Source organism: Cupressus sempervirens, chromosome 1, assembly GCF_028749045.1.
Source record: "Cupressus sempervirens isolate cs-2001-9-10 chromosome 1, ASM2874904v1, whole genome shotgun sequence".
Classification (NCBI taxonomy): Eukaryota; Viridiplantae; Streptophyta; class Pinopsida; order Cupressales; family Cupressaceae; genus Cupressus; species Cupressus sempervirens.
Genome location: NC_143118.1, coordinates 579,962,467 through 580,106,645, shown reverse-complemented (window position 1 = coordinate 580,106,645; position 144,179 = coordinate 579,962,467). Strand labels below are relative to the sequence as shown.

Here is a 144,179-nt window from a genome sequence, read left to right as displayed (position 1 = left end):
ACCTAAATATTTTTTTCTTAAACCAAAAGGAGGATGAGCTCATATGGGGAAATGAGCCTAATGGTTTTTTTTCTATCGCCTATGCCTATGCTTATTCTTTTGATAACCATGATGAACCATGTTGGGAAAAGGCATGGATGAAGGGTATGACACCCAAGGTCAACATTTTCTTTTGGATCCTGTTGTAAAATAAAGTTCTTATTCTAGATAACCTTAAAAAGCGTGGGATTATTATTATCAATAGATGTGTACTTTGGAAGAATGATGGGTAATCAGTTGATCATATTACATTACACTACCCTTTTTCTGTGAAGATTTGGGATTATATATTTAACTTATTAAAGGTTGAATGGGTTTTCCCTTCCAATCTTTAGTTATTCATTATTAGTTGGAAGGCTCCTTCAAAGAATTCTTTGATTGGTAAATTGTGGGATTTTATTCTATCATATGTTGGATGGGGTATCTGGAAGGAGTGTAATGATAGAATCTTCAAAGATGTTGAATCTAGCCTGGTGCAGGTTTTTCGTAAAATAAAGACTCTTTTGATTGAGAACATCAAAAATATAGCACCAAAACAACAATCCTATAATGATTGGGAAACTAATGTTCTCCTCAATTAGAATTTAAAGAGTGAGACTATGGGTGATCAAAGACTCAATCCTAGGGAACACACTAGATGGGATTGCCCTCCTGACAACTGGTACAAGATTAACTTTGACAGAGCTTCAAAAGGTAACCCCAAAAAAGTAGGTTGTGGTATTGTGATTAGGAATTCTAATGGGGATAATGTGGGAAGCTTGGCTATTCCAATTGGTTTTCAAACTAATCACGCTGTAGAAGCCTCGGTTGCTCTCCATGGTCCTCTATATGCAAAAAGTTGAACTTGAATAAGATCTGGTTAGAAGAGGATTCACTCAATATTATAAATTGTCTTAATAAAAAAAATACACCTTCGTGGACAATTAGTAATATAATTTATGAGTATATTCAAATTATTAATTCTTTTGAAATATGTGTTATTTCCCATAACTTTAGAGAGGCCAATGGGATGGCTAACTGGGTAGCGAATGTGGCATGCAAAAATGATCAAATTATCATTTGGGATACTCATGACCCCTTACCACTACAGGCTCGACTTCTTTTCCATAATGATAAATGGAGCTCATCACAAAAGGCTTTTAATTATGATTATGTCAGTACAGGGGTATGATGTAGAGTTATGTGACCGCGAGTTTTGTGTTTTAATTCCCAATGATTTATGTAAAACCTTGCACGGATTTTGGGTCTATATTGCTATTGTGCTCACTGTCATTTGTGAGGCATTCTTTATTTGGGAGTTGCAAATGAAGAATTATATGATTTTAGGTGCTTTGCAAATGGGTGGAAAGAGGAAATGAGTTGAACTAGGGAGCTACATTGAGTGGATGAAGAAGGAAGAGGTGTGGGAAATTTTGAGAAGGGGTAATTTCACTAGGTTTATGGAGAGGCTGAATGGAAACAATCCCACCATTACGCAACAATTTCTCAAAACTTGGAAAGAGGGTTCGATCATGGCAGGCAACCAACCAATGGAGATAATAGAGGAGGTGATTGTTGAGGCTACGGGCTTGGAGCTTGAGGGTCTCAATTTCTACAGGGAGTGGAAATTGTTTGATAGAGCCGTTGAAGAGTTTGTCGACTTAGAGCTTGAGAAGAGTTGTTTGGTTAAAATTGGTAAGTCTTACATCAACCTAGCTTCTATCTCTCATCCATGGAATTTTGTCCTATTTTTTTTTATCATGGAGCATTTAACTTTGGACGAGAGATTTACCAAATGTTATGGCTACCACTTCATGATGGCCAACCACTTTAGGCACAATGTTAAAATTAATTTCCCTTACTATCTGAAGCAGTCACTTACTATCTCTATTCAATCTTTACAAAAAGACCCAAATGGTGACTGAACATGTCTGCCATGAGGGTCTCATGGTGCTCATTTTGAATGTTTTAAAGGCCAAAAGAACTGTGAGGAGCAGGGGTTGTATTAAAGATGTAGATTATGAAATGGAAGGGAGTGCCTAGGAGAAGGTTTATGACTTTGAAACCCAGGATGAGGCTAAAGGGAGTGAGGTTAATGTGGTTAAGGGATCTAGGAATAGGTCTAAGAAGAAAAGAAGAGTTACAGGTCACTCTGATTCTGAGAAGGAGAGTGATTTTGTGGAGGATTTGGTAAGGGATTATAAGAATAAATCTAAGATTAAAGGAATGAGGGTTAAGGAAAGTTTGGGGATGAGGGCTTCTTCCCCTTTAGATGATGATGAGACCCTAGCTTGATGATTGGAGAAGAAACGATACCCGTCTAGATGCCTTGAAAAGGATTTAGGAGATAAAGGGGAGTCGAGAGATGAGGACTCTTAGGAATAGGGGATACATGTAGATTGGAAGGACAGGTATGTAAGTACCCTTAGGCCTATGAAAGGGATGTATGGTAACTCGAGAGCAATACTGAAAGAAATTGGAGTCATAAAGAGCCAAATGTAGATACTTGGCAGAGACATGCAAGACCTCAGGAAGGAAGTTGTGCATGCTAGTAAAATTGCACGTGGTGAGTGCACCCTTGGCCAACATATTGACATGCTTATGGAGGTGGTTGGGAGCACTGAGGATGTTAAAAATATTATGTAGAAGATTCCACAATTGGAGGACAAGAATAGGGCTATTGACAGAGACTTCAATGCGAACCAAGGCAAGGTCACTATGATGGAAGCCAAGATGTGTAACCTTGAGAAGTTGATAAAACAAATGGCTGATAATGTGTCTACTCTGCTAAAGAAATTGGATACAAACAAAGGCTAGGATTCTCCTCAGGAAGTTGATAGCCAAGGTCCCAGCAAACACACTAGGGCCCATTCTAAGAAGATTGATGACATGGGCAAGAAGGACGAGGTGAAGGCTATGGCAAAAAACATGCAGATTCTAGCTGATCAGGCCTTGGACCTAATTAAGGTCACATAGCTAGTTCTTTACTATCTTTTGTGTTGTCTTCTTGCTATCTTAGTGTTGTCTCTTTGTTCTTTTTTCAACAGTTATGTCTATGACCTCTTTTGTATTCTTTTTGTAGATCTGTTTCATTTATGCTTCTAAATGCTCTATCTATTTCTAGATTGTCCTTTTGTAAAAACATTTTGGGTCCTTAAAACTTGATTTTACTTAATCAAAAATTTAAATAATATTATTAGTTAAGTTAATAAAAATTATATTAAAAATGTCACATGATTTAATAAGGGAGAGAAAGCTTTAATTTAATAAAGTTTATTTTAATTAAATTGCATAAAGTGTGTGTATGAAAATTAAAATATAGTAATTAAAGACAAAGGGTTTTCACATGATTGCATGATCAAAGCCTTGATTTGGGGGAAAAACTGTCTATTAAGGAAATTAGAGCTCATTTCTAGATACACATGTTTAGAGGAGCCAATTTTTGAAAAGAGGGTTTTTGAAGGAAAATGAAGATTCTTGCGTGTTTGTGCATTCATTGTTTTAGCATTAGATCTAGGTAGGATCTTGTGGGTTTGTGCAGTAGTTGCTCATTCTTTGAATTCCTGTCTTTGTTGTGTTTGTTGTGTTTCTGTTTTCATAAGTTCTTTGGGTTGAAACTCTTATTTGAGAAAATTATCTTCCATTATAGAATTGTTTGTGATTTAATCTAAAATTTTTAGTAAATATTGAACTTTAGGGTTTTCAAAATCAAATGAATTATGAAATTCACTTTTGTATGCACTTTATGTAATGTGTGATTTACTAGTGATTGGGTTTTCAGGTTTGACTTAGCTTTGGCTGGTTAGGATGTTTACTAGAGGCTCAGGAGTTCTATTTTATGATGTCATGACGATGTTTTGATCTCAATCTTTTATACTCAACCATGAAAATGTGTCTTGTATACTCTATGAGATGTTTTGATGCATTGATTTGTATTGCTTTCCAGTGTTCTTGTGTGAAACTAAGGTGAATGGTGTGACCTATTTGATATAACCTTTGAGTCTTTGAACAATTGTATTTGGATTGCTTTCCAGTTGCTTTTATAGCACTAAAGTGTTTGTATGATTTGTTCTTGGTGGTGTCATGTTATGGCATGAATTGGTTTATGTATACTTGATTTGGGATCAGTCCTGTTAGGATGATTGTATTGGTGGAATCCGTGATTATGATCAATTTTTTTCAATACTTGTCAGTTGCTTGTTTAAGAACTGATGTATGGTATGTGGTCTTTTGTGATCTTTTTATTTTACTGAGCTTAGGGTAGGTTATCTATATGTCATGTCAGGAAGTGGCTTGCAATGGAGGTTGGGGCCCAAAGTGGCTACCAGGGTAACCCATTGTAAGTTGTTTAATAAGTGAAAACACTACATTAAAGTGGATTAAAATGAACCTAGTAAGAGTCTTTGTATGTTCAGATCCATGCCTCAAGTGCTAGTACAGACTAGGATGGGAGAAAAGAGAACACTTGGTTGCGACCATGCATCATTAGGATGCCTTGTTAGTACGAAAGGATACTAGTACCACATAGAGTCACTAGGGGGCTAGGGTCAAGTTAGACTGCCAAGGTAACTCTAGCATTGATTTGTGTGCTAACACTTGCCCGCTTGCATAGCAAATTTCCTATATGTCTATGTTGCCTCTAGGATTAGTTGATACTCGTGTCTTGGTAACTTTGAGTTAGATTGCTTTCAAGTGATTCCTTGAACCTAGATGTTAGATTTTATTATTGAGTTTGTTATCCTATTTGGGACTGGAGACTATCTTCTCAGTATAGTGGGAATGGACCATTTTGGGTTCCACAAGGTCGGGTGGTAGTGCTTTTTCTTATACCATTGAGATCCAACCATCAGATGTCGTTGCTGGATGTGTTTGTGCAGATGTTCCTTTCTATCTGTTCTTGTATCTATGATGGATGGTTGTACTATTGTATTATATTTGATTTCATAAGATCTTAAGAGATGATGTAATTTATTTCATGATGTATACTATTTCAGCCTTTCATACCCTGTGACCTATACAGAGGATGACTGTGCATTTTGTTTATTGCCAAGTGACATCATATATAATTGTATATTATTTAAAAAGATTCATACTAGTATATTAATATTTGATGTGGATTTATTATATATTATATTTATTATTAATTAAACTTAAATGTGATTCAATGCCATGGGACCCTTAAGAATTGTAATCTTTTTTATGGTATGTGTTTATGTGAATGTTAATTGCTTCTGCTATGTTATAACTATTGTTGTAAAGTTATTATATATATATTTTAAATGTTTTTCAAACTTAGTGAAAGTTTAGGTTAACTTCTTTTGGGTCATGTAGTGGGGCATTACACTTTAGAATCTAGCAACTTATGTGCGTTACCTTCCAAGATTTAGTATATAAATACAAAATTATAATATAAGGGAGACACTACATATTCCCCTCTCCTTATCGTGGATGTCTACTAGACATGATAAGGAATAGGAAGAGGATACCTATTTCACAAGACAAGGAGATAGCCTATTTAACAACAATGTATAATATATTATTAATGAGGGATATTGATCCCCATATCCAAGAACATAGATAATCATGAAAAGGATATGTCACTTACAGAAAATGGATCCTAAAAGAAAAGATATCTTATCAACAAGACCCCCACTATACAAGAATGCTTTTAGATAAAATATCATCTTTCAAATCAAATAGGAAAAAAGATTCAATCATCAAGCCCCCTCCAAGGAAGAGAGAAAGGAATCTTTGGAATGAGGAAAACAACTCTAACACCAAAGCAAGGGTAAGATTTTATAAAGAATCATAATTTGCAACATAAAGAAGAGGTGATGACCTAGGACAACAACCTCTCATTAAAAAGAGTATCCATAGTCAAAACATCTGTCAGTATGAAGAAATAATATTACAATATAAATAAGTACCACTAAGCTAAGGAAAGTAGTTCCCTAGACAAAGAGAAAGAAAGAAGAACCTTTCCCCCCAAGGAGGAAGACAAGGGATATCTTTATTTGTAAAAAACTATCACAGAAAAGATATTATGAATAGATTATAATACAAAATCATACGAAAAATAATAGGAAGAAAGAATACCAATTAAGCCCAATAAAAGACCTAATGGATCCTAGGAGACTAGATGAAAATACACCTCTTGTCCCCCAGTTCAAAGACAAGAGGAGAAGAGATTTATATTATATTAGTGGGAGGAGAATCCCCTATATCAAAATTATAAAGGAATTGTAAAATTGCATGAGAATGAGATATAATTCCTAAAGTAGCTCGTTCATGAACATACAATTTAAAATGTCTACAATCAACAAGTAAGTGTGTATTACAATAATGAAAAGGACATTTGTACTTGTATAAGGCATCTTTCAACATAGGTTTAAAAGTTTTTTTTTTTGAATTCATTAATTCAACATATACTTGTTTAGCCACCTCTTGATGAATATCAAAGTTATCCAAGGTAGGTGTAGGGAGAAGTTTATGAAGAGGAGGACAATGATTATCATCACCTTCATTAACTTGAGATATCAAACAACCAACACCATGAAAATCCAATTTAGAGGGAATATGAACTAGATAATTAATATTGTGCTCATTAATTCCAAGCCCTAAAGCTTTAGAACCCTATTTAGTGACCATCATATATCCTGTAGTGTACATATCATGTAAATCTTCTACTGGAGATGATTGTTTATCATGTTCATGAGAAAAGGTTGTATAAGGTGGAATAATAGGTTTGGAAAAAGTATCTTTACTCTTTTCCTTAATATCATCATGAATCAAAGGAGAAGGTAAATCAAAGAAGTCTTGCACATCTGTATCCTGAACTATAGCTTGAATACCATCATAAGAAGACCAAGGATTAACAGATGGAGAATTAGGCATCGAATTAAGAATAATAGAATTTAGATTAGGAAAATTGGGAGATGACCTATCATCTACCAAATCCTTCACATAATCCAAAAGAACAATAAGTCTACCACATGAATCTTTAATGAAAGTTTTAAATGTAGAAAAACTAGTATCAATTAAATTCACAAAAGCACAAGAAAGAATAAAATGAAAGATCATGAACATAATAAAATGGATGATACTCTTATAAAAATTATAATTATTGTGAAGAGATCCTAAAAGAAGGATAATAAGAAACATAACCACACACCAAAGCATCTTCATAATATTCATAGTAAATGAAATGCAATAAATATTTTGTATTTTATGGAATACATAGATTTCTTTTGTATTTTTGAATTTAAAATGCAAGAGGATAAACTAAATCTAATCTCAATGCAAGAAAAGACCTAACAAATATGAAATGAAATATAACACCACAAAATACAATAGAGCATCTAATTCCACAAAAGATAGGGGGTAACCATGTCAGGTTCACCAAAATGAATAGAAAGAAAACATAAACCTCTTCTCAACCCTAATTTCTAAAAGGAATGATCCAAATTGATGAAGCACAAGAAAGTGCTCAATACAAAAATAGATCAAGTGATGACGAAAAGGGTGAAAAGAGGTTCAATTGATTTGCTTTCTATTTTAAGGGGAGTATGTGCTTAAATCCTGAAATAGATAAAATACAAATACTAACCTTGAATTTGGAAAATGTTGATTTCTTGATCCCTATGTACAGTTTCGGGGAATTTTGCAATCTATTTCAGAATGGAAATTTCAATAAGGAGAAAACCCAAAAATATTTTTTCTTTTTGAAGGGAGGTCGACCTTGAACCTATTGGCAAGGCACAATCTTACCTTGAGGCATCATTGTACCCTGAAAAGTTGACCTTGACCTACACTGCTTTGACAAAATTTCTATTCATGGATCTTGAAAGTTTGATGAAAAGGGTATCCAAATCTTCTTTCCAATTCATTGTTCTACACCTGTATCTATAAGAAAAATGGTTTTGTTGTTTGGATGAGGGGTTTGCCTCAATCAAATTGCAATTTTGAGTCAACCTTAATAATGGAATTGAAATAGAGAATGGTAGCAAGTAGTAGAAGTAAATCTAATAATGAAGCTATGATACTCAATAGATATACAATTGTATTTGAAATGTAAAAAAGTATATTGATATGAAAGCTTGAACATAACATTAACAAATGTAAATTAAAACCTCCATGATTGTATGGTTCAAATCCACCTTGAAAGAAATATGAATAGATCATGAAGATAAAAAAAAAGGATTTTGAAGGAAGATCACACCACCATGATGGCTAGATCTAGGGTTTTGAATGATGAATCTTGAATGCTTGAACCAAATCCCTTCAAAGGCTTGAATGCTTCAATCCTTGATCTTCAATGGAGAACTTAAATGCTTGAAAGATAGAATGCTTGCTCACTTGAAAAGTAGATAGTTTCTCATAGATAGTGGATGCACTCATTAAATATATATGGATGTCAAAATGAGGGAATAATGCTTCTTGATATAGAGACCTAGGGCACAAACTCCTAGTGAAGGCTGACATAGCAGCATTAAATCCCATTTAACCATAATCCCTAGGAATGGACCTAGATTAAATGTAATCTAAGAGTGTACCATTCCAAAACCTAAAACAACCAATCTAGAAGGGAGAAAATAAACTTTCTAAAGCCCGAGATCCCAAAAAATTTAGAAATTGAAAATGGGACCTAGCATCAAGGACGAGGTTGACCCTACCCTAGGTCAATGTCAAGGTTGACCTTGACCCAAAGGACAAAGTCCTCAATTTTACAGAGCAATTTATCAAAAATAGGCTAGAAATAGAGAGAGAGAGAGAGAGAGAGAGAGAGAGAGAGAGAGAGAGAGAGAGAGAGAGAGAGAGAGAGAGAGAGAGAAGTATAATAGGGGGGGAAAATTTAGATCCATGCAAAGACCCATTCAAGGTGCTTGACATGACTCCAAATCACTTACTCAAAGGGTTAAATGCTCTTAACATAGAAGTGATTCTATTTTAAGACAATACAATAAGTAATGATGGTAATGCTTTATTTATAGATGTTGTATCATACTTGACAAAGGCCAAAAGATTTTATAAACTTTTAATCTCTAAGGAAAAGCATCTTAAAAATGAATGGAGAGATACTACTAGCAAAGAGAAAGAAATCTGTAGTTATGACTGGCCTAATGATTCAGTGTATGGAAAGTGGGTGGCCAAATATGTATCAACAACAAAATCATCACAGATGGTAACAGATGATAACCTACAAGATAAATCAACAACTACTGAAAAACTAAAGTATTTTGATGAAGGTGTTTAAATAACTGATAAGAAAGTAGGAGAAGTGAGTTCACAACCATCTCAATAAATTGAAGGTAAGATACCAGAGGCAGTTGAGGAAAAATACAATCAGCTACCTCTTGCAGATACTAAAGAATTAGATATGAGTAGAGTAGAAGCAGAAAAGGTGGTCCCAGAACTTGAAAAAGAACAAGAAGATAAAGACCAATCATTAGGTGTTGTGGAGGAACAAGAAATAGAAAAAATAGAATAGGTCCCACCACAAAGAAATCAATGAAGGAGCTACTTTGTTATGGATCAAAATGCCACAAATATTTTTTTTTTCTTGTGCTATTAAGAAAGTGACATTTTGTCTTTTTGTGTAATCTTTAGTTTGTTTTAAAGACAATTTTTTTTATCCCTCTTGGCCTAAATTTTGTTGCAACTCATGTTATATAAGTGAGTTCCCAAGGCTAGAGGAGGGTTCAAAGACTTTTTAGTTTTGAAAAAAGTTTTGTTCATCTTTTGAGTTAGTCCATGTATATTGTCTAAGCTTGTTCTAAGAGACTATAGAAAGTTAATAGTTGCTGATCTATTTGAGCTTTCTTTTCATAGGAAATTGAAATTTGGTTGTATATGCTTCAAATAAGTTAATACAAAATGCAAAAAGTTGTCTTTTCATTCTAGACCTTGTCTCTTCTTTGGTTTCAATTTTATTCTCTGAGGTTTAATAGAAAAGTTTATTAAATTTCAATTGTAATTCATTTTGAATTTTGTTTTAGTTTACATTCTACTTATGATCTAATGGGTTATGTAAATTCTTGGTGTAAATTGAAAGAGTTCTTTGGTTTTTATTGAATATTTTGATAAGAATGAGATTTGGAAATGAATATTGATATTCCTCTCACAAAGTGTTAAGATAGAACCAGATATAGATGTTAAATCCCTTTAAGATAATAACCCAATAGATAAGGCACTGGTCATCCTTTGAAGTTGATCTAATTTGGAATGTCTCCATTGCATAAAATTTTACAAATCAATCATTTTACTATTTTATAGTTGAATATTTGAAGTGTGAGCCTATACTTGATTCATAGAGTTTAGGGTTTGATAGAGTAGCCATTTATCATCTCTTTTGCAAACCTAGAATGAGAAGAATTAAGGCTAAATCATAAGGGAATTAATTTTGAGTTATGATTTTTAAAGAAATAAAGATTGAATTCCTAGGTATACTCACCTAAATTATGCAAAGTTCAAAGTGAAGACATCAAAGTCTTGTCAATTTGTTCTTTTAACTCATGCCTCAGAATACCCATTATGGTTCTAGCTAACTCCTTGGTTTTTTGATCATTTAAGAGGTTGCTAAAATTATATCAAATTACGAGCCAACAAAAGGGTGACTCAACTAGGGAGTGCTTGTATTGGTTTATTTTAATAGACAAAGCTTGAGAATCTAAAAAATTCCAATATAGCACAAAGTACATGACGTGGATTTTGTCCAAATAAGTGCCTTGTTTGTGTGACAAATTTTTCATTTCCCAAAGTGCATCATGACATAAGTTTTGTGTAATGGGCCCTTGTATCAAATCTATGGTCAAATATTTTATTCTTGCGTTATTTTATGTCTTCAAGCCATATTAAAAAAATTTCCCCTTAGTAGGTGGTAACTCAGTCAAAGCTTTAGTAGCTAGTGCTATATATATTAAGTGTTGTTTGAAATGGAAGATAGGAGGAAAAATACAAGAGCATATAAAAAGGTAAACCCAAAGGTTCCTTTGTACAATGAACTATCCTAGGGTGGTAGGAAGAACCAACCCGAGAAGAAAGGAGATCCTAACTACACATGGAAGCCTAGAGATAGTACCTCAACCCATTCACCTATCATCATGTGATAAAAAGAGAATCCTCTATTGGATACAATAATTTAATTGTATATTGTCTTTGATATTACACAAATGTCAAGTCTTTATCAATAAATTAGTTTCAATCAAGCTCACTCAGGTGATGAAGGAAGTTTCTTGTGTATGATGATCATTCTAGAGAAGACAACACGAAACCAGTGTTAACTAAGTTCTTTCAGCTACCAAAGGAAGTTGGAATGGAACTAGTATTAACTGAGCTCACTTAGTTACCAAAGGAAGTCTAAAGGAAAGTCTTTCCTAAGTGTTGACCGAATTGGGTTGGATAACAAAGGATTTTCTTGTATTGGTATATTTGATATAATAGTTTTGTTGGTTAGTTCTAGCAGACTCATGGGATGAATTTTATTTTTTTGGAAGTGTATTTAAAATGACTTGACAAAGTAAATCACATAAATATAAGTTCAAGTTGAGGATTGAGTTATGAAGAAACATCGGATTGAAAAGATAAATCAAGGAAGCAAATTGGAAGGATATCAAAGTATCTGAGTTGACTGAGCTGCAAAGAACATTCTAATTAAGGAGGATCAAAGATTCAAGTCAAAATAGAGATTTGAAATTAGAAAATATAGTTTCATCAACAATCATGTCAAGTCACTTTTACTCTCTAATAATTGTAGCAGTGAATCAAATCTCCTAACAGAGTTAGCCTAACAACTATTTGCCAAATCCTTTAACAAGGTGGCATTTCTAGATTGAAGTATCTAGAGACCTCTAATAAGGCCACTCCTAATAGGGTGAACTAAATCCTTTAATAGGGTCACACCTAATAATATGTTTTCTAACCTTTAACAGGGTTGGCTCCTAACAGAGTTCACTTCAAAAGAGTGAAAAATAGTAACTAGTTGCAATTGGTGATTTTTCCAAATTGGGTTTCCACATTAAATTTTGGTGTCTCTTATGTTTATGTTATTTGTTTTATGATTCTACAACTAATTTAATTTAAGGTTAAGCACACTAAAAATCTTAAGAAGTGATTATCTCAATATTTACCATGTGACAATAATTCTTAGTGTAAACTGAGTGTTCTTGTGTTAATTGAGTCACATCACCATTTCAGTTTCAACAAAGTTTGGTTTTGTATTGTATTGACATCTTTAGGAATATTGGATTTGTTTTTGTGGTAACTAATTCACCCCTTCCCTCTTAGTTACTCCTCTTATATTTTCAACATCCTCATCCCTAAACTCTGAATCATAGAACACTAGGATTTTAGGTGAGACTTGTACTACCCTTTTACCAAAAAAAATGATATACCAAGATAAAAATGTCTCTTCTATAAAAGATACCACTTTTAGATCCAATATGTCTAAATAAGTGAACCAACGGTGGGGGTATAAGAAGACCTTGAATGCTAGTCCAAATCTAGGGCAGGTTCCATATATTAAAGAAATCTCATAGATCTAGATGATCCTATAGATTCATAAAATACCTCTATAGATCTTGATGAGCTATTATCTAAAAGTGAAGCATTGAGGAAGAAGGTCACTGCGGAAGATGCCAAATGCATTCATTTGGAAAAGGAAAAATAAGTAATCACCATAAATGCCCTCATAGAAAGGGAAAGCTTGCTTAGAGGAATGGAAGCTCTAAAAGAGCAGAATAGCAAGTTGGAAGAGAAATCCTCCACTCTACATTTTGACATATTTAGAGATGTGGGAGATATAAGCTCAAGAATCAAAGATCAAGATTTCCTTCTAAAAGAGAAGGAAGGACCTAACATTTCTCAAATCCAACCCTATAAACTCATTGAAGAAAACATAATAGATCTTACCATTAAGAATCATGATAAAGGAAAGGAAAAGGTAATGGGAATACAAATCAATGAGACTCAAGTTACCCCTATGAACTCTGTTATATCAAAGATTGAATTAGAGTTGGAAAGATAAAATAAGGAGAGGGAAGATCTTATAAAAGAGCTGGAGAAAGTTGAGAATGACTAAGGCTGTTGAGACAAGGACAAAATTTCATTTCCTTAAATCCGCCTCTAGCTTAGTATCTTGGCCAAACTAGACTTCATAGGCTATGTGTTCTGCTCCTACTTGTGGACTTTTGATAAATAGCCAAGGTTTATTCCTAGTCAATACCAACTTCTTCTTCCACTAGTAGTAGTCAATTAGATGCAACTGGACAAGTCAAAGTATCCATGTAGACCCAAGGAGTTGGAACTAGTATTTCAAAAGTCTTAGGTTTTCAGAAAAGGCTCATTTATATGGAAAGATACAAATAGATGTCCTTTGTAGGTATCCCTAGCTTTCCCCATCCTATATCCAATCATTTCAAGATAAGGTCACAAATTTTTTAGGAAAAAATTCCATAATTGGTGAAGAACATGCTAGGAAATTTACTGACATGTTGAATGATTATGAGGTGGAGCATGAGGATGTTGTCATGAAGTTGTTTGTGCATTTTCTCATTGAAGATGCAAGTGACTAATTTATAAGATTGCTTGATGATAGTATGGGTTCATGGGATGATCTAGAGAATATTTTGAAGGCAAAGTTTGGGGATAATACTAATGCAAGCTTCATGTCAAATGAGTTTAACAATACTAAGAAAAATAAGAATGAATCTACATTTAATTTTAATGTGAGATTCCAAAAAGTAATGTATAAATTATTCCAAGTTATGAGACTAAATGAGAATGTGTGTCTTTGATGCAAGGAAGGGATGAATAACTAGGGCCAATGGCTAACCCAACTATCCAAACCACCTTGCAAGAGTTAACACAATGGAAGAAATCCAAAATAACAACAGCCAAAGGAGGAGGAAGAGAAAAACCACATCTATTGATTCATTAAATAATCAGCATACATGCCTAGCTGTAAGGCCTTCTGGGTTACGACCAAATACAAAATACAACTTCCAGATTCACGATCCAATTTTGAATTTGTACTTCCAGACACATATGCATTCCCTTTTAGAATTCTCTCTGAGTCCTCTTCTCCCAAAATTTTCTAAAAATTCTCCTTGTCTCAAAAACTACTTAGCTAGATAAGCCTAAACACTCTATTTATACTAGCCAAAATGGTGAATAGATCATTCTAGAACATTACATAAGAGGAAGGCCAACCCAACAATGATTTGGAAATATCCCAAGAAAGATCTTAACATAGATATCATGATTGAAATAAATTTTGCAAGTCGGCTCATGGAAATCATGTTCAAATGCTGACACTTGGCATAAACAAGAAAACTTGGCACATGAAGGGTCACTCAGCATACACTGGGTAACTCGGCACATGATTGTTCACTTGGCATACACTGGGTAACTTGGCACATGAAACTTCACTCAGCATATGCTGGGACTCGGTAGCAACTAAAAAAATGAACAAAAAGTGCAGGATTATAAGGAAAGCTAGGATGCTCCTACATCAGACAACTAGGGTTGGAAGAAATGATTCTCCCGAATCATTGAGATGTCACAACCTGAGCTGAATCTAACTCAAATTGAGAAATCCATGAAGCATCTTCAATAGGTATGTTCTTGCACTTCACCAAATATTCATAGTAATCTTTTCCTCTTGTGCTCTTGCCAACTCTTTGATCCAATATCTCTTTAACTTCTTCAATCTACTTCTTAGGATAATTAGCTGATACAACAACTTCATCATTTGACTCATGATACTTATATAAATCAGCAACATTGAATATAGGAGATATATCCATGTCATCAGGTAACTCAACTTCAAAAGCATTACCACTGTCAAACTTCTTCAAGATCTTACATGGTCCAAATTTCTTCATCTTTAGCTTGTTGTATATTCTAATAGGAAATCTTCCTTTCTTTAAATGAACCATCACTTCATCACCAACTTAAAAATCATGATGTCTTCTAGATTTATTTGCATTCTCCTTATACTTCTGATTATTTTGTTCCAACCTCAATTTCACTTCCTTATGCAAAGACTCCATAAAATCAACAAAATCTTCTCCTACTACACTTCTCTTCTCTTTAGCAGCAAAATCTCTCAAATCTGATACTCCTCTAGGCTTCATTCTAGTAACAATCTCAAAAGGTGTCTTCCCTGTACTCCTATTCACAGAATTATTATATGCAAATTTAGCTTGTGCCAATACCATCTCCCAATTACTTGGTTTATTCCCAACTGCATATCTTAGCAAATTACCCAAGCTTCTATTCACAACCTATGTTTTTCCATCTGTCTGCAGATGGAATGTAGAACTAAACTTCAATTCAGTACCCATCTTCTTCCACAAAGTCTTCAAAAAATAACCAACAAACTTACTGTCTCTATCAAAAAAAACACTTCTTGGTAACCATGCAATCTTACAATCTCTTTAAAGAAAATTTTAGCAACATGCTCAGCATTTGATGTCTTCTTACATGGTATGAAATGAGCCATCTTATAAAATATGTCCACTACAAAAAATATGGAATCATACCTCTTCATTGTCTTAGGTAATCCAAGAACAAAATCCATACTAATGTCACTCCAAGGTTTCTTAGGAACAATAATATGTGTATACAAACCATTATTTGACTTACTCCTTTTGCAATTTGACAAACTCCACAACTCTTTACAAATTTCTGAACAACCTTATACATTTGTGGCCAATAATACTTCTATTTCAAAAAACTTAATGTCTTATCAATTCCAAAATGTCCAGCTAATCCACCACTATACTTTTCCTTAATCAGATTTAACCTCATAAAACTTCTAGGAATACACAACTGAATGCCTTTGAACAACATACCTTATTAAATGAAATACTCATCATACATACTTATGTGATCTATTAGATTTGATTCTCTACACTCTCTCCATGCCTCATAAAAATTAGGATCAGTATCATACAACTCTTTCATTTCATCAAAACCAAGAACTTAAAACTTCATTTCAGTCAACAAAGAACATCGTCTACTCAATGCATTAGCAACTCTGTTAGTAACTCTACTCTTATGCTTAATGACAAATGTAAAATTTTGCAAATACTCAACCCACTTCATATGTCTCTAATTTAATTTATGTTGACTTCCCAAGTATTGTAAAGCTTTATGATAAGTATATAGCACAAACTCCTAAAGAATCAAACAATGTCTCCACTTCTTCAATGCTTGAACAATAGCATAAAACTCTTGATCATACATAGAATGCTTCCTTTTGGCATCATTCAACTTTTCACTCAAGAAAGAAATAGGCTTACCTTCTTGACTTAATACAGCTCCTATTGCATTACCACTTGCATCACATTCAACTTGAAATACTTTGTTAAATAAGCCAATACAGGTAATTCAACAACCTTTTGTTTCAAAGTCTCAAAACTCTTATCAGCTCCATGTGTCCACTTGAATTCTTTTTAATCTCCCCTCATTGTCTCAATCATAGCATTACAAACAACATTGATATTCTTTATAAACTTTCTATAAAAACTAGCCAAACCATGAAATGATCTTACCTCACCCACATTCTCAGGTGTAGGCTTCTCCAAAATTGCATTAACCTTCTCATGATCTATCTTCAAACCATCAATTGAAATCACAAATCTTAAATACCAATCTCCTCTTGCATAAAATAACACTTTTTCATATTATTCATCAACTTTTCCTTTTTCAACTTCTACAATACTTTCCTAATATGCTCAAGATGTTCTTCCTTAGTCTTATTGAATATCAGAATGTCATCTAAATAAACAATCACAAACTTACCCAAGTATCTTTTCAAAAATTCATTCATCAACCTCATGAAAGTACTATGTGCATTAGTCAAATCAAAAGGCATAACCAACCATTCATACAAACCATCTTTTGTCTTGAAAGCAGTCTTCCATTCATAACCTTCTCTAATTCTAATCTAATGATAGCCACTCTTCAAATCAATCTTGGTAAAATAATTTTCTCCACTCAAATAATCCATTATGTCATCCATCCTCGACATAGGAAACTTATGTTTCACTGTATCTTGTTAATAGCTCGAGAATCAGTACATATTCTCCATTCTTCATTCTTTTTAGGTGCTAATACAATAGGTATAACACATGGACTCAAGCTTTCTCTGATCAAACCTTTATGTAACAACTCATGAACTTGTCTATTAAGCTCTTCATTCTCTGTAGGTGTCAATCTATATGGTGCTTTGTTTGGTAAACTAGCTTCAAGAATTAGATCCATACAATGACTTATACTTCTCATTGGTTGTAAACCATCAAGAATATCCTCAGCAACAATATCTTTATACTCATTTAGAATTTCTATAATTTCTACTAGTACTCGGCTAACATTATCTATTATCAGTTAGTCATTACCAACTTTTGCTACTCTATCATTGCTACCAACACTCGGTCTTCTAGGAACTATGGTAAAATAGACTTGATTCTTTTTCACTTCCTTTTCAAATTGCTTTCCATTAACCATGCAATCTTTTATTGCAGTACAATTGACCTCATTTGGACTTTCAATCAAAGGAAACAATATTTGTTTCTCCCCATTTACCCAAAGAGTATATTGATTCAATCATCCATCATGTACATCATATCTATCATATTGCCAAGGTCTACCCAAAAAAATATGACAACAAGCCATGGGCATAATATCACACAAAACTTAATCAAAGTAATGTCTAATTTTGAACTTCACAAAACATTATTCACTTACCAATATCTTATGCCCATCTTTGATCCATGAAACATGATAAGGTTTAGAATGTTTCAGCCTCTGCAATTGCAACTTTGTAACCAACTCTTCTGATGCCAAATTTGTAGAACTTCCACTATCAATGATCACTTTGTAGCATTTTCCAGCCATCTTACATCTTTTCTTGAAAAGACTTCTCATTAAAACAGGTTCCTCATCACTTCATTTATTACATAAGGTTCTTCTCCCCATCAAATTTTCACTAGCCTTAGGTCCACTTGGTGAACCCTCATCATCTCCTTGAATCACAACATTTCCATTACCTTGCCCACTTTTAGAGGACCTACATTCAAAATATCTATGTCCCTCTTTATCACATCTAAAAAAATTACCATGAAATCCACCTCTAGAGTAAGAATTACCTCTTCCTCGGTAAGAATTAGTACCTCCTTGGTAATAATTACCACCTTTCCACTCAGTCTTTCCTTTTCCATCATTCCTCCATTCATATTTTCCTTTATCTTACACAAAAATTTTAGATCTGCTACCTTCGCCATAAGATCTACCTCTGCCGCTCTAGATTCTGCCACCTCTTAGTCTTTGTTCATGCTTCTTTGCTAAGATCTCCTCATCTTTCAAGGCATATTGATATGCTTCTTCAAAACTTTCTAACTTCACAAAACTTATTTCATCTTGAATTCTAGATCTCAATCCATTTATGTACCTTACAATTTTCTCAACATCATCATCCACATGTCCAAATTTGATGTCCAATCTATAGAATTCCTCGGTATACTCTTTCATAGTCATGTCCTTTTGTTTCAAATTTTGCATCTTTCTCAACAAGCTAACTTGGTAATCAGTAGGAAGGAATTTGTTCTTTATCTTGTTCACCATCTTTGTCCAAATTCTAATCTTCTCCTTTCCTCTCCTTTGTCTATCAGCTTGTAAATGCTCTGACCATAGCGAAGCATGACCTTTCAACCTAGTGACTACAATCTTCACCTTTCTATTATCAGGAGTGTTTTCATACTCAAAAAACTTCTCCATATCAGAGATCCAATCTAACATAGCATTGGTATCCAACTTTCCATCACAAGGAACAACTTCTACAATAGGCTTTGAATTTTCCCTAGACAGCACTCGCAATAATCTTTCCTCATCTTGATCTTCTTTAGGTTCTAGATTATGGTTTGGTGTTGTTGCTTCAACATCACTTACATCATCAAGATGTGCTCCTCTCCTTGTCTCCATAGCATCTAATCTGGCTGCAATTTGTCTCAATTGATCCAATATGACATCATCCGCATTTCCTCTACCACGAACTATCTTTACAAACTAGGTTCCTGCAAGATCATAACCATCTGCAAGTTATAGGTCAAATCCACAAATCTACCACCCTACAATCAAATTTGAATTAGATTTCTACACAATCCAATCTCTAGAAGGATGAACCTCAAGCTCTAATACCACCTAACACAAGGAATGGATGACTAACTAGGGCAAATTCACTTCCTTATGCAAAGACTCCATAAAATTCGCAAATTCTTCTCCTGCCGCACTTCTCTTCTCTTCACCAACAACATCACTTAAATTTGATACTCCTCTAGGCTTCATTCCAATGAAAATCTCAAAAGGTGTCTTCCCTATACTCCTATTCACATAATTATTATATGCAAATTCAGCTTGTGCCAATACCATCTCCCAATTACTTGGCTTATTCCCAACTAAACATCTCAACAAATTACCCAAGCTTCTATTCACAACCTCTGTCTATTCATCTTTCTATGGATGGAATGTAAAACTAAACTTCAATTTAGTACCCATCTTCTTCCACAAAGTCTTCCAAAAATAACCAACAAACTTATTGTCTCTATCAGAAATAATACTTCTTGGTAATCCATGCAATCTGACAATATCTTTAAAGAAAAGTTCAGCAACATGCTCAACAGTTGATGTCTTCTTGTACATGGTATGAAATGAGCCATCTTAGAAAAAATTTCCACTACAACAAATATGGAATCGTACCCCTTCACTATCTTAGGTAATCCAAGAACAAAATCCATACTAATGTCACTCTCAGGTTTCTCAGGAACAATAATAGGTGTATAGAAACCAGTATTTTGACTTACTCTTGCAATTTGACAAACTCCATGACTCTTTACAAATTTTTGAACATCCTTATACATTTGTGGCCAATAATACTTCTCTTTTAGAAAACTCAATGTCTTATCAATTCCAAAATGTCTAGCTAATCCACCACTATGCTTTTTCTGAATAAGATTTAGCCTCATAGAACCTCTAGGAATACACAATTGAATGCCTTTAAACAACATACCTTCTTAAATGAAATACTCATCATACTTACTTATGTGATCTGTTAGATTTGGTTCTCTGCACTCTCTCCATGGCTCATAAAAATTCCTTTGATAGAAAAATGGCTTATATTCAAAGAGATAAAGATCCTAGGACATTAATGGATGCTTTCAAGATACTTGTCAACATTGAGAATAATAGAAGAGCATCTAGTAAGCTTGGAAGGAGAGATGATCCCAAATTGTTTAACCCTAGGGGAAACAAAAAGGAAGGTGACAAGCCTATCATAGCTAAGAAACCAAATGAAGGCAAAATGGATTGGGTCTTAAACTTGCTTAAGAATTTGAATCCTCCACCAAGCCATACCAATAAACCTATAATACTAGTGAAAAACCACAATTCAAAAATAACTATAACAGGCAAACCAGATTGTAGATATATCCATATAATACACAATGGAAGGATGGAAAACCCATCACTAACCCTGTACAAGGAAAAAATGACAAGAATACACTGAATCCATTACAAATAAATTTTGTAAAGAATGCCTTGGTGTATTATTTCCCAATCCCCTCATTCTCCTGACTACTATGATGTTGCTCAATCATTTTCTACACATCATAAAAAACAACCTAAAGAGGGGGAGGGCGGGGGGGTGGGGGGAGTGGAAAAAATAACCATGATGATGTGGCTTGTAACATGATTATTTTATGTGATAATTATGAAGAATCTAATCAAGAAGAATTTGAAATTGTCGTTAATAATCAACAAAATATGTATCAGCTATATCATCAACAAGGTTTTTTTGATGTTGAAGATCAAGATGATGATGATGTGCAATATGGTTTCAAAAGTTGAACATATAAATATGAGAAAGTCATCCAAAGAAGAAATTGATAGAATAATTGATGACATGGTGGCTCAAGTTCACAACACATACAATTTAAGGAATAGGATAGTAAAAAATTACAGTTGGAAAGGCATTAGATATCTTTGTCAAAGATATAACCCATAAGATGGATGATGGAAATAAACTAGAAGATCAAGTGGTTGTCAAAATCAAGGACAGTAAAAATAATAAGTGGGAACCTAAGAAGAAGGTACAAACTTAGATTGTAGAAATAGTTAAGATGAAAATAGAAGAAAAGAAGTCAAATCTTGATGCTACCAGACAAGTTGAGGAGCTTGTTGTTTAAGTACAAACAACTAGAGGTAATCTATGAAAAACTCTTGTTTATGATCTTGTTGACATGATTTCCATGTTATCATAGATTACTATTAAAGTCCCTTTATTTGAAATGTTTAGGATAGAGGAACATAAGAGTAAAGCCCTTTCTTGGTTGGGAGGGATTGGAAATAATAATATTATTGAAATAAAGTCACCAGTAGGGCAAGAGGTGTCACTTGTAGTAAAATAAAAGGAAGACAAATGAGTCATATCCCAAATACCTCAAATGTATTTGGATAACTCATCTACAACTTATATAGCAAATATTGACCCTTTCTTCCGTAGACTCATTTTAAATGGAAAGACCTTAAAGAATTGCATTATTGTTTCAGGAGCCTCTAATATTGTCATGCCTTTTAAGATCATGGAAGCTCTTGGTCTAAAGGTAGATACAAAGTAAGGTAGATGTAGAGTTATGGATGCAAGAGAAGTCCCTATTAGAGGTACCATCAATGCATTTCCATTCAAGTTAGTTGCTTACCTTGATGTTGACTTGACCGTGACTATCCTAGTAGTTGATATTCCTCCTCAATATGGAATGCTACTCTCAAGAAAATGGAGTGCTACAATGGGAGGTAGCCTATAATGTGATTTTTCTTTTGCCACATTTCACATAGTGGACAAAGAAATTAAGGTTGATAGAGAACCGAGGGTTATTCACATGATTGAGGATAACATTGATACAAATTCTACTTGTTTTCTATAAAGTGAAAGGATAGTCCCATTGATTTCACAAGAGGCATAAAAATGCTAGATTCACACAATCTTTGGACAATGTATTTTGATGGGGCTAGTTCCAAAGAAAGTTCAAGGTTTGAGGTAGTTTTCATCTCTCCAGAGAAGAACACCTTTAGATATTCATTTCAGTTGAATTTTACTTGTACAAATAACATAGCAAAGTATGAAACTATTTTAGTTGGGTTAAAGGTAGCTACAAATCATGGTATTAAAAAGTTGCATGTTATTGGTGATTCTAAGTTAGTTGTATCTCAAATAATACAAACATATGCATCTAACAACAAGAGGTTGAAACAATACAAAAATGTTGTATGGAATCAGACTGAAGCATTTGATGCTTTTGGAATCTCTTGGGTGGATAGAAGTAATAATAAAATGGTTGATCCGCTAGCTAATGTAGCCATTAAGCCTGAAGATATATCATTTTTTGGGGTCTCAATTATTGAAATGTAGAACATACCATCAATTCTTAAAAATATAGAAAATTGGCAGGTTTTTGAAGACAATAAATATATTTTGAATTTTCTTTGATATGAAGACAAATACGATGGCTAGAAATTGGACTGCAACACATTGGTTGAGAGCATAGATGGGAAGGACACCATATTTGGCCAAGAAATCTTAAAACTAAAAACAAACAAAGTACCTAAAGGGCTAGTGGTGCTGGAAAATATTTTTAACAATCAAGATAGAGTTCACTTAGAGGTCAAAGACAAGAAACCACGAGAGCTTGAAGAAGTGAACCTTGGAACAACTAAGTCTCCCAAAAAGGTGTATATAGGTAAAACTCTATCTACTACAATAAGAAAGTCCCTAGATGATATGTTAAGGAAATTTAGGCATTGTTGTCATAGGTTTTTGGACTTAATTGTGTGTTTTTTTTTGCATCAATGCTTTGGATCACACTCTGCAATCCATCTGAATAGCAAGAGATATATAGCAGGGAATGTGTTGTAGCTCTAGACTCGCTCTAAATATAAATAGGAGAAAATATAACAAGGCACAATAATCGAGAAATAAGGGCCACAAAATTAAAAATAATTGAATCAAGAAATTAAAAAGGAGTAATCTAGTCATGAAAAAAAGAGAGAACAAAACAACAAAGCTCAGTTAACTAATATAGAAGATCAAAAGCCCACACAAATTAATAAAAAGAACCAAACTGACGAACTGAAACTAAAAAAGAAAAACTCAAAATAATTAATGAAAAATAAAGAAAAACCAGACAAGTTTAGAACAAATGGTTAATTTGTCTAATTTTTTTTTTCATTCATTAATTGGGTTTTTCTTTTTTGGTTTTAGTTTGTGAGTTTGGTTCTTTTTGTTGACTTGTTTGGGAGTTTGATCCTCTATATTAGTTAACTGAGCTTTGTTCTTTCACTCTCTCTCTTTTCTTCATGACTAGATTACTCCTTTTTAATTTCTTGATTCAATTATTTTTTATTTGTGGCCCTTATTTCTCAGTTGTTGTGCCTTGTTATTTTCTCCTATTTATATTTAGAGTGATTCCAAAGTTGCAACACATTCTCTACTATACATCTCTTGCTATTCATCCCAATGATGTATCACAAAGTGTGATCCGAAATGTTGATGCCAGTCAACAATTATAATAGATTGTGGAAATTTGATATCTCAAATTTAGGCATGTTGTTGCATGGTTATATGATGATATTAAAGCTTATAGGGAAGATCCATTTCAACATGTTATTCCATTAAAAGAGAATGTCTAACCCTTCAGACAAAATCAAAGACCCATCAATCCCACATTAGCCCCCAAAATGCAAGAAGAGTTGATGAAGCTTAGGGATGGGGGAATTATTAATCCTATAAGACACTCCTCATGGATATCAAGCTTAGTGCCAACTAGGAAGAAGAATACTAACATCAGGTTGTGTGTAGACTTTAGAAATTTGAATATTTCTTCTTTGAAAGATAATTATGGTTTGCCAAACATAGAAGCTATACTACACCAAATCACTGTTTATGAATTGATCTCTATGATTGATGATTTTTCTGGGTAGAATCAAGAGTTGATTGATGAGAAGGAACAATTCAAGAAAAAATTTACAACTCCATAGAGAACACATGTATATGTCTCAATTCCCTTTGGCTTAATAAATGCAGGATCTACGTTCAAAGGAGCCATGGATGTTGGATTTAAAGAGTATATAGATAAATTCATGGTTGTCTACCAAGATGACTTGAAAAAGTATTCCAAAAAAGTTGAAGACCACTACAAACATTTATAGAACTTTCTTCTTAAAGGCCTTGGAATATGGATTTTCCTTTATCCCAAAGAAGTGTAGCTTTGGAGTTACATAAGGGAAGTTTTTGGTCCATATTGTGTCTACCTATGGAGTTAAGATTGATCCATAGAGAGTGGAAGCAATAGATAAGGTTCTTAAGCTGAAAATTGTACAAGGCATACAATCTTTCTTTGGCCAAGTAAATTTCTTGAGGAGATCTGCAACCAATTTTGCTAAGATCAACATACCTATCTCTAAGATGCTTAAGAAAGGGAAAATGATCAATTGAGAAGGTGAACCATCAATGTCCTTTCAAGAAATTAAGGATGCAATAAAGAATGCCCCAATGCTTAGGATGCCTAATTATGCAAAAACCAATGCATATATTTTCTTTTGTTTCCTTCCACACCATTGCAACAGTTTTACTCTAGAATAATGAGGAAGATTTTGAGCAACAAATCACATTTTTTAGTAAATTTCTCTAGCCTACAAAACTTAAGTATGATATCAATGAAAAACAAGAATATGCTCTTGTGAAAACTGTTAAAGATTTTAGATGATATTTAGTAGGTGTTATTGTCATAGTATTTGTTCCTAATGTTGTTGTAAAAGATATCTTTTCCCAACAAGATATGTTTGGTAGGAAGTGGAGATGGATAAACACAATCTAGGAGTTTAACATTGAAATCTAGATTACAAAATTGGTGAGAGGCAAGGGGTTGGCTAAGTTGATAGCTCAATCTAGCTTGGATGCCAATCAAATAAATGTTGTAGATGAGGACCACATGCCATATACTCACTAGTACATTTTGACTCTTTTTTTGACAAAAATTGGTCGAATTCTTGACAAACTATTTTGTCACTAATTTTGTTGTCAAAAATTTGATCAATTTTTTCTTTGGTTGAAATTTTGACCAAATTGTGGATGATCGCTATGTTATAGCGATAAGCCTCCTTTATCACTCACCAAAAACATTCATCACCATGACTTATAGCGATATCTCCTCCTTTTCGATAGAAGAGTTTGGTATATTCTATAGCGATATCTCCTTTTTTATCACCAAAAATACTTGTCACCATGACTTACAGTGATATCTCCTCCTTTTCAACCGAAGAGTTCACTATATTCTATAGTGATATCTCCTCCTGTTCGATATAAGAGTTTGCTATATTATATAGCAATATATCCCCCTTTTGGATCACCAAAAATACTCATTGTGACTTATAGCGATACAACATCTCTATCACTCATCACTACAATGATTATATTTGTTTTTCATTTGTTGATGATTTCTATATGTTATAGTGATAAGCCTCCTTTATCGCTCATCGCTATATTTTTTTGTAATTTCTTCACATAGTGATAAAGGGGATCACTATATGTCATAGCGATATAATTTCCTCATCACTATGTCAAGATTAGGCTTCTCTATATAGCAATAGAAGAGTTCACTGTATTCTATAATGATATCTCCTCCTTTTCGATCATCAAAAACACTCATCGCCATGATTTATAGCGATACAAAATCTTTATTGCTCATCACTGTAATGATTATATTTGTTTTCCATTTTCTGATGGTTTCTATATGTTATAGTGATAAGCCTCCTTTATCATTCATCACTTTATTATTTTTGCAATTTCTTTGCATAGCAATAAAAGGGATCACTATATGTCATAGTGATATACTTTAATCATCGCTCATCACTATGTCAAGATTAGGACTTCTTCGTATAACAATAGAAGAGTTCTCTATATTCTATAGTGATATGTCCTCCTTTTTTATCACTGAAAACACTCATTGCCATGACTTATAGAGATACAACATCTCTATCACTCATTGATGTAATGATTATATTTATTTTCCATTTTTCAATGATCACTATATGTTATAGAAATAAGCCTCATTTATCACTCATCACTATATTGTTTTTGTAGTTTCTTCACATAGCAATAAAAGGGATCTCTACATGTCATAGCGATATAGTTTCCTCATCGCTCATCGCTATGTCAAGATTAGGCCTTCTCTGTATAGTGATAAAAGAGTTCGCTATATTTTATAGCAACATAGTACCCAAAATCTTTGTTGACCATGTTGCGATCACTATAGTGTATCTCGACTCATGAAGCCTAATTGATGTAACTATAGTGGTATATGAAACATCAAAGAAAGAAATAACATTTCTATCGATTGAGGTTTTCGATGCGCCTGTGAAAAATAAATCTCATTAACACTTAAATGGAATGTCAAATGATAGATTCCAATGTGTATTTGATGGTTCGAGTGAGGTAGGGTGTCGAAGAAATGTACAAAGAAGTCAAGGCGGCATTTGGATGAAATTGTTATGCATACAAATGTATTGGATTACATAATGAAAATATGGATGAAACTATTATGCGTTTTCAATATTATGACTCGTTAACAATATCAAAATATAGATGAAATTTTAATGTGGTTTCCAACATGTTTTGTTTTAAATAAATTTATTGGAAGATAAATATCTAAAGAAATCACTAATGGCAGTCTAGTTGATGATTAGTTTGGATATTTATCTTCAAGTCTTTGGTGGGTCTACCACCACCTCGAGATGAGATTTTAGAGACCTATATTGATGACACTACAAGTGGCTATAGATGGACAAGGTTCCCATCTATCAGAGTGTCTTATTACCTACATCTAGACCATGAAGAGGGATAAAATATATGTTGGGGTCGTAGAATGTTGGCCCACCTATACCATGGGTAGGCATGTGAGTTAACCTTATCCTATTAATGCTTAGCTCCCTCATATATGTTCATAAAAATCAAGACAAAAGGAACAAGGAACTAGTTTTCCTTTAGCTCCTTATTCCAAGAACTTAGTAGTTTATGCCATGTGTATATTAACATTTCACATCACCTTGTGATTCATCATCAACAAGATTACATAGTTTGAACTGAAACATTAATGGAAAAAAACATATATAATTTTATCTACACTTTCTATGAATACCATTGATACATATTTAGAATTAAGATTGGACATTGAATGAGTAGAATATGTCAAAGGTAAACCTAGAACAAACATGATTGAATCCACACACAAAATAGAGGGTACCCACCACACTCGATATCATATTCATAAAATGATTGAAGCTCCTACAACACAAGACCTCTACTAAATGATTAAAGCACCAAGATCAAGTTGGGCCAATGAATTCATATAATCACAGATAGCTTCTAGGGAAAGTTGTTTTCAGTGTTAGCAAAAGTGCTAATTGATTTATTTTTTACATCTTATGTTTTAGATGACGAGTCACCATTTTGTTCTAGACAATTTTCCAATGAGCTCACACTAAATAAAACCCAATAAGGATTTCACAATGCACAGACCACAAATAGAATTTCATTAAAAAATATTCCTCACTACTCTAATAAACTAACACCTCTAATGACAAAAAAGATTGAATCCACACACAGAACAAAGGGTACCCACCAGGCTTAATATCATATTCATAAAATGATCGAAGCTCCTAGCAACACAAGGACTCCAATAAATGATTAATGATAAGACACCAAGATTAAGTTGGCCCATGCATTCATCTAATTACTAAATAAAACCCAATATGGATTTCACAGTGCAAAGACCCCAAACAGAATTTCATAAAAAATATTCCTCACTACTATAAGAATTTAATCTATTATTTATTTTCACATGTAAACAGAATGCAATCCATAAGCTAAAACTCTAAAGTTAATGCTCACACACAAACCCAGCTTGCTATAAAACTAGAATTTATAAAAATAGGAAAAGCATGTCTTTTCAAAAGAAAAACATAACCTGACTGACTACAAGCTTAGCATCAAGTAAATGCCCATCAAGATGAGGTGTTGCAAAAAAAGTAATAAAAAAATGAGATCCATTGGTATCTACACCAGTATTTTCTATCGAAAGAATTCTAGGTCCCTCATGTTTTAACCAAAATTCTCATATTCAAAGATTAAAAAATCAATTAAAATGCTAACAATATGATTTTACATTCAAAGTGAAGTAATAAATTATAATAGAGTGGACAATGACAAACCTACAAACCTTCTGCTATAAATACTTTCTCCACCAGTACTTGTACAAAAGGCAAGACTCATTCAACTAAAAATCATTGAATCTAGATATCCAAGCACCTTTTCTATGTATTTCAAACAAAAGCATACATAATATATTTCTACTCATCATCATCATCACTATAGGAGTGGCCTAAAATTAGGCACTTTCCAGACACTTTAACAAATAAAATTGAAAAGATGGTCGAATAGAGTTGTACACATTAAACAATCATCTGTTCAACCACAATTATGTTAAAAATAAGGCTCAATTAATTTCTTTAACAAAATGCTCCAAATTCCTAGTAACAACTTTCCCCCGACATCTTTAACTTTTTCTCTCTTTTTTTAAGTGAAGTGCTTAGCACATTCTCACATGAATTCAGGTTCCAAAGCTGCCAGTGGAGACCACATGAATAATCTCTTCTTGAAAATTAAAGCATGTCTTCTTGACAGGTTGTCACTATTCTTTAAAGAAATTTTGGCATCCATAAAAACCTTTGGAGTAGAGTTACAATGACGAATCCATAAGGAGTGGGTATTTGAAGTATGGATTAGATACTTATGGAACACATGTGATGTTTGGAAATGAACCAGAAAGCATTTGTATTTGGATGGAAAGGGTCAATTTCAAACTTGGAAGGATAGATTGCATGGGAGAAATGATGGGTTATTGTGGGTATGGCCGAGAATGCAAGTTATGATGCATATGGATGTGTGCAAATAACAACTTTTAACTTTTAAAAAATGACCTTTAGTCTAAACAGGTTCTCTAGATGTCATTACACGTAAAGTAGATTAGATGTAAAATGAACATGCATTAGGTTTGGAAGATGGAAATGCGTGTAAATGGAAACAAAGGATGAGATTGCATGTAAATGTGGATGGAGGGTGAGATTACATGTAATCACATGTGGAGAATGAGATGCAGTGTGTCATGACATGAAAATAGAATTACATCTAATTGCTCTTGAAGTGTAATTGCATATGAAAGGAATGGATGTAATGTGTCTTGGCATGTAATGGTGAATATGGAATGAAATGATGCACTTGCATGAAATGGTGGAAGCTAGAGTGAATTAAGACACACTCAAGTTCTTAGGAAAGAACTTGCAACTTCTTTCAAAAGAAGAGAAACAAGAAACCAAACAAAAATGCAAAGAAAACAAGCACAAAACAAATATGTATTGTCAGTTTGACACTCAAACATGTCAAGAGACAAGTGGTTTTATAATGCAATTTCTAATTTTGAGTTTGGGGACAATCCAAAAATGTGAAAATGAAAGTGTACATCATATTTATAGGAAAAAATACACTTTTCATGGCATCTCTATCAACAAGTGTAATGCATCAAGCTAAAATGTGCAAGAAAATAGCAAGTTAAGTATGAATTAATGAACAAAATTGAAAATGTCCACTTGTTATTAATGATCCAAAAATGAAAGAGGAAGAAGCTCTATCTTTGAAAATTTCAAAACAAACTTTGATTTCTTCAATCCTTGCAATGATGAATGTGATAAATGAGCAAGAGATGAGGCATTTTTCCTATATATGCCCAAAAAAGTGGTCAACAAACATCAAAACATAAATCATTTTTGGCAAAATACATGAAAAAACACCCCCAATATCCTCTCCTTGCATAGCATTAGAGCTTTTAGATGATAGTTGAGTTTCTCATTACCTCATCCCTTTGTCACATTGTTGGACTCGATGATAACGGTAATTGGCTCCTTCATCGATGGGTAGGACTCCTAACAAAATGATGAGGTAGAGTGATGATGGGAGACACAACTATCAATGAATCAATGCTCATGGGAGATAGTACAACCACTAATGAATTAGTGCTAGTATGAGGCACAACCTATATGGTAAGCGATAAAATGTTAGAATTGTAGAGTGGCATTAGGGATTCCAAATAGAGTAAAAAATCAAAAGAAATGTATTACAACTTGAGTTGGATCTCTTGTGCTAGCACGACTCACAGCCACTGATGAATTAGTGTTGGTATGAGATACAACATGTATGGTAAGAGATAAAATGTTAGAATTATAGAGTGGCATTAGGGATTCCAAATAGAGTAAAAAGAAATGTATTGCAGCCTAAGTTAGATCTCTCATGCTAGTAGGAGACACAACCATTGATGAATCAGTGTTGGCATGAGGCACAACCAATATGGTAAGCGATAAAATGTTAGAATTAAAGAGTGGCATTAAGGATTCCAAATGGAGTTAAAAAGACAAAAACGTATTGCAGCCTGAGCTGGATCTCTCGTGCTAGCAAGAGGCACAACCACTTAAGAATCAATGCTGGTATGAGGCACAACTTATATGGTAAATGATAAAATGTTAGAATTGTAGAGTAGGCATTAGGGATTTCTATCACACACAAGAAATCCAAATTGATATCACAAGAGAGCTTCAACTAATAATCTACATGCATACATCTAGCCTCTGTTGTGTTTGACCCCATCTTTGATGCTCAGGACTCCTAACCAAATAAAATGGGAAAGGATTTGCATGAATTCTCAAAGAGTGTTGTAATAGCTAAAAGATAAATAACACATGTTAATAAGCCAAATTGTTGATAATTACTATAAAATTTGAAGAAAAAAAATGTACTCATTTGTAAATGCAATCGTTTCATATGTATATAGAAAAAATGTATACTATAACCTAAAATTATTGAGAAGGAAAATATAAAAGTTCACCTCTTCAATTTCCTCAACATTGGTAATCTCAGGTGCATTCATCAACTCTACAAAACTCGATTGTTTCTACAAATATTAAACAAACAAGTCAATGCATATTTCACAATACTGAATACATTTATATACACTCATTCATAATAAATTTCAAAATATGAACTTGACTTGTATTTAATATGGTTTTTGTTTGGGTGTTCTTACTAATTTCATCCCTTTCCTCCAGACTTTAAGTTATGCGGAGTGCCCTAAAGCATAAATAAATATAACATATGAGGAATCAATAAGAAAAATCATGAGTTCAACTCAAATTGTAAATTCGATAGGTGTGCAAGCTATGATACCGCATGGTTGTCAAGGCCAAAGTTAATGGAAGAAAGTGTAGCATCATCAACTTGAGAAATTTTAGTCCCTAACAAGCCCTATAAAATATAAAAGAGTATTGTCATATATATGAGATAATGTCGTAAATGACAAGAAGGCATAATAACAAGAAGAAGATCATAGGAGGGCAAGAAGACACAAGAAGGACTTGAAGGAAGAGATTAGAAGGATTGTTGAAAGATAGGAAATTTTGGGGCCTAAAAAGGCTACAAGGCCTAAGGAAGGAAAAGAGAGACACAAATGAACTTTTGGCATCTTGTCAAGAAATAAAAGTGTAAATTCATGATCTCCACACTCCTGCAAGACACCCAATGTGATATGGAGGTTCTTCGATGGCAATGAGTATACCGAAGATGTAGTTGTGAGGTTCATTAGATGGGGTTTGGGTAATGCTAGGAGCAAGAGATGTGGACGTGGATTGGATGAATTTGGTGAGTGGGAGGGTTTCATTGATGGTAGGAGATGGAAGAGGATTTATAAGAGGGGCTTAAATAATGGTAGAAAATGGAGGAAGATCTATAAGTGGGTTGCATGAAAGAGGGATGATAGTTATGGGACATTGAAGAGGAATGATGGGTGCGAGAGATGGAAAGATTTTAGTGTACTAGAAACTTCACATTATGTAATTAGAGGACATGACTCTTCAACTTAACTTGGACATCAATATTCTATTGGCTTCCTTGTAAAACTTCTTCAAGACTAGGTGTTTGTTGTAAAACAACGAAGAAACAACATTTAGGGAACTTTGTGGTGTTAGTGTCATACCAATTATGAAACAATATTTCAAGGCCAATGTATTATTGTACTTTTAAGAATATTTTAAAAACTTTATGAAGAGTGTTCTTTCTCCTAGCCTCGCACCTCTAGAAAAACTAGTACTCTGTGTTGTTCTTGTACCATTTGATGCACCCTGCATTGCATATTGTTCACATGTCAATGTCGAGTGCTCTATAAAATTTAAAAATATATACTTTTACGATATTTAGGTGATTAAATAATATCATGTCAAAACTCAAACAAAAAAACAAACATGTGTCTCATCTCCACCGAAGACCATCATCATCAAATCATCTATGAGTGTGAAATCCCCACCTCCGTATGACTAACAAGTCTAGCCACAATGTACACATGGATAAGATAACACTCCATCTTGAGATGCCTCGTTGTCCATCCCATCACACATTCATTGACAACTAAAACTAAAACAAGATTGTAATGATATGTGTGATGATGATACATGTGGCACAAGCAAGGATGACACTAATGGTGCAAGTGACACAACTGAGGATGACATTGGTGGTGCAAGTGATGCCGATGGTGTTGTCATAGGCTATGATGACCCTAAAGGCACATCTGATGATGGTTGAGGTGGCATAGGTGATGATGTTGGAGCTATCGCAGGCTATGATGACCCTAGAGGTACATCTAATGATGGTTGTGGTGTCATAGGTGAAGGAAAACCACCTAACTGTGAGTCATGTTCAATGATGACATCTGTCAATGATGTAGCTACATGAAGACTTTGTAAATCAATAGAATCCTTTACAATTGTTGGGAGCACAACATGAGGCATGGTTTTTTGTGCTGTGTTTATCCTCTCATGTTGTGGTATAACCCTATGAGCCCCAAGTCTATCATGTGCATAGCCTCTCCCTCTACCCTGGAACTCACAGATGTCAAAGTAATTTGGCTTCTTGCCAAGGATGAACTCATGCTATAACTTTCTCAAAAAAAATAGAGGCACCTCATAATTATTACATGGTGGTAGGTCAAATACCATATACCACCTATCCCAAAAACATGATCTCATCCTAGTATTAGTGCACCAACAAATAGGAAAAGTTTTAATTATGTGTAATAGGGAGTTGTCAGATATAGGATCAGTGAAAAGAGCACATATAGTATCTTTCTTTATGTCCTTATCTTTTACTTGCTGATATGCTAATCCATCAGCACAAGATGCACGATGCCTATCCCTCCATAAACCCCATTCTGTAACCTCCCTAGACACCTCATTCGCATTTTGGGCCATTGTTCAAGTGTATTAGCTAGGGTTGAGTGGTCAGAAAGTGTAGATGACCACAACCTAATGACCATTTGGGTAATCTGAGCACTACATTGTGTAAGGTGGTTTATGAGGTCCTCTTGTATAGTATTTAAATGATGTAATGGTATGCACGGAGGGTTTATAGGCGGCGGTAGTTGTCAAACGAGAACATTGAGTGGAAGGTTATGTAGTTGTGTCACTACGGGTGGAGGATTTTGTGTCTATGTCACAATGGGTGGAGTATTTTGTGATTGTGTTGTAATGCCTTGCTAAGAATCCCAAAAGAAATTAACCTATTATGTTACTAAGTTTGCTAAACATTTTTTTACTAAGAGTTTCTTAAACAAGGTTTTCAAATTTGATTTCATTCATAGACGTTATTGATAATGAAGAACCACAAATTTATCAACAAGGTTTTCAACCAAAACTATTTCTGAAAAAATATCCATAAACAAACATGGAGAAGACAAAGGAAATTCGAAGGGAAATTATTGTGATAATCTCAACAAAGATCCTACATTGATCTAATGCTACCTAGATGAATACTCATAAGTTGTAAGAATTTTCGTCTTCTCGAAAGCCCTCGTTCTCAAAATTTGCTCCTCCAAACCTATGTAAAGAAATGAACTCTAATCTCCTAATAAAGAATTTCTCAATCTAAGATTTCAATTTTACGAACATGCAAAAGCCTCTCCTTTTTATTATTTTCGTTAATTTAATTCTTTGTGCATACTTTTTGCATTTTAATTAAAATAAAGTTTATTTAATTTTTTCTCACTTTCTTTTTATTAAATAATAAGACATATTTAGAAAGTATATTTATTAATTTAACCAATAATAATATTTAGAGTTCATTATCAAAATAAGACTTCTAAATTAATTATCATTAAATTAAACAAATATAATTACACCAAATTTGGACTTTTAATTAAATCTTTGAATTTATTTCTTATATTTAATTAATTTCTCTATATTATGTTGTATTGTACTTGATTATCTGGAGATCTTATGAGATGTTGTATTTAATCATAATGCATATTCTTTGAGCTTTTCATACCCTATGACTTGTATAGTGAATGATTATGCATTTTGGTTATGCCATGTAGCATCTTATGTAATTGTATATTTATTTTTTGGATTCGTACTTATGGTTATTCTATGATGTAGATTTTGTTATGTATTAGATTTAGTATTAATAAAAATTTATGTATATGATTCAACGTAATGGAACCCTTAAGAGATGTAATCTTTTTTATGGATTGCTGATGTATATATATGAGTTATTCCTTCCTCTATAATGTCTCTTGTTTTTATAATCCTTTTTTTAATGTTTGGCAAACTTAGTGAAACTTTAGGTTAATTTCTTTTGGGTTCCCTGGTAGGGTGGTACATTTGGTATCAAAGCCCGAGTTTCTACATTGGGAGCTCTAGGTATATTGGAACGCCACTAGATGACAACTAGTTAACTGAAATGAAACTTAAACAACTATATGTATCTATTACAACTTGAATGATTTGAACTTCAGACTTGATTAACTGAACATAGTAGACTTCCTATGTGTCTCTGTTGCCTTTAGGTTTACATGTTATTTGTGTCTTGGTATCTTTTGAGATAGATTGCTATAAGGTTTTCCTTGACCTAGATGTTGGTTATGACTTTTGGATTGGTATTTGTATGGGACTTGAGATAATCTCCTTAGCACGGTGGGAGTGGACCATTTAGGTTCCGTGAGGTCGAGTGGTAGTGTTTCTTATACCATTGAGATCTAACAGTTGAATGTCGTTGCTGAATGTACTTGTGTAGTTGTTCCTTTCATTATGATCTTCTTCTTTTTTGTTGGTTGGTTATATTTTGTTGTACTGTACTTGATTATTTAGAGATCTTATCAGATGTTATATTTCTTCAATATCTAGAACATGCCTGTAGGCTTATCCCAACTTCAAATGATCCCTTACAAAGTTAACTAGATCATATTGAGGCCTGAGTACCTCATAATCTAACAAATTAATTTTTCTCTCAAGATCTTTACCAAAATTTGGGCATATGATCTAGAGGCACATGAATACAACCAACCACTATGGGGAAGGGAATCCTAACAACCTTCTTCACATTAGAATACAACGTGTTCACTTCAAGGATCTATTGACACAACTTGACTAGAACCACCTTGTCTTTTGGATATCTAGGTAACCTCTTACGAAATTCAGCATAAGCTCCTATTCACAAATAGGAGAAACTCAAAAACTGGATGAATGAGCATCTGAATTGGCTTATAATCTCTTTCAGGGAATCATTGCAATTCTCGGCATAGCCTCATTGTGAAGGTGTCATTGATAGCTACATAATCCTCATAACTTCTTTGCAGCCCCATACATTCATAAACTTTGGTGCGCTCATAATAATTTGGGATGTTAGGGAGGTTGGGCCACAAGTGGTGAGTTGCTAGTGCATAGATCAGATAAGAGGACATGTAGAATTGCTTGAATCCGCTAACAGAATTCAACCATGAGGCAAGATCATCATAGATAATTTGTGCCCAGTCGATCTGCATATCCTCAACACATATTGCTTGTACTAGGAAGAAATGGTTGTCGATGAACTCCAAAATCTCCTCTTTTCCTTTCAGTCTGAGGAGGCGTACGAGGATATGCACTATTTCTCTTTTCAAGTTTGTACCAAAAATGGTCTTTGGCATTTTTCTCTTCTTTGAGTGAGCAATCTAGAACCATGTCCTATGTATGTCTTCCCGTCTAAGGGTCTTCTTCTTGTTGAACATGGACATAGAAGACCCGAAATTGACATCACATACTACTCCTTCATGGAGATGTTGAATGTAGACTACACCAGTACCTTGTTGATTGATAAGACAATATACTAGCTAGGAAAAATAATTTGCTTTGTTTCTAGGTTGTATCTTTCAATGCATTCCCTTACAAGCTTAGGTGCATGCATTGCCATAAGAAAACTAACTACTTCAACCAGTCCACTCTCTTTAAGTTTCTGAGTGATTGGGTGAATGGGTTAAGAATTAAATGTTCTATGAAGATCGCCTCAATCATAGAATTTGGAAGGTGTTTGTAAGCTTTTTTAACTCACTCTCTAGGCCAATTAACTTATCGTAACCAAGAGCTCTGACTGCCATTTGTTATGATTGCATAGGATGCAGCTCTCGATAAATAGTCATTTAAATATACTTGAGGAAACCAATTGCATGCAATTCCAATGAAATAGGTATAGGAATTAGAACATTGGTGCCACACGAACGAAATTAAGTTTGACCAATGATTATAATGGCAGGATTTGCAGTTAATTCCATGAACAACTGTTATTTAATCTTTCCATTCATTTGCATGTAAAATCTTAAATTCCTGAAAGCTCTATTACTTTACTTAAAGTAAAGTGATATGACTAAGAATCACTTAATAACACAAATGCTTTAGCTTTATGGAAAGTGCCTTATTTTGCTTCAGAATGTAGAATGCAAATATACTTGATAATGTTAACATATGCAGGAGAGAGAGAGAGAGAGAGAGAGAGAGAGAGAGAGAGAGAGAGAGAGAGAGAGAGAGAGAGAGAGAGAGAGAGAAATTTAGCTTTTCCGCAAAACTCATTTCCTTCTATCGGGAATCGCAGCGCGGGGAGTAATCCTTTTGCTAGCTTGCATGCTTCATTCTTTCACTTTCCACCTAAAGCTTTTAACACTGCATCAATTTTATGATGGGTTCGCATTTTCATCACTAACTTCTCTAGAAGTATCTTTTGAGCTTCTCTGAAGGATATTCATACTTTAGAGTAACTTGACTTTCTATTTTCAAGGCCTTCGGAGATGTGGTCTTTTTCATTGCCTTGGGATGGAAAACTCCTTTCTCAGCCACATTTTGCGGACTGGAGCACAACAACAACACTTCATTCTTAAACTTTAATCTGATGGCATCAATGCTAGATGGTGAGCATGCCTTATTGACTTTGAGCTCGTAAATGGTTCATTCAACATCGTGCTCTCACTATTTGGTCACTGGGACTGAGATTTGGCTCAAGTTTATACAACATCGGAAGTAGAACAAAACAACTTTGCTTCCATGAGTATGTAGCAGAAAACCCATAGGCGTGTGTTCCCTCGTAGCACTTGATTCTACCTCCATGAATTTGAATGAGATTCATTATGGCTTCTATCCATAGCTTCATAGGCCTTTGAGTATGACATAATCATATTCACAACCTATTAATCATTGTCACAGCTTCAGCCTTCGATTACACACTTGATAGAGTTCGCTCAAAGGGAAAAACAATTCAAAAGCTCAAAATCTATGGGACATGGAATATTAGGGCAAGATAGCATATTATGAAATGCGAATAACTTACTTCTCATCGGGAGGACACTAGAACACATCCCAACCATGCCTAAATCACCTAGACCCCATGCACATCGAGAAAACAAGAAAGCTGCTTAGAAAGATTAGGTAAAGGTAATGCAAAGGGAGACACAAAAAACAAATAAAGTAGAGCACCCAGGAAAGATGAGAAATAAGTGACCTAACAGACAATTAGACATCACACTTGGACACACACTCACTTTCATACTAATGACTTCAAGCTTTAAAGGGTAAGACTAGAACTTGGCAACACATTTATGCCTTACAGATTGGGTTGGAGAGTTTTTTTATCATAGTAGTTGATTTGTACAAGAGGTTGTAGGCTTCGTCCCTAGGATAGAATATATGTTTTGTTCAAATTATTCTCAATCTTTGTTGAAAAATCCCAAAGTATTCTCTTTTCCTTCAAGTCATCAACCTAATAGTTGTAGGGGTCTCAACTTGTCAAGGTCATTGGAGAAACCATGTAGATTAAAAATTACCAAGCATGGATTGAGTCGTAGCAATTGATTCAATGTATCCTTGACAACAACATACTCAAACCCTCTAGATGTAAAACTTCACAACAGCATTGTCTTAATGATTTGTCCAACTCATCATAAGCTTCTTCTTTTTTGCATGTGAGGATAGGCAATGAGATAAGCTAGAGACCATTCTATCTCTTTGGATGTGCTATTTTTCATCTTCTTGTTTGCAAATTCAAGAAACCCAAAGCTATCATTTTGAGAGCATTACTTATGTGAAGATCTTTGGGCTACGACGTGGTCCATTATTGTTGTGTTGTGCCTTATAAAACAAGATAGAGTAATTGGTCAGCAACTTGGAGATGGTCTGAAGATCTATCTCTTGAGGTGTACAATGTGGGGCAACTACTCTCTGCAAGCATCGCCAATTTCAAGGTGTGCCCTCCTCTTTTTGGTTTGCACCACATTTTGTTTCTCGATTACCAAATCTTATGTTATTCACTCTTTATATTGACTTGTCTTTAATGGGAATTTAACAAGACAAACCAAATCTACCCTTTCCATAGCCCAAGTGTTTGCAACCTTTGAATTGGTGGCTAAGAAAAATGTTTGGAAATTTCCCAATCTAGGCCGAACATTTATTCCATTGCCTCCATAGATGAAGAGTGTTTTTGAAATTGCAAAAGTCTTTGATTATACAACTATAAATTCTACAAAGTTGTACATCCTACTCGAAGATGTCTTAGCTTTAAGTCCTTGTCATTGCAGCAATTTGCTAATGTATCAGGTTTAGTTACCAAGATTGTATATTTGTGGATGATGCAATTTAAGCATTCCATTGATCATCTAAAAGCTCTAATGTTATGCAAGCAAAGGATTAGCTAGGTTGGATTGTGTAGAGGATCACACAAGAAGAAGGAATATTTTACCACAGGATAGAAAATGCATTATTTGATGTTGTTATTATCCTTTTTGATTGCTCATTGCTAATTGCTTCTAGGGATTTCTTACTAGTACTGCTTAAGATTAGCGGGCAAGGTTCTGGATCTCAGATCATGTTGTCTCAATATGATTTGGAGCACACATATTTTGAGGAAAATTGAATTCCATCAGGCCATGTCTGTAAAAATTCTTCATATGCTACAACATCCTCTCTTTGGGTATGCACCGTAGCATAAATTTAGCTTATTGAAGATATGACAAAATCACATTATAGAGCAACCAAGGATGACACAGTCAGAAACATGCTATGTTACCTAGGGACGCATTTTCGGCAAAAATTAACCCCGTCCCCACATCCCCCCGTCTCGGAAACTCAGAAACTTCCAAAAACCTTTCCCTTAGCTGTCCCACAAAATTAATGTTTCAGTTTTGATAATTTGTTCGATTTCCACTCTCATGTGAACTCTAAAGTTAAATTATTTAACACAAACATTATATGTTAAGGTTCTATAATTTATATAAGTATGCGTTACCCATGTTTTTATATGAATATTTAAAATTTCCCTGTATATTTTATATTTTCCCTACATTTTATATAGCTCTCACATATTCAAAGATCAACAAACCAGGCCTCCACATATTGCTGTTATATCCTATGTTACCTGAGGACATGTTTCCGACAAAAAATGACCCCGTCCCCATGTCCCCCCGTCCCGAAAACTCGGAAACTTCCGGAAACCTTTCCCTTGGCCGTCCCATAAAATTAATGTTTCAGTTTTGATAATTTATTTGATTTCCACTCTCATGTGAACTCTAAAGTTAAATTATTTAACACAAATATTATATATTAAGGTTCTATAATTTATATAAGCATGTGTTACCCATGTTTTTATATGAATATTTAAAATTTCCCTGTATATTTTAAATTTTTCCTACTTTTTATATAGCTGTTTCCACTACCGTCCCGTGCTCTAAGAAAAAAAAATCCATCCTGAAAACCTATTTCCCCGTCCCCCTGTCACGGAAACCTGGGTAACATAGGAAACACGTGAACTCTTAAGTTTCCAAAACCCCCCAGCAAAGTAGCTTCCAGCTTTTAATTATTTTAATTGTAATGTTAAAAATTATGTTATTTTATCTCAAATATTTTTTTTCATTGCTTCAGCCAATGATAAATCGGAAAATTTGTATTTATATATTATAAAAATACATATTAAAAAGTGACTAGTATGTATTTGTAGAAGGAAATTTAATACTTGGTTCTTATTGGTCACTTGACTAGTTAAAAAAGAAATTCGTATCTAAACGATTCCAATAGTTAGCTGCCTGCGGCAGGAACTAAAAATATACTTGAAACCTAAGCAAAATTAACTTGGCACATGAATTCGGAAGTCATCCAAACAACACTGAAAATTATATTAAATTCTTTCCTATATTTTCCTCAAAACTTCAGGTTACCCCTGACCTCAAAAGCAAAGGATAGTTTGGAATTATGAATATGCCAAAAAGTTCTAATCCACATTTTTATGAAAGGAGAGGTCTCCTAAAAGAAAATGCTCTGGTTGAAGAAAGTGGAAAAAAAATAAACTTGATGTCTCGTCACATATATGCTGCGGAGAATCCCATTTACTAATCTACTCTATTTGCTAATCTACTCTTCTATCTATTTGATTTTTTTCAAGCCTTATTTTGATTCATGAAAACTATTCTGGAAATACAAAGCCAACAAGAATATAGAAACACTAGAAACTAATATGTATTGCTAGCAAGGCATAATTGCTTTTTCAAGCCTTATTATGATTCATGAAAACTATTCTGAAAATACAAAGCCAACAAGAATATAGAAACACTAGAAACTAATAATATGTGTTGCTAGCGTGGCATAATTGCTATCGGTTTTAGTATTAGTCAGAACTTTGAAAAGTACAAAAATGTATTTGACATGGCCATATCTTGTGCCTAATCAGGATTGCTGTATACCAGGGTAAAAAGACCCCTTCCAAAACGATGCTGCTATTTCATCCATGAATCCACACAAAAACGAAATATCTTCCTCAGTTATCTTAAGATCATGCCAGAAAAGATGATTTTCATATCACAAATGCATCAACTAATCCAGTCTAATTAAAAGGCCACCTTCATTAAATAGTAGACCGCTTCCCAATGGAAACACCAATGGATCAAACAATTTCTATCTGTATCCTTTGTCGTAAGCATCATGCTTTAAGGCCAACTAGAGTAGATAAAACCTCCAGCTCTGCTCTGTAACTGTTTCAGCAAATATAGCGAGTCAAGAATCTGAGATATGACTGTGTGTGGGTGCTTGTGGTAGTGAACGTATCTTGCTGTCTTGTCACTTAATACCCAGGCATAATTATTATTGGTGTCATCAGGTAAGTAGTGAGATTAGCACCTTAAGACAGAAACAAAAACGAAATATCTTCCTCAGTTATCTTAAGATCATGCCAGAAAAGATGATTTTCATATCACAAATGCATCAACTAATCCAGTCTAATTAAAAGGCCACCTTCATTAAATAGTAGACCGCTTCCCAATGGAAACACCAATGGATCAAACAATTTCTATCTGTATCCTTTATCGTAAGCATCATGCTCTAAGGCCAACTAGAGTAGATAAAACCTCCAGCTCTGCTCTGTAACTGTTTCAGCAAATATAGCGAGTCAAGAATCTGAGATATGACTGTGTGTGGGTGCTTGTGGTAGTGAACGTATCTTGCTGTCTTGTCACTTAATACCCAGGCATAATTATTATTGGTGTCATCAGGTAAGTAGTGAGATTAGCACCTTAAGACAGAAAACTCCTACGAAGATCTAGCCTCCTAACTTGACTTGGCAATGTAATAAAAGGCACAAGTTCCCCTCTTTGATTTTCATATAAGCAAATACACGTGTATGAATCTCTAACTGCACTCTTATTCTAAGAGGCTGTAACAACTGTGCTCTTATTCTAAAAAGCTGTGTCATTAAATTGTTCTCCTATGCTGCTTTGTTTCATATTTACAAACAGTACTAATCAACGAGTCGACCATTCTATATCAGTCTGGAAGAGTGGCAATTGGGGGATCATTATTATCATTCTCAGAAGCTGCAGCAGCTGCAGTGGCTGCGTTGTTCAATCCTCTCCTACGAAGCTCAGTAATAAAACCCTCCAAATCAGGCTGATTGATTGTATATGGAGTATGAGCAGCAGATGGAAATTTCTTGGAGACCACCTCCTCTCTGTACTTTGACAGAGCTTCATTGATAGCGGCTCCTATATTTCCATAATGCTTACAGAATTTGGGAGTAACCTTGAAAGAGAAAACACAGCGTATCAAGATAATATAGGATGAATATATTGACTTTTTTGTTGTAATTTCCTCTTTATCTGTAAGAAAAATTGCCATTATTACAAACATGGATGAGGTAAAATACAAAACAAACTGAACTGATTTTAATGCTCTAGCTTGAATAGGGAGGATATTGCAAACTCACCAGAGCATGATGTGGGTGTTGCATCATCTGCAGCAAATCGTGATACACCAAGACCTGCAAGGAGGAATTCCAACTTTACATATGAGAGTGAATTTGTTGGAACATATTTAAGAAAGGAACATGGTGGAACATATAGGATGTGGCTATCATTCAGTAGGCTTAAAGCCAAACACAATCTAGGTTGTGTGCAATAAACTGATCAATTTCTTAACAGTTTCATTAGCAAGGGTACAGTTGTTCTTCTCAATTCTTCTCATTTCTTGCTCATATCCATTTCCAATGCATTTACCACGCCATTAGCCATATTGTTAACTTTCTGCTTCATGCAGAAACAAAATGGCAAGCTTTGTCTTCTTTGCTTGGGCCTACAAAAAAATTTATTTGATAATAAACAGAGAGAAAATGCTTTTACAAGAAAAATAACCCTAATTAGATATTTAGGGATTTAAATTTGTCTCGCAATGAGAAGGCACATTTATACACATTGAAAGATCATGAAAGTACTGTAGACACCCAAAAATAGACATACCAGTGAGTATGCATTTAATTGACTGATTATTCTACGATCAATTAATGGTTCTTTAATCATTAATTAATCATCTTATTTCCTCTAAAAATTGAATCTTTGCATCACTTAATCATTTCCCATAAATTAATTAAATAATTAAGTTTATTTAATTAACTGCCTTTAATTAGTTAATCTTTATTGATTAATTAAAATCAATTTCTAAAATCCCATAATTTAAGTAATTATCATTAATAATTTAAGTTTGCTAATTTAGTCATCTTCATTAAATTAAATTCCAAATTTAATTTAACTTCTAATCAATTTCATCTTAATTCCTCCCAATTTCCATTCAATTTCAATTTCTATCAATTTCCATTCTATTTCAATTAATTTTATCTTTCTAATTTAATTGAATTTTTAATTCAATTAAATCTGAAAAAATCTGAACAAAAAAAGTTATGAGGAAATATCAATTTAAAAATTAAAAAATCCTCACAATTAAAAAATCACTTTTTCTAAAAATCATACATTCTTTAAAATCAGAAAAAAAAAATTCCATTTTCAATTTTTTGAAACTTTATTTTTCCAAAAATTGAAAACATCTTCAGTTTTTCAGTTAAATGAGAAACTTACCAAAATCTTCTTCAGTCTTATCTCTTCTTATCCGTTGATCTTGATATTCTTTGATTAATCTTGATGGCCCAGTTTAACCAAAAGTTTTAAGCAACCATCATTTCTCTCCCCTCACCACCCACTCCCCCTCTTTCTCAATTCAATATCAAACTTATGTAGGTTTTCAATCAATCGAGTATCAAACCTCTATCAGTTTTTATATCATTTGGAATCATATCTTTTATCACATTTCTTGGAGCTCAGAGTCTAAGTGCTGCCGAAATCACAGCTGAGTGAACATTTCATATGAACAAAGAGAAGCAACAGAGGTTTGAAGGATTTATCGGTTTGCATGCATTCTTTTGATTGTATTTTATTTCTGATAATTACACTTTCATTTCTTTTCCTTGTAGGGTTGAATATATTTGTTAGTTTAGTATTTTGATTTGATCAGCACTACTGATAGTTTGTTTGAGTCTTGCAGATTTTTCCCCTATGACAAGTACACAGTGGGAGCCCATCCTTATATTCTTGAAAGCACATAAGCATGCTTTGTCGAAATAACGTAAGCCAAAATCTGCAGAGAAAATACTCATATGAACATTTAAACAAGGCACCCATCAATAGAGAGGCTTCGACACAATTCCACCTCTACAAATACAAATTTTCAATATCCTATATTTATATTAAAATCTGGAATACTGATGCTAACTGAAAAGCTTTCATTGCACAAAGTCGTAAAAATTTGAAATGTTACATTTTTTGGTTTCTGAAAATTTCTGAAGCACTTCAGAATGCACTTTTTTGAAATTTCACGTATATCTCTAAATTCTTGCCTTGTACCACCAGCCAATTAGCTTACATATTGAAACAGATAAATCATCTTTGCATTATGCTTAGTAAAGTAAATTAGAATATCTAAGTTGTAAGAAAGGTAGGTAAGCTTAACATATCACATATGCACCAGCTAATTCAACAAGAATGGAAATTGAAATAGATAAAGCATGTGAGGTTGCAATAAATTAGGAGATTGAGCATCATCATCTGGTTGTAAAGTTTAATTGATCATTGTTGGTGGAGACTAACTAAATTGTATTTCTTCTTATGTATATCTTTTACTGATAATAATAACTCTTAATTTATGTGTGCATATCTTCCTTATACAATGCTGATGCAGATTTAATTTATTCAATATATTTTTACTGTTCTGATTTCCAGACTAAGATCTATATGCCTTTTTTATTGATATGATCTTGCAGTTTGAAATGCGCACACACACACACACACACACATATCTATGTATGTATTGAAACATGATCACGTAGGGGCATGACCCTATGTGGTCAGGCCTCAATACATATCTATAGTGCTTGAAATAGCACCGCTTCATAACAAACGTCATTACTAACACACCTTGATATGATTTGCAACTCACCCAATACATATCCAACTAAGTTGCTGGTTCGTGTTCGGTTCCAAGTTCGAAGTTCGATAACCGGTTCGCAAGTTTGTCAAAATTTTGAAAAGGGGTTTCGGTTCGTTAGTACAAACACATGTTATTTTATATTTATATATATATACACACACATTTTTATGAAGCATGAGTTAAAATTAGAATGTAGCATAGTAGCATAAACACATTTAAACAACAAAACTTTAAAACAACATAAACAGTTAAACTTGTTATCATAGTGATCATACCATCATATAGTAACAAAGTTCAATCAACTTCAACATCAAAGATTCAAAACATTTAAAATATCAAGTTCAAGTATCATTGTTTCACGTTCATTTTTTAACTACTGGAATGAAAATCTATTAATATTCTTAGTTCTAAGTTCTTCAATCTTCATCTTCTTCTTCATCTTCTTCTTCTCCGGTATTACTTGCGCTAAGGCCAATGGGATTAGCAGAAGAAGCAACAATGGTATTGACATCAAAGTCATCAAAATCATCAATTGTAACCTGAGCAGTGGAAGCATCCAAATCCACAATCTCTGCACCTACATCCCACTTCTTGACCTCCCCTTATTTGTATTCTCGACTCTTGTGCGAAAGAAAGCACAAGTTGTTATGCACAAATACTAGGTTCTCTTTTTTTTTTTATTGCAACCTATTATGCTTCGCCGAGTGGATGAAAGAATAGGTGCTCCAATTTTTAATTGATGCAGAAGAACTAGCAACCTATGAAGACAACATATGGTAAGCAATTAAAAAAGAATTAATTCAATCTTATAAAAAAATTAAAATCACTTTCTAGCCATGATTCTTTTGAAGATAAAGTGAGCTAATTATCTTAAAATAAAACTTACTTGTGATATAACTTTGATTGCAAGGGGTTGCAATATTTGGAATTTTTGGCCATAGAGGTACCACCAACCATGAGCATCCTTCTTGAACTGATGACGAAGAGCATCGTTACTTAGACCTCTAGCATTGACAAACTCTATGAACTCATCAATGATTATATCTCTCATATCATCATCGGGAAATATTATTCTAAATGTTGTCTAGTACCCGTTAGACACTTCCATCTCTCTATATGGTGGCTACCTTCCTAGTAGACTACAATATTGTTAGCTATAGTATTTGGGGGTCAAGGCATAGGCAAGCAAATGTAATGGAGTGGTCATTTTGTTCCATCTGTCAAAAATAATTTTTGCACTTGTTTGAAAAAGGTCTCTTGCAGATCTCGCTCCTCATTTATAACTTGCTTGATCTTCTCAAGCATTAATTCTATGTCATCATAGATCTCTCTAAGGCAAGGCCTATCCATGTCAGTGTACCTAAGCAGACTCATAATGGGTTCAATGATCATAAGGAGATATTCCACACGTTCCCACCATGACTCAGCCAATAGCCTATCCTCTATTTTGTTTGCCCTTTCAATGTTCTTTTGCTTCCATACACCCCAATCGTGGCTGATTACCATACTTTGAAGTGCATCTTTCACTTACACAAGTTGTCTTAAGACGATTATATGTGACACAAAATGGGTCTCAATAACCTATGACATAAATTAGAGCAAAAAACAACTATTAGATACATATTTTAGAAAAGTATACACATTGCACAAGTAGAATATGAAAAATCAGAAATTGTCAAATATAAAAAATTAAATTACTAACTTGAGTTCAAGTTCATTTACCTTCAATAGCTCCAAGTTTGAGTGGTTTCTAAAAAAAGATTGAGCTATGTGGTGATTTGTGACAAACATTTGGATGTCCTCAGCCTCTTCATACATTGTTTTATTCCACTCAATTTGGTTCCCAATCTTTTGTAGCATTAGATTGAGTGAATGGACTGCACAAGGTGTCCAAAAGATATGTTGATATCGTGATTCAACCAACAAACTAGCTGCTCTACAATTATTTGCGTTGCTCGTTATGACTTGGACAACATTTTTTCAACCCACTTGTTCAATGGCCTCAATTAGGATATCAGCAATAAATGACCCATCTTTTACTTTACCGTCACAATCCACCACTTTCGTAAAGATTGTCCCTTAGGGGACACCACGAGGACATTGATCAAGGGACGGTTCCTGGAATCCTTCCGGCCATCTGAAACAATTGTCACCCCTATCTCAACCCATGAGTCCTGTATGGGCTTCAATTGATCTTCAATCTATTGGAACTCTTCATCCAACAAGGTGGTGCACACTTTCCCATAACCGAGGCCACAATACCCTCTTGGAGCTTCGTTGGCACCCCTCAATATGTCCTTCCAAAATGGAGAGCGGACAACATTAAAGGACAACCCATTTGCATACAGGCATCTTCCCACCTTAATGTCAGCAATCTCCTGACTCTTATTTTGAAAAGCAGCTTCTAGTGGTCCCTTTCTTTTGTGTACAAGGGGTACAGATTTAGTGTCAGTGTCCACTGTGGTACAAAAGAAGGGGTGGTCTTGTACTATAACATCTCGGGGGGCTGCATTCCCTTTGCTCTTTTACTTTTACTTTGCCCTACATCCTTCTCTCTCTTCTGTTGCCTCATTCTCTTCAATATATTTTAACACAGTTTCATTTGGTATAGGGGCACCTTTTTTGCCAAGGCATTTCTTGACTCCTCTTCCAGTGTAACCACATAAATGACCTACCACACGATAATAAGAACTATTTCTTTCTACACAAGAACCCCAACATCTTTGACAAAATGCACCACCTCCTAGAAGGGGTTCTATAATGTCTACACACTTCCACAGAGGAGAATCATAGTTGGGTTCCATTCTTTGTTTAGTATTGCCTATTAATGAAGAGGTAGATGCCATTCCTTTCCCTATAGCAAGAAAATAGATACATGTTCATAATTTATATGCAAGAAAATGACAAATTTTGGAAAAATGGAAAAGATCATATGAAGATTGAAAGAGAAATGAAAAAACTAGAACCAAAACAATAGCAAATGGAATAAGATCTTACCTTTTCTAGCCATTACAAGCCTGCAAATGTATATGAATAATGCACAAACACTTGAAGAACACCAACAAATCAATCTTCAAACTCCTTGCACAACTAGATGCTTGTTCAAAAAATTATGTACTCTCCCTTAAGACAAAATAACCTGTTTAGAAACATAAAATGACAATGAAAGGCCACAAAAGCAATTCATAACAACTTTTGGGTTTTATGGACACCAAAAAAACAATTAAATCTTGCCCAAAAAACACTTTTCCAACCGTTTGCGAGGCCCAATTTTCCACAAGCTCGAACTGGGTTCGAAAATTTGGAGTTGGTTCACTCGGGTTCGATCCTAGTTCAAACCCAGTTGAACCCGCAGTGCAAAAAACACACCCTAGTCGAACCAAGTTTGAGCTAGACTTGAACTTCAAACTGGTTCGAGCTTTCTTGGGTGTGGAGGGGGGGGAAGGTACTCGTGCAACTTAGATATCCAATGTAATCAGTGGTAATGTCACACAATACATACCAATTATAATCGAAGATAATCTGCATTCGATACAAGATGTTGTTAACAAATTTCCACCGATACAATAATTGGTTACTTTGCATTAATAATATAATTTTATGATATATATATATATATATATATATATATATATGTATGTATGTATGTATGTATGTATGTATGTATGTATGTATGTATGTATGTATTATAATCAACCTTTCATAATAGATTTATTTATCAATTATATAATATTATCATATATTATATTTTCTTCAATTTACTATGAGGCTAACATTCTCAACACTCCTTTAGCAAGGAGGGACTTGAAGAAGATATAATAAAAAATTAAACACCACTTTGAGTGTGGTCTATCAAGTTATGGTGTCCGGCGAAATCCAACCCGAAGAACCATAACAATTGATTTTCATGGTGTCCAACAAAATCTAGCCTGAAGAACAATAAATACACTTTGCTCCAACGCTTTTGGTGTTAGGAGATAGATCAACTATTGATAAGGTCGTCACCTTACAATAGTGACCTTTCACATATGAAAGATCGTCACCTTTGATAACACAAGTTTGCAAACAATATAATTTTCAATTATTCATGAATATATATAAATTTGTCATACCAAGTTTAGCTCTGAAGTACTCTATTTTCAACCTTGCAAGAGGCTAGGTGAAAATGTCAGCATCTTGCTCATTAGTGCTGATGCAAATCAGCTTGATAACATTTCTGTCAACCATGTCTCTTATGTAATGGTAAGGAGTCTCGATGTGCTTTGATCAATTGTGGAAGATAGGATTAGCAGAAAGTTTGATGCAACTTTGATTATCACAATGAATCACTGTAGGACTTAGTTGCTTTTCAAAGAGTCCAAATTATAGCTTTCTCAACCATACTGCTTCACGAGCTCCCATGGAGGCTGTCATATTTAGCTTCAATGGAACTTGAGGCAACTGTTGGATGTTTTCTACTGAACCAGGATATCATTCCTGATCCAAGACTAAATCAACACCTTGCAGTACTCTTGCGATTTATGGAACAACTGGGCCAATCAGAATCAGTAAATCCTTCAAGTTTAATCTCAACATTTTTGTATTTCAAACCAAGACCAATAGTGCCATGTAGATATCTCAAGATATGTTTCGCAGCCATCAAATGAATCTTCATTGGTTCACACATAAAATGACATAGAATATTGGTGGCATAGCAGATATCATGCCTAGTATTTACTAGATACATAAGTGATCCAATGATCTGTTTGTAGAGAGTGGGGTAAATAGACTCTGAATTCATAGCTTCTTTTAGCTTGTGTAGATTTGTTTCCATCGGAGTTGCTAGAGGTTTGCTAGCCATCATCCCAAATCTAGCCAGGATGTCTTGAGTGTACTTCCCTTGATTTAGAAAAATATGATCTTTATTTTGACATACTTCTAGACCCAAAAACTAGTGTAGTGGGCCTAGATCCTTCATTTCAAATTCAGCTATAAGATCTTGTTTGCATCTTTCAATTAAATGATCTTCACCTGTTATTAATAGATCATCAACTTATAAAACAAGTATTAACATGTCACCATTAGATATTTTATAATATACGTTAGGATCAGCTTCATTCTTTGAGTATCCTAGTTTGGTGAGGTAGCTATCTATCCTTTCATACCAAGCTCGAGGTGCTTGTTTGAGACCAAAGAGATCTTTTTTGAGTTTACATACATATAGATTCTTATCTTTTATAACAAAACCTTTAGGTTATTCAATATATACTTATTCATTAATGACACCATTCAGGAATGCGGTCTTGACATCCATTTGATATATCTTCCATCTTTTGGATACTACAATTGCAATAATTGTTCTTACAGAAGTGTATCGAGCAACCAAAGAAAAGGTTTCCTCATAATCAATACCTTCCTTCTGGGAAAAACCTCGAGCAACAAATCTTGCTTTATGTTTTTCAATACTGTCATCTGAAGTGTATTTGATTTTCTATAACCATTTTGATGAAACAACTGATTTTTCTTTTGGCCTAGGTACAATATCTCAATCATCATTTTGTATTATGGATTGATATTCTTTAACCATAGCATCTTTCCAAGCTTGACAATTTAGGGCTTCTTCAATAGTTGATGGTTCAAATTTAGTAAGCTCAGTTATTAGTGCAGTGTAACAAGATTTATTTTTGGTTTTCTTGCTCTACCTGAAAATTTCATCTAGCTGAACATCATTTTCTTCAATCATTTTCCTTGCCCATAATGGCCTTTTCTTGATATTAGAGATGTCTTTATTTTCTGTATCTAGTAATGGTTCATTCTCTTCTGATATGTTCTCCCTCTAATTTTAAATTTGCAAATTTTCATCTAATTTTGTGATGGGCTCATCTTCTGTACTTGTTGACAATTTCAAAGCAGTATTTTCTTCAAATTTGGCATCTCTGCTGATTTCAACAGATCTCTGCCTAGGTACATAGACTCTATACCCTTTGGAGTTCTCAATGTTTCCAACGAATATTCATTTCTTTCCGGATAGTTCTAACTTGGTTCTCTTTTCTTTAGGTATGTAAATGTAAACGGGGCAACCAAATATTCTGAGATGACTTAGGTCAAGTTTAATTCCTATAAATACTTCTTTAGGAGTTATGCTTTCTAGGATTGAGTGTGGGCATTTGTTTTCAATATATACAACAGTATTAGTGGCCTCCACCCAGAATGAGAATTGTAAATCTTGATCATGAAGCATGGCTTTAGTTGCTTCAACAATGGTTCTAATTTTTTCTTTCTACTACCCCATTCTGTTGAGGATTACAAGGTACAGTATTCTCCCTCTTAATCCCAATAGGGGTGCATAAGTCTTTGGAATTTTCAGAGGTATATTCACCCCCATTGTTTGATCTTAGAGTTCTTATTCTTTTTGATGTTTGATTTTCCACAATTGCTTTAAATTCTTTAAATTTTAATAGAACCTCATTTGATTCTTTGACCTTCAGAAAATAGGTCCATGTTTTCCTAGAAAAATCATCAATAAAGATTATATAGTATGAGATTCCTCCTAGAGAAAGTGTTGACATAGGTCCACATAAATCAGTGTGGACTAGTTCCAGAACTAATTTAGACTTGTGTTCGCTAGGAGGAAAAGGTCTTTTGATATTCTTTCCTAGAGCACATCCTTTACAAGTGCCTATATGGTTTGAATTTAAGTTAGGTGTTCCAGTGGTGATTTTTTCTACATTTGGTAGTGTATTGAATCCAATATGTCTGAGCCTTCTATGCCATATTTCATTAGGATTTGTCACTTCGTGACTTAGGGCTTTCTTTTGAACGTTACGTAATTTATATAAGGTTCCATCTCTAGTCCCTATGGTGATAGCATTCTTGAGATTAGTTATTTAGGCCAGTACAACACTTTGTCTTCATTAAAGGTGACTTGATACCCTTCATCGACAAGTCTAGAGATGGATACTAGATTTATTTTTATGCCTGGTACAAAAAGAACATCTTTCAATTTTAGAGTAACCTTAGTTCTTAGTTGTATAGAACAAGTCCCAATTCATTTATTTGGATAGGTGGAGTTATCTCCAAGGGTGACTCCTTCAATGAGATAATTTCCAAAAGTTTCAAACTTATATCTAAATCCTGTTATGTGGCGGGAAGCACCACTGTCTATTATCCACACATTTTCATAGGATTTCATCTCTCAATTGATAGAGCTTAGTAGAATAACAAATTTTCATCCTTTTTTGTTTCAGCTAAGGAAGCTAGAATTTTCTCCCTTTCTAGACAATTTCTTAAGGTATGTCCGAATTTCTCACACTTATAACATTGAACTTTAGAGAAATCATTTCTTTTGTAATTATTATTTCCTTTTATTTTATCATTTTTCTTTCTTTTGAGTTTTCTCTTCTTCCCTTTTTTATTAGAGACTGAAAAAAGAGCTTGATTTTCTCCCTCTTGATTTGAAATGATCCCTCTAAAAATTAGTCTAGATTCTTTTGAGGTGCAATCATTTTTAAGTTGATTAAAAATTGGTATTGATGGTCTACTGACAACCTGGATGAATGCTTCCCAAGATATAGGTAATCCTCTAAGTGCTATTATGGATAATCCTCTACTTTGTTTCCAATAGAAGATAGTTGAGTTTTTCATTTCGGAAATTCTTCCAAAGTAGGATTAGATTGAGTCTCCTTTATTCATTTTTATATCCATAAGTTGATTTTTTAATGTAAGCAATTTACTTGAGTTGTTGATCTCAAATGTGTCTTGAATTGTTTTAAATACTTCAAATGCTTTCTTGAGGTTTGAAATGGAAGGGAGAATATTATCTTTTCCTGAATCAACAATGATCTTTCTCGCTTTGTTATTTCACCTTTTCCAAGTTGCTTTTTCTGCCTCATCTTCAAGTATTGAGATGTCTATCCCAATGAATGATTCTAGTTCCAACTCTTTGAGAAATGTTATAATTCAAATTTTCCATGAGAAGAAATTTTCTGCTCCTTCAGGTCTATCCTCCACTCTAACATTGTTTGTCATGATGTCACTTTTATTTTAGAAATTTATATTAGCAGTCTCTCTACCAATTTGGCTCTGATACCATGTAAAGTTTAATTGATCGTTGTTGGTGGAGAGTAACTAAATTGTATTTCTTCTAATGTATATCTTTTACTGATAATAATAACTCTTAATTTATGTGTGCAGATCTTCCTTATACAATGGTGATGCAGATTTAATTTATTCAATATATTTATACTGTTCTGATTTCCAGACTGAGATCTATATGCCTTTTTTATTGATATGATCTTGCAGTTTGAAATGCACACAGATATATATATGTGTGTGTGTGTTGAAACATGATCACGTAGGGGCATGAACCTAGGTGGTAGGGTCATGCCTCAATACATATCTATAGTGCTTGAAATAGCACCGCTTCATAACTAACATCATTACTAACACACCCGATATGATTTGCAACTCACCCGATACATGTTCAATGTAATCGGTGGTAATGTCACACAATACATACCAATTATAATCGAAGATAATCTGCATTCAATACAAGGTGTTGTTAACAGGTTTCCACCGATACAATGATCGGTTAGTTTGCATTAATAATATTATTTTATGACAGTTTATATATATATAAATAATCAACCCTTCATAATAGATTTATTTATCAATTATACAATATTATCATATACTATATTTTCTTCAATTTACTATGAGACTAACATTCTCAACACTGGTCACCTAAAATGACTTGAATAAACTATCATGATTGTCAAAACGATGTTTGCCCCACTGTTAAAGTGTTTTGTAATCCTATCTCTCTGCCATATGTGTGTATTTTGTAAGCCCATAACTCTTGTCACTTCACTGCATGGTCTTTGTTTGTTAGTTATATATGTTTTCTATCTTGTAATCATAGTATCAGGTGTTTTAAACATAGTTCACAATTGCTCCTACCAACCGCAAAGAAGGGACTACAGTGTCTTCTGGGTTGCTAAGTAGAACTGCAAATGCAGTGAACTCTTGCAACATAGCCAGACACCTTCACTCAATGGTCCTTGTCAATAAGCAACGAAAAGTTTTCTATTTTGTAATTATGATGTAGCCATAACATAAGGTATTTGAAATATAATTCATATTTGTTTTAAAAAATTCTGAAGGAGATACTACAGTGTCTTCTGGATTGTTAGGTTGAACTGCAAATGCAGGCACCTTTTAGCAAGTAGGAATAATACCTTAAATAAGATTCCTATGCTTGGAGTTTGAACAAAATTGCAAAATTCTCATATCTTCTGATGGATGGAACAAAGCAGAAGGATGAAAAAGATTACACTGCAGTTAGTCCTGAGAAAAGGTCCCACCTTATGACAAAAATTTAAGCTAGAAATAACCCCCTCTCTTTTCCCCTCCCTCCTTTCTTCTCAAACATCAATATCTATATAAGAGCAGCAAATAACTTTTTAATTTTTATTTAAAAAGAGAGAATATACTATAAACACTACTTGAGTCCTCGCAAAAATATTATAGGATAATTCTGGAAGAAAAGTGCAAGGTCACAAAGTCTTATCAATGACCAAAAAAAGGATCACAAAAAGCAATGTGGAAAAGATTCAAGTATGGAAAATAAGCCAATTGATGAAATGCAAAGATGGCAAGTGTAAGCACAGAAGGGAATGTGGTAGGAAACCAAGTGCAGGAATAAGCTAGAGAGTATAACAAATCTGACTACTTGGTATGGTGTGCGGGTAAACAAGAAGAATATAATCTTCATTACCATCCCATCGTTAGTTAGTTGCTTGTATGTGCTGCATGTGTGAGGAGCGCGTTGTAGCATAGCAGTGCTATTGGACAAGTTCGTTTCTTTTCAACATTGTGTAGAAACAAATCCATATAACTATTACAAGATAAGATGCTACAGTGTTTATTGAATGCTTATGTTAGCTATGAAAGAGAACAAAAACATTGTAAAAAGAACGGGCTAAAAATGATAGAATTTGAATCTAAACTTTGAAAAGACTGCGAACATGGATTTTTGTGTTTTAATTATTGAACATCAGTTTAGAATCTTGGATATGAGAATGCTATGAAACAAGAGTTTTGTACACATCGTTTTCCATTTAAAAAGTTGACACACATTGAATCCAGCAGGACATCATTGATATGACATATGTAGAAACTGATATAGGAGACATCGAAAATCACCAAAATTTAGAGTGACCATGGAAAGATCAAGAAGATATTCACTTACACAATTCATGTGGATTGATAGACCACTTGATGAAAGACTAATCAATTTCAATTAGAAAGGTAACAGAAAATGGGAGCATGAGGAACATGACTTCTGTACTGTGACAAAATATTGAAGATAAAAAAATTGCACAGCTTTTTGTGGATATCCAAACACCTGAACATAGTTCTCACTGTGCCTGATGGACTAGGAAAAGGACTTCAGGCTGTCAATGCATCAAATGTACATGTTATAAAGATGAACATGCCATTGTACAAAGACAGACATCAACAAGGAAAAGAAAGACAAATGACCCATCAAGCAAATGAAGAAAATCAAGTTCATGTAAAGTGAGGAAAGAAATAAAAGTGTCCAATCAGAAAATTCAAAATTCGAACTGGAGAATTTCATGAGGCTCTGGAAGAATTGAAATATTGCATTACTTAATTCTTTAAAATCATTGATAAGAGGGTCACTCATGGGTCAGGCATACAAAAATCACTTATCAAAGGCTCACCACATAGTTAATAGTACCTTCTCGTTATTGCAAGTGAAAGTGAAAGTGAAGTGAAAGCGAAGTTGCCGTGGAAGGAACGAACACATTGGCCTTGCTGTCAAAGTACCAAGAATAATTATATCTTTTTTGCAAGCATTTTGTCATCAATACCCTGACTTGGTACCATATAGAAGTAAAATAACAGTCCACCAACTAGGACTTTAAAAGGAATGTTTAGAAGGAAATACAATTCGAGGACAAGCAACAGAATGCCTGGCAACTAAAATTGCATCTTGGATAGTTGAAGCAATTGAGGCATCTGTACTTTTAGAGTCATCAGAGATGTTAAACAAGAAGTAAAATTATACGAATATCATTTCATATAATAGACTTGCCTTGGAGGCCAAATAGGTTTTAGGCCAAAGTTTTGTTTGGACAAAAGCCCTTAGTACAAATAAGATTTTGTAGTTTTAATTATTAAAAGCCTTTTAGGTCAAAAATTGATAAGCATCGAGTGCCCATCCAATCGCAGTACCCTAAAGTCAAGGAAATAGATAGGCCAGTTGCAGAAATTATACCTCAAAATATCAGTCAGTAGTCTGATGCTTACATTGACATATAGAAAGCGAATACTACCAATTCTGGAGTTGTACTGGACATGATAACTATTGGAGGATATTGGAATGATAGGTGTTCTAAAAGCTTTAATAAATGATCAGTATTGTTGTCAAAAAGAGAAAAAGAGGATTGAGCCATCCCTTGCATCAAATCTATGGACTGCAGGCCTTACAAAATGAACAGAAGTTGAGCAGGAATTTTACAGAATATCATCAACAAGTAACAGTGGGTATGTCCCTCAGTGATTTCAGCCACACAAAAGCTCTGACAAGTTAAGAGGATGCATAGTTTACAGGTAAAGAAGGTGTGTTAGAGCATTCCCCTACAAATGGTATTATTGAGGTTACTCTCAGTAACAAAATTTATTCTTTTACAGATGAAACTTGGCTACAATCAAGTATGTATTGCCATCGGAAAGTGAGAAAAAATTTATGCTATTCAACGTCATTTGTCTACAGAGTCATGAAAATCATCTTGAAAATACACCAGCATTCATCCATAATTTTTTGAAGGCATGGTCTGATTAGTGGACAGCATTTCTCGGATTCCAAGATCATGTTATGGAAATGGACAAGACTAAACTAAAGTGGATTGTGCTATGTCGTTTTATCCACCATAGCCACTTCCCCAAGTTCATCATTAGTCTCTGAATTGGTAAATTCACAGCAGTTGATAGCTCAACAGACCAACAATTTGGTGCCATAAAAGAATGAGATTGTGCTAAAAATTATCTCATGGGTCACACTGATATAGTTTTGACAATGTACTCACAATAACTAAGGGAGTTTGTGTTTAAATTTCTGTATTGATTGTGTTTCTGCCATTACTCAAGTTCTTCAATAATTTAAGTGCCTTCCTATTGCTAGTATAGTTGGATGTACCTTTTGAGTCTTTTTTAACCTATGATGCTCATCTGTAAACATGTATTTTGGCTTTTTTCTCTTTCTTTCATTCTGTTTGCCTTCATTATATATAATATATAATCTGCAACATATGACTTCCATCCCTAATATTTTCCATTGTTTCCAAGAGGTGTAGATACAAGAGCTGAGATATGTATAAGTTGTCATTGATACAAGTCAAAAATCAACGCATTCAGCATCAAGCTTTCCGAGAGCCCTCACGATGAGTGCATATGCGGTTACAATCCAAATCCTCGATTAACAAACTTTTGTAACAACTGAAAATTTCATATTCCTGCAATGCTTTTTATTTTAACAAATAAAGTATATTAGCTTCCTACTCACATGACTAAGGGTTCAACGATTATAACTGATTAACTGCATTCTCATGATAAGCCTTAACTATCACTTAAAAGTTAGAATTAACCAAATAATTTACACAAGATGACTAAATTATATCTAACTGAAGCATTAAACTACCATTTCATATAATGAAATAAGTAAATGTTACTGCATATATATATATATGGATGGCTGAAATTGAAATAAGACTAGAAGGGGAATGCAAATACCAGCTAAGTTCAAATTGCACCAAATTAAGATAAGCAGACCCAATCTATCTTGTGCAAGTTTTCGCATGTAGTGGACAGGACAAGCATTGTCATAGGCTTAACCTCCCAACCATGGACCATATGTATCCCCTCTCATTCTTAACCAGAACGGCCCCACCCTATGCGGAAATAGGCATGAGACACCAACTTGTTCTGCCACCTGAGCATTCTAGTGTTATGAGTGTCAACTATACAATTGGCTAGACTATGGAGTCCTTCCCATCAACCTATCCATCTGACTACAAGCTATCCTAACCTCTAGTGATCACAACAGCAAGTTTTCCACTAACCTACCCTAGCCCCAGGGATTTACATGGGCACTTTGTAGTATTGTACCCAATCACCCATCGCTTGACTTGACAAACAAGATTATACCCCATTCCCCACCATGAGTTGACTTGGTTTTTTATTTAAGTAGCTTATATTATCGTTTAATGCTTGGTTTGTTACTGATTTTTACTTCTGGACTTGCAAGTACATTCCTACAGTCCTTGCTATCAGCATACACCTTCATCTCAACTATATCAGGTCATTCTTGATGATCACGGGTGTAGCTGTCCATCAATCTTGATCAATTCTGTTTATCACAGTCACAAATTCTCTACCCAAACTTGGCCTATAAGGACGATAAAGTCTTATCACATGCAATAGGATTACCAACTCACTGTAAAAGTACCTCATCTTATCTCAGAGGCATATTATCTTATACCTTTGTATAAGAGTGTATAGTTTTGAGTTTTCTTCTGATCTATTCACGTTCTTAAGATGAATTAAATAACATGCATTTGCATTCTTGCTTAAACCGACTATAATCAGTTTTATTTCATTCGTTTCTAATCATATTTTCTGTTAGACCAAAAAGCTAAATCAAGACTTAGAGACCCTACATTCTTGGGTTCTAATACATCTAGAGCATTCCAATTACATTAAAATCTTCCAGTCAAATAAATTGTTCGTAAACATAAGAAATTGTAAGGAAAAAAATGGGAGATGTATGACCTGGCAGCCTGAAATGCAAGGTGTGTCTAATCGTGATCATTGTAGACATCATGTTGTAGTGGGCCTTGATTGACTCCTCAATGGAAGATAATTCGATTCTTGTTACTGCTAGAATTTGTTGGTTGTTATAGAAGAGAAGAATTGCAGAGCTTTTAAATGCTACATTGTGTCTTTCTCCAGCTATACTTGTTTTTGAAGTTACAAAGCGTCAAGAAGAGTTACGCACAAGGTGACTTGAAAGGTGGTGGCATAAGTTATGTTCTTGATTTGTAAATTCAAAGGCCAAAAATAAAAGGTCAATGGACTCGATAATAATAAAGTATTGACATAAATGGAATAACTTGCTCCTTATGTTTTATTCATAGTAACACAAGTGTTACATCCCAAATTTTGACCTAATTTTAAATTTATTTATAGTCTTTAGATTGAATGGATTTTCTTTCATAATCATGTGAAGAGGATGGTTAAATATATCCATTGTATTCATTATGTTAACTGTTTAATGAAGATGGTCGTTATCTATTAATTGTCATGCGATGATTAACAGTTGCTTGAATTTGGAATTATGGTTAATAATTAAATTCTTTATCTATATTAAATGTTATTTTGAAATTATTGTGGAACTTGTTATTTTCGTGAAAATATTGCACAGGTGATTGCAGGAGAAGATGAAGGGGAGAAGCATTGCTAAACGGGATCAACCGAATGGGATACTAGCTTACTCCAATTATCAAATTGATAGGTATGACCTTTAATTGCCTTGGTAAGGACCTAGTGACTTGAACAACAAGATACAATCGATGAACCTGCATGGGCTATTAAATAAACATTTTGAAAAAACATTAATTATTTTTAATTAAAAATAATGCATACCTCAAATGGTTTTTGATTGATTTTCCCACCACATCATTATAATGTATACCTATGTATGTGCACATAGATATAGGAATAAAGTGACACCATAATATTATTTTTATAAAAAATATGATGCCACCTTGTAAGTATATCTATGTGCAAGTAGATAGATATAAATCATAATTATCCTTGATTTATAACCTTCAAATCTTTTTCCATATTTATTCATTTTTCTTGTTAAAAACCAAATTGAACATTTGGCATATTTTATTGGCAACCACGAGACAACTCTCTTCTTTATGAGTTACGGCTTCTTGGAAGCCAAAGAGACTTCGATACCTTCTTATATTATGAAGCCAAGAGAGAGACGGAGAGCAAAAACATATCACCCAACTTCCTTTTCATACCACCCGACTTCTTTTTTATAGCACTCGACTTCTTTCCATATCACCCGACGCAGATATCACACGATATCTCTGCAAATTACCACTTGATATTCATTGCATATTCCTTCCACGATTTGCCTTTTATATTGATAATTTGTTGAAGACGTGATTGATAATCACACTGGGATCAAGCTTAAAGATTTCTTCCGTGAAGACTGGGCTGATTGATAGCATACAGCAAGACTCCATTTTATTTCCCGATTTTACCAGGTTATGTGGTTGTCCATATTCCAAGTATTGCAATGTGTTTTATTATGAGAAATGACTACATTCTGATTATTATAGCAGTAAGATACAGTTTGAGATTATGGTGCAAATCATCTTTGCTTAAATATCATCGGTTAGACCCTCTCTAGGACAAAGCTGTTTATGATAAATAAAAGCCAAGTATCCATGACATGATATCATATTTTATTTATACCATTCAAAGTCAGAATCAAATGATATTTATTCTGCAAGTCTGAAAGATTACATTTCTTAGAATCACAAATTGTGATGAGCTCGAAACGTATAATATTTTTATATCAATGGAGGATCAACAGACAAAGCCATTTGCTCTAAGATTCGAGTACCTGGGACTCACTGGCTATATAGCCATGGAAAAAGTGAAGAGGTGAGATGAATCTGCAATAACATGGAAATAAAAGTCAGAGATAACATAACAATTTTAAATTAATTTCATTTAATAGCTCATGCCTGTTTATACTATTGTTCCCCTGTGGTCAAGTCGAGCGGTGGTGATCAGGTCATTGAATCCATTAGAAAACCTTGGCCAAGGTCGTTAAAGGCATGTTTTTCGTCTATGATCACTTGATGTCAATAGAGCCAGTTATTCAAACATGTCCATCCATAACTGTACGGACATTCTAAACACCGGAATGCTCAAGTGGTTGGACTAAAAGTATCCCAAGCCTGATCCTAGGGTAGGGAGGGCCTTTCTATTCAATAGATTGTGTGGGGATAAATATGGGTCCGAAGTTGGGAAGTTAAGCCGAAGTCAATGCTTCTCCTTTTACCGAAAGTCGAGGCTTGCACAACCAATTAAAGACTCACCAAATACTCTCATATGTTCTTTTTATTTCATGTTATGCATTTTTACTTTACATGTATGTAAGGAAAGATAGTAAATCGTCACTTCAATTATATCAGTTGATCGTTATTACAGTTATTTCAGTTGAACGTTATCATAGTTATTTTTAGTTAATCGTAATTATAGTTATTTCAATTAATCATTGTCACAGTTATTTTAGTTGAATGTTATCATTGTTATTTTCAGTTAATCGTTATTACAGTTATTTCAGTTGATCATTGTTAGAGTTATTTTCAGTTGAGCTTTGCTATCTCAGCTACTAGTAGTTAAAAGCAATTAATGTCTTATGAAAAGAAATTCAATGTATATTATTCAATAATTAGTTGAGGAAAACTCTTTCTAGATTACCTTTATTTTGTTATGAAAATCCATTTGTTACAAATGGTATCAGATCCTAGGGCACACCACTTTCTAGTAAGCCTGAAAATTCCTAAAATAAATGTATAGGATGCGAGTACGTAAAACACCTCACAAGAAGGCATGACATCTCGTCTTCTTGTACTTAATTAAGAACATGCCAAATTTCGACTACACTTGTTGTTCCATGCCTCAAGACAATGAAACCCTGAAACAGGCTTTGCAACGAATGAAGAAGGAAAGAGTCAAGTGGACTCCTAGTAGTAAAGCAACATATAGAAACAAACTAATTCAAAACTAGAACACTCGTCTGGGCAATTCTCTTATGCACTTTCATAGATCTTGGATGGTGTGGGATATGTACAAATCTGAATTAGAACTGAATGTTGAGAAGCAAAATTTAGATTCCATAATGTAAACATCCTCAGAAGAGGAAATTTTTGTAAATAAAGGCTGCTATAAATACAACAACAAAAGTATTAATGTTGATTAAATAAATTGGTATATTCACGTGTTATATCCACTCGCAAACTCTTTAAATTTGTTGTAGGTATACTTAAAATATATATATATATATATATATATATATATATATATATATATATATATATATATATATATATATATATGTATACAATAAATTGACATTAGAATTTTGTAATTTCTAGGTTAAACTAGCAAACAAACAAAAAAAGCAGCGATGAGAACGTTGCAGGTCATGACATGGTTCATGAAAATAACACAATCATCCACTGATTTATTACTTCAGATTTTGCAAGAAACGCAACTAAAGTTGGATAATATGGAAAAATGAATAAATGAAAGGGCAGCCCAGATGGGGCAAAACCAAGAGGAAATGCAATCCTTGCCTCCTCCTAGAACGGAGACAGAAGTCTCTGAACACAACAAGAAAACCTCACAAGCTTCACCCACTCAAATTGAAAAAAAAAAGAAACAAGAAATAGTGAATGATCTGTTTGCAGATATTAAGAAGATCAAACCACCCAAATTTGTTGGTTCTAAATCTGGAGAGGATGCAAAGACCTGGTTAACCAAAATGGAATAGTACTTTGAAATTAGGAACTTTTCAGAAACCTCAAAAGCAGTTTAGGGAATATATCACTTTACTGGAGAAGCTGCTACATGGTGGGGAAACACCAAGGTTGAGCTAAACATTAAAACCACTGAGATTACATGGAAAAAATTTGTAACCATTTTTAAGAACCATTGGTTGCTCCAAAACTTTTATGTCCAAAAGTTGCTAGATTTCCAAAATCTTAAGCAAAGAGATATGACTGTACACAAGTACTGAGAGAAATTTACCCAATTACTGAAGTATGTATCACCATACCAACAAGATAGGAATTTAAAAGTGACGAAAATCATCATGGGTCTGAATAATAGAATAGGAGCAGTTGATGTTCTCACTCCTCGAACCATGGAAGAAGCTTTAGAGAAAGTTGTCCGACAGGAATATAAAACCAAAAGATATGACTCCATCCGGGATAATAAAAGAAAAACAAACTGGAATACAAAAAATACAGATATTGGATCTTAGAAGAAATAGTTTAAGGATTATAAATTTAACAAACTAGAATCAAAAGGGAATGGAATCAAGGATTTTAAAAGTAATATCAATAGAAGTGAGAATAATAAGGGCAGTGAAAAGAAGGGGTCACCTTCAAGATGTTTCAATTGTGGAGGAGATCATTATACTAATAAATGCCCTATCAAGACCAACACCAATGAGCCGCACCGACCACCCCTTCCACAACAGCAACATATTTATAAGCAAAGGATTCATGCAACCCTTGACAATAAACAAGCAGAACAATAGATAGGCCCGATCGAAACTTTGAATAAGATCTACAGGAACACCGTTTCTATTTTAATTGATACTGGAGCTTCTGAATGTTTTATATTGCCTAAAGTATTAAGTAGATTTTCAAAAAGCTCTAGTTTTATAGCAAAACCATAAACAGTCGAGTATGCAAACCAATCAAGGGCTAAGGTAGAGCAGTGTCTGTTTGAGGCTCGGGTTGATTTTCCAAATTTCTCCATTGAATTGAATTTGTATGTAGCACCTCTTGGGTCTTACGATATTATTATAGGCGTCAATTGGCTCAGTAAGCATAAGGCCAAGGTTGATTGTCTTGCTAAAATTGTAGATTGTTTGGATGACCAAGGCAAACCTGCAAGCATTAAAGGGATTAAACATGAAATTAAATCAAAGCAAATATCCGCCATGCAACTCAAGAAATGTGGAAGAAAGCACTGCGAGATTTTTGCAGTAAGAGTTGAAGATATGAGAGATCCTATAAACACCACATATAGAGATGACTACATTTTTGAAGATGGGGAAATCAAAGAAAAATTAAAGGAATCCTTCAAAGAAAAGTATCCCTATCTAAAGAATTATCAGGATGTGTTTCACGAAGAACTCCCCAATTTACCTCCATCTCGAGTCTTTGATTTTACCATAGATTTGTTACCAGGAGCAGAACCCATCTCTCGAGCACCTAATCGAATGACCACAATAGAATTAATGGAGTTGCAAATACAATTGCAGGATATGTTAAATAAGAAATTAATTTGACCCACTGTTTCACCACGGAGAGCCCCAGTATTTTTTGTTAGGAAGGAAAGAACTATGAGATTAGCTCAATAAGGTTACTATCAAGAACCAATACCCACTTTCTAGAATTGACGACTTCTTTGATCAAATGAAAGAAGTTACAGTACTTTCAAAGATTGATTTGAGGTCAAGATATCACCAGCTTCGTATTAAGGATGAAGATATTCACAAAACTGCTTCCAAAACTAGGTATGGATATTATGAGTTCACGGTATTACCCTTCAGTTTAACCAATGCTCCAACAGCTTTCATGAATTTAATGAATAGCATATTCAAAGATTGTCTAGATAAGTTTGTACTGGTCTTCATAGATGACATCCTAATCTATTCGAAGAATGAGAAAGAACATCAAAAGCATCTGGAAAAAGTCTTACAAAGGCTAAGACAACATAAATTATATGGAAAATTGTCTAAGTGCGCCTTCTATCAAAAGCAAATCCAATATTTAGGACACATTATATCAGCTTAGGGAATAGCTATAGATCCATCAAAAATCAAGACAATTAAAGAATGGCCTATACCTAAAAATGTGATAGAAGCCAGAAGTTTCATGGGATTGGCAGGGTTCTCTAGGAAGTTTGTCAGAAATTTCTCCGAGATAGCTTATCCAATCACATCGCTTCAAAGAAAGGGAAGGAAGTTTGTATGGACTAAAAAATGTCAATCAACTTTTGAATGTTTGAAAGAAAAGTTAACTACAACACCCATATTAAGAGTACTTGACCCACAAAAGAAATTTGTCGTCATAACTGATGCATTAGGAGGATCACGAGGTGTGCTAATTCAAGATGAGCAGGTGATTGCATACGAATCTAGGAAATTGAAGAATTACACCCCTCATGATCTGGAATTAGTAGCTATTCTACATGCTCTCCAAATGTGGAGACATTACTTGATTGGAAATCCTTTTGATCTTCGATCCGACCACCACAGCCTAAAATACATTTTTACCCAACCCAATCTTAATGCTAGACAAAGGACAAAGGAGTTTGACATTAATTACATCAATGGCAAGGAAAACAAACTGGCAAATGCCTTAAGCAAAAAGAGACACATTTCCGCAATGGCTATTATAAATTTTAGATTAAAGGATCTGATTTTACAACATCTAGAGCATAATGAATTTTATGTAGAGATCAACCAAGCTCTCATTAGAGACCCACATGATCCCAGGTATTCAAAATTTAGAATAGAAGAAGACGGATTGTTAAGATATCATGATAAGATTTATATACCCAACAAAATTGAACTTTGAAGAATAATTTTGGAAGAATTTCATTCAGCTCCATATTTAAGACTCCCTGGAGTAACTAAAATGTTGTTAGATATAAAACCTCTATATTTTTGAAGAGTAATGAAAAGGGGAATAATAGAATTTGTGGCAGGATGCCTGGAATGCCAAAGAGTAAAAGCAGAACATTGTTACACAGCTGGCCTTTTGCACCCAAATGAGGTACCAGAATGGAAATGACAGATAATTTCCATGGATTTTGTAGAAGGGTTACTGTAACATCTACTTTTTCCTGGGTCATAATTAACAACTATCATATCAAAGATATACAGTTATTACTTCATTTTCATAGGAAGATAGTTATATCAGTTATGTTCATGTGAATGAGATTAACAGTTACAATTACTTAAACAAAAAACTCATAACATCTAAAAATACCATCAATAAATTTACTATGGAAATTTAAATTCTGCATACCATGGAATTCGAACCGAAAATCAAAGTAGGGATGGTTCTGCAATCACCCAGATTAGTCCACAAATATCACTTAGGATCAATTGACGTCTACCATCAAATATCACTATATCAAAATCAAATCACGATTACCATTTAATATCACTAAATTAAAATCAAATGACGATTACCATCAAATACTACTATATCATTTAGGCATCACATACCATTGTATCAATTAGGGCACCAATTACCATTGGATCATTTAGGGCATCAAATTCCACTGTATCAATTAGGGCTTCAAATATCACTATATCATTTCTTTTCTTCCCATTGCTAACTATGGCAATAACATAAGATTAGAAGATATGCTCATATTCATTATTCATATAAATGAAAGACTAAAATATCAATCCATCAAATAAATCTATCTTTCACAACTAGATATATTCCACGTTCATTTAGAAGATCAATCGATCTAACCAGTTGCCAATTATATTGACGATAAGAGTTGCTTTCATTTAAAGAAATAACCGTAATGATGATACAACTCATTTAATCTTACCTTCTACTTGAATATACATTATAAAAGTAAAATACCTATTTCTGACAAACATTTGAATGCATAGCTTGTCTTTATCTGATGCACGTTCGACATCTTGTGGAGAGTGGAAACATTGTCAGAGGCTTAACCACCCAACGTCAGACCATAACTTATCCCCACACAATCTCTAACGAGAAAGGCCCTCCCTACCTAGAGTAGACATCGAACACCTTGTCATCGACTGAGCATCCTGGTTTCTAATCACACCACTCGACTTGACAGCAGGAGAATACAATAAACATGATCAAACATGAGCTATTAAATTATTCCTTTTTAAAATGTTAAACATTATTATGTCACATCTAATTCTGTTTCATGTTATTGCAGATTTTATCTCACCTCTTCACCTTTTTCCTTGACTATACGACTGGGTGAGTCTCAGGTGTTTGAATCTCAGATCAACCCACTCTTTCTGTTGATCCTTAATTGGTAAAAGAATATTATATGTTTCTAACTTATTACAAACTGTGACTTGAAAGAATATGTTCTTTAAAACTAGTAAAAATATCATTGATTCTGATTTCCAAATTGTATATTTAAATCATGATTTTATTACATTTTCAAAACTCTTTCTCAAGAGGTTCTATCCGATGATTATAATTATTGTTTAGCTGTTATGGAAATTGGAAACCAGTAGGAAATGATAAGAAGTATACAACTATGCTTGGAACATGATTGATTATATACTTCCAACTTTTCACAATCTATGATTTGAGAGATTATATTCTTTAAAACTTGTAGAAATAAATACCATCCAATTCTAATGTCTAATAGCAAAACAACTCATGATTCCATGTCATGGATACTTTGCTTATTGGTAAGCAACTCCCTAGAGTTATTTAGTTATGAATGAAGATAATCTACAACTGTAGCTATGGAAATCAATTTGTAAAAACATTGGAATAACATTAATTTGGAAATGATTATCACATGACCTGATATAAATCCAAAATTGTCTTAAGTCTTGCAATTCGATTGGTAATCAGCTCTTCTTTGGTTGCTTGTAGACGTAACCATAGTGAGTAAATAATTACTTGATCTTCAGTAGGGAGAGAGCATATACGGCAGACTGTATTAGAATGGCATTGACAATGAAAAGGATTTCAATGGTCTGGCAGATATTCAGCAGAGTATCAATTGTGATGGAAGCTACATTAAGCAAGGAAGATTGCAATATTAAAAACAAAAGGAGAATGGGTGCTCTTGCGCCTTTTGTCTCTCCCAACGCATGATATAAAAAGGTTTTAAAAAGACTCTTTGGCTTCCGTAACTTAAAGAATATTTGTCAATTAAAAACACCAAGTGTTTCAATCAGTTTCGAATAAGGAAAAGAATAAAAAATGGAAAAAGAGTTGGAAGGTTATAATTCGAAAATTATTATGATTTATATTTATATATGTACATGTAAATATATTTGTGAGGTGGCATCATTTTATTATAAAAAAATAATATAATGGTGTCACTTCATTTTTATATCTATGTGTACGTACATAGATATATATTATAATAATAAGATAAAAGATCATTTAAAATCCTTTGAGGCATGTATTATATTTTAATTAAATTATTTTATGTTTTAAATTATTTATTTAATAGCTCATGCAGTTTCATCGATTGTATCATGATGTTCAAGTCGCTAGGTCTTCAACCATGGTGATTCACGATTCATACCCATTTGCCTAGTGATGGTGATGCTCCTGTGCCCAATTCTTTTCTGACAATGCTTCTACCCCTTCGACGTGCTTCCTACAAGGAAATTCTCTACAGTTAAATCATATTACCATAACAAGTTATTTAATCATAAATAATCATAATGGCTAACCGCCTTTTCCATTCCATGAATTCGTGATAAATAATCAACTAGCATGTTATCTTCACATGAAATTATAATGACCAACCCTCTTACCATTTCACAAGATTATAACAAATTTAACTGTCAACTAACTTAATGTAAATCACAACGGCTATATTTTAAATTAGGTCAAAAATTGGGATGTAACAGTTACCTATGACACGGAATAGACACAACACCATTCTAATAGTAATAGATAGATTGACAAGAGTTGCTCACTTTATACAAGGAAATCTAACTGATAGAGCACCAAAAATCACTCATAAATTCATAAAGGAGATTTTTAAATTACATGGAGTTTCAGAGAAAATTATCTCAGATAGGGATGCTAGGATAACTTCCAGATTTTGCCAAACATTATTTTCAGCATTAGGGACTAAACTAAACATCAGTTCAGCTTATCGTCTCGAGACTGATAGTCAAACAGAAAGAGTAAACCAAGTATAAGAAGATCTTTTAAGAGTTTACTATATGAATCGACAATACCGGTGGGAAACGTATTTACCATTGGTAGAATTTGTTTATAACAATTCCTATCAATCCACCATTAAAATGGCCCCCTTTGAGGCCCTATATAGCCGCAAATGTAGAACTCCTATGAGCTGGAAACAATTGGAGGATAGAATTATTGTTGTACCCAAAATGCTTGAGGAAATGGAAGAACAGATAATCCAAATTTGTCAAAGATTGAAAGAAGCCAATGATAGACAAAAAAGTTATGCAGATGCAAAAAGAAAACACCTAGAGAATTCTCAGTGGGAGAAAAGGTTCTATTAAAAGTAAAACCTCAGAAGAGTACCATCAAGTTTGGTAAGAATGTCAAGTTAGCCCCAAAGTATGTGGGACCCTTTGAACTATTGGAATTTATGAACCTAGTAGCCTACAGAATTGCCCTACCACCAGCTCTTGCAAGGATGCACGACGTCCTCCATGTGTCATACCTTAAGAAATATATCACTCATCATGATCATATATGATGCAAGAGCATCCTGAGTTTCTTTGTAATCTTGCACTTTTGGTTATTTTTGCTTGTGGTTGCCGAGTGAGCTCTTTGGATGCTAAGTCATTCTTAGTTGCTACCGAGTGAATTCTTTTGGATCTTGAGTGAATCCTTTGGTTGCCGAGTGAATTCCTTTGGATGCCGAGTCAATCCTCTGGTTGCCGAATTCTTTTGGATGTCGAGTGAATCCTTTGGTTGCCGAGTGATTTTCTTTGGTTGCCGAGTGTTGGAGGATGCCAAGTTCGTAGTTGCTGCCAAGTGATTCCTTTAGATGCCAAGCTCATGTGGGTGCCAAGTGCCAGATTCTATGAAGTCTTCATTTGCCGAGTTGTCTATGCCTGGTTCCAGTTTGGGCCGACTTGGCTCGCATTTAATTTTAGTAGGTAGTTAATATCTGTTTTGAGCCAACTTGTGGCTTTCTAGAATCTTCTGTAAGCCGTTTTGGCCAATATTTAAGGAGGAGAAGGAAGTAAGTGAGGTAGAACTTAGAAGATCAAGAAAAGGATGCGAACTTAAAGTTGGTTATCTGAATTCGAATGTATTTGTAATTGGTCGTAACCCAGAAGGCCTTACAGCTGGGTATGTATGCTGAATATTTGATGAATCAATAAAGATATTCTTGTTCTCTCTCTCCTTGGTGTTGTACTTTGTGTTTGCTTCCGTTGTGTTAACTCTTGCACAGTGGTTTGGATAGCTGGGAGAGCCTTTGGCCCTAGTTATTCACCCGTTGCCTGTATCAGTTGGTACCAGAGCTTGAGGTTGTCCTTGTGGAGATTAGATTGTGTAGAATCCTAATTTGGATTTGGTTGTAGGGTGGCAGATCTGCGGATTTGACCTATAACTTGCAGAGGGTTACGATCTTGCAGGAACCTAATTTGTAAAGATGGTTCATGGTAGAAGAAATGCCGATGATGCTATATTGGATACGTTGAGACAAATTGCAACCAGATTAGATGCTGTGGAGATAGCCCAGAGGAGAGGAGCACATCTTAATGATATAAGTGATGATGAAGCAGTAGCACCAAACCCTAATCAAGAACCTGAAGAAGACCAAGATGAAGCTAGATTGTTGAGAGTATTGTCTAGAACGAATTCAAAGCCTGTTGTAGAAGTTGTTTCTTATGATGGAAAATTGGATACCAATGTTGTATTGGATTGGATCTCAGATATGGAGTTGTTCTTTGAGTATGAACACACTCCTGATAATAGAAAGGTGAAGATTGCAGTTACTAAGTTGAAAGGTCATGCATCACTATGGTGGGAACACTTGCAAACTGATAGACAAAGGAGAGGAAAGGAGAAGATTAGAACTTGGCCAAAGATGGTGAACAAGGTAAAGAACAAATTCCTTCCTGCTAATTACCAAGTTAGCTTGTTGAGAAAAATGCAAAGTTTGAGACAAAGAGACATGAGTGTGAAAGAATATACTGAGGAATTCTATAGATTGGACATCAGATCTGGACATATGGATGATGATGTTAAGAAAATTGCAAGGTACATTAATGGATTGAGATCTGGAATTCAAGATGAAATAAGTTTTGTGAAGCTGGAAAGTGTAAAAGAAGCATATCAATATGCCTTGAAAGCTAAAGAGGTATTGACAAAGAAGCATGAACAAAGACAAAGAGGTAGAGGTGGTAGATTCCAGAGAGGCAGAGGTAGATCTTATGGAGAAAGTAGTAGATCTGACAATTCTGTGTAGAATAAAGGCAAATCTGAATGGAAGAATGATGACAAAGGCAAGACCGAATGAAAAAGTGGTAATTCTTATCAAGGAGGTACTAGTTCTTACCGAGGAAGAGGTAATTCCTATTCTAGAGGTGGATTTTATGGCAATTGTTTCAGATGTGGCAAAAAGGGACATAGATCTTTTGAATGTAGATCCTCTGAAAGTGGGCAAAGTAATAGAAATGTTGTGATTCAAGGAGATGATGAGGGTTCACCAAGTGGACCTGAGGCTAGAGACAATTTGATGGTGAGAAGAACCTTATGTAATAAGGCAAGTGATGAGGAACCTGTTTTAAGGAGAAGTCTTTTTAAGACAAGATGTAAGATGGCAGGAAAATGCTGCAAAGTGATCATTGACAGTGGAAGTTCTACAAATCTAGCATCAGAAGAGCTGGTTACCAAGTTGCAGTTGTAGAGACTAAAACATCCCAAACCTTATCATGTTTCATGAATCAAAGATGAGCATAAGATATTGGTAAGTGAGCAATGCTTTGTGAAGTTCAAAATTGAACATTACTTCAATGAAGTTTTGTGTGACATTATGCCTATGGATTGTTGTCATATTTTGTTAGGTAGACCTTGGCAACATGATAGATATGTTGTGCATGATGGAAGATTGAATCAATATACCCTTTGGGTGAATGGGAAGAAGCAAATATTGTTGTCTTTGATAGAAAGTCCAAATGAAGTGAATTGTACTACTGTGAAAATTTGCATGGTTAATGGAAAGCAATTTAAAAAGGAAATGAAAAGGAACCAAGTTTGTTTTGCTATAATTCCTAGACCGAACTGTGTGCCGGCAAATAGTGTTAGCCAAGTACCAGTCAGTGGTGACCGAGTGAAAGCAGAAACTAATGGAAGCCGAGTACCAGTAGAAATTACAGAATTGCTGAACAAATATAAAGACATTATTGCTGATGATATTTGTGATGGTTTACCTCCAGTAAGAAGTATAAGTCATTGTATGGATCTGATTCCTGGAGCTAGTTTGCCAAACAAAGAACCATATAAATTGAAACCTACAGAGAATGAAGAACTTAACAAATAAGTGCATAAGTTGTTGCAGAAAGGTTTGATCAGAGAAAGCTTGGGTCCATGTGTTGTACCTGTTGTATTAGCACCTAAAAAGAATGGAGAATGGAGAATGTGTATTGATTCTAGAGCCATTAACAAGATAACAGTGAAATATAGGTTTCCTATGCCGATGATGGATGACATAATGGATTGTTTAAGTGGAGCAAAGTATTTTACCAAGATTAATTTGAAGAGTGGCTATCATCAGATCAGAATCAGAAAAGGTGATGAATGGAAGACTGCTTTCAAGACAAAAGATGGTTTATATGAATGGTTAGTTATGCCTTTTGATTTGACTAATGCACTTAGTACTTTTATGAGGCTGATGAATGAAGTTCTGAAAAGATTTTTGGGTAAGTTTGTGATTGTTTATTTGGATGATATTCTGATATTCATTAACACTAGGGAAGAACATCTTGAGCATATTAGACAAGTATTGCAAAAGTTTGTTGATTAATCTGAAAAAGTGTTCTTTTATGCAAGAGGAGATTGTGTATTTAGGATTTGTGATTTCAGCTGATGGATTGAAGATGGACTCTGAGAAGGTTAAAACAATTTTGGAATGGCCTACACCTAAGAATGTGGGTGAGGTAAGATCATTTCATAGTTTGGCTAGTTTTTACAGAAAGTTTATAAGGAATTTTAGTTCTGTTTGTAATGCTATGACTGAGACAATGAGGGGAGATAAGAAAGAATTCAAGTGGACACATGGAGCTCATAAGAGTTTTGAGACTTTGAAACAAAAGGTTGTTGAATTATCTGTATTGGCTTTACCTAATTTTAACAAAGTATTTCAAATTGAATGTGATGCAAGTGGTAATGCAATAGGAGTTGTATTAAGTCAAGAAGGTAAACCTGTTGCTTTCTTTAGTGAAAAGTTGAATGATGCTAAAAGGAAATATTCTGTATATGATCAAGAATTTTATGCCATTGTTCAAGCATTGAAGAAGTGGAGACATTATTTGATTCCTAGAGAGTTTGTGTTGTACGCTGATTATAAAGCTTTACAATACTTGGGAAGTTAACATAAATTGAATCAAAGACATATGAAGCAGGTTGAGTACTTGCAGAGTTTTACATTTGTGATCAAGCATAAGAGTGGAGTTACCAACAGAGTTGCTGATGCATTGAGTAGAAGACGTTCTTTGTTGACTGAAATGAAGGTTGAAGTTCTTGGTTTTGATGAAATGAAAGAGTTGTATGATGTTGATCCTGATTTTTCTGAGGCGTGGAGAGAGTGCAGAGCACCAAATCTAACAGATCACATAAGTAAGTATGATGAGTATTTCATTCAGGAAGGTATGTTGTTCAAAGGTATTCAATTGTGTATTCCCAAAAGTTCTATGAGGTTGAATCTGATTAAGGAAAAGCATAGTAGTGGATTAGCTGGACATTTTAGAATTCATAAGACATTGAGTTTGCTGAAAGAGAAGTATTACTGGCCACAAATGTATAAGGATGTTCAGAAATTTGTAAAGAGTTGTGGAGTTTGTCAAGTTGCAAAAGGAGTGAGTCAGAATAGTGGTTTGTATCAGAGTAACGAGAATCGCGTGAATCGCCGATTCAGCGATTAGATTCATGCACGCCGATTTTTTTGGTGTCGAAAATCGTGATCAGCGATTTCATCTGGTGAATTGCATGTATCAGTAATTCACTCAAAAAATCGCCTGAATCGCCATTAGAAATCGCCAAAAATCGGCTGGCAGCAGTAAGCATGTTTAGTTGGAAATAATAATAAAATCACTTATGTTTTTTGCTTTCTTTTTTACCTTTCCTCTTTGTTATAACCCTAAAGGGCCTTCTAATTGTTAAGCATGACTAGAAGAGAGGAGAAGAGAAAAGAAGAACCATAGGTTATAAAAAATAAAAAATAAAATAAAAACGATGACAAATAAAAAAATGTTTAGAATGCATAACGGACGATGCCTAAGGGAAAGGAAAGACATAATCAGGTAATAAAACATCAGCGGTTCCCAGAAAGAGTGTGGGATCAGAAGAAAATCACAAAAACACTGTGTTCCATGTAGTTTTGTGTGGGTTTCAGAGTGCTAATTTGGTCTTGGCGGCGGGGGCGTTGCCACTCAACCCCGCCCTGTATCGCGACAGGGAGCGCGCCTGGGGCACTGCCCCTCAACCCCATTGGGGGCGTTGCCCCCTAGACCCCCAGTCGCTGCGGCTATCAGTTGTGGGAAGTCTAACCAGTTGATGAGACCTGAAGTTGTTGCAGGCATGGAGTGTCTGTGGTGGAGAGAACAACAGAACAAGCCTTTCGAGAGGGGTGATATGCTTTGAAGCACTTGAAGTAGGTGTTGGATGTGAAGCTGTCTTATAAAAACTCTTTACCCCATGTGGTAAACACAAACTTCCATGTTTATATATGTTAAGTTTCAACTTCTATTTGATGATGTTATAGTGTGTTTAAGTTATATTCAATAAAGGGTGCATGAAATAAGTCTTAAATTGTTAAAATCTCTACATTTAAAGGGTTTTTTCAAATTTGCCGATTCATCGCCGATTCACCGGCGATTCACCCTCGATTCACGATTCGATTCGGCCGTGCCGATTCTAATACGATTTCGATTCTTGTTACTTTGGTTTGTATACACCTATTACTGTTCTTGAAAAACCTTGGACTGACATCAGTATGGATTTTGTTCTTGGACTACCTAAGACAGTGAAAGGGTATGATTCCATATTTGTTGTAGTGGATAGATTTTCTGAGATGGCTCATTTCATACCATGTAAGAAGAAATCAGATGCTGAACATGTTGCTGAACTTTTTTTTAAAGAGATTGTGAAATTGCATGGACTACCAAGAAGTATTATTTCAGACAGAGACAGTAAGTTTGTTGGTTATTTTTGGAAGATTTTATGGAAGAAGATGGGTATTGAACTGAAGTTTAGTTCTACATTCCATCCACAGGCTGATAGGCAGACAGAGGTTGTGAATAGAAGCTTGGGTAATTTGCAGAGATGTTTAATTGGGAATAAGCCAAGTAATTGAGAGATGGTATTGGCACAAGCTGAATTTGCATACAATAATTCTGTGAATAGGAGTACAGAGAAGACACCTTTTGAGATTGTTACTGGAATGCATCCTAGAGGTATATCAGATTTGAGAGATGTGGGTGAAGAGAAGAGAAGCGTTGCAGGAGAAGAGTTTGTTGATTTTATGGAGTCTTTGCATAAGGAAGTGAAGTTGAGGTTGGAACAAAGTAATCAAAAGTATAAGGAGAATGTTGATCAGTCTAGAAGATACCATGATTTTCAAGTTGGTGATGAGGTAATGGTTCATTTGAAGAAAGGTAGATTTTTTGTTGGTACATACAGTAAGTTGAAGATGAAGAAATTTGGGCCTTGTAAGATCTTGAAGAAATTTGACAGTGGTAATGCATATGAAGTTGAGTTATCTGATGACATGGATATATCTCCTATATTCAATGTTGCTGATTTATACAAGTATCACGAGTCAGATGATGAAATGGTTGTACCTGATGATTATCCTAAGAAGCAGTTTGAAAAAGTTGAACAGATTTTGGATCAGAGAATTGGCAAGAGTATACGAGAAAAAGATTACTAAGAGTATTTGGTGAAATGTAAGAATAGAACAATTGAAGATGCCATATGGATTTCTCAATCTGAGTTGGATTCAGCTCAGGTTGTGACACTTGCCTAATTCAGGAGAATCATTTCTTCAACCCTGGTTGTCTAATGCAGGAGCATCCTAGGTTTCCTTGTAATCCTGCACTCTTGGTTATTTCAACCTGTGGTTTCCGAGTGAGCTCTTTGGATGCCGAGTCATTCTTAGTTGCTATTGAGTGAATTCCTTTGGATGCCGAGTGAATCCTTTGGTTGTCGAGTGAATTCCTTTGGATGCCGAGTGAATCCTTTGGTTGTCGAATTCCTTTGGATGTCGAGTGAATCCTTTGGTTGCCGAGCGATTTTCTTTGGTTGCCAAGAGTTGGAGGATGCCAAGTTCGTAGTTGTTGCCGAGTGATTCCTTTGGATGCCGAGCTCATGTGGGTGCCAAGTGCCAGATTCTATGAAGTCTTCATTTGCCAAGTTGTCTATGTCTGGGTCCAATTTGGGCCGACTTGGCTCGCATTTAATTTTAGTAGGTAGTTAATATCTGTTTTGAGCCGACTTGTCGCTTTCTAGAATCTTCTATAAACCGTGTTGGCCAGTATTTAAGGAGGGGAAGAAGGAAGTAAGTGAGGTAGAACTTAGAGGATCAAGAAAAGGATGCGAACTTGAAGTTGGTTGTTTGGATTCAAATGTATTTGTAATTGGCTGTAACCTAAAAGGCCTTATAGCTAGGCATGTATGCTGAATATTTGATGAATCAATAAAGATATTCTTGTTCTCTCTCTCTTTGGTGCTATACTTTGTGTTTGCTTCCGTTGTGTTAACTCTTGCAGGGTGGTTTGGAGCGCTGGGAGAGCCTTTGCCCCTAGTTATTCACCCGTTGCCTACATCAATATAATTGATTGGAACCTATTACAAGTGCGAGAACTAGGAGTGGTGGAAATAGAACCACTCAGAATACTTGAGGTGCGTAAGCTATGCTTACAAATTTGGGAGGTGACTCAATGCAAGGTCCAGTGGGATCAATATGCAGAGGATAATGCTACCTAAGAATATTATCACGAAATTTTTCAAAAATACCCTCATCTTTTCTCCAGGGCTAGAGCCTGAACTTTTATTTTCTTGAAATGATTTGAACAGATATTACTTTAAGTTATGTTGTGATATTCATAGGGGACGATGAAAAACTTAAGGGGGAGGGTATGTTACATCCCAAATTTTGACCTAATTTTAAATTTATTTATAGCGGTTAGATTGAATGGATTTTCTTTCATAATCGTGTGAAAAGGATGGTTAAATATATCCGTTGTATTCATTTTGTTAACTGTTTAACGAATATGGTCATTATCTATTAATTGCCATGTGATGATTAGCAGTTGCTCGAATTTGGAATTATGGTTAATTATTAAATTCTTTATCTATATTAAATGTTATTTTAGAATTATTATGAAACTTGTTATTGTTGTGGAAATATTGCACGCATGAAGGGGAGAAGCATTGCTAAATGGGATCAACGGAATGGGATACTAGCTTAGTCCAATTATCAGGTTGACAAGTATGACCTTTAATCGTCTTGGTAAGGGCCTGGCGACTTGAACAACAGAATACAATCGATGAACCTGCATGAGCTATTAAATAAACATTTAAAAGGAAAACATTAATTATTTTTAATTAAAAACAATGCATACCTCAAATGATTTTTGATTGATTTTTCCACCACACCATTATGATGTATACCTATGTACGTGCACAAATATAGGAATAAAGTGACACCATAATTTTATTTCTATAAATAATATGATGCCACCTCATAAGTATATCTACATGCAAGTAGATAGATATAAATTATAACTATCCTTGATTTATAAACTTCAAATCTTTTTCCATATTTATTCATTTTTCATGCTAAAAACTAAATTGAACATTTGGCATATTTTATTGGCGACCAAGAGCCAAGTCTCTTCTTTATGAGTTACGGCTTGTTGGAAGCCAAAGAGACTTCGATACCTTCTTATATTATGAAGCCAAGAGAGATGGAGAGCAAAAACATATCACCTGACTTCCTTTTCATATTCCATATCACCCGATACCTCTGCAAATATGACACGGTATCTCTGCAAATTACCACTATTTGCCTTTTATATTGAAAATTTGTTGTAGATTTGATTGATTGTCACACTAGGATCAAGCTTAAAGATTTCTTCCATGAAGAGTGGGTTGATTGATAGCATCCAACAAGACTCCATTTTATTTCCCAATTTTACCAGGTTATGTGGTTGTCCATATTCCAAGTATTGCAATGTGTTTTATTATCAGGTATTACTGCATTCCGATTATTATAACAGTAAGATACAGTTTTAGATTATGGAGCAAATCGTCTTTGCTCAAATATCATCAATTAGACCCTCTCTAGGACAAAGCTGTTTATGATAAATAAAAGCCAAGTATCCATGACATGATATCATATTTTATTTATATCATTGAAAGTCAGAATCATATGTTATTTATTCTGCAAGCCTTAAAGATTACATTTCTTAGAATCATAGATTGTGATGAGCTCGAAACATATAATATTCTTATATTAGTGGAGGATCAACAAACAAAGCCGTTTGCTCTGAGATTCGAGCACCTAGGACTCACCGGCTATATAGCCATGGAAAAGGTGAAAAGATGAGATGAATCCGCAATAACATGGAAATAAAAGTCAGACATGACATAACAATTTTAAATTAATTTTATTTAATAGCTCATGCTTGTTTATACTATTGTTCCTCTGTTGTCAAATCGAGCAATGGTGATTGGGTCATTGAATCCATCAGAAAACCTTGGCCAAAGTCATTAAAGGCATGTTTTTCATCTATGATCACTTGATGTCAGTAGAGCCAGTTATTCAGACATGTCCGTACAACTATGCGGATATTCTAAACACCGGAATGCTTAGGTGGCTGGACTAAAAGTATCTCAAGCCTAATCCCAAGGTAGGGAGGGTCTTTCTATTTAATAGATTGTGTGGAAATAAATATGGTCCGAGGTTGGGAGCTTAAGCCTAAGCCAATGCTTTTTCTCTTACCGAAAGTCGAGGCTTGCACAACCAATTAAGGACTCACCGAATACTCTCGTATGTTCTTTCTATTTCATGTTATGCATTTACTTTACTTGTATGTAAGGAAAGATAGTAAATCGTTATTTCAGTTATATCAGTTGATCATTATTATAGTTATTATAGTTATTTCAGTTGAATGTTATCATAGTTATTTTCAATTAATGGTTGTCACAGTTATTTCAGTTGAACGTTATCATAGTTATTTTCAATTAATTGTTATTACAGTTATTTCAATTGATCATTGTTATAGTTATTTCAGTTGAACATTATCATTGTTATTTTCAGTTAATCATTATTACAATTATTTCGGTTGATCATTGTTACAGTTATTTTTCAATTGAGCTTTGCTTTCTTAGCTACTAGTTGGTAATTAAAAGCAGTTAATGTCTCATGAAAAGGAATTCAATGTATATTATTCAATAATTAGTTGAGGAAAACTCTTTCTAGATTACCTTTATTTTGTTATGAAAATCTGTTTGTTACAACAAGGATGCGTCTTTGCCATTTTTGGCAGCCGTATCTAAGATGAGGACGCACCCAAGATGGGGGGTTGATGTTTGTGCATCCCCAGCGGCGCCACCAACTCGCCGCCAGGAGGGGATGTCCCTGCATCCCCATTTGAGGACTTGGGGATGGGGATACATCCTGTTGGGTGCATATTTTGCAATCGATAGTTTTGTTAAAATCCAGTTGCAAAATAGGTAGACCAACCACAATGTATGAGACCAAGTCTCTCCTACATTAAAGGCATGGCTCCCCCTTCTCAGCGTTACTTGGATTAACTCAAGGTAAGCAAGAAGTTGAGAGATTCTGTAAGGGGTTTTACCAATATTCTTTCCTCTTTTCTTTCACGAAACAATCCACTTACCCATAGAGCAAGTGATGGGCAAGATTAAATCTCGAAACTACACTTCTATCTAATAGCTGGAATCGGTGATACCGATAAACCAACACCAACTCAAAGGCTGATTGAAAGCGTACTGGTTTGGCTCTAAGTTTCATTTGTGTAATTTATAAGAAAAACCACTACCATTAGGGTGCAAAGGCTTCCAATAGTAGATGATTTCTATTCTATAAGAAAAGCCTCTACCATTGGGGTGCAAAGACTTCTAGAAGTAGGGAAATTTTAACTATTTTTCGTGAATTTGAGATGGTAATACAAGGTATAATCAAAGCTTGTAGTCTACATATCACCACAATCACTCCCAATCAAAGCTTTGGCTCTGATTGCTTCTTAACTCACTATGCTCTTATTATTGAACACACAATAATAATTTGAATCAAAGAAAATAGGCACAAATTACACTCAAAGTTTTTAATTTTCTCTATCACAATTGCTTCTAGTCAAAGCTCCGAATCCAATTGCTTCTTTTATTCACTTTTCTCCCAAATTGGTACTACACAATCAAAGTTATGCTTGTACAAGTTTAGCAAAGCTTTCTTGCATACAACAAAAGATGATTTTTACAATGAGGGGGCACTCCTTTATATAAGCAAAGGAGTTGAGAAAAAGATGGAGGAAAAAGTGGGAGCAACTTAACCAACTTTGACCTTTTCTAACTAAATGCGAAAAATTATTGGATTACATGTCATAAGGACATGTAAATAGAATTATATGTAATTACACAATTTCATGCAATACATCCTCTCAAATCTACAAACATGAAAACTAAAGAAGGAAGAAGACGAAAGAGAATTAAAACAATCCTAAGGATTGTTCTGAAGGGCCCTGTACTTGGCAATGCTATCCTGGATGATCACAGGATTGGGAGTTCCTGTATTTCATGCAACTACATTCACCTTGATAATCATGGTGTTGTGTCTTTTGATAGCCTCTAACTCTCTTTGATGAATTGTCCATTGTCATTTGAAACCTTGATGTGATCAATCTTTTTCTTGTTCAAGTTGTCGTGAATTATCCTTTGTAGATTGACACATTCTAGAATCTCTGACACTTTGAAAACCTTCTCGATGGTGTCTGAATGTAAACTCCGAACAACTTTCCATTAGCACTTTTAATTCTTTCTTCTTTTTTTTGAAGTAAACTACATGGCGCATTCCCATACAAACTCAGGTTCTCAGACAACCATTGGAAAAATAAAGACCAAATGAATTATTGCTTCTTTTTTGAATGTCTTCATTCTTTGTAGAAATTATAGCATATCTTGATTTGCTGCAACATAAAAGTTTCAATGGGATTGAATCCATGAAAGCTTTGGGATTTGAGTTACAATGACGAATCCATGAGAGATGAGTGTTCAAAGTATGGATTAGATACTTATGAAACACATGATGGCTGGAAATGAACCGGAAAGCATATGTATTTGGATGGAAAAGGCCAAAATCGGACTCTCAATGTTGGATTGCATGTGGGCAAAGATGCGCTTTTGTGGAATGACCAAGAATGCAAGTTGGTATGCATATGAATGTGTGCAAATGACAACTTTGGTGTTTAAAAAATGACCTACGAAAGTAGGATTTCTCCGGATGCAATTACATGTAAAGTGATTTACATGTAATCATGACTTGATGCGAACATGCAATTAGGTTCGGAGAATGGAAATATGTGTAAGTGGGAATGAAAAATAAGATTACATGTAAACACATATGAAGGAAGGAATTACATGTAATTGCAGATGGAGAATGATATTACATGTAAATGTGGATGGAGGATGGAATTACATGCAATTGTTCTTGGAATGTAATTGCATATGAAAGGAATGGATGCAATGTGCTTTGGCATGTGTTTATGAAATGGTGTGATGCGCTTGCATGAAAAGACGAAAAGTGGAGTGAAGTGAAATGTACTTAAGTTCTTGGGAAAGAACTTGCACCTTCTTCCAAAAGAAGAAAAAAGAGAAAACAAACAAACAAACAACGAAAACAAACACATACCTTTGGTCTTAGACTCAAACATGTCAACAAGTAAGTTGCTTTTAAGTGTAAATTCGAATTTGAAGTTTGGGAAAAATCCAGAAGTATGAAAATGAGAATTTTCATCATATTTAAAGGCAAAATGCACTTTTCATGGCATATCTTTGAACAAGTGTGCAACATCAAGCCCAAATATGCAGCAAAATAGCAAGATAAGCATGACTTAATGAGTGAGATCGAAAATGTCCACTTACTTGGAGATTAAGGAGCCAAATGTGGAGAATTTATAGATTTGAAGACCAATTCTCCTCCAAATTTGAATCCACAAACAACTTATTTTGACTCTTTCAATCTTGCAATGATGAATGATTAATGAGCATTCAATTAGGCATTTTTAGATAGAATGACAAAAACATGCCCTAAAATCCCTCAAAATACCAACGTTTTTGCAAGAAACAAGTTCTTGGGGACATTTTTTTATCAAAAAAGTATTTCCAAACTGCCTCAAAATGATTTTTTTTATCAAAGTGTTTCCAATCTGCCTCAACATGATCATAAATGACAAATGCATGTATAAAAACCTTCAATCGATTCTTCTTGGGAAAAAAACGTGATAAAAAATGCCCTAATCTGAGTGCTTTTCTCCAAAATATGGCTCCAAAAACTCACAAAATGCATCGTTTTTGACATGGATTTGGACACCAAATGCATGGGAATGCATTCAAATGCAAAAATGAAGGTAGAGGAATTTCAAGCCATGGAATGGATGGATTTGGAGATTTCAACCAAAAATGTGTTCTTGAGGAGCACATGCATGAAGTTTTCCCTTCAATCTTCAAAATCAGGTTCTATAATGGCATTTGCATGTATCCAAAGGCAAATCAAACTCTAAAGGAACCATTGCATGTTTTAAAACACACCAAACTTGACTCCTCATGCAAATCGCACTCTTGGGAGTGCATTACATGTTTTAAAAACTTGTTCAAATATAGCCTTTAGAGCAAAATCGCACTCTCTGGGGTCACTGCATGTTTTAGAAACACTTAAATATGCAAGTCTCACTCTTGGAGGGTCTTTGCAAATTTTAAAATACATGTATTTACAAGTTTTATGTGTTTAAAAATGCCCTTTTAGTTCAAAATCGTGGTCTCTAGAGGCATTTGCATATTTACATGCAAATGGGTTAAAAGACATGTAAATGAACAACTTAAGTGAACAATTAAGCACGTCTAATTGATTTTTGAAGAAATATCACTTAAGTGAATCAAAAATAACATTTGCATAATAGAATTAACATATTATAAGAAAATATCTTCTCAAAAGTAATATTTAACTTACATATTTTAGTAAAACATAAAGTTACTGCAAAAATAAATCAAACTATATAGTCAATATAGCCACTTAAGTGAAAAATTAAAAATATAACATAAAGTGCACTATGGTTACTTTGAGTGATAAATTGAAATAATAAAGTAACTAAAAAACATAACATAAAGTGATTTTAATATTTTTCAAAAAGTGAATGTCACCATTTAAATATGACATTATTTTTAACATCGTGTAATTGGATTTGGAGAGTCCACCTTTTGGGCACTAAAATGGTCATATATTTTGATTGCCAACTGTAATTAAGCCCTAAGATAGATCGAATCAAAGGGAAAACTGAAAGCAATGATTTGAAAAAAGTCAAAAGACCAAAAGCTAACAAGCACACACTCAAAAACGAGAAAAATGACGTTGAAGGCTTCAAAAATCAAGTATAGGCTTAACAAACAAAAAAAAACAAAAAAGACTTGACGAAATCCTTCAGTAAAATGATCCATTATAATAATTGGAGTCAATTGGTTGATCAATGTTATCCAATTAAATAATGAACTAACTCAGAGAAATGTAGGACAACACGTCCCTCAATCCAATTGGGGACGAGCGAGCATCCCCTATTTTGGCACATTAAAATGTGCCAAAAAAAATATTTTAAAAGGTTTTGTTATATTGTTTATTATTGCTTGCTAACCCTAGGGTATGTGAGGCCCATTTAGAGGTTAAAATCCCATCAAATCTATTTGCTTTCTCATTTATATTCATTTCATGGTATTCTAATTTTTGCAACAGCAGCAAGAAGAAGAATGAAAAGCTCATAGAAGGGTGGTCATTTAAGTGAAGAGAGTGTGTGGAAGGCAAAGAGGAGTAAGAAGAAGAGGAGAAACAAGATTTTTCAGCTTGTTCAAGAGATTTGTGAAGCAAAAGGTAGGGTTTTTCATGGTTTTTTAATTTTACTTTCTGATTTTTCAAGTCAAGATCATTGTTTTTTGTTTCTAGGTTGTACCTTTTAGTTCTTAGTTCAATTTCATTTCTAGGTATTAGTAGATGTTTCTTGTTTCATTTCCAAATTTTTGGTGCTTAAATTTTACTTTAAAAATAGTGATTTTGAAGAGGGCATAGGCAGAAAGCATGTATTTATTTCATATTTTTTCATTTTGTGAAATGTTGTGTGAAAATGAGCTCCCAAGGTCATGACTCAAGTGGGTCAAATCACAGTGATGATGAGATGGATTTAGAGGCATATTCTCATAGCAACCTAGGAAATTATACCCCTAACGCTGAGCATGATGAAGAGAATGAAGAAACATATTCAAAATCAACAAATAATTGGCCACCCGGTCCACCAGCTACAAATTGCCCCTCCACTCTTTTGGGAAAGTGGGCTAGGGGTAGTTATGAGCTTAAATCTACTCTCAGACAGTTTGCAACAATGATAACTGCACGGACAGCTACAAGCAACGGTACAAGAAAGTGGAAATGTAACATTTGTAAGACATAATGGTTTGGGAGCATCACTACAGTGAATGCGCATTTCCTCTTTTGGACAAGAAAAGGTGTAGGTGCATGCAAGTTCCTGATGAAACTGAAAAAATTGCATTACAGAATTGAGTTCACCAATCTTTGGGGTGTTCCAAATGACTTGGGCGTTGAGGTACTTCCCACCTTGACTAGTAGGCAATAGGTTTAGAGTCTTTAGCAGGCTTACAAGCAGGGGCAGCCACATTTTTCTACTCCTAGTCCTAAGGGTAGACCACAAAAGAGACCTCTGACTACATCATTTGGAGGGGCAGCCTCAGATCCTTCTACATCTAGTGCTATGCCTGAAGCATAGTCCAGCAAGGGGAAAAGAAAGGTGTCATTTGAAAGTAACCCCATTGCTGATTTATTTAATGCCCTCCTAAGAGAAGAGATAGAGGAGGCCATTAGTAGATTTCTTTTTTCCAATGGCATACATCTTCATGTGATACGGTCTCCTTATTATAAGGAGATAATGTAGTTGGTGGAAAGGGGACAAGGACCATCATCTGTGCCACCACGTGAGCACAAATTCCAGACTACAATCTTGGATAAAGAGTACGCCAAGATTGCTTTAGAGAAGGAGAACTTGAGGCCTGTTTGAGAGGAATACAGTTGCAGCATCATCATGGATGGGTAGGCGGACATTGGGAACCGTCCGCTCATCAATATCATCATTAAATGCACAGAGGGGCCATTTTTTCTCAGGGCTATTGATTGTTTAGGGCATCAAAAGGATGTTGATTTTTAGTTTAATATACTTCGAGATGCTATTGAGGTTGGGCCACAAAATGTGATCCAAGTAGTGAACACCTATGTGTAGAGTTGTAGGGAGACTTGTTGAGACAACTTACAGACATATTTGGTAGACTCCATGTTGTGTGCATGCCATGAACAATACTTAAGGACATAAGGAAGATTCCCTGGATTAAGGGAGTACTGAGCGATGCTAGAGATGTGCAAATGTTTATGTGCAATCATGACACATCACATGCCCTTTTTAGAAGCTTCACAAGGAAGGAGTTCTTGAAACCAGTTGAGACCCGATATGCATCCTACTTCATTCTTTCGGAAAGAATGATTAAGTTGCAAGAGCCATTACAACTCATGGTTATTATTACATCCCAATTTTCGACCCAATTTAAAATGTTCATATAGCTATTGAGGTTCACATGAAGTTAGTTGACAGTTAAATTTGTTATAATCCTGCGAAATGGTAAGATAGTTAGTCGTTATAATTTCATGTAAAGATAACATGCTCGTTGATTATTTATCATGAATTTATAGAATTGAAAAGGCAGTTACCCATTATGATTATTTATGATTAATAACTTGTTATAAAATATGATTTAACTGCGGAGAATTTCCTTGTAGGGAGCACATCAAAGAGGTGGAAGCATTGTTAGAAAAGAATTGGGCACAGGAGCATCACCATCACTGGGAATTGGGTATGAATCGTGAATCACCATGGTCGAGGACCTAACAACTGCATAATAGGATACACACATTAAACATGCATGAGCTATTAGATAAACATTAAAAGCATTAATGATTATAACTTAATTAAAGTACATACCTTTAATGGCTTTTGGTTGACTTTTCCACCACATCATTAAATACATATTTATATACGTACACATAGATATAAATTAAAGGTGACAGCATAATATTATTTTTATACAAGATTTTATCTATTTAATACGTACATTTAAATGCATGTACAAGAAGATAAAATAAATCTTCCAAGATGAAACATGTATTTAGATATACATATTTAATGGGTACGACCTTGGATAAACATTTAATATGTGTCATCTTAATAAAATATATTTACATGCAAGTAAATAAATATGTTTATATTATTCTTTTGATTTGTAACCTTTCAAATTTATTTTCTTATTTATTCAATTCTTTACTCGAAACTGATTGAACATTTGACATATTTATTTGACGTCCAAGAGCCAAGACACTTCTTTTATGTTACAACTTCTTGGAAGCCAAAGAGACATTTTATCTCTTTATATTATGGAAGCTATGAGAGACCATAGAGTCTCATTCCTCACGAAATATCCTTCTGCAGATTTCCCTTCATTCTTTTCCTGCATATTTTCTGCCACAATGATTCTCATTTCCTCTACACTCTTGTTGAATATGTGATTGGAATCACACTAAGATTGCATTTGGAGTTCTTTTTGTGAAGGTGTCGGTTGATAGTGTATAACCAAGATTCATGTTACTTTCTAATTTCTTTTTATTGTATCCGACTTCTTCTATTTAGCATCTGTCTCCTTTCTATATTACATATACCTCTGTAGATATTGTACGATATCTCTGCATTTTACCATTGTTAAACATTGCAATTCTCTTCCACGTTTTTGCCTTTTTATTGAGATTTTGCTAAAAACATGATTATCAATCACACTAAGTTTGCACCTAGAAAAATTTATCTCATGGAAGAGCTGAATCATTAGCAAGACTCCATTCTATTTCCAGATTTTACCAGGTTATGTGGTTATACATATTCCAAGCATTGCAAAATGTTTCATTATTAATTGTTACTGCATTCCGATTTATATGGTAGTAAGCTACAGTTTCATATTAAGTTGCGAATCATCTTGCTTGAGTATCATCGGTTAGACCCTCTCTAGGAAGGAGTTGTTTATGACAAATAAAAGCCCAAGTTTCCTTAACTTGATATCATATTCTATTTATATCATTGAAAATCAGAATCAAATGATATTTATTTTGCAAGTCTTAAAGATTACATTTCTCGGAATCACAGATTGTGATGAGCTGGAAACATATAATATTCTCTTATCAATTGAGGATCAACAGAAAGAGTTGGTTGCTCTGAGATTCAATCACCTGGGACTCACCCGGTTGTATAGCCAAGGAAAATAGTGAAGAGGTGAGAGGCAGGAATCTGCAATAACATGAAACAACACCAAATGTGACATAACAATTAATTATTATTTTAAAAGGAATCATTTAATAGCTAATGCATGATCATGTTTATTGTTTTCTCCTATTGTCAAGTCGAGTGGTGTGATTGGATACCAGGATGCTCAATGGCTAACAAAGTGTTCTATGTCTATTTCGGGTAGGAAGGACCTTTCTAGTTAAAGAAAGTGTGGAGATAAGTTTAAGGTCTGTGGTTGGGCGATTAAGCCCCTGACAATGTTTTACCTCTCCACAAGATGTCAGAACGTGCATTAGACAAAGATAAGTTGAGCATTCAAACATTTGATGGTAACAGGTATTTTTACTTTTATGATATTTATACAAGTAGAAGATATGATTAATTTATATCGTTGAATTCAGTTATTTCCTTGATGAAAGCAACCTTTCTCGTCAATGTAATTGGTAACCATTTAGATCGATTCACCTTCCAAACAAATATATATATATATATATATATATATATATATATATATATATATATATATATATATATATATATATATATATATATATATATATATATAATTGTTATTTCAGTCTTTCATTTATAAGAATAATGATTATGAGCATATCTTCTAATCTTATATTATTTATAGGAAGAAAAGGAATGAAACAGAGACATCTAACGCTCCAAATGATATGGTGGTATCTAATATCATAATGATACACTGGTATCTGATGCCCTAAATGATACAGTGGTATCTAACACCCCAAGTGATACAGTGGTATATGATGCCCTAAAAGATCCAATGGTAATTGATGCCCTAATTAACACAGTGGTATGTGATTCCTTAAATGATCCAATAATAATAGATGCCCTAATTGATACAGTAGTATGTGATGCCCTAATTGATATAGTGGTATTTGATGGTAACTGTCATTTAATATTGATATAGTGGTATTTGTGGACTAACCTAGGTGTTTGCAGAAGCATCTCTAGATTGATTTCGGTTTCAAATTCCATGGTATGTAGATTTTAATTTCCATAGTAAATTCACTGATGGTGTTTCCAATTGTTAGTTATGAATTTCATTTAACTAGTTGTAATTGTTAATCTCATTCACATGAACGTAACTGATATAACTATTTTCCTATGAAAATGAAGCAATAACTGTATTTTTTTGAATATATTAGTTGTTAGTTAAGAGCCGGGAAAAGTGAATGTTACAGTTATGACGAATGAGTGGAATAGGTGGGATGGGTCTAGGACAAAGTGGGGGTTGAGGTTGAAGGAGACAATGAAGAGCTATGTATTTTGGAGTGTTGGAAAATACAGTCTCTTTCATCACTCCAGTTTTCCAGGTCATCAAATATGGGGTTAGGGATGCACCTACCCTTGGAGAGGTGTACGAGTGAATTGATGCTATGCTTGGCCACATAAGGGTAGTTGTGTGAGAGAGGGACCCAAGTTTAGCATTTTACACTAAGCACATTCGGCCTATTATTCAGCATAGATGGGACAGCCTCAACACTCCCTTACATATAACTGCTTATGCATTGAGTCCAAAGTGGTACATGCCTAGACCTGGGAGAGTTACACCACTGAATGATGATGAGGTGAACTATTATCAATTTTGAATTTAGTAAACTTGCACTTTGAATATTTAATTTTTTAATTTATTGATTTTAAAATTTGAACTTCACGTGAAGGAAGGATTCTTCAAGTGCATTGATAGGATGTATGACATTGAGACAACATGAAAGGTCCGCCTTGAGTGAACCAAATTTTCTACTCTTAGGGGCTGTCCAGCTAGAGAAAAAGTCAACATAAAAACAATGGCACAAGAGGATCTTATTTTGTGGTGGAATTGTCATGGACCCAAATCAACAACTACCACACTAGCCATATGTCTCCTGTCTCAAGTTTCATGTTCTTCAATTCTGAAACCTTTACTTTTAACTTCAAATTAACTTTTATTTTTAGTCATGAATTTCAATTTCAATTTTTTGATTCTCATACAAGTCATTTGATTGCTGTCTTAGGTATCTAGTTCTTCAACTTCTGAGAGGAATTGGTCTACTTATAGCTTCATCCACTCTCTGAAGAGGAAAAGACTTGCCTTTGAGAAAGCAAATAAGCTAGTGGCTATAGATTGTGCCTAGTGTATCAAAGATCGCAAGACACGTGTGTACAAGGAGAGCCCTGCAACATGATGGGATGTAGAGCCAGAGGAGAGCCATCACAGGTTGATGAGGATGCAAATACTTCTTATGCGGGGTTGGTTGGTATTCCTCTTGTGGCTCTTACCCTTGAAGAGGTCGAGGGTTCAGAGGATGAGTTTGTTGAGCCTAAGCCTCAGGTTGACATGGATGATTAGAGGCCTCTAGGAAGCCTCTATTGCATTTTGGTTGCCCTTGGGCCTTTAGTACTTGACATTTTATCTTTTGATTTTGTAGTTTGTACTTGAGACTTGGATATTTGAAGTTTGAAACATTGAACATTGTGATCATATCATGGTTATTATTTGATGTAATTAAGTTTATGGTGTCATTAAATGATTGGTTAGATAATGATACTCCTCCTTTTACTAAATTGATAATAGATATCTATGACTTTTAAGTTTTGAATTTGAATCTTCAATCTTTGATTATTTAAGGTATTTGATAGAAGTTAGAACTTAGATCTCTTTTATCGTTTATTGTTCAATGTTCAATGCAATGTAAAACTAAACTATCAATCGCAGTCTTGATGAACTTATACTTCATATTTATGTCTTCTATTGTTATACATCTTTTCATTTTTAGCATTTTAAGTATCATACATATAATATATACTATACCCCCCATCCCCCGCCATCCCCGCCTCCCCCAAGCTGGTGTAACTATGGTTTTATTATAATGATGCTTTATTGTATTTGCATATATTTGTATGTGTACATAATACATACACATATACATACATACCTGTGATATTCTAAATATATGTATTTTTGTGTAGACATTGTATTTTAAGCACACATATACATACATACATATTTATGCATGCATATGTACATGTACATGTATAATTGCATGCAAGTACCTTGGTATCAATTATACTAGAACATGTCTAATATTACAAGAAGGATTTGAAATCGACCCAATCCATAGAGGTAACAATTGTTCTTAATTCATTTTAATGCTCAAGTGGATGCTTTTATATATCTTATTAAATGTGTTGACATGGTTAGCTCATGGTGGACACTTGGTATACACTTGCTTGCCTAGTTCATTTTCCCATGGCCATGGTGGTTAGAACTCATACCTGTTGGCTCAATGACAAGTTGGTGCCCTCGTGCCCAATTCCCTCTCCAACAATGCTTCCCCCCTTTGCTGCGCTCCTACAAGTAGAAATTTATCATGGTAATAGCATATTTCCAAATCATTTACTGAAATTTAAATTACAATAACGAATACCCATATTAACTAAACATTTCCAATTCATATAACATCATAACGATTAACCAATTTTTCTACTTCCCATGGAATCATAATGAATAACCAATATTTCCAATTCACATGAAACCATAACAAACAACCAATTTAACCAGCCGTCTCCAATTCACATGAAGTCTCAATGGCTAGATAGAATATTTAAAGTTAAACAAAATAAGAAATGTAACATACCCCCTCCCCCCATGTTTCATCGTCCCCGATAAATGTGACAACCAATTACACAAAGAACATCCATAGGAAAGAAATAGTTGTCATACAGTCTCACATAGCATCATGTCAAATTGTTTCAATTTGTAAAATAATAATAGAAAACTATATTTTATGTTCTTGGAAAAAGGTGGGGAAATCTCATTATAATCTTCCCAAGTAGCATTTTCTTTGGCATATTGGTCCCACTCGACCTTGCATTGGGTAACGTTTTGATTTTGTAACCGGAGCTTGTGCACCTCAAGTATTTTGAGTGGCTCTATTTCCACCACCCTTGGGTCTCATACCTACAAGAGATTCTAGTCAATAACATGCTTATTATTGGCTATATACTTCTTAAGATAGGATACTTGAAACAAATTATGCATCTGGAAAAGGGTTGGAGGTAGATCAATTCTGCAAGCCACAGGATTACAACTTCCAATACTTTAAAGGGTCTCACATATCTTGGGGATAGCTTGGCATTTTTACTGAACTTGATAGTACTTTTCTGGGGATTCACCTTTAGGAGAACCTTTTCTCCCACCATAAAATTCCTCGGGTGTCCTTTAAGCATCTGCATAACTCTTTTGTCGGTCATTTTCTTGCTTTAACCTTTGACGAATTTGAACTACCAGTTCTTCCATGTCTAAAAGCATCTCAGGACCAACAATGATTCGATCTTCAATTATGTTCCAACTTGCGGGTGTCCTACACTTACACCCATACAAAGACTCAAATAATGTCATCTTAATAGCAGACTGGTATGAGTTATTATAAGAAAACTCAACCAAAGGGAGATACATCTCCCATAGGTATTGTTGACCCATACAATATAACCTTAGCAGGTCTTCTACTACCTGGTTCACAATTTCTGTCTGGCCATCAGTTTCTGAATGATAGGCTGAACTGATATTCAGTTTTGTCCATAATGCTGAAAATAGGGTTTGCCAAAACCTAGATGTCATTCTAACATCCTTGTCAGATATAATCTTCTCTAGAACTCCATGAAGTGTAAAGATCTCTTTTACGAACTTGTGGGCAATTTCTAGAGCCCCATCAGTTAAATTTCTTGGAATGAAATGGGATATTTTGGTTAATCGATCTACTACCACGAGGATGGTGTTATGCCTATTTTTGGTCATAGGTAGTCCTTGCATAAACTCGATAGTGATTATTTGCCATTTCCATTCTACAACTTCATTTGGGTGTAACAACCCAACTGCATACCTGGGCTCAACCTTTGACCTTCTGATAGTGGAGGCAACCTGCTACAAACTCAACTGTTTCCTGCTTCATGCCTTTCCAAAAGTATAATGGTTTCATATCAGCTAGCATTTTTGTTACCCACAGGTGTCCTAAATATGGGGCAGCATGGATTTCCCTCAAAATCATTTTCCGGATTTCAGAATCCTTAGGTATGTACATCCTCCTCTTATATCTCAAGAGTCCATCTATTTCCAGTTGATAACGTTCGTATCTGATGTCACAAGGATCCCTTCAAAGGGCTTGGCACACTTGATTGTAGAAATCTCCTGGTAAACTTTGATGCAGCTGCTCCTTAAGCCCAATGTTTATTGTTATTATAGTGGAGATATGCCTTCGCCTACTCAATGCGTCAACTACTTGGTTTTCTTTCCCCTTGATATAATTGATCTCAAAATCATATTCTACTAAGAATTCTAACCATCTTCTTTGGCGAGCATTAAAATTTGGTTGAGTAAATATGTAGTCTGACCTGTGATGATCTGATCTGAGTTCAAATGGTTTTCCAATCAGGTAATGTCTCCACATTTGTAAAGCGTGAACAATGGCTTCTAATTCTACGTCATGTGGTGCATAATTTTGCTCATAGTTCTTTAACTTCTTGGATTCATAAGCAATTACGTAGTCTTCTTGCATTAGGATGCCCCCCAATCCTTCTCCCGATGCGTCAATGATAACCACAAAGTGACCTACTTGATCTAGCACTCTGAGTATTGGTGCAGTAGTTAGTTTCTCTTTCAGATATTTGAATGTTGATTGGCATTCCTCCAACCAAACAAACTTCTTAACCTTCTTCTACAAGGTAGTTATGGGGTATGCTATTCATGAGAAAACCTAACAAATTTCCTGTAGAAACCGGCTAAACCCATGAAGCTTCTGACCTCTAACACATTCCTAGGTACTAACTATTCCTTGATTGCCTTGATCTTGGTAGGGTCTACTGCAATTCCTTTGCTCATATAATATGTCCTAGATATTGAGTTTCCTTTTGATAAAAAGAGCACTTTGCTAATTTTCTGTACAACTTGTGCTCACGCAACCTTTGTAGAACTATCTCTAAATGGTTTTGGTGCTCCTCATTCCAGTAACAAATAAGCATATCATCAAATATTACTAACATGAACTTGTCCAAACAATCTTGGAATGCAATATTCATGAGATTCATAAAGGTTGCTGGGGTGTTGGTCAACTCGAAAGGTAGAATTGTGAACTCATAATGTCCATAACAGGTTCTAAAAGTAGTTTTATGAATCTCGTCCTTAATCCGAAGTTGGTGGTAGCGAATTTGAGATCATTTTTAGAAAACACTACAGCTCCTCTCATCTAACCGAATAAATCATCTATTTGAGGAAGTGGGTATCTATTTTTTATGGAGACCTTATTGAGCATCTTATAATCAATGGATAACCTCATGGTTCCATCCTTTTTCTTTACAAACAACATTGAAGCTGTCCAAGGAAAGATGCTAGGACGAATGAGATTTTTATCCAATAATTCTTGTAATTGTACTTGTAACTCCATCAGTTCCGTAGTAGTCATTCTATATGGTGCTCTCGTTACAGGTTTTGCTCCTGGTCCAAATCTATGGTAAAATGAAATATTCTAGAAGGGGATAAGGCAAGTTGTCCTTCTAGGAACACATCCTGATAGTTCCTAAGATAGGGGTATCTTTCTGCAAAGGATTCCTTCATCTCTTCCCTAATTTCACCATCCTAAAAAATGCAATCATCTTGATATACTTTTTCCTGGGTTTCCCTTAGATCCTCCACTCTTACTGCAAAGATTTCACACCCTTTTCTCCTACATCTCTTAAGTTGCATGGCTGATATTTGATGTGTTTTTACTTCATGTAATATTCCTTGAATGCTTACTGAATTCCCTACGTCATCCAAGCATTCTACTATCTTTGCTAGACGGTCCACTTTTGCCTTGTGCTGGCTAAGCCAATTTATCTCTATGATAATATCATAGGACCCCAAAGGTGCTACATATAGATTAACCTCAATAAAGAAGTTTGGAAAGTCGACCTAAGCCTCAAATAGACATTGGTCTACCCGAGCCTTTGACTAGTTTTCATATGGATTCGCCATAAATTTAATTATTTTGGAAAATCTACTTAATAATTTTGGAGATATAAACCACTTTGTGGGTCCAACGTCAAATAATATAGAAATGGAATTTCCATATATCTTACCCGGGGTTTCTATGGGGCCCAATTGCTGCTCTACTTGATGGTTGTCCAAGCTGTTGCTTTGCTTGATGGTTGTCCAAGGCTGCATGAATCCTTTATTGGAAGACAGTTAAGGTGGTAAGGGAGGACACATTTGCTGGTTGAACGTGCCCTTATTAGGACACTGGTTGGCATAATGGTCTCCACCACAAACGAAACAACCTTTAGCTAGTCCTTTCTTTTCCTTTCCATTGTTGTTGATGAAGTTCCCTTTATTATTTCCTTTTAAGTCTGGTTTGAAATATCACCTTGCACATATACCAAGGCATGATGCTAAACCATGCAAGGCAGCACCCCAAGATATCAAACGTAGTATGCAAGCTCTTTTAGCGCATCTCAAGAGAAAAAAGAATTAAAAAAGAAGCAACAACTAGAGATGGCACAGTTAGTTGGAAGTGTAGAGGGCTCTTCAAGTTATCGCCTAAATCTAACCCTGATGCCGACTCTATTGCAATATTAAGGGATAGGGCTTGGAAACCTGTCATTTCTGGCCATAAAAATGGAGTTGTTACATGTTGGCATTGTATGATAACATAAAATGGGGGAGGCATTAATAGATCGAAGTATCACCTTGCACATATACCAAGGCATGATGCTAAACCATGCAAGGCAGCACCCCAAGATGTCATATGTGGTATGCAAGCTCTTTTAGAGGCATCTCAAGAGAAAAAATAATTAAAGAGAAGCAATAGGAAGAGATGGCGCACTGAGCTGGAAGTGTAGAGGGCTCTACAAGTTATCGCTCTCCAGTTCCACCTACTAGTACTACTACTTTTGCGAGTGTGAGCATTGGGACTCAGGTTCGTAAGCAAAAATCCACACATGATTCCATCTTTGTTGCATGCACAACTCAAGGTACACAACCATCACTTTAGGGTATGGGTTGAAATAAGAAGCACGAGCAAGCGAAAATGACATTTGGAGATTTCTTTTACTACAACAACCTTCTATTTAATGCAGCAAGGTATTTATTATTTTGTTTTTTTATTTGTGTGTCTTCTCTTGCTTTCAAGAGTCGCGAATTTGTACGTCTTACAATAACAGGGAGAGATGGCATAGTTAGCTAGAAGTGTAGAGGGCTCTTCAAGTTATCAGAAGTATAGAGGGCTCTTCAAGTTATCACACTTCAGTTCCACCTACTAGTACTACTGCTTGTGCGAGTGTGAGCATTGGACCTCGGGTTCATAAGCAAAAATCCACACTTGATTCCATCTTTGTTCCATGCACAACTCTAGGTGCACAACCATCGCTTGAGGGCATGGGTTGGATAAGAAGCATGAGCAAGCGAAAATGACACTTTGAGATTTCTTTTTCTACAACAACCTTCCATTTAATGCAGCAAGGTACTTATTATTTTTTTTTTTTAATTGTGTCTTCTCTTGCTTTCGAGACTCAAGAATTTTTACATCTTACTTCTCTTACTAATAACTTAGTAAGTATATTTATTTGTTTATTAAATTTGTTTTAGGTTTCCTTATTGGAAAATTGTGATAGATGTTGTTATTGTTTGTGGTTTGGGATTCAAAGCCCTTGATAACAAGGAGCTCAAAGGTCCTATTTTGACCCGACAAGTGGCTGATGTAGAAGTTGAAGTTGAGGAGCAGCATAAAGTATGGAGGATCAAGAGTTGCACCATCATGACCGATGACTGGACTAATAGAAGAAATAGAACAGTGCTGAATTTTCGTCTCCTCATCAAGTTATTCAATATTGTACCTAGAAAGTTAGAAGTTAGTAGTAAATTGATCATTGAACTAGTTACTAAATTGATTTTTGTACTAAATTTCTTTATTTTTTCTCAAGTTCCATAATGGTTTTTAAATCAGTTGATGCCTTAGGGAAAACAAAAAGTGCAAAGCATCTTTGTGAGCTAATGGAGGAAGTGTTGAAGGAGGTGGTTGAGGAGTGGTGCAAATAGTCACAAACAATGCAGCAAATTATGTTGTTGCAGGTAAACTTCTTATAGAGAGGCACCACCACTTGTTTTGGACCTGTTGTGTTGTTCATTACATTGACGTCATGTTGGAGGATCTTGGTAAACTTCCTTGGATAAATAAATGTGTAGAGCAAGGAAAAAATATTTGTAAATTCATATATCATGCTCGGGTCATCAACATTATGAGGTAACACACAAATCAAAAAGAGTTGTCTAATCTACGAGTCACTAGACTTGCAATAAATTTTCTCATGTTGCAACCCTTGCTTAAGTCAAAGGCCAGTTTGAAAGGCATGTTTGTATGTGAGGATTGTACAAGTTCATCATATGCAAAGAGCAATGTAGGGGCTGAGTTGGTTGATCAGGTTTTTTATGAGAGTGGCTTTTAGCAACCCACCAAGGAGATTGTGGAGGCAATTTTCCTTTTTATCCTCATTTCCATTTTATTTCACCATTCTTGTTAAACACTTGTTTATGTTCATTCATGTTGCTCATGTTTAAAAGCAAAACTTGAAACTTGAAGCTTAATGTTTCACCTTTCACAATGATTGCAGTTCATAAAGCTTCTTATTTGTTCTCCTACGGATTGTTGATGGAGAGAAGCCCTTAATGGGATACATTTACGAGGGCATGGATAGGGTGAAAGAGGCCATTTGAGCTATTTATGTAGGCATTAGAGATAAATATGGTCCCATATGGGATGTCTTTGATAGGTGATCGCATAATCTACTTCATAGACCTATACATGCAATTGACCACTTCCTTAATCTGGCATACTAATTCAGCTCAAGTTTCAAGGCTAATAATGAGGTGTAGAGTGGCCTCTATGATGTTTTAGAGAATGTCACCCAATGAAACAGTTATAGTCCGTAAGATAGAAATGTATGAGAAAGCACAATGAAACCTATTTGCACGAAACTTATGCAAGAAGAACCAGACAAAACTCATGCTCATTAAAAATCCATGATCCTAAATTCTAATTTCTAATTCTATTACCACTTTAGAATCTAAATTAATAATGTCAAAGTTATAGAATTGATTTAAAATTTTCTTGTTTCATATGTTTGGTACTATAGTGCTAAATCTACAGAGAATTGCAATTCATATCTTGAGCCAGCCATCTAGTGTTTCAGGATGCAAACGCAACTAAAGTATGTTTGAGCATACACTCGAAGAAGCCCAACAAGTTGGTAGTGAAAAAGTTGAATGATCTTGTGTTTGTTCACTACAACCTTCACCTTTGTCACAAATAGATTTTGAGCACCGACACATCTCCTATTGTATTAAAGGTTGATCCACAAGCAAGGTGGAACGTAGAGATTGACGATCATGTCTTCAATGATGAAGACTTGGAGTGGCTTGATCAAGTGGATCGAGAAGCAAAGGTAGTAGTGATAGTAATGTTAGGCTAGAGCACGAGAAGACCCAGTGCACAACCCTGAGGTTGAGAGTAATGGATCCGACCCTGATGATAAGATTATGAGGATGAGTATGACAATGATCATGATGAGCATGTTACTAAGGTTCAACATCAAACACAAGGAGAGTGGATGACTCTAGAGTCTTCCATAGCCTATCTTAAGCATACTCATAAGACATAGGCTACTATCAGCCTTTATTTTGATATATGTTTTGAACTTTTGATTCCATGAATTGCATATTCCATTAAATTTGTAGACATTTGATAGTGACACTATATTACTATTATGTTATTTAGTCTAAGTAATTTCCTTCAAAATTTTGAATTTATACTTATGTTATCTATGTAAAGTTGTGTATGTGTGCAAAATAGCTTCTATTTATCTCAATTATTGACTATTTGATGTTAATTGGCTAAATGATGGATGAAAAACTTTAAATCATTAAAAATCTTTGAATTTTATGGGTTTTTTAGTTTGCCAAGTCCAAGTTTGAGGCTTGTAACACTTAATACACACACACATATGGCCAAGATACCTTCCCCACAATTAATCACACAATTATATATATAATGAAGATATATATACATACATACACATATACATATTTATATACACACATCTATATCAAAGGTATTATATATACAATATTTAAAACAAAATATGCAGTTAAATACACATGATTAATTATGGACAAGATACCTTGACCACAATTAACCACTCATATGTAAACACAATTCTATATAAATTTACATTATGAAGATATATATACACACACACTTGTATCAAAGGTCAGCTATATCCAAGAATTCAAAAGGATGGGGCACTGAAGTTAACACTTATTGTTACATCCGAATTTTTGACCTAGCTTGAAATATAGACGTTGAAGTTCACATGAAGTCAGTTGGTAGTTTAATTTGATATAATCTGGCGAAATGGTAAGATAGTTAGTTGTTATGATCTCAAGTGAAGATGACATGCTAGTTATTCGTTAATCGCGAATTCATGGAATTAAGACGAAAGGTTAACTAATATGAATATCCATAATGTATAATTTAATTACAGAGAAATTCCTTGCAGGGAGCTTGTCGAAGGGGGTGGAAGCATTGTCAGAAAAGAATTAGGCAGGGCATCACCGTCATTGGATAGACAGGCATCGGGACCAAGCGATTTGTAACAGGCCTCATCTCTGGAACTGCATGAGTTGTTAATAATTAATTAAGTTTAAATATAAAACGTATTCTTAAAAGATTTTAAGAATCTTTCGTTGTATTATTTTTAATAATAGTTTATAAATGTGTATTTGAATATAAAAATACTTTGGCATCTTTATATGTTAATAAATTAATAGAATGATGTTTTTATAAGATTTTAATAAATTTTCGAATTATATTTATATTATTAAAACCTTTCCCCCCTTGTTCCAACGTTTCATATTTTCCAACCGATGGGAATTTCAATTGCATTTCAATCTTGTAACGGCAGAAGATGGATAGCCGATCAATATCTTTATATGCTGCCTTGTCATTTTGGAAAAACAACACTTGCTCCCGCCATGGTCTCCGATATTGTCTTCCTGTAACCCGAGTTGGTGATGAATGCAAGTCTCTCTCTCTGCTGTGAGTTATTTGTTCCAGGCTTCCTCTAATACCCAACGACCTCTCTACCCAAACAATCATCGCCTGTCATAACGTTTTGGTTCACCACGAATTCATACAACCGAGTTAACATGAAGCCGTTCTTGCATACTTTCTGAGCGACGGGATTTAGTTTATGCTGAAGACTTCACCAAGCTGGGCGTACTGTAATCTGCAGACAAGTAAGGGTTAACCAAAAACAATTTTAACTTCTTGCTCACGTTTTTCTTATCATTTTTTCCTGACATCATTCTTAGTCGGGTTGAAATAAGTGTGAAGGGGTTATGTGTGCAGATTGAGTCTTAACATTACACTTGAGCTTACCATGTTTATGGAATACCAACAGAGTATGTGAACCCTGTTTAGCAATAACAGTAAGTGAAGCTTGTGATAGTGTGAATTAAAAAAATAATAAGACTTCTGATCTCATTCTTTTTGTCTAATAATACCACTACATTCAACCATGCTTTGTTTATAAATCATACCAATATCAGCCCGTGTCATTTATCAGTAAAAATGTGATATGAACTGTTCCGTCTCAATCCATCAAAACTAATAATAAAGATCAAGTCTAAGTATCAAGGAAGATCTGAGAATGCAGAATCATAATCTCATGATTAAGTATAAGATGTAATGGATTAAGGTACTGAGGAGACACCAATCTAAAGATCTATTGATGGTTAGTGAGTGCAATAAGTTGTTCTTTTCTAGTTTGCCAATTGGATATAATATGAGTTCATCTGCTGTATCTGTGTGTATTGAGAGTTTGTTTTTCAACGATATAGATATTAAAAAAATTGGTTGAAGATATAAGCATAGGAGACAAGTAAGAATGTTGTCGAATTTAGAATGGCCAATCATGTTTTTTTTTTCTTTCTAATGCAACCGTTGAATCAAGAATGTTCAATGTGTCTCTTTTTCCTTAATACAATTGCAAACTGAATCGAGATGGTCAGTAAAAAAATTCATGTTCTTGGAAAACTGTCTTAAACCATAAATGTTTCTTTATTCATAAGAGAGTATTAAACATGTATAAAAGATATGGATATTCAGTTCAGAATGTATTACAAACATCCATACTTTGCAAGAGTGAATTTATTGATATTAAACAAGCACTTGGAAATCACGGGCTTGGAGGCCTAATGAGATTGAGGGGGCGTGAAGAAAGATTCATCAACAATAAGAATCAGTAATATCAGTTATGACATTTTAATACATATCATTAATAATAACTCATGCATATTCCTATTATGATGATCTCCTGCTGCCAAGTCGTATGGCATGTTATATATCATGATGCTCAGTGAATGGTAAGATGTTCCCTGTCAATTCCGGGTAGGGAGGGTCTTTCTCGTTAAGAGATCGTGTGGGGATATATATTGTGGTCCGAGGTTGGGTGGTAAAGCCCCTGGCAATATTTCACCTCTCTCAAGATATCAGATATGCATCAAACAGAGATAAGCCATGAAATCAATTGTCTATCAGAAACAAGTATTATCATTTTTGTTTATAAGAAGGTAAGATTAAATTGAGGTATTTCATTGTTATCATCATTTTACTTCATATAAATGAATATTATTTAATTTTGAGAAATTGTCACAGATAAGCAATCGGAAGGAAAAGAAATCCGAAGCCCTAATTGATTGTGTGACAGTTGGAACCTTAATTGATATGGTGGTATTGGAAGCCCTAACTGAATCCGTGGTATCGGAAACCCAAATTGAATCCGTGGTCGCGGAAGCCCTAAGTGGTAAAGCAATACCAAAAGCCCTAAATAAACCAATGGTAATTGATGCCCTAATTGGGAAGATGATATGTGATGCCCTAATTTAAGTTATAATGGTATTTAGTGGTATTCATCAAATGATTTTTGAGATAGCAGTCGATTTGAGAAATTGTTATAGTATATTTTTGGACTAACTCGGGTGGTTGCAGAAGCATACTTAGATGAATTTCAGTCTTAGTTTTTCCGAGGTATGTGATTTCAATTTCTGAAGTAATTTCATTAAAAAGTATTTCAAGTATTAGTTAAGCAATTTTGTTTAACTGACTTTAACGGTAATCTTCTTCACATGAACATGAATGATGTAACTGCCTTCCTATGAAATCAAAGTTATAACTGAATTCTACGCTTATGTTAAATGTTAATTTAGACCTAGAAAATCTGGATGTTACACTTATGAGTGTTGCAAGAAGGACTATCAAGCAAGTTGCAAGTCCAAACCACTATAATCTTACGATTGAGAAACATCAAATAACACTTCCCTAAGATCCTAGTAGACTCTAAGCCTTCTAGGCTACACTAGTCCTCAATTAGTCAGACTTACTAGTTCTTGAAGATCTAGTTCCCATTGTTCTTATCATACCTCATCCTTATTTCCCGATGATAACTTTTCCCCCCTTCTCTTGGAGGCTGCATCGGTCTTGTACCCACTTGCCAAACACCAGTAGTTAGTATATTATCATAGCATAGTAATCTCATCAAAATACATAATGCAAAACAACCATTAAATCAATCTCAGGCTTGCATAATTGGATGACAGTAGAAACCATTACAACCCATTAAATAAGCATCATTACTAGATAAAAAAATCCAAAACCATGGTTTGATTAGATCCAAAAACCATTTAAGGCACAATCTACAAAACCATTGTTTCATTTAAATCCAAAAACCATTTAGAACACAATTTACGAAACCACCATTTAGTTTAAATCTAGAAACCATTTAGGGTACAATTTACAAAATCATTGTTTAAATTAAAGCATTCTAGAGGGGTGTGACATATCGCCCCCATTGTGAATCGTTGTCCACGATGATAGAAAACCAAGTATAAGCATATATTTACATTACATTGAAAACATTGTTCAACTTAAGCTAATTGTTTATAAACATTAAAAAGATAAGGAAACTATTGATGAGTCTCATTGTAATCCTTCCAAGTTGCACTATCTACTGAGTATTGGTCCCACTAGACCTTACACAACTTGACTTCCTTGTTGCGTAAGTGAGACTGTCATGTCCCCTTTTCTAGCCAGTGCGTTGTGCCATTAGCCCATTATGCCTTGGTCTCATGGGAAAACCATGGTTTCCATATGATCAGAGCAATTTTTAGCCTAGGCAATTTTAGTTGTGGGCTAATCGGAGTTGTTTCAATGGGGTTTCTAGACACTTTATATCTTTAGTAAGTCAGCAGGTTCACATTCGTGGCATTTCAGGGTTGGACTAGGAGTGTCTTGTCTAGACCTTTCCGGTGAGCTATCACACATGCATATCCGAGTCCATCTGATCAGAGATTTTAATGCCTGAAGATTTAACTAATTTATTATAAAGTGACTTTATATCTTAAGCTCATATTGTTTATGTCACTTTATTATCTATGGGCACTTTATTAATTTTCCTGAACTTTAGAAAAATTCACAATAGTTGATGTGATTTATTTAATTGCTCAAGGAAAATGACTCAACTATAGTCAAACCTGAATTTTTATTTGGTGCCAAATACAAAAGGGAGCTTCATGGTCTAGTTTGAATATACAACAAAATTAGACATTCTGAGAAGCTTGCAGTGAATTTCTAACGAGCATCATGCACCACTAGACTCGTTTAATCTTTATCAACAAGCACAGAAAGCGGGAATTCATGGAAATTATATATTTCAACGGGCCTCGCTATATAGCAAGAACTGTATGTTTGTAGGGGGTTTTGAGTTTCTGTCATCAGCAGAAGGAGATCAATAAATTGGTAAAAGAAAAATTGTCTATGTATTATTGGCGGTAGTTGAAGAATATTAATTCAAGATTTAGCTACAGAGAAATATTTGAGTCCTTAATATATTTTATTGGTATTGTCATGAATCTTGAGCATTATGGAGGGCAAAGGAAATATTATTTTGTCACGACTTTGAGAATTATTTGGTTTCATCACCAAAGTTTGCTCACATTTGTGTTGGGCAGGATATATGTATCTTCTAGTACCGTGCATGAATAATGCATCAGACTATCATAATATAGCTCCAAACTATTTTGCTCAATTGAAATATTGAATAAATAATTTCAACAAAAAAAAAAATTCCAAATTGTAATACGTATCTGGTGAAAGAAATTCTCAACCATGGAAGACATAGTATCATTATAATCCTTGCAAATGTTTTGATATTGTCATCCATCAATGCAGTATACAAGGATTATTATTATTTTCCAAGGTATTTAAAAACTATACCTTGCTTTATAGTTGGGCGGTAAAAGAGATACAGAGATAGCATTTGAGGAGGATTTGAATTGCAGATTTGAAGAAATTGCAAGAGATATTAGAAATCTTGCCCAGCAATAGCAGAATTCTTGACGTTGGAGGATTCCATTGGTGGAAATCCTGAGCTCAGATGATTTCCACAATGGGAATCCTCTGGTTAGAGGATTTCCACCAAATTTACTTAGTACTTCATCATTTCTCATTAATTTCACTTCAACACAACATCCCTTACCTTTAATATTTGCTTGGAGTCAATTTGGGTAAGGGGGGAATTTTGTTTTGAGAGGATTAACGTGGTGGGAATCCTCCAAAGAGAGGATTTTCACAGTGGGAATCCTCTGGTCAAAGGATTTCCACCAAACACAATTTCCTCAAAACTTATCCCATTTCAACATTCCTTGACAATTTCTTGCTTTATTTTTACTCATGATGTTGAGTTGAAGCCTTAGACCGGATTTTGAATGCCTCGAGGGTGGTGGAATTTTGGGCTTGGGAGGATTCCCACCACATTAATCCTCCCAAGCCCAAAGTTCCACCATCCTCAAGGCATTAAAAATCCAGTCTAAGGCATGAACTCAACGTCATGAGTAAAAATAAAGCAAGAAATTGTCAAGGAATGTTGAAATGGGATAAGTTTTGAGGAAATGATGTTTGGTGGAAATCCTCTAACCAGAGGATTCCCACTATGGAAATCCTCTCAAACCAAATTTTTCCCATTTTCACTCTGTACCAAAATGAATTTCAAGTATTAAAGGTAAAGAAGTTGAGTTGAGATGAAATTGATTGACAGCAATGAAGGTTTGGAAATTTTTAACACAAAGGTGCAAAATCATGTTTGGTGGACATCCTCTGACTAGAGGATTCCCACTGTGAAAATCCTATTTCTAGTCAATTCCCACCACATTAATTGATAAAGGGTGCTCCCCTTAATAACATAACCATAACAGAAACAAAGAAACAACAGCAAATGCGAGAACAAAATATGGACTTCTTATTTGCGTCGCAAATGCGGAATTACAAAATTCACAAGTACAATATGCTAACCCACATGAGCGCCTTCATTACAGTAATCTGCAAGACTAAGCTACGAACTACCACCCAGAGTTGTTATAGACAATGTTCAGGCCTTTCTTAATTAAGCAATTTTATGTTGCTCGGGAAGGTTCTAGACATTGAAACTAAATACCTAGGGCCGACAGACCCTAACAAAACATATAGAGTCAGCCAAATACATCTTTGACAATTATTTTAGATATTTCGGGTTGCCCAACTTTGAAAGGCCATAACTCACGAACTGTTGCTCCGATTGGCTATTATAACCACTTTTCAAAAACATCAGCTCCTGATCTGCAAACTCAGAACCGCACAAAGTGCCCTTCCGTCGAGTTTTCGGACCTCATCCGGGCACTCTAAGGCCTCCAACAATGAGCCTAAAAATGTTTCCACCAAAAATCCGCAATAACTTCTCTGATACTTAAGCTAGAGCAATGAGATTTTTATGGTAGGCTTATAAGTCTAAAATGAACCTTCATGTAGAAAATGAGAACACTCCGAACTCATATGACAAACTTACTAAAAATAATAAGTTCTCATATATAGTAACCACCCTATCTACTAGTCCTTATTAAAATAGAAAAGACTAATAATAAAATATTTTTGGGTGATGCAAGATTGCTCTTGCACCCAGGATGCTCCTGCATCATTAATCCTCTCAAACTAAAATTCACTCCCTTTTTACTTTGTGCCAACATTGACTCCAAGCAAGTATTAGAGCTAAAGGATATTGTGTTAAAATGAAATTGATGAGAAATGATGAACTTTTGGAAGGATGGAAGTAAATGAAGCACTAAGTAAATTTGGTGGAAATTCTCTGACCAAAGGATTCCCACTGTGGAAATCCTCTGAGCTTGGGGTTTCCGCTAATGGAATCCTCCAACATTAAGAATTCCACCACTCTAGTTTATGATTCTAAACAAGAGTTAAAGATGAGGGATGTCACTTCGTGAGAGATTTATTGATAATGAGAGAAAAGTTTAAAATAATTGCAGAAAAGGGCAAAATCATATATGGTGGAAATCCTTTGACCAAAGGATTCCCACCACAATAATCCTCTCGACTTGGAATTTTCCCCTTCCCCTTTAGCTTTATTTTGCTCATGTAAAATGAAAGACAAATAAAATGGGCAGATTGGAGAGTTGTGAGAGAATGGATTTTGACGCTAAGTGACTAAAATTAGGATGAATTTTTATCATGCTTGGTGGAAATCCTCTGATCAAAGGATTCCCACTGTGGGAATCCTCTTTGCCTTAGGATTTCCATCCAAGAACTTTTTCTTCCAAGCCTCTAGAAATACTTGACGGCCGAGACATTGATTGTTTCAAGAAGATAGAAAGGATTAGTCTTGAATAAGAGAAATCCATTTTGTTCATTATTAATGTGAATTTATTTTCAGATTTCTTTAGCAGACTTAATGAAGCTCTCTTTTTTGTTTTGCAAGGTAAAAGATGGAGATTATGTCAAGGTTGAGTTTGAGACTTTGAGAGAAGAACCAAGTAGATGCTACAAAAAGATGGTTCAAGCCCAAGGACTTTACTGAGAAAGAAAGATTCACATTCAAGCTATCAACTTGCAAATTTAGATCAAAATCAAGAGGAAATTCAGGAAAGCACAAAAGATCCAACTGCATGAGGACATATTCAAGAAGAATCAAGAAACATCAAGTTCACTGGTTCACAAAGATGCAAGTGATTCAAGTCAATTCCATGAGGAAATTTCAAAGGATGGAGAAAATCTCAAATGTTGAGAGATACTTTTTATACTGAAATCGTTTATAAATCTTGTGCTCAATCAAGCAACATGAGAATTACAAACTTATTCAAGCTCCTTTCAAGCAACCACACTAGAAACAACATTTGGAAGACCAAAAGTCACAACTTAGAATCCACATTTTACAATGAGACAAATACAACCAATAGAAGACCAAGAGTCACAACTTATAATTCCACAAAGATGTCCCTCTTGGGATTTATACCAGGGTCTCCACAATGGGAGATCATTATTTCAACCAACTAAGCTAAACCCCTTGGACAATATTGAGAGATACTAACAATCGAGCAAGAAATATTTGCAATTTTAACAAACAACTTCTGCAAGCTAAAACTCCAAGCACAAGATAATGATGATGAGGTGGCAGTTGTTTGTCTCCTCTAATTAGAAATTGTTAGTTTCAAGCATAGTCAACCACAACATGCCAAGTGTCCTATTTTCTCATTAGTTGGAAAAATCATTGTGATTTTCTTATTGGCCCATGAATTGGTTTCTTCATGTAGTTGGTTGTATTGGCAACCCTAAGTAGGGTTTCTGGGAAGAAATATCAGCCCTTGATCTTGAATCGATCTTGACCCTTCGTTGTAATGGAACTACTATAAAAGGCCAAGGCCTTCTCATTTGTAATTCATTAGCTCAAAGATTGGAGGTAGTAGAGAACTAGGAGATTAGAGTAGGCTAGCTAAGGGAGAGACTTGATGAAGTTGTTGCTATAATGCCTATCAAAGTAATTGATAATTCATTGTTGGTTCTTCATGGTGGATTACTTCATATTTCTTTGTAGTATTGCATGGTTTCCTCAATCTTTCATTTGGAGTAGATTTCTTTTTAAGTTGAAGTAGTTTAGTCGAATGGTAGTTGTTGTGAATGTTTATTTCCTTAACTCAAACAAATCCAAACCACTAGCCTCTTGTTGATGGTAGGAATACCTTGTGTGGTAAGCCGATGGTTGAATGCACTTAACTTCAATTGATGGTGAATTTTTAGTTTGCATCCATTTGATAGGATTGGAGAGAAGATATTGATTTGAAAAGCATTTGAGAGTTCCTTAGAAGCTTGCACTTGGTGGGTGGAGCCATTGGTGAGATTACATGTAGTATAGTCCAAGTCATCCATGATTTCTGGCATTCACAGTTAGAAGTAGAAGTAGAAATAGAAATAAAAGTTATAACCTTAAGTTGGAGTTGAAGTGGATGTTTGAAGATCAAAAACTATATTTTCATTGCACGTTGTGAAGCAAAATTTTTAGAAGTGCAAGAGTTAATATCCATTGAATGAATAACGTAAGTTTCTTTGTGATAAACAACATATCACATCATAAAACTAAGAGAAGTCCACAATTAAGAAGGAACCTTGAAGTCATTTCATGATCTTACTTTGCAAACTAAATCCTCTTGCCTTAGGATTTCCACCAAGCATGATAAAAATCCATTCCAATTTTAGTCACTTAGCATCAAAATTCATTTCTCTCACAACTCTCTAATCTGCCCATTTAATGTGTCTTTCATCTTACATGAGGAAAGTAAGGCTAAAGAGAAAGGGGGAGATTCCAAGTGGAGAAGATTATTGTGGTGGGAATCCTCTATTCAAAGGATTTCCACCAAATATGATTTTGCCATTTAGACTCCCAAAACATGCCATTTCACTCCGTTATGCTATTTCTTTCACTTATTTTCAAGTTGCTATGCCTTAGCATGATTTTGCATCAATTTTGAGTTAATGAGAAGAGTTGAAATCCTGAGAAGAGTGGATTTCCACGGTGGGAATCCTATGGTCGAAGGATTTCTACCACACATGACTGTGGCACTTATCCTTAGGAAATTACCATTTTCCTTCTCTTTATCGTTCTAACATCATATCAATCAATTTATTACCTTAGTAAGGATCCCTCACAACCAAGTTTGCACATCACTTTGCCCGAGGGGAAATCTTGAGATTTTGAGGAGAAATGATAGCTGGTGGGAATCCTCTCTCGAGAGGATTTCCACCACCTTTTGAATTTGCTCACAATACTTCTCCCATCTCCCAAACATGTAAACCATTATTCATTTAGACTAAAACTCTTCCCTTCCACTAAGACTTAGGCTACAAAAATACCTCAAAGGGGCATCAAAACCCTCACACAAATCTAGGACAGAAATTACATCCTAGCAGGCCAAAATTGCTCAAACTCGCCCTCGGACTTGGCGTTACATCCCAATTTTCGAGCCAATTTAAAATGTTCATATAGCCATTGAGGTTCACATGAAGTCAGTTGACAGTTAAATTTTATAATCCTACGAAATGGTAAGATGATTATTCATTATCATTTCATGTGAAAATAACATGCTAGTTGATTATTTATCATGAATTCATAAAATTGAAAAGGCGGTTACCCATTATGATTATTTATGATTAATAACTTCTTATGATAATATGATTTAAGAGTGAAGAATTTCTTTGTAAGGAGCACATTGAAGAGGTGGAAGCATTGTCAGAAAAGAATTAGGTACCAGAGCATCACCATCACTGGGCAAATGGGTATGAATCGTGAATCACCATAGTCAAAGACCTAGTGACTGCATAACAGGATACACACATTAGACACGCATGAGCTATTAGATAAACATTAAAAACATTAATGATTCTAACTTAATTAAAGTACATAGCGTTAATGGCTTTTGGTTGACTTTTCAAAAACATCATTATAAACATATTTACATACATACACAGATATAAATTAAAGGTGACATCATAATATTATTTTTATACAAGATTTTATCTATTTAATACGTACATTTAAATGCATGTACAAGAAAAAATAAATCTTCTAAGATGAAACATGTATTTAGATATACATAATTAAAAGGTACATCCTTGGATAAACATTTAATATGTGTCATCTTAATAAAATATATTTATGTGCAAGTAAATAAATATGTTTGTATTTTTCTTTTGATTTGTAACCTTTCAAATACTTTTTCTTATTTATTCAATTCTTTACTCAAAACCGATTGAACACTTGGCATATTTATTTGGCGTCCAAGAGCCAAGACACTTCTTTTATGTTACGGCTTCTTGGAAGCCAAAGAGACATTTTATCTCTTTGTATTATGGAAGCCATGAGAGACCATAGAGTCTCATTCCTCATGAGATATCCTTCTCCAGATTTCCCTTCGTTCTTTTCCTATATATTTTCTACCACAATGATTCTCATTTCATCTATACTCTTCCTGAATATGGGATTGGAATCACACTAAGATTGCATTGAGAGTTCTTTCCGTGAAGGTGCCTGTTACATTCCAAATTTTGACCTAGCTTGAAATATAGCCATTGAGGTTCACATGAAGTTAGTTGGCAATTTAATTTGATGTAATCTAGCGAAATGGTAAGATAGTTGGTCGTTATGATTTCAAGTGAAGATGATATGTTAAGTTGATAGTTAATCATGAATTCATGGAATTAAGAAGATGGTTAACCATTGTGATTATTTAAATAGTTTATTATGATAATATAAATTAACAGTGGAGAATTTCCTTGTAGGGAGCCTATTAGTAGGGTGGAAACATTGTCAGAAATGAATTAAGCAGGAGCATCACCATCACTAGATAGATGAGTAGAGGACCTAGCGACTTGGAACAGAATACATCTATGGAACCGCATGAGTTATTTAAATAAATAATTTAATTAAAATAATTGAGTTAAAAGATAAACATGTCTCAAAGGAATTTAATATATCTTTCGTCATATTATTTTAATTAATATTTATAAACGTTCATATATGTATAAATGGTTTAGCACCATTATAATTTAATAATTAATTAAGTTGCTTGTACATATTAGATTTTAATAATTATAATAACTTTTAAAAACCTTTCATCTTCTTTCTTTCTTTCTTTTCCTCCTCCTTTTTATTCTTTAAGTCGATTTGAGAGTTTTCGAATGGTTTCTTGTAACGGTTGGAAGCCGTAGAGTCAAACTTGGCTTATTTTATAGACCCCCGTAATCGTTTGAGGCGTGTGTTCATTTCCTTTTTAGTCCTTCAAACCATAACCGTAGGTCATTCCAGAATGGTAGCTTATTGACTCGAATTTGTAATGCCTAAGACCTTCTTATCACTTGTCGTGGATTGCAGTATTGAAAGCAAGGAATTCGTTCAAGACACAAGCTATCCACTATTACTTAAGGAGTCACTTAAGTAATCGGAAGGAAAGGAATCCGAAGCCCTAATTGATTGAGTGACAGTTGGAACCCTACATGATACAGCGGAATCAAAAGCCCTAATTGGATCCATAGTATCGGAAGCCCTAATTGAATCCATGGTATTGGAAGCCCTATTTGAATCAGTGGTATCAGAAGCCCTAAGTGATATAGTGGTATCAGAAGCCCTAAATGAACCGATGGTAAATGATGCCCTAATTGATACAGTGGTATGTGATGCCCTAATTTAAATATAGTGGTTTTTAATTGTAATCATCATTTGATTTTCAGATAGCAGTTTTTAGATGGTAGTCGTCCTGTGATATTGTCATATTGTTATTTGTGGACTAACTCGGGTGGTTGTAGAAGCATCCCTAGTCTGATTTCAATCTCAGTTTTTCGAGGTATGTGGTTTACAGTTTCTATAGTAATTTCATCTGATGGTATTTCAAGTTTATAGTTAAGAAATTTTTGTCTAACTGATTTTAATGGTAAATCTTATTCACATGAACATGAATAATACAACTGTCTTCCTATGAAATGAGGTAGTAATTATATTTCTTAGAGTATGATATTTGTTAATTTAGACCCGGGTAAACCGGATGTTACAGTGTCGGCTGATAGCGTTTAACCAAGATTCATGTTACTTTCCGATTTCTTTTTATTGCATCTGACTTCTTCTTTTTAGCACCCGTCTTCTTCCTATACTTCGGATACCTCTGCAAGGTGGGGCTAATTGATAGCATCCAGCAAGACACCATTCTATTCCATATTTTTTACCAAGTTATGTGGTGATCATATTCCAAGCATTACAATATGTTTTATTATCAGATATTGCTGCAATCCAATTTACTATAGGAATAAGATACAGTCTTGTATCATGGTGCAAATCATTTTGTTTAAATATCATCAGTTAGACCATCTCTAAGATAGAGTTGTTTATGATGAGTAAAGGCCAAGTATCCATGACATGATATCATATCTTTATTATGACGTTGAAAGTCAGAATCAAATGATATTTATTCTGCAAGTCTTAAAGTTACACTTCTCAGAATTCACAGACTGTGATAAGCTGGAAACATGTAAAATTCTTATATCATTTGAAGATCAACAAAAAGAGCTAGTTTCACTAAGATTCAAACACCTAGGACTCACCCAGCTATATAGCCAAGGAAAAGGGTGAAGAGTTGAGAGAAAGGAATTTGCAATAACATGAAACAGAATCCGATGTGACATAACAATGTATATCATTTTAAATGGAATCATTTAATAGCTCATGCATGATCATGTTTATTGTTTTCTCCTGTTGTCAAGTCGAGTGGTGTGATTAGATACCAGGATGCTCAATGGCTGACAAGGTGTTCCATGTCTATTCTGGGTAGGGAGGCTCTTTCTCGTTAGAGATTGTGTAGGGATAAGTTATGGTCCGATGTTGGGTGGTCAAGCCCCTGACAATGTTTTCCCTCTCCGCAAGATGTCAAGACATGCATTTGATAAAATAAGTTGAGGATTCAAACATTTATTGTTAACAGGTATTTTTACTTTTATATTTATACAAGTAGATGTGATTAATTTATATCATTGAATTCGGTTATTTCCTTTGATGAAAGCAACCTTTCTCGTCAATGTCCTTGGTAATCTTTTAGATTGATTAACCTTTCAACTAAATACGAAATATATCTATAGGATTGTTATTTTAGTCTTTCATTTATAAGAATAATGATTATGAGCATAACTTTAATCTTATGTTATTGCCACAAGTAGCAATAGATACAGTGGTATTTGATGTCCTAATTGATACAGTGGTATCAGATGTCCTAAACGATACAGTGGTATTTGATGCCCTAAATGATACAGTGGTATCTGACACCCCAAGTGATACAATGGTATCTGATGCCCTAAATGATCCAATGGTAATTGATGCCCTAATTATCAAAGTGGTATGTGATGCCCTAAATGATCCAATGATAATAGATGCCCTAACTGATACAGTTGTATGTGATGCCCTAATTGATATAGTGGTATTTAATGGTAATCGTCATTTAATTTTTGATATAGTGGTATTGGATGGTAAACGTCATTTGATCCTAAGTGGTATTTATGGACTAACCTAGGTGTTTGCAAAAGCATTCCTAGATTGATTTCGGTTTTGAAATTCCATGGTATGTAGATTTTAATTTCCATACTAAATTCATTGCAAGTGTTTTCAATTGTTAGTTATGGAATTTCGTTTAACTGATTATAGCTATTAATCTCATTCACATGAACGTAACTGATAACTGTCTTCCTATGAAAATGAAGTAATAACTGTATTTCTTTGAATATGTTAGTTGTTAATTAAGACCCGGAAAAAGTGGATGTTACACTTGGAGACTTTAAAATGTTGCCAATTGAAACCACCTAAGACAATGACTTCTAATTGCTAAAGCAAAAAGAGGGGGTCCCCATTTGCAATGGGGCGATGGTGTGATAATCCCACAATACGTTTATGCATCAAAAGACAATGCGCCGATGTTGAATAAGTGCATTTTCAACATTAAATATCCCCATGCCTGTCCATTATATCAATCACATCTTATCCTTCAGAATTGACGCTGCATTGGTGAGCTCTCCTTTAGGAAGAGACTTCGTTGGCTACAAAAGTTTTTCAGGATTTCATCAATGGTAATAACATGCAGGAAAATAAATTCTTCTAACTGCAGATCATACATTGCCTTAAACTATCTCCATCATCGAAGGCCAATCGGATTTTCTTTGTTCTTCAATGGAAACAGTGATTGATTTTTGGAATGTCATCAATGTTAATTCACACACAGGAAAATAAATTCTTATAACTGCAGATCATACTTTTCCTCTAACTATCTCCAGCATTGCATGTCAATGTGATTTGCTTCCTCCTTTAATGGAAACAGAGATTGTTTTGAGGAGAAAAAGTATCGATTTCAAACAATAAAATGCACTGGGTGTTATCAGCACCAAACAAACCATATCTTCACCAAGCAAAACCCAGTCCAATGATAAAAGAGCTAATTAATGAAGATGTTTGTTGGAAAAAAAAAGACTCCATGCAAGTCACTGTTGCTAAACATCGATCTGATCAAAACACCAAACGGATCTCAAATCTGGGACCTGTGGAATCCACAAGGCACCCACAGATAAGAAACACAATTATCTTAATGAATGTGCCTTCAACTAAGCAGTCTCCTATGCCCGCTCCGATTTGGAGAAATCACCAAAACAATCAATGGAGGTATGTGGGCCTAGCATAACTGTACTCTGTCATCTAACATCTGAAAAGTTTGCCTTAAAATCTGTGAATATACTAAGTAATAGGGCACAGAAAAGACTATGCTTAAGAAATATGGTCACAGAGAAGCTAGAAATGTTATATGAAAAATAATTCGTGCTAAATAGATTTTATATATATATATATATAGTTGTGTTTCTTACTTTATAGGAAACAGCTATATAACAACTCTCCTATATTTGTGAGTTGTTTTGACAACTCACAAACAAACAATTATTAGAGTTCAATAATAAGTAGTTTCCTAACAACTTAATATTAATGGACATAGTTATACTTTCAATTCTATTCATGTGAACACTAATTTCTAACAATAATTGAGAAAGAAGTGGCTTCTAGTTTTGTGGAGAGCAGTGATAATCCTTTGGATTAGCTAGTGCATAAGAGTCTTTTAGACAGTCTTAGTCAACACCTAATTCTATGGCACATGAACCAAACATAAGTAAAAGAAATATTAATTATTTCTTTGCAACTCATACTTCCTTAGGATCATAAACCACTTTGGAAGAGAATGTCTATGTATACACAAAAAGGAAATTTCAATATTTTGGCTCTACTCTAGCCTACCGTTAATGTTGCTATGACTTCATACTAGCAAGACATGGTGGAAGTTTTTTGCAGTTGTTGGCCTTGGATTCAAAGCTGTCATATGAGATGTTAAGGGTTGATATGCCCAATGATGCAATACAATATGTGATGCAGAGGGTATACCAATGACACAAAAAACTTCACAAACTCCTTTATCAAACTCTTGAACTAACTTGCCCCTGGAGACCCTTGGCTTCTATGTAGGCTACTCAACACCTTGATACACACAAGAATATGGCTCAAACAACTTCCTTATCCTTTCCCAACACACAACAATCTCCAACCTTAGATGATACAACTTCTCACATCAAATCCCCATATTTTGACAATGAGACTTCCTTACATTAATTCCTACTATGCAAGGATCACGCCACAACACTTGCAGAGATAGGGTTGGACCCTGAGGGTTATCTTTATGGAGTCCAACCAACATAATTGACCCAATAGTCAGACCCACAATACCATTCTAGGGTATTTACTTTGTAGGAGAGCTGATTTCCTTGTAATCCTATTTTAGGACTAATTTAGAACAAACTTCGGAAACTGCAAACAAAGACCCAAACAAATAACACTTCCAGATACCCTTTTCCCAGTTATAAAACACATCCCAAAATCAGATCTGGATTCCACATTTGACCCAGTCAAATCTCCACTGATTGCATAGGCCTAAAAGGGCAATTAGGCCTATTTTACAAAGCAAGTACTAGGCCAATTGCTTGTTTGTCACAACTGAAACTTGGATCGCCTCTTCCCAGGCTTAAAAACACCAATTCCAGCATTGGTTGGCACCCAACCCCTTGGATTCTATCTCTGCATTCCTATCTTCCTAACCTGACACATAATGGATGACAGGCATAGGGCATTATCCCAAAATTCACCAACGTGAAGGACAATTTTGAGACCAAAAGGATCTTATTAAGCATCCTATTCCCTAACATTGCACATTGATTTAGCCAATTGGCCGGTGGAATGTCAGGCTTTTACCAACATCTCTGTCAAACCCTGGATGAATGAGGGTTTCAGGCCAGTTTTACAAAAAATGTTCTAACTTGCTCAAATCTCCACAAAAACTCACAAAACCAGATGCAAATGAAAGCTTATTCAATAACCTATCCAAACATGTGCTCTGATCATGCCTCCAATCCGTACACGTCCATACACAGCAAGGAAATGATAGCAAAATGTTGAAAACTCAGAATGATCACTTCAACTCAATGCAAAATTACATCCACCCCTTATGCCTCAACCCCTATAAGGAATTTAATGACAATTCTCAACAGTTGGAACCAATCTCAACTGAATTTCGAAACCAAATAGCCGTTTGGAGCAATATTGCAGAAGTTGCAATGCAACTTTTTGACAACTTTGTCCACCTACCTTCTACTACTCATATTACATTGCTCACAGGTCAAACATGACCCTAACATAAATGAACTCCAAATTTATCATTCTCCTGACCAAGTTTGCCATATTGGTCTTTACATGCCTAATCAGGACGTAGTGGCCTTTAGCCTTACAAAATGGTTCCAAAACCTTACAAGATGATGTGAAATGGTCCAAGGGACTTTATTACAACATAAACAACCAAAACCAATGGATGAGTCTTTATGGGTCTTTAAGGGGTGCCCCTGCACCAATATGTTAAGAATGTTGTTAACAACTGTTGAATAGTTTGTAAAAAGATAGGATGCCCCGTAATGTCAAATGGGTGGATGAATGGAAGGAACCGAACTATCATCAGTTTCCTTGTCTCATGCGATATTTGTGCAATCTTCATGGAATTTGTGGATGCATTACATAAAGATCAGAATCAAGGTTGCATTGTTTATATTGTTTGACGAAGTGGCTACTAGGGGACTTCGAATGGACAGGTATCCCTCTATTATAATTTACCCCATGCATGATATATTGCCTTAATATAACCCCAAAGAAAATTGGAAATTTGAATGGACTAAGGAGATCTAGGAAGAGATTTGCACTGTTACCAAATTTATCAACAATCACACAAAGGTATTGTGTATGATGTTTCTTTTCACAAAAGGCAAAAAGACAAATTTTTAAAAAGGTGACAAGATTTGCTATACAGTTGCTTGCATTGAATACTCTTTTCTTGTAGAGAAAATAATTTGAAGTGAATGTTTGTTTCTGTAAAGTTCCTTACCAGATTTCAAATTCGACAGCAGACTGATGTACAATTTTATTGCAGGTATGATCACTGTTGACAAAGGATAGATTCGATACAGAATCTGTAAAAGTTAGTGCAGAGATAATATAATATTCTGAGAATGTTCTCCGATCCTTTGATGTGCTTGCATTAATTGATTTTGATGCCTTGTTTACTCGGGCGGATCAAGTATATATATTGAGTGAAAGGGTGTGGTGATGAATGGTCGTGTCTCCGAATGGAGACATGAACATTCATCCTCACACCTGTTCGAAGGTAACTAATCATTCACAATTTGTTATGGACTTAACACAAGTATACCAATGTATTACCAAACATTAAGCTCTGCGGCTCGATATAAAGTATAGATCGATAGTGATCTAAATATCAAAGGAATCAGAATAAGTTTTGATCATGCCTTTAATGCTCTCAGAAAATATATATATATATCATCGGTTTCAACTGTGCATTGTTCACATACAACAAATACGTATGCATGTATGTATAACAGTATGTGCATCATATTGTTGTACATATATACATATACATATGCTGATCATCAGACCGAAGCTACATGCTTTTAAAATTTCAAATGAGTAGATGGAGTTCAACTTAACCAATCAAATGGATGACATACCAATGATGAAGTACATTTTTTTTGTGAGATTTTGGAATGCTGCAAAATGAGTGGTTAAATTTATAGAGCCTCTAATAAACGTTTTCAGACTAGTGGATGGGAATATTACCACCATGGTCTATTTGTAGGATCCTTTGAACGGGGCCAAGGAGGTGATGAGGAGTCAAATAGGAAATTTTAAAAACAAGTACATGCCATTGTGGGACATTCTTAATAGGAGATTGGGTTAACATATGTACTCCCCTCTCTATGTTGTCTAATACTATTTAGATTTATCAATGTTCTGTAGCTTCTCATTCAGAGATGATATTGGGGTCACACAAGACCTACTCATGTGCATTGACAAAATGTTCCCCACACTATCAAAGTTAGACGCAATTTTGTTAGGGTTGCCAATATACAAGCAAGGGGGTTTTTCTCAAGTACGGCTGCCATCCAATGCAAGATGGTTTTAAACTCAAGATTCCAAAAAATATCGACAATCTCTCTATATTGTAAACATGCACATTAAATGAGTTAAGCTTTTAGTATATCTTACGTGATATCATTTCAAAATAAATTGTTTTTTTTAGTGCAATGGTGGGATTTTTGTGTTTAGTAATAACAAATTTTGATGGATGGCAATGCATATCTTGAGTCAACAATGCAGTTTATTCAATTGTGAGTGTATATAGAGCAATTTTGAGCATGTACACTCCAATAAACACAGTTGTCTAATGCAACATTGGATGAATCACATAGTGTTGTTCAGCACACACTCCACTTGGAACTAAAAAAAAATCAATGTCAGATTTTTGAAGTAATAGCAACTGTAATTATAATTATAATTATTTTATTTTTGTAAATCTTTAAATTGCCAATTCTAGTTTTTATAACAAAAACACCAAGCACAATGCAAAAAAAACTTAATTAACCGTGATAAAATCAATCCTGATTTTGAGTGGGTTAAATGATGTCCTACTTGCTCCTAATTATTTTAAAATCCTAATAGATGCCAACCTTGATAGTAATTTGGTTAAACAACTTAGGAAGGCTCTCACCCGGGATTATCATCATAACATGCAAACCTAGTCTCTCTGCAGTTAGAGTTATTGGCTGCATCTAAGGTTTTGGAGATATGTATTCAATTTGAGCATCAAATTTTTACAAAATAGATTGTAATTGAAATTTTGAAAACTATAATTATGCAGTTAGTATTTGTGCACTATGTTGGACACATTGTGCAATTCGGTGTAATCAATGATATGAACATAAATGACAAAACTCAATATTCCACAATTTATAGGCTAAACTCTTATTTTGTTTGCTCTCTATATTATGCTAATAAAATGCCTTAAATTTTAAGAACTAGTGATTTTTCTTCTTTTTTGCATCTTTAAATTTTTTTCAAATCCAAAATTTGCTTGATTAAATCTGAGTTTTGTAAAAGGATCTTAACCTTTTGGTTTGCTGATTTTTTTCCCCAACAGATTTTTGTTACTGTGATTAACCATATGGAAGAATATTCTATTTGACGAAGAAATTTCAAATTTATATATTAGTAAGCAATATTAATGCTGGACAATTCAGTCTCAAAGAAATGCATGGCCATTGGAAGGACTAAGCATTATATCAAAACCAGTGAAATATAAGAATAAGACTAAAAATTGACATGTATTCAGCAAGAATAAAAGGCAATGTCCAGTTTGCAAAATAATGCAATACAATAACAGACTGGTTGCTTTTGTCACCATGCAGAGAAATGACAGACTTGATAATATCCCCACAAGAACATAACTGGCAAATAATGGCAGATAGCACACCCTACTTAAAAGATTTAACAAAAGACCTATCTAGATTATGCAATTCATTTTGTGTATAGTTCACAACTGAATTTCTAGTGAACAAGTTTTCTAGTAAGTATGTTTTGATGCATTAGAACCTTTGTCAGTAAATCAAACTTGATTAATATGAATAAGAAGAAAGAGAAAAATTAGAAATGGAGATTTTAAAAAAAGCAACCTGACCACCACAATTAGCCCCAGCTCCAATTCCTATTGTAGGTATTCGAAGAGAAGAAGTGACGGCTGCTGCCACAGGAGAAGGCACACATTCAAGTACAATAGAAAAACATCCTGCATCCTGCAAAGCCAATGCACTCTCCAGTACCTGCAAAAAATGTTTCTACCCTGAGGCATAGATATACCATGTTGTGATGAATTCCCAATGTCATGAAGCTTACTTTTGTTGCACTAGCAATGTTTCTACCCTGAGGCCTGAATCCACCCAGAACACTTATTGCCTGAGGAGTCAATCCCACATGTCCCATGACTGCAATCCCTGCCTCAACAATAGCTCTTGCTGCAGTAACCCTGGAGGGTGTGCCTCCTTCAAGCTTTATGGCATCCATTCCCCCCTCCTTCAACATGCGAGCTGCACTTGCAACTGCCTGCCATACAATCAACTATGAATGATATTTCTGATACCTTTACTATAAAAAGAATCTAATCAGAGACAAAAGAAGCTGCAAGTAATCAGCACAAAATAATAGGTACTTCATTATTTTCCATTCAAATACATAACACTTATATAGGAATTGATCTCCTACATAATAGGAACCGTTCTCTAATTATATGAGTTGTACTCTAAGTTACCGATTCGGGTTTGGGGACAAATTCAGGCTCGAGTTAGGGTTCGTGGGTTCGGGCAATTTTTTTTTTCCCATTTGGGTTCATGATTGTATATATATGCATTATATATACAAAAAAATAAGAGAAACATGCACAATTACAAAACTTAGTTATTTCATTGTATAAATATATGTTTCTTGATCATTGATCAATGCCAAATGTCAAAGATAAACATTAAATACCCACTCATGAATCTATGTTCATGATTGCAAAGAAAATCATACAATGAATTTATAATTGCAAAATGAAATTTCAAAACACAGTGCAGTTCATCAAATAATAAAGTTTGAAACATAATGATAAATGGCAAGTGTTTAATAGTTTATCAACAATCATAGTATCAAATGCCCTTCAAGGGTCAAATGGCTCATCAAACAATGAGAGATAAATGGCTTGATTCCTGGCTGCAACTATAGCTAGACCCTCATCATTGGTGCAAATAATCTCTATAACCTTCTCTTAAAATTTGAAAAATGGACTCACCAAAATGAGAGTTAGGAAGGGGACACCCAATCCACTATCAGACCAACGGTATGAACTTAACCACCTAGACCAAGGACTAAAACGGCTAGGCAAGCAAGAAACTACGAGGATTACCATGAGTTATTCAGGTAAACAAATACAAACATTATAAAGAACTTAAGTAAGAATATTACCTTCACTGTGTATGATTTCGATGTACTGTGCAAGCTATCATGTCTTGGTATAGCAATATCACGTCTATACTCATACTTGAGTGGGTACGAAATATTTATGTATGTACACACAGTGCGCACACACACACACACACACATGTATGCGAAATTTATCATTGACGTGTGTGTATATATATGTATGTATACATACATACATACATACATACATACATATATATATATATATGTGTGTGTGTGTGTGTGTGTGTGTGTATACATATATATACCTACATATCATATTACTCATGCGAGCATGAATATATGGGAAGTGACATTATTATACCAAGACGTGTTAGACGTATTTTTGACCCCCTTGCTTTTATATTTACCTTGACGTGGGCATGGTCATTTATTAATTACTTGGATCAACCTTATTGTATTTTGTATCCGCCACCTTATGGCATCGAGCTATCATATTCGTATGCACATTTCTTTTCGAATTTTTAAAAGTCTTGAAACATTCTTGCCACGTCAATCTTGGTCTAACTGAACCAATGTGGGAGCTCATTTTCCTTCTTGGCCAATACTTTGCTCTTTATTTATGCTCCTTGATCATGCCGCGGAGGTACATTTCTTCTATCTCTTTGCACATTTATTTCAAGTATTACAGATTTCTTTCAACACCACATAATAGTGTTGCATGATTGAGCTCACACAAAAGTGATTCACAGTGATATATAGCTAGAGCCGAAGCTCGTGGGCTAAGTCCGAGATTAATCATCGGATTGTTCTGGAGTCTTGGTGTCAGTCATATTACAAATTCCCATATACATCAGACCGCTCACGTGGGATCAGGTCATGCTTTGTGAATCCCATTATATTTAATGTGTCTTCCATTTCCTGTATATGCCAATTTTATCAGCTGTCTCTGGCTTTATTTCATGTCTACAAATACAGAGCTGAACGTGCTTATTTCCATAATGATCTTATTTGATCACCAATATGCTCTGCTAGTGTATAGTGATCTTATTTGTTCACATATATGCTCTGCTAGTGTAATATCGTGTTGCATATTTATATGATCTGAATACAGGAGCACCATACAGGGACATAACCGATATGTCTCTGCGATGGAGAGCTCTCTTGATGTAATTAAAACAAAACTAAAAGCATATTTTCTTATGATGCCATAGGCTGATAAAGGCATGATGTATGGAAAAGGAATAAGGGATCATGAAATCCAAATATTTAACATAAATTTCCCCAAAGCATTGAGTACTATCATGGTCAAGCTAAAGGGAGGAAAGAGTGGGAAGAATCCTGCAATGAAAGAAGGAAATAAAATCAGCATTAATACTTGATAAAAAAATATAAAAAATAGCTCGTGGTAATCCTTTTGCATTTTCTTGTTGTCAAGTCAAGCAGTGGGTGAGCGGGCACATAAGATGCCCATTTGAAATCTTTGGCAAAGGTCATTAATGACATTTGCCACCATGATCACCAGAGGTCAGGGTGCTAGCAATTGTAAGATAGGCTGGTTGGAATGTGTCCATAGTCTCAACAATCGACTAGTCAACAACACCAGAATGCTCAATCGCTGGATGAGGGTCTCCCAAGCCAACTCCCATGGTAAGGAGGGCCTTTCTCATTGGAGATTGTGAGGGGATACTAAGGGTCCGCAATTAGGAGGTTAAGCCCATGGCAATGCTTCTCCTCTCTTCCAGATGCCAAGGCTTGCACAACTCTGTGTCATCAACTGTTTTTATTCTGGTAACCCTTTTTATGATTCTATTTGTAATTTCTTGTTAAAATATGCTGCTATCCTTGAAATATTTCATAATTGAAATGATAGTTAATAACTGAATGTCATGTGAGCTAGTAGTTAGATGATTGTTAATTTCTATTTATATGCAAATCAAGATAATAGTTAGCTTGTATTTCCTTTTCATGTGAAGTAGTTAAGTAACTGTTTTAACTTTTAACTGTATCTCTAATCTTATGGTTAAGAATAAGATCTGGTTTCTTTATTTGAGAATCATTTAGTTTCTGAATTTTAAGTATGTTACACCTTATAATTCCAAAGTAACCAAACCATCTGGGTGTAAATGAACTTTCCTCGGTATTGCAGACTCCAAAGTGTTTGCAAAACAGACACATACATTCTGCTTCATTCAACAGCAAGGCCAATGATTTTGTTCTAAATTTAAAAAAATGTAGACTAGTGTTATCTAGATTATATTATGCAGGAAATACAAATCAACTCCGAAGAAATAAAATCCTAACAAATACGTATCCTGTGAACAAATACCTGCTCTTTGCTTTCTTCGTAGCTGCCAAAAGGCAAATCCCCAACAAGGAGAGGTCGGGAAGCACCCCGAGCTACTGCGCGACAATGAAGCAGCATATCCTCCATTGTGACAGGTAAGGTTGTATCATGTCCATGCACCACCATTCCTATTCAATCAAGACATCAGCCAATCCAAAACAAATATCAGAAAAGTAATCCAGGTTCAAAACTCACGGGTAGCAGCCCCGCTTTAAATGTTTGCTTACTTAATGCAGCTTAGTGGATGCAACAGAGGAATAGGTTTTCACTTAATTACAAAGTAGTTGGAGACCATGCCTGACCCGACTTTAAGCGATCACTGTCCAGTATCTTAATTCAATTTGGTGGATGTGGTAGAAGCTTTGATTTTCAATTATAACTAGACTTGTTGAGCTACACCTGCTCCTACTTTTTGTGGTCTCTGTCTCAATCTGTCTTGATGTATGTGGTGGATGAATTGGCTCTCAACTAATTTGAAACCAGTTGAAGGGCATGCCTGCCTCGTTTTAAATTAAATCCACGCTTGTTGAGTGTATTGCCCCCCAGGGCAGATCCCGTGCAAGGGATCTGTCTTGATGGGGTTTGGTGTCTGTGGCAAAGGAATTGACTTTCGATTAAACCAGATCACTGAGAAGAGTAATCACCCGGCCTTTGAAGATGATTCTGTCTAAATACAGCTTGGTGGGTATTGAGGAGGAATTTGGCTTTCAATTAATCCTAAAATACTTGATGTAAGCCACTCTGCCTCCCTTCCCCACTTCTTGTTTCCTTTCCCATAATGTAAATTGCTTGCTAGAGTAGTAGAATTGAATTTCAACAAATCCTATATTGCGTGCCCGCATTATGTGGGTTCTATCTTTGTGGTATTTAGTAGATGTTAAAGATGAATGGTTGCCTAAATGATGGTCCATGGATGTGGCAGGAAAATTTGCTTCCAGTGCATTCGAAATAATTGGAATGGCTTTTCATCTAGACCAAGTAAAATAGATGTTTATTTAGTGGTACTCGAATAGTGCTAGCAATGCAGGGGTCATGATAGAGGTGCGTGACCTCCAGTACCCACTCCATTTCTGGGGGATAAAATAGCTCAATTGTTTTTTCTGCTTTCAGTTGCGTAATGCCAGCTTTTCAATTAAAAAATACCTATTTTATGAAAGTACTGTAAAACTACAATAAGACTAAAAGGAAAAAATCATTGAGCAAAAGGATTACAAACATCTTACATATATGGACAATTTTATTCACTTATATTTAATTGTACAGATATCTCACCCACAGAATCTCCCACTAGGCAGATGTCGATGCCAGCCATGTCCACATGAACTGCAGAGGGGTAGTCATATGCAGTGACCATTGTGATTGGATTTCCCTTCTCGTATTTAGCTGTAAGATGGTTCAGGGTAATCCTTTTCCATGGGGATTGGGGTTTGGGTCCTCCATAAACAGCATTTTCTGGAAGATTAGACATCCCGCGAAAACCCGTCATAGAAGAAGAAAAATCAAACTTGTTTTGAATCAGTTCCTCAACACTCCTCGTTTTCATTATTACTCTTTCTCCTTTCAATAGCCACGAATTACTGCACAAATGTTTAAGATATTGAGCCATGCGCACTGAGTACAGCTTTGCGCACATTCTCTACTGTTGGGGAATCGGACTAGGTAACAATTAAATTGGCAGAAGAATGTTTAGCAGGCTTCCATAAAATGCAGGACATGGGGAAATCCTATCTGGCCATTTTGTTCGAGAAATCGTTATCATGCATTGATTAATAATCCGATAATGCAGAAGCCTTTTAGGACGTGAATTATCTTTTGAAGGCTCACAGCAGCATTCATCTGCTTTTTTGTTGCTTTGTTGACTTCAAAAAAAGCTTTTGATACCGTTCCGAGAGACAAGCTTTGGTTGAGGATGGAAGAATTGGGGATTCCTAGGCATCTCAGAGCTGCTGCTCATAGAATGTACGAAGAGGTGAAAGTCAAAATCAGAACTTCAGATGGCATTTCAGAATGTTTTAGGAGCGATATCGGGGTCAAACAGGGCTGCCCTTTATCCCCTACTTTATTTGGTTTATATATTGACAAACTAGAAGAGTGGTTAAATACACAAGAGCGTGAAGGCATTCAGCTAGGGGAATTTGTTATAAAGCTACTCCTATATGCGGACGACCTCAGTTTAATTGCCAAATCTGCTTGTGGTTTGCAAGACCATCTATCTTCTCTTGAGCGCTTTTGTAGAATGGTGGGGATGCAAGTCAATATCAGCAAAACCAAGGTTATGATTTTCTCTAATAATAAAAAACAGCATCAACATGAATTTTATTACAATGGAAGTGTTCTCGAAGAAGTTGCGGAATATAAATACCTTGGCATCGATTTCAACAAAAAACTAAGCTGGTCTAGCTGCAGGTATAAAAGGACATTAGGTGGATGGAAGGCTTTCTACGCTTTTCAGAATAGGTGCCGTGAAGCGGAGTTGTGGGATTGGAAAACTATTCAAACCTTGTTTGGTCTTCTTGTGCTGCCAGTTGTTCTTTATGGGTGTGAATTATGGGCCACCAGCACTACTATAGCACAATGGAAACAAATCGAAGGAATCCAAAAGCGCTTGATTACAAGCAAGTTTAAAATTAAAAGCACTGTTCCATATGACATCATGCTAAGTGAAATGGGGGCTGCGCCTATTGAGGCACTTGCTATGGTTCGCCTTTTAAGCTATCTAAAAAGAATCGAAAAAATGGAAGAGGATAGATGGCCGAAAGTTGTCTTTAGTGACACACTATGTAAGCGAAAAAGGACATGGATGCAACAAAACATCAAGTGGATGAGTAAATGGAATATTCATTTCAATATGTGCCCCACAAGTAATAAAGAAATAAAGGTCTTTGTTATGGAGAAATTCTACAAGAGAAATTGGGGAAGCGAGATTGGGAGGAAGAAACTATATTATATAAATGAGTTCAACCCCACTTATGATCAACTCGAAAAAGTGTACATAGGAGCCAACATTTCTTGGAGAGCTAAAATTCTTATTGCTCAGCTGAGAACCAACTCTCACCAACTTCGTTGTGAGACCGGGCGTTGGAAGAGGCCAAAGGAGGCTTGGAAAGAGAGAATTTGCAGATTTTGCAATTCTGGGAAAGTGGAAACTGAACAGCACTTTATTCTAGAATGTGAGGCCTACAAGGATAGCAGGGATAAGTTTGCGGATACTATATGTGACAGTTCTTGGCATAACCTGTTCAACGAAGAGTACATTGAGCAATTGGGGGGGCTCATCATTAGTCTACACAAGAGGCGAACAGCGCTACTTAAGTCTGCTTGAGTTGTCTTGCTGTCCCATAGGCTATTTTTGGCCTCATGGACGTTAAAATTTTATCTATCTATCTATCTATCTGGGCGCTGGTTTAATTAACCAATTTCGGAGAGTATATATTTAAGCATTTCCAATTTCAATCTTCTCAAAAAATTATGCACGTACTTTAACGGGTGAAAATCTGATATAAATTTGCATTACTTTTAAATTTTTTTAATAGACTAACTCGTGAGGGTCTTATACTAGAATGTTATAATTTCATGTCTTAGCTATTAAGTTTCTACATTGATTAGTTCTCATCTACAATCTATTTTATGTAAATCATTTGTTTTTGTTTAATTATTATTTTGCAAATTTTTTAGATAACTTATACTTAAGTATTGTGTCTTAAATACAATATGACTCATTGAAGTACATTTCCAAAAGTATAACATGTACATTAGCATAATAAATTACATAGATGGTTGAGTGGAAAATTCTTAAAAGGAGACAACCCATTATGAATTTTTTTACTAAGCCTATTTCACAAACTTCAGATTACCTACTCTAGAAGCACCAACTTTTTACAAATTTAGAGCACCAACTCTAAGAGTGCAACCCCTTACAAATTTAGGAACACCCAAGCCAAAGAACACCAACCCTTGTGCAAAAATCTTAGAATAATATTGCATCATAGAATTCCTCTATTTCTATTCAAATAGGATTATACCAAGCATCCCTTTCAACACTATTTATTGAAAGTGTTCTTTCTACTTCTTTCTTGCAACAATAATGACAAACATGTCAACTTTCCACCTTGCAATAGATATGCTAGTACAACACTAGTATTTTGCATTATATATACATCTATACGAAGTGGATAAGTAAGCACTCTAGTTCTTTTCTTTATAACTTATTCTTCAATCAAATCAAGCATTCGTGCATTTAGTACTTTATCGCAAAACCCTTATTCATTAATATTAATGAATCTTTGCAACCTATTATGATCAGACATCAATACATTTAAACTCAGATACATCATTCAACCTCACTCATATATAGTAATAAAATTTATATAAACACCTTGCTACAAACTCCACTACAAGTGTCTCCACAAGCTGAGATATAATTCTTATTTCATATTCACACCAACTTGCCCTGTTAAAAAATACTTCACTTGCATAATTAATCAGAAGCATGACAACCCACATTTCATAGTTACAGTTGTACGAACATCATTAACTTTCAAACCTTATTGTCATAAACACTTTGCAATCAAATCTACATTTGACATTATGATCAGACGCTTCTTTATTATAGAATCAAGAACATCATTGATGATAGTAACACAATCAAATTATCATTCTTCTCTAATCATGTTCAAACATCTCATATCAAAGTTACAAATCTTTCTATATCAAAACTTGCAATTGTTGCATTCTATATCTTATTCTATCCACTGTGCATTTGTGGTGTGTTAATGTGTTAATCTGATATAAATTTGCATTATTTTTAAATTTTTTTAATAGACTAACTCGTGAGGGTCTTATACTAGAATGTTATAATTTCATGTCTTAGCTATTAAGTTTCTACATTGATTAGTTCTCATCTACAATCTATTTTATGTAAATCATTTGTTTTTGTTTAATTATTATTTTGCAAATTTTTTAGATAATTTATACTTAAGTATTGTGTCTTAAATACAATATGACTCATTGAAGTACATTTCCAAAAGTATAACATGTACATTAGCATAATAAATTACATAGATGGTTGAGTGGAAAATTCTTAAAAGGAGACAACCCATTATGAATTTTTTTACTAAGCCTATTTCACAAACTTCAGATTACCTACTCTAGAAGCACCAACTTTTTACAAATTTAGAGCACCAACTCTAAGAGTGCGACCCCTTACAAATTTAGGAACACCCAAGCCAAAGAACACCAACCCTTGTGCAAAAATCTTAGAATAATATTGCATCATAGAATTCCTCTATTTCTATTCAAATAGGATTATACCAAGCATCCCTTTCAACACTATTTATTGAAAGTGTTCTTTCTACTTCTTTCTTGCAACAATAATGACAAACATGTCAACTTTCCACCTTGCAATAGATATGCTAGTACAACACTAGTATTTTGCATTATATATACATCTATACGAAGTGGATAAGTAAGCACTCTAGTTCTTTTCTTTATAACTTATTCTTCAATCAAATCAAGCATTTGTGCATTTAGTACTTTATCTCAAAACCCTTATTCATTAATATTAATGAATCTTTGCAACCTATTATGATCAGACATCAATACATTTAAACTCAGATACATCATTCAACCTCACTCATATATAGTAATAAAATTTATATAAACACCTTGCTACAAACTCCACTACAAGTGTCTCCACAAGCTGAGATATAATTCTTATTTCATATTCACACCAACTTGCCCTGTTAAAAAAATACTTCACTTGCATAATTAATCAGAAGCATGACAACCCACATTTCATAGTTACAGTTGTAAGAACACCATTAACTTTCAAACCTTATAGTCATAAACACTTTGCAATCAAATCTACATTTGACATTATGATCAGACGCTTCTTTATTATAGAATCAAGAACATCATTGATGATAGTAACACAATCAAATTATCATTCTTCTCTAATCATGTTCAAACATCTCATATCAAAGTTACAAATCTTTCTATATCAAAACTTGCAATTGTTGCATTCTATATCTTATTCTATCCACTGTGCATTTGTGGTGTGTTAATGTGTTCTATGCATATTCTGTATTCCATTTCATTTGCACAATTTCACAATCATTCTTCATCATATTTGACCAAGGGTAACCATAATACATTTGACCAATTACAAAAATAACACATTATCCTCTTTATACTTTTTTCTCTTCAACTTGCAATTTCATCTTTGAACTCTTTTCTTATACATAAGGACATATTATGCTATGGTTCTATTTTATTACACATTCAAAATTTCCAAACAACTTGTTCCCATAAAAATTTGGTATTTTCCCTCAAACTCATGACATGCCTTCTCCAATTTCCTTGACACATATGACATATAGTTCATAGAACCTCATACAAAATTTTGCAAAGCCTAGTTATAAAACATTTTCCACAAAAAAAAAAAACAAAAGAACATCAAACTTTTAAGCAGTCACTTAAACCCAATAATAATAGAATTTATATTTTTACATTTAAATATGATCTTTATAAAAGATACTTGTTAGCAATTGTTTAAGACTTTTTAAAACATAAAAGATGTCTAATCAAATTGGTGACTTTGTATCACTTTCTATTCTAAAAGTTGTGTCTAATCTTTTATTGCTATACACTATTGTCTTGTTCATGGTATTGCAATAATCTATTCATGTTGTAAACTAAATAGAAATCAATACTTTCATTATAGATCCAAATTCTTATCATTTTAAATTATTTTTCTATCGCCACAATGCTCAAAATTAGGAACTTACCAAATTCTTGTCGTTGTGAATTATGGTTCTATCGCCACAATGCTAGAAACTAGAAACTTACACATTGTAACCGTGATTCAACTTTACTCAACATGTTTTCATTAATGGAATATGATATGAAGTTTGTAAAGAAACTTGATTATCTTCAGTTGACTACAACTCAAACCTTAACTTCTCAAAAATGATGAGAATGAACTAGGATTATTAGGTATTGAGAGGGAGGGGTGGAAGCAATAAAAATAAGTAATTTAAAACTTGAACATTTTAGGGTTCATCTAATTCAAGTATATAACTATTGTAACTATTAGGGAAAAACTAAATCATTGATCTAGATATGGCACTCCTTGCCTGTTAGATCCAATTAGCTCTCTACTCTTTTGCAACTACTCTTTATTCAATGGCTTGGTTGTACTGTTTGATCTCTTCTTAACAATTAACAACTCTTAACATTTTTCATTAGAGAACCTTTCCTTAATAATTATTCTGTCAGGGATTATCTTTCACCTCTTGATCTTAACCATTCATTAAAATGTTACGCTTCTTGCTCATTCTCTTTCAACTTCTCACATATCTCAGTACCTCAACATTATTTTATCTTAAATTGTCGACCTTCAATTGGATTTTGATGTCCATTACTTGGAATAGTCAAAATGAGTTACCTTTTCCAACATACTACTTTATCATTACCTTCCACTAATACATTAATCCAACTAATACCAAATCAATATCTCTTAACCTTCACTATTTAGTATCACATTGTCCAACATGATCCCCTCAACTAAACCTTTTGATAATCTCAAATCTTCTAACTATCCTTTGAGTGTTCTTCCTTTGTTTGTCACTTGGGCTAATTCAAACTCTTCTTATCTCTCAACCAATTAGGTTGTGGTCATGATTGTGCAAAAGAATAATCACATAGATCATGTAGGTGTGAATGTGTCTCTTGATTTGACTTTTACCTTGATCGTTGTGGGTGTTATAGATGTTGTCAACCATTCTGCTATATCACCAATTATCATATCCATGTTGATGCATGAGCATCTTGGGTTCTTTGGCAATCTTGCATCAACCAAAAAATATTTCCTTTTATTTTTCATTCAATATGTTGATCAAGAGGACAATCTTGTTGTTCTTGCTAATTTCTTATATAAACAAAAATTGTAATGTGGACCTATCATGCATTTTATACCTATATTCGTGGATCTTAATGTTTTGACACATGGACGTTATTCATTGTTCTTTCTTGAGGCATGTTATTGACTAGAACATTGAGTAATGTGTGGTAATTTTCACCGGTAAAGTTCGTGTGGTCTTGTGACCTCTCATGGCTTTGAGAGTGACTTCTTGGATCATGTGTGGAGTTATTCCTAAGTTTTTTTATCTTATTTTCCTTTTGGGACATGACCTATATTTTGTAGTAAATGTATTTTTCAGTCGACCTGTGTGTCTTGATGGCTATATATTAAGATCTAGTTGTAGTTAAGAGTAAGAATGTTATAGAGAACATCTTTAGAATTCAAGATGTTGGAAAAATGAAGTTCACATGTGATTTTGCATTGTAATTAAAGGTGGCAACTAGGTATGCATTATGTCTAGCATATTGTGATCTAACTATCATTGGATTTGCATTTTAGCCTCCAAATATTATTGTTTCTTGGTTTGTGCTTCCATGTGTTACTCTTGCAAGTGGTCTTAGAGTTGTTCTTGGACTCTCCTGGCATCCCCTTATGTTAGGTGGTATCAGAGAAGGGTTATTTTCCCTATGAATAGGAGGCATATTTATGATGAGTATCATGTTATAGATTGGGATGCTTTTTAGGTAGCACCAAACAAGTAGCTAGCCCTAGAGCCTATTCATATATTGGGTCGCAAGACCCTTTGACTTTGAGGTAGAGAGATGGACCAAGTTAGGATCCAATGGGATTTCTATGACAAGGTCACAACCACGTGGGAGGACGCAATGCAAATGAGACATGACTACCCTTGCCTATTTGATGAACTCCAAGAGGAGGGTCATGCCTTGGGGGAGGATGTGATGTCCCACCCCAACCCATCCTAGTACTTACATATTTTTTTGCTTTGGATTACGTTAGCAATACATTATTTTGATGCATTTGGATTTCATGGACATCGATACTTTGATCATTTAGATTAGGTGATGATTTCATGTAATGTTACTTAGGACATGCTTATATATTTTGGCCTATGATCTATATGTCATGATGATATTATATGGATACATTCATAGTGGTATTTTGATTATTCACACCATGGTTTCCATATGATGTTAATTACTTATGTTCTAGCATACTTATGCATTTGGGTTACAATTCATATGCCATGATTTTTAATGAGAAGAATTGGAAGTTTGTATTTACATTTGATTTTTCCACATTCATGCATATGGATTAACTCTAGAGTAGGGACATGAGAAGAATTTGTCTTGATCTATGGGATTGAATGGAAAATATGTAATGTTAAGTTATGTGATTTATTTCTAGATATTGCAGATAAAAATTTATATATTGTTATCTTATCATGGATATTAAGATTTATGTGGTTAATGGTTACACTACCATGTATGTTGGTTTTATGTATATATTTATCTCATATTGAACTACTCATATTTTGCCTAAGTGTGTAGGTAGTGTGATCATAGACATACATATTAACTTTGCTAGATGATTTGTTGTGATATCCTTGTGAAGGCAAGGTTGACCCTAAGGAGGAATGAAACCTAATCATATATATATTTGTTAATTGTGAAAATTGTGTTAGTGTAAATTATGTAATTTGTTAAGTGTTAATTGTGAATAATCTACATGGCATGCCTAGTGTTTGTGAAGGTGATGTGTTAAATGTGGTGTCAATTGACAAATGTGTTATGAACTGGCATGCCAAGTGGGATGATTAGGTAGGTTGACCTTTGAGTAACCTTATAGAAACCCTAGGTAGGGTTTCCTATTTAGAGAGCCAAGAAGATCTTCCCCATCATCCATTTTCAAATGTCAACTCTTGGTGGACCTTTGGAGGGAAAAAAGTGACTCTAGGGGGTAGTTTAGACCAAAATTGACCTTCCCCATGGGTGTGTTATGGGTTGGGGGGCAGGGTGATCCCACAATAATGGGTTCCACTTTTTGACCAATTTTGACACTGAAATCAATATTTTTGCAACAAACATCACATTCAAGTGACTATATCTCCAAAACTATAAATAATTTCAAGATGACATAAACTAGTGATTTTGAGTACTTTGTTCCTACTTTGTAACCATATTTTTTAATCTAAAAAAAATTTATTTATGTCAATTTTTTTTATCTCCTCCAAAAAGTGGTACATAATAAAATTCAATATTTTAAAAAGTGACAGTCTGTTTGACACACATGACTTTTTTTTCTAGAAATGATAATGAAGTAATTCTTCCAACGTTAGATTTGTAACATCAATATCCAGAGGATGCATTTGGTTTGATTTATTTTGGTTGAATATTGTATAGTTTATGAAGTTTTGAAGTGACATGAACCGTAATTCAGACATACGTTCCGTTTGACATAGATAATTTGAAGTCAATTTATCATAAACCATTTTTTTTCTTTTTGAATATAAAGGTATCTCAATAAGCCAGTTCCTCCATATTTTTGAAAAAAAATTTGACCTAATTTACTAATTTTTCCGAGGTGTCAAAGTCGGTTGATGTTTAATCTGTAATAAACCTATAATGAGTTAAACTCATATTTGAAAGTCTTAATGATTAAATTAGGTATTAAAATTATAGTCGTTGGAAAGCTTGCTCTGAGCAGCACATTTTGACATGTTTAATTTTACAGTAGGAGATCATTCTCCTGCAATTATGGAAGTCAAAAGAGCAACAAAAAAAAATGAAAAAAGGTTAATTTTTTTGTGATTTTGCATGTTCGTGTGAACATGGCATTTGCGTGAACATATTTACCATGTTTGTGCAAATGTATGTTCGCACGAACATGCTTATCATGTTTGCGTGAACATATTTATCACATTTGTTCGTGCAAACATACGAAACATGTTCGCACGAACATAATAAGTATGTTCGCGCGAACATATGGTAAACTCAATTTCCCATTTTGCAATTTTTTTCATTTTTGTTTGTCCCACTAAAGTGGAACCCATTATTGTGGGTTCACCCGACATTTATAGGCCCTTTGAGATTTATAAAGATCAATTATGACCTTTCAAATTTGCCTTAGAAGAGAGTGACAACCTAGGAGATAGGAAACTAGGTCAAAGTTATGAATGGTCAAACAGGGCTATTGGTAAACTGTCATAAAAGGCATCTGGGCAATTTTGAGTTTTTGCAAATAGAATCAGCTTGGGAAATTCATCAAACAGATTCACTAGAACTTGAAATTGCAAACATAGGATCTATTTCATGACCACAATACAACAATATGATTGTTTCTTCAAAATATTTAACAGGTCATAGAATGTCCACTATCAAACAAGGCTTCTTGGAATTCTAAATAATGTGCATCAGGTTGACAACAATAAACAACCAACTTTGGATAACTCAAAACACATCGAAATGACTTGAAATCTGAAATATATGTTCTTTGATATGCATATTAGACACCTCCAAAGTGGTGACTCATGACACTTATCTCGGTGCAAGATATTCAATTGCAAATTGAACCCTCTAAACTTTGTTTGACACTTGGAAATAAAAAGCAGATTTCTCAAATGCTCAAAGTGGCATTTCACAAAATGACTCATAATTACAACTCAACATCATGAGACACATGCAAGAAAAACATCTATAGGGGCTCACTTTAGCAAAATTTTCAAAACTGGTACTCAAAATCATGCCACAATTATAAGTCCCAACATGCTCGATATATATATATATATATATATATATATATATATATATATATATATATAATTTAGATATTAGAATATTTTTCTATGTCTAGATTGATTGATTTTTAAAGACTTTATCTTAACCATAATTATATTCTATTGATTTAAATATATATTAACAATTACATTTTATTGATTTCTGATCAATCATAATGAATGATTTATCACAATATACTTCATAATCCTATATATTTGAGCTCAATTTAGTAAAAATTTATATCAATGATGGCTCATTATAGTCCACCCCTCCCAAATTTTCTTGTCCTCGAGCAATTTTGGATGAGCCATGATTTCTTCCCCTATTCCATTTCACCAAGAATTTTGAGATGACTTGATTCCTCAACCTTTTCTCCTTCTTATCAAATAATAATTTCTGGGTCTAATACAAGCTTCCCATCATCATCTAATGATGGTAGTTCAATGCATGGGGTGACCTATCTTCTTAAAACTTTCTTGAGTCCGGATACACAAAAAACATTGCGAATCTTTATATTCTCAGGTAACTCAATCATATATGCTACTTTTCCTATTCTTTTCATGACTTTGTACGGTCCATAGAATCTAGGCATTAACTTTTATGCTTTGCTTCACTTAATTTATGTTTGTTTGTAAGGTTGCAGCCATAATAAGACCATGTCTCCAACTCCAAATGTTTTCCCAATACTTGTTTGGTTAGCATAAATCTTTTGTTGATTTTGAGCATGGCAGAGATTTTTCCTTAGATTTCTCATCAAATCTACATTTGTATTGAATGAAGTCTTTAGCTTCGGGTGCTTTAATATCCATATAAGTCAAATTCCCAAATGATGTGGCCTCATAACCATATAAGAATTTAAACAGAGTCATGCCTATAGACATATGGTGAGTAGTATTAAAACAATACTCTCCTAAGTGTAGCCACTTGACCCAGGCATTTTTTTGTCCTATGATGTAATTCCAAAGGTAGCCTTCTATCCATTTATTTACAATCTATGTTTGTCCATCTATCTGTGGGTGGTCACTAGTACTATGGGTTAAGTCCAATCCTGCAAGTTGAAATAGTTCTCGACAAAATTAACTCAGAAACCTACTATCTCTGTCGTTGACTATATTTCTTGGTAGTCCATGTAGCCTAAATATATATTTGAAGAATACGACTACTGTTTGTGGGGCCTTGTAATCTATGGCTATTGCAAAATAGTGTGTATACTTAGTCACATGATCCACTACCACATAAATACAATCACTCCCTTGTACCTTGGGCATATCAGTGGTGAAATCCATTGAAATGCTCTCCCATATTTGGTTAGGAATGGAAAAAGGTTTTAAAAGGTCAGCTAGGTGCTTTGTTCTACTTTTTTCCTTTAACATATCATATATTCTTGGACATATTTTGACACATCCATTTTGAGGCCCTTGCATGGAAACCTCTCCCTTATTTGTTTGTAGGTTTTATAATATCTGGGGTGTCTTGTTAATGGGTTATCATATGTTATTTTATGATCTTTCCCTTCACCTTTGAATTTGAAGTTAGCCATATTCTTACTTTATATAGAATGATCTCATTCATTATTTTACAGTCATCATTCGGTAATGTCCCTTCCAGCATCTCATTAAATTGAGGGTCTTTTACATATTCCATGATAATATCATTCTTCCAATATGTTGTGATGCTAGTTATGGTATTTATGATGCTTCATTGAGATAGTGCATCTACTACTATGTTATTAGTTCCTTTGACATATTTAATTTCAAAATCATATGATTTACCTTTACTAACCCATTTTTGTTGACGATCATTGAGGTCTCTTTGGTTCAAAAAGGATCTTAGGCTATTATGGTTTGTTTTGATGTTGAACTAATTACCACAAACACTGTATTATCTAAACTTGGCTAGTGCATGCATTATCACCAACATTTCTTTGTCATAGATGGAGTAGTATCTCTCAATTTATGTAAGTTTGTGGCTCTCAGAATCTATGGGGTGCTTGTTCTACATGAGGAATTATCATATCCCTTCTCTCGATGCATCACATTATAGTTCAAAGGGTAATGTGAAGTCTGGAATGGCTGAGACTTGGAATGTACTCATTGCTTCCTTAAATTTTTTGAATGATTATTGTGCCATGCCATTCCATGTTAATGCTCCCTTCTTGGTCTAATATTTTAAGGGGACTTCTATTTTGGAGAAGCCTGTGACAAAATGCTTATAACAGCTGCATAATCCCACAAATCCCCTGAGTTGTGTTAGGGTCTTAGACTTTGTCCAATCCTTGATGGCTTGGATGTTTTTACCATCAACACTCACTCCTACTACATTGTTTTTATTCCCAAGATAAAGGATTTATTCTAATTTAAATTCACATTTTGATGCTCTAGCGCCAAACAATGATTCTGACTCCAAAATGGTCAAGATCTCTTCAATGTGTTTAAGGTGCTTTTCTCATGTTTTACTATAGATGAGAATATCATCAAATAATAAAAGTAGAAATCTTCTTAATTACTTCTTGAAAATGTGATTCATGCATGATTGGAAAGTGATTGGGGTATTAGTGAAGCCAAATGGTAGAACTAGGAATTCAAAATTTCCGTAGTGACATCTAAAATAAGTCTTATGCACATCTTCTTTCATTATAGAAATTTTATGGTACCTTGATCGTAAGTCAATTTTTGAGAAGTATTGTGCACCATGTAGCTGATCAATTAATTCATCAATCCTTAGTATAGGATATCTATTCTTTATTATCTTTTTATTGAGGAATATGTAGTCTATGCACATTCTATATGTCCCATCTTAAAATTTTAGCAATACTACAGATGAAGCAAAAGGGCTAGAACTAGGTTGAATGAGACCCATATCTAGTGATTCCTTTATGGTTTTTCTAATCTCTTATTTAGATTTATGAGGATGTTTGTAAGGTGTTGTTATGACATGTTTAGCTCCAGCTTCTAATTTTATCGTATGTTCAAACCCTCTTTTAGGAGGGTATCTTCAAATACATTTTATATTTTTTTAAGATAGATTATCTACATTAGCTACTTGATTTTGTCGTGTAGATTTTTCTATAATCATTCATTGCACAACCCACTCTTCTTGATTGAGTCGAAATATCCTTTCTATTCTATTACATTAGACTACCCTCGGAGATCCATTTGGTAGTCCTTTTAGGGCGATCTCTTTCCCCTTATGTTTAAAGAAGATTTCTAACTTGGGGTGATCCGTGATAAAATTCCCTAGTGAGTTTATCAAAGGAAATTTTGAGATTAAATCATATTGTAAGTTCACTACATATAAATTTCTCTTGATTGTGTGCTTGCCCAATTTAATTTCAAGTTCAGGTACAATTTTAGTGCATTGATCAATTTTCCTATTAACAAAAGCCACTCTAAATCCCTTGAAGTATTTAGTTTCTAATTTCCTCTTTTCAACAAGACTTTTACTAATTAAGTTGTGATAATCTCCACTGTCTACTAAGGCAATTACCTTTTGCCCCTTGATGATACCTTTGATTCTAAAAGGTCATTTTTCATTAGTTTGAGAAATTGTGGCTATGGATCTTGACACTTCTTCTTCTACTACTTTTTTTTTGTTTGGACACCTTTCTTCTTCTTTTATATTTTGGGCATAACTCTCTCTTTTGCATGTGTGGTTACGTCCCTAGGGTTCTTTACATTTGAAACATATCTTTTTTTCTTTTCTTTTTAGTTCATTAATTTGGTCCCTTTTCTCTCTTTCATTGCATTTGTGACCTTTCTCCCATGGACTCTTGCAAAAGTAACAAGGTTTTCTAGTCTCTTTAGATGATGAATTTTTTAATCGATCCTTGCATGTTGGATGATCAAATTTCTTGGCCTTGAAAATTGTATCTTCGAGTGTAATATGTTCCATGCAGACACTAACCATACTATGAATTGTATCTTTTAATCCTTCTACAAATAGGTAAGTAAGCCTTCTTTGAGATATTTCTAGTACAAATGAAGACAACCTTTGGAATTCATTTGCAAATTCACCCACAGTGCCTTGTTGTCTTAATTGAGTCAACTCCCTGAAGTACCATTCAAAGGTCATTTTGTTCAAATTTATTGATGAGTTTTTGGGTAAACTCATTATTTTAGGTTATGAGCTGATATCCATAGTTTTTATGTCCATATTGCCAGCATTGATGGACTTACTAGTTAAGTTTAGTAAAAACAAATTGATTGAGCTTCCTTCAGTCATGGGACTATATGATAGATATGCGTCTAATTTTTTTACCCATGACCATACCAGGATTTTTTATGTTCCATCAAAGTTAGGTAGGATTACCTTGTTGATCTTTTTCTAGATCTTGGTCACATAAAGTTTTCCTCTTGTAATTGGAGATAGCTTTCATTTTGGTATCATATTAATCTTTAAAGAATACATTATTTCTTAATTTAGGAGCTAATTGAGAATATGCTTCTAAGATTCCCTCTACATTATCATTTGAGTTTTCATTGGCCTCCTCTCCTCCTTCCTCTTGGTTGTCTTGGGGTAAAAAATGAGGTGTAATAGAGTTATGGTTGTTATCTGAATGATTTGAATTAATATCCCTCCCAATAGTTGTACTATGTCTAGGATTAGTATTGCTCTTGTTCAAATAACTTGGAGGAGAAGTTTATTTGTTTCTCCATTTTATTCCACGAGGGATTGAGTAATTTGTGTCATCTGATCCATGAAGGCTTTTAGATCCTTACTTACCTAGACACTCATGGTGGTGTTAATTTTCCTCCTCTCTCTTTCTAATGCTCTTTGATCTCTTTGGGTAGTTTGCATTAACTATCCCTTACACATTGGTAAGAGTCCTGCTTTGATACCACTGTAGTGTCTGTACTTGCAAGGCTTATAATGTTGTCCTATTTTTCACCAAAGAATTAATTAGAAATGATCATTTATCTATCAATCAAGGGAACTTTTCATATTTATAGCTCATATTATCATAATGTATGTATAGGCTAGGTCATTCTGGATTGGATAAGGAGACCTCATCAAAGTTCAGGTAGAACCTTGATCCTTTTTCCAAGGCTTTTCTGATCTTTCAATGGGTGCTTTCCATCCCTCACTAGGCCTAGGTGCTATACCATACTAAAGTGCTCATACATTGTGGTGGGGTGCCATAACTCAATGAGCCTAAACTGAAGAGTGAACTACATACCCCTCTTGCCTTAGGGATCATCCCTACCCTCTTATCCACCCAGTCCTTTACTTATTAACATAAGTTTTTGAGCTAACTTGAATCATTATATTCAAGATTATCCAAACTTAATTTATTAAATAATTTTTCAAACATTTATTTCCTCTATAATAGTTAGTTTACTTACTAATATTTTCCCTACTTAAATATATCCTATATATCATTTTCCATCCTTTAAAAAAAATTCAAAAAAAATCTAAATTCATAAATTTGTAATTACTGGATTCATGATTTTTTTCAGCCCTTTCAGCCAAAACCACTTTCTTGGCATATGGTTATTTTGGGTGATTCCCCTAGATTTCCCAAGAAGTTCACCCAAATTTGGTATACCTTCAGGATGGAGATTTTATTTACATTATGGAAAGATAGGAATGTTGCTATTTTCACTCATAGTTTTCTTGACATTAATGTCACTATGTACACTAAAGCATGCATTTGTAATAATGTAATGATGTAGATTCAAGTACAAGCCAACAAGATGGCTATGGAGGTGGCCCACCTCTAGGAGCCACTTAACCACTGGGGTAATGTTCCATGTATGATTGCCAGAGTTTGACCAGATGTCTTTGTTGACACTACTTCGCCTAGGGGGCGCCACTAGGGGCACAACTCTTCTAGCCATCACTCACACACACCTCACTCACAGGGTTCCTGTCACCACTCTCCCAGTGGTGGCAATGGTGGTTGGTGTTTTTTCTTAGTTTCTCTGCCCTGAGGTGGTATTTGGGCCCAGTGGCTCCCCCACCTAGTGCTCTGCATATTGTACCTAGTAAATGGCCCATTCACCTAGATTTAGCCATCTCGCTCCCGAGGATTGATAACAAGGATGAAGCTCATGCTCCCAATGATGTTGCTAATGGCAAGACTATTCCCAGCCCACCTGTCAATCCCAGGGATGACTGGGGATTTCCTGATTGAGATGAACCACCACCCTAGGCTTGCACTACTTTGGCAGCCTAAGGATGTTTCTTATAAGTTTTTTTTTGATGAATAGTTGTTGATTCTGACTAAGGCTGTGTGAACTTTTGCGAGGTGATCTTGTATCCCCCGGCTCTTTTTTGTGAATTGTAACTTAGTATATAATTTATTAATAGAAAAGGATTATTCATCAAAAAATATATTTGTAATTACTAAAGGTACGCACCTTCTTACCTAACATTAGTGACTTGTAACTATTGATATGAGGTCTTATTGATCCAATCCTCTTACACATGACATCTAATGCTTAGGGGTCTCCTTACTCCACACTCCTATTTATGCTCAATGTGCAGGAACTGCACTTTATTCATCTGAATATCCCAATTCTTTTTGATACCCCTTCCTAATGCGACTATCTCAACTTTAATACCATGTTGGATGGGTACATGGCTTTCAATAATGATTTATTACAAATATTAATATGTGATCATTAATAATCGATGTTCAATATGGGTATTGATTAATACTCATCTTTAATATATTGTACTTGATTATATATATTTGAATATTTGTTCTATGTTTAGATTGATTGTTTTTTAGATACTTAATCTTAATCTTAATTATATTCTATTGATTAATTTTAATATATATATTAATAATTACATTTTATTGATTTCTAATTAATCATAATCAATGATTTATCACAATAATATACTTCATAATCCATATATTTCAGCTCAGTGTAATAAATAATTATATTAATAGTGGCTCATGGCATGTGAGGTCTTGTAGAACTATTATTGTAATTGCTTATGCATTTGGCCATAACCTCAAAGACCTTACAATAGGGTATGTTGGTTTTTAATCTATAGATTGTATTTGTGAGAATATGTATTGCAATTGATTTGAATCTTTATGTTATTGTTATATTTCCACTATGTGGATATTTGTTGGGGGCTAGGTCATCTCCTTTGGAGACTAACTTGCCTTGCACTACTTTAGAAGAAGAAAGTGGGAGGTTTACCAAAATTGCATAAGTTTGATAATGCTATGTGTAAAATATGTCAACTTGGTAAGATGACTAAGTTAAGTTTTTCAAGCAAACCACACTCATCTTGTGATATATTAGAGTTGGTTCATATTGATCTTTGTGGTCCTATGAAAGTTGAAAGTTATTATGGTGATAGACACTTTATTCTATTTGTTGATGATTACTCGTGAATGATGACTGTGATATTTTTGAAAGTTAAATATGATGAATTTTAAAGTTCAAATTGTACAAGGAAAGAGTTGAGAAGGAAATTGGCAAGTAGTTGAAATGTTTAACATCTATTAGAGGTGGTGAATTCATGTTAATGAGTTTACTAACTTTTGTACTGATTGTGGATATAAAAGGCAAGTGTTTGCACCTAGAAAACCACAATAGAATAACATTGTAGAAAGGAGGAATATATCCATTGTTTATTGTGCTAGAAAACTATTGATTGAGAAAGGAAAAAATTTTATGGAGAGAAGATATCAATACTACTAATTACACCCTTAACCAAGTTTAGTTGAAGAAATGTACAAATAAGACACCCTATGAACTCTATCATGGACACACATTGAATGCAATTTATTTAAAAATCTTTGGAAGTAGGTTTTATATTCATCAGGATGGTAGAAATGGAAAGTTTTATTCAAAAGGAGATGACGGAATATTCCTAGGTTACTCTACTAGGAGTAAAGCATATAAGTGTTTGAACAAAGTGAATGACACAATGGTTGAAACTATAAAATGTGAGAACAAATGAGTTTGTAGACAAGAATGATGAAGGAAAAGAAAACCTAAATACTACAATTGATTTGTCTATGTTCAAGAAGGATCAACTCACACTTCACCTAAGAAGAAAACTACGTCACAACAGAGGATTATTGAATAATAGAAGAGAGCCATCGAGCAACAACCAATAGTACCCAAGCCACAACTTAAGCATACTAAGCCCCAACCAAATGTTGAAAATGTTGAAGAACATAGAACCACACCCATCTTAGCAAAATATGTTAGAAGGCACCATTCATAAAATTGGATAATTTGAGATAAGAATGTTGGAGTCATGACAAGAATTAAGTTGAAAGACAATATATGCTTGATTTCCTAGTTTGAGCCTAGAACTATAAAATATGCATTGCAAGATGAGGATTAGATCAATGCAATAAATAAAGAGATAGATCAAATTGAGAAGAATAACACATGGACATTGGTACTGAGACCCAAAGACAATAATGTGATTCAAACAAAACAGATTTTGAGAACAAGATGAATGAAAAAGGAGAAGTTGTGAGGAACGAGAAAAGACTTATCTATAAAGGTTATGCACAAGAAGAAGGAATTTACATCTATGGTGAAACTTTTTCCATAGTTACAAGATTGGAAGGAGCGAACATTCTACTCACATATGATGCATACAAAAGATTCAAGGTCTACCAAATGGATGTCAAGTTTGCATTTCTAAATAAAATTCTAGAGGAAGAGGTCTAAATTGAACAACCTAAAGGATTTATGGAGAAATACCAGAAGCACATGGTATGTTAACTACACAAAGCTTTATATGGATTGAAGCAAGCACCTTTAGTATGCTATGAAAGATTACATTCCTGTTTAATCAAAATTTGTTTTGCTAGAACTAGTGATAATGATAACATATATTTGAAGAGTGAAGATGACTATATAGGGTCATGGTAAAAACATAATTGTGGGATGACATTATATTTGGAGGAAATGAATTGATGTGTAAGTCATTTTCTAGTTAGATGAGTAAAGAGTTTGAGATATATCTATGATTGACGAGATAAAGTTATTAATTAGTGAACAATTTCATCAACCTAAAATAGAAATATATATT

At 34.5% G+C, this 144,179-nt stretch overlaps 1 protein-coding gene across 2 annotated transcripts; it reads right to left on the bottom strand.

Moving 5' to 3' along the window:
* Nucleotides 1–41,775: 41,775 nt before the first annotated feature.
* On the bottom strand, nucleotides 41,776–125,355 carry LOC149578747 (3-methyl-2-oxobutanoate hydroxymethyltransferase 1, mitochondrial-like). Of its 2 annotated transcripts, none has more exons than XM_089831272.1 (6): nucleotides 124,779–125,355; nucleotides 123,489–123,634; nucleotides 120,098–120,304; nucleotides 119,878–120,024; nucleotides 42,758–42,811; nucleotides 41,776–42,650 (listed from the first exon to the last, which is right to left on the bottom strand). In XM_089831272.1, the coding sequence occupies exons 1-6, from the start codon at nucleotides 125,137–125,139 to the stop codon at nucleotides 42,597–42,599; spliced, it is 969 nt and encodes a 322-aa protein (XP_089687398.1). In that variant the 5' UTR covers nucleotides 125,140–125,355; the 3' UTR covers nucleotides 41,776–42,596. The 2 variants fall into 2 exon arrangements, with proteins under 2 accessions (XP_089687398.1, XP_089687392.1); XM_089831266.1 differs by having other exon boundaries at nucleotides 41,776–42,573.
* Nucleotides 125,356–144,179: the final 18,824 nt, after the last annotated feature.

Bases quoted from the DNA above. Each gene is read 5' to 3' on its own strand.
- LOC149578747 (XM_089831266.1), bottom strand. From the start codon at position 125,139: ATGTGCGCAAAGCTGTACTCAGTGCGCATGGCTCAATATCTTAAACAT. The intron at 120,025-120,097 runs GTAAGCTTCATG...CATTTTTTGCAG, and splicing joins ACATTGCTAGTGCAACAAAA to GTACTGGAGAGTGCATTGGC. The intron at 42,574-42,757 runs GTGAGTTTGCAA...TTCTCTTTCAAG, and splicing joins AACACCCACATCATGCTCTG to GTTACTCCCAAATTCTGTAA.